General features: G+C 44.9%; 1 pseudogene; it reads left to right on the top strand.

Annotated features, from left to right (window-relative positions):
* Positions 1 to 105,746: 105,746 nt before the first annotated feature.
* Positions 105,747 to 105,865, top strand: LOC148481665 (5S ribosomal RNA; annotated as a pseudogene).
* Positions 105,866 to 144,179: the final 38,314 nt, after the last annotated feature.

Below are 144,179 nucleotides of genomic sequence, written 5' to 3'. Positions count from 1 at the left end.
CGGCTCCTGTCAGTGAGGGAGCCGGCACTGCCCATGCCCACACCTCCTGCACCACCCGCCGGCACCACCCCATTGATACCTAATGTATCATTTTGTTAACCACGGCCACGGGCCGGGTTCGCGCCGCGAGGCCACGCCCCTCCCGAAGGCCCGCCATGTGAGGCCACGCCCCCAACACACCCCTCCCGAAGACCACGCCCCCATTTCGGCAGGTGCCGCGCGCATGGCGTCCCTCCCCGCACCGGGTGTCACCGTGGGGAGGGACGCCACTGGCGCGTGGTGCACCTGGATCGCTGATCTCCTCTTACTGTTAGCAGTGGGTGGGGATGAAGATGACATGTCATGAGAGTGGGGGGGAGGGTGCACTAAGCTTTGTAGAGTAGGGCAGATGTACTAAGCTCTAGAAAGTGATAAACTGGGGAGTGATAAACTACCAGCCAATCAGCTCCTACCTGTCATTTTTCAAACACAGCCTGTAAAGTGACAGTTAGAAGCTGAGTGGCTGGTCGTTTATCACTTTCCAAATGATCACTTTCCAGAGCTTAGTACATCTCCCACCATAAAGTGCAGAGTGATAAAGTACCAACTAATCAGCTCGTAACTGTCACTTTACAGTGTTTGAAAAATGGCCGAGCTGATTGGTTTATACTTTACCACCCTCCACTTTATCTCCAAGGCTTAGTGCATCTCCCCCATGGTGTCTTATCCCAGAGTACTACAAGTCTCAGCATGATAGTGTAGCCCTATTGACATAAGGGCTAATAGTCTATAGGTACATATAGGGTATATGGTATCTCATATATATTGAGAGTGCTGTCTGGCACCTCAATGTATTTATACCTTAGGCGTAAATAGGGTTAGACATTGTGGTGTTTTAATGTAAGGTTATGTATTTATTGTTATATGTAGTGTGTATTTACACGTGTAGCATGTGAGGGGGTAGGTAGAGTTATAGCAGACGCAGTGCTTGAATTTTACATTTAGGTGACAGGAGACAGGAGGCTCGAGCACAAGAAGGTGCTAGAAACGGCACGAGCGGTCAGCTGACCATGGAGCTCGTGCAGAGAGCGGGAAGCAGAGAGGTCGCACGGCGCTAGTTAGAGCATATAAGAGCTGCGCTGGCGCTATTACTCAGTCTGCCATTCCCCCCTCCAGAGCCCACATTAATACTCACCAGCGCTGGGTAGCGAGAGCGCTGAGCAGCATTGTGGTGGCCAGTGTGGGGCTGAGCTGAGGAGAAGCCGGAGATCAGCCCAGCTGACATCTCCGGGGCTGGGTCATCAGCGGTAACTAGATAGCGAAGTGGCGTAGCTAGACGCGCCCATTGGTAGATACAGCGGAAGCTGAAGTTACCTCCTCCGGAGCTCACAGTGTGGGGAAGGACCGCTGTATGCTGTCAGCTTCATCCGGAGCCTCCTGAGTGAGTAGGTAGTGACAGCAGCGCCGCGCTCACAGGCAGTGAGTATAATTGCACAAACACTCACACCAGAGCCACTTTAATATATGCAGCCAACCCAGCTTCCCTATAGTATTTACAGCGGAATGAGCTGGCAGTGGAGAGGGAATCGGTATGAAATACCGCCGGCCGCATCGATTCCCAGCAGCGCCTGGCCGACAGATGAGCAGAGGCCGGCAGCGGAAGCCCGACAGCACTGGAAATCCCAATCGTCCCTAAGGTAAGTATAAACTAACCCCCTAACCCTAACGCTCCTTAGGGGTGCCTAACCCTATCCTCCCCCCCAAGTGCCTAACCCTAATCCCCCCTATAAGTGCAAAACCCTAACCCCCCTTTCCCCGCTGCCTAAATCTAAGTCCCCCTTGGGGGTGCCTAACCCTAACACTCCCTCCCCCTAGCCTAATCCTAACCCTCCCGGGGGGGGTGCCTAACCCTAAGTCCCCCCCGGGTGCCCTAACCCTCCCCACCTGCGGCTGTCCGCTCGCGGCGTTCGGCATCCCTTTGATCGGGATGCCAGACGGCCCTCTCCCGGTGTCGGGGAAATGTCAGGCATCTACATCTGGATGCCCGGCATTTCACCCTCGCCAGGATATGACAGTCGGGAAGCCGGCTGCCGGTACTAAGGCAGCCAGTTTCCCAATTGTATACCGTGGAGAGAAACATAATAGCCCAGGGATATAGCCAACCTCAGGAGACATTGTTATAGGGACCTGCAGTTTACAAAAGGTCACTTAATGATCATTAAATGAGGGATAACGTAGAAGCAAAGTATCCTTCAATCCCTATACCAATCTTAAGGAGGATTCACATGTACACAGGGAGCAGCCTGTTGCTGGATAAGTGCATCCATATAATAAACTAAGAAGAAGTCAACTTATACCCCTTTTACACCAGAGCAAAAACCTGGGTTATTGCTGGTTCTACCCGGGTCGCAGCTCAGTGTAAAAGGGTCCCTGAAAAATAACCTGGGTGACCCTGCAATCCAACCCAGGTAGCTACCAGGGTTGGACCCAGGATGGACCCAGGTAATGGTGCAGTGTAAACGGCGCAACTCGGGTTATATGACCTGGATCATGCCTAAAATGAGCGGATTGGTGGTTGTGGAGCAGTCACCTCCCACTTTTTATGACCTCACAGGTTTAGCAGGGAAGACCTGAGTTCAGTGTGAACAGGGCTGACCTGGGAGTAACCCAGATCAAAGGTGCAGTGTAAATGGGTCTGACCAGGGTTGGAACCATGTCCAAAAACCCAGGTCGGACCTTGGTTTTTGGTGGAAAAGAGGTATTAGTAACCAAGTAAACAGAATTGTTTCCATACATTGCAGCAGCTAATAGTAGAGGCAGTTGAGAACATTCAGCTTTGCAGTAAGGGAATATTATTCAAGGATAAAAATAGAATATCAAACTCTTTATTGATATACCCCAGCAATTTATTATTGGTATTGAAATACTTTAATAACACACAGCCTCTTGCTCTTACTCTGCATAAATCCCACAAGAAAGTGTTTTTAAAGTAATGGTGATTCGTTAAACCTATGTGCTCCTGAGGAAGATATTGCCGGGAAAATTGCTTTAAATTCAGCAGAGACATTTCTTACACCCAGCGGAGCACAAACGAGACTATTAATATTTCAATATTGAACTCATAAAGGACAAAGGGATATTTAAAAGAGACATTACCGACATTTTACTAACGGGACTTAATAAGAGTAAAGGGCTCTTAGTATGTTTTAATAGAGGTACTACTGTAATCCTTTATGTGAAAGCTGTATTGCAAATATATAGTGTCCATGCATGTTATTATCCTATAAAAGGAACTTGTTACCAATTTTATTGTGAAGTACTTACCTGAAGCAGAGGTTTGGGAGAGATCCAGCACCGCAGTCTTCTGTGAAAGAAATGAAAGGTGGTAAATTAAGTGTTAAGGAGCGTACACACGGTCAGATTTGTCAGACTTGTCAGATTTGTCAGATGAACGACTGAACGATTGAACGATTTGAACAATTTGAACGATTTTACCAAAGTTTTGAACGATTTGAACGATTTGAACGATTGAACGATTGAACGATTTTTGACTGCATTAAAATGAATGGAATCGTCCAAGTCTGACTGCAAACCCATCAGATGTCAGATATCGTTATCTGACAAACGGGAACGCGCATCGTTGATCGTCCATCGTTCAGGCATGTCAGATGTGAACGATTTTCCTTCAGATATGAACGACTGAACGATTTTTAAATCGTTATCGTTCATATCTGAAGGAAAAATCTGATCGTGTGTATGCACCATTACTGTTATAAGGTATAGATAATAACTCATAGAAAATTATTATACCCTACACACTCAGTCAATAGGTTTTCCCAGGCAAACCTCAATTAGCTTGGGTGGAGGCCCGATCTTACAATTGATACTTATTACACCTGGTGACATTGAGGGTTACAATAGCACCTCTCATTGGGGGCTATTCAATTCCGCGCAATGCCGAATAGCCCCCAGGGAGGGGGCTCTCGGAGCTATTCAAGTCACCGTGCTGTTTGCCTGGTCGGGAATTGGTTAAGTCAGAAAATAATGGTTCTCGCGACTTAACCTTGATGTTTAGGTTTGAGAACCGGCATTCTCCGACTAAAGTGCTGGCCGCGCTAAGCCGGAAATCAGCCGCGCGGCCGACACTTTAGTCGGATTTCTCCTCGCATCATCAGGGTGTGAAAAGAAAACCTTTTAGTCGCCCTAACAGTGCAGTGAATTGAATAGCTCCAGGAGCTCCCTCCCGGGTCTACTTAGCATCGGATGAATGAATGAATCGCAATTAGGGTGTGCAGTCCAAGCCCCCTCCCCCTTTCCACTATATTTGTGTATATATTGAACACTTGAAGGCTGAGACTCCTTTTGCTTGGTATTTGCACCCCACCCATCTGCCCTTAAGTGTTTTTAATTAGAACAGCATTGCTGTCTACATATTAGAATGGGCACTATTATAGGTATATAGGGCTCTATTTACTACAATCCACATGTTGAATGCAGATTGTAGTGTGATATGAGTGCCTGAATTCGCATTGCGAATTCAGACAATATAACATGGATTTACTAAAAATCCCTTGCAGGGACAGAGCTTGCGATAAAGCTCTGTCCCTGCGAATCCCTTCCACACACTTATCCCGGTATCTTCGCAAAAAATACAGCGACAAGTGCCTGTACATGTGCCAACCGGCCATCACTATGCCTCGCCCCATTGCTAAGCCCCGCCCCCTGTGGTCATGACCCCCCCTGCTACCCTTTCCCTCCCCCCACGACCCCCCTCCCTTAATTACACTTACCTCAGGTGATTGGTGCTCCGGTGATGTCCTCCGTGGCTCCGGTCAGCTGACATCCCATCCTGCACTGGGATCCGGTCAGGTGAAGACCGGGCTCCAGTGCAGGATGGGAGACCAGCTGATTGGAGGGAGGACATCACTGGAGCACCGATTAGTAACTTTGTCCAGATCACATTTACCATTACAATTATGGGAAATGCGATCTGCTTAATAAAAATAAGTGATAATTAGGGCTTGGAGTACAATTTTACGAATTCTACTCCAATTGCCCTTTCGTAACTTTAGGTGATACTAAAATAATGTGAAAAGGGTGTGATAAAACTCTTTTTCACTTTATATTAGTAAAAATAATGTTAATATATAGAGACCATAATGTGTTAGTATTAGGGATGTTAGGGACCCATCTTGTGGGGTTCACCTTGATGGGGTGGATGGGCAAACATTTTTGGCCAAATATGTACAAAGAACCTGAGTTATACTCCATGTTAATTGAAGAGTTTATCAGGATTAATTTGACTATCATTGTTCTTAGTACTTAGAGTGTGCGCCTGCATTCTATGTCCCCTGCACAATTGCAAACTCTCCCAGCAAGCACCGTGCATTAGAGCCCCGCCCATGCTTCCTCAGCTCTCTAAGCAGTAGCTGCCTACCTCCTGTAGTGCCGAAACACCCGTCACAATAGATGAGTATGTGGATGCCTGGATCACTGAGCCCCTCCTCCTCTGACTGTCAGCAGTGGGCCGGGGATGAAGATGGTTTATATTACTCTCCACTTTATCTCCAAGGCTTAGTGGGTCTCCCTGAGAGAGTGAAAAAGAGGAGAGTGTACTGGAGCCACATGAGGAGCACCTTCCGCTAGGCCAGTTTGAGTGAGCCCAATGCAAAATAGCAGACATGGAAATATATACAAGAAGCTATAAGCGGAACAGAATGTGAGCAAGACAAAAGAAGAGTTAAGAGAAGTGAAGGGGGGTGGGGGCAACAACTTTTTTTATTAGCAGATAAAATATTTACTCGATTATAGAAAAAATGGAGGGGACCTGCACTTTAAAAATTACCTCTATATACCTTGTGGGGTCAGTATAGAGATGTTTTGGTTTCGGTTCTAATTCATCCTTGTGTTTTGGTTTTGATAAAACCACCCTCAAGTGTTATAGTTTCGGTTTCGGGTCTGGATTAAAAAAAAATAATTGTTAAGATAGCTAAAATCATGTTATTTTGGGCCTGTTTTTGTTCCTACAGTAGTATTATTATTATTATTAACATTAATAACTCTAATTTTCAGTCATTTCCAGTCCATTTTGACCACGTCACAGCTCACAATATTGTATTCACCCATATTGGCCAAAGGCTGCAGCGAGCTGACTAGTTATAGAAAGCTACAGAGCAGCGGCAACACGCAACAGTTCAACTTCAAGAATATGGCAAATCTAGTGTTTGTGGCTATAAATCGGGATTACTATTAGCACTGTTGCATCCAAAATGAGTGTCCTGAAAATTATAGCTAGTGTAATTTTCTATGATGTAAGCTGCAAATTATAAGCACACATAGGGGCCTATTCATCACTTAATTTCTACAAAAGCTGGTGAAAATTAACATTTTCACCTGCAATTGTAGAAATTAAATTATCGGACCATTCATTAAGATGGTAAAGTAGGAGATATCACAGATATCTTCTGCTTACCTTCCTCTCGTGGATTGGCCCTCTGTCCCCATACACTAGTATCACAGATATCTCCTACTTACCTTTCTCTCCCGGAATGGCCAGCTGTCCCCCTACACTAGTATCACAGATATCTCCTGCTTACCTTTCTCTTGCAGAATGGCCCGCTGTCCCCATACACTAGTATCACAGATGGCTCCTGCTTACCTTTCTCTCCCGGAATGGCCCGCTGTCCCCATACACTAGTATCACAGATATCTCCTGCTTACTTTTCTCTCCCGGAATGGCCCACTGTCCCCATACACTAGTATCACATATATCTCCTGCTTACCTTCCTCTCCCGGAATGGCCCATTGTCCCCATATACTAGTATCACATATATCTCCTGCTTACCTTCCTCTCCCGGAATGGCCCGCTGTCTCCATATACTAGTATCACAGATATCTCCTGCTTACCTTCCTCTCCCGGAATTGCCCGTTGTCCCCATACACTAGTATCACAGATATCTCCTTACCTTTTTCTCGCAGATTGGCCTGCTGTGCCCATACACTAGTATCACATATATCTCCTGCTTACCTTCCTCTCGCGGATTGGCCCGCTGTCCCCATACACTAATATGGGGACAGAATTCATAAAGCTCTGAATTGTGAGAGCATTCACCATCTTCAGATGCCGAGTGCTCTTGCTACCTGCTCCTGTCCTATGGGAAGGAGTCCCGGGTTGCGACGAGAGATCTCCACCAACTGTCCGGCTCCTTCCGCCGGACATCAGGGCTCTTGTGACCAAAAGGAGCAGTGAAGCCACTCAAGGGGACAGCTGATTTTCGGATCAGTTGTCTCCGTGCCGGAGCAATGATGAATTGCTCCGGCGTCCACGGCGATTAATTATTAATTAGACCTATAATTCGTAAGTATATTGTACAGAGTGTAGTGTAACCTTGGGCACCTAAAACACTTAATAAGCAGCAGATCAATTATAAGGTTATATCCAACAATAGCCAATCAAAATGGTAAAAACAGTGAGGTGATAATCAACCTGCGCTATAGTTAAGAAAAGGAACATAATACTTTCCTTGAATCTTTATCTTTATATCATGGATAATCAATGTTCATTCTAGATGCATATTCCATATGAAACATAAAGTCAGAAATAAAACCATAGTGCAATACGGTAGACAAATTTATTAATTCTAAAATATCAAGTTAAAAAACAATGTGCAAATAAAGCTTGAAGGTGCATGAGAATTATTCTGAAAACAGATCAGATAATGTTATGGGGAATTGCCAGATATTCCTCATTTAAAGGGCCCATAGTTGGTATAAGTAGAAGGTCTCCGGAAATCTTATGAGGGTGCCCTCTGTGCCAGGAAATACTGGAATCCTTCCCAAAGGTACTTCCACCAGTCACTCTTTAACCAACATGTTTCGAGAGCTATAGGCTCTATTCCTGAAGGTAGTGTGACTGTATTGCTCAGAAAATGTATTTTTATACCCTGATTCTGGATTACATCCCGATCACAGGGTCATTGGTATCACCATATCGAAAAAAACTTCTCAAAAACAAATTTCCTAAATCTCACATACTTTGTTTCATATTCCCTTTAGTCTCTTATATTCTTTTAAATCATGCATCTGAATGGGGATTTTAAAAGGAGTATCCAAATAATTTCGCCGTACCAGACTCCTTTTTAGAGCCCCATTCAGATGCATGATTTCAAAAATAAAAATACAAATTACAATAAAAACGTGGAGGGTTTGTCTGTGGGAGGGTTTTCAGGGACAGCAGGGAGGGGTGGGGGAGGGCTAAATTGGGCATTTAGGAAACATGGATCTTTCTGTTTGTGATGTTTTTGAAGGAATCCATGCAGTTTAAGACACTTTTAAAATAAAAGCAAAAATACAGTGATTTCTCATCCCTGACACCCTACAGGAATCTCTCTTCAGAAGGACCCTGTAGAGAAAATATTGGAAATGGTCATAATCAATTTTTTCCTGGAAAGAAAAAATGTTCAGTTTTAAGGTTAACTGTTAAAGTCTACAAGTTGCTATGTTAAAATAAAACTAAATGTGTATGCAAAAAACTATAAAACACTATTACTATTCAGAGACCAAAAAATATATGATTTTGCAAGCTACAAAACACTAATGCCCCAGTAAAGTACTGTAATTTATGCTACTGAGCAGTGGTCAACAATAGAATTGTCCTTGGGCCCTCCCACTCACCCTTATATTGTATATTAAAAAGTTCATGCACAGTTTAATAAACCAAGCACTTCAGTGGCAGGGACTGATACTTTTGCGGCAGAAGTGCTTGGTTTCTTTGGGCCCCCCAAAACAAGCTACCAATGGGCGTAAGGTGACTAACAGCATTGCTAATCATCTCTATAGGAGGAATATGTCATTATCACCCTCATCAGTGTTGTTAATATCATCATCACACAATATTAGCTATTTTTTACTAGAATCTACCATTACAGGAGTCTCTGTACTTTGTTGTAATTGGCATCAAAGGTCTTCTTTATGGAATTTGTAGTTCATTTTTATAAACTTCAGTTTTTCCACAATTTAAGGAAGTAGCCTCTAATGCCAATTGCTCACAAGGTTCCCAGCTGTGCTAAACACTCTTACCAAGTACACACTGGAGGGTGGGCAGCTTAAGTGCATTAAAGCCAGTTTGTACAAGGGGCTCCAAATTGCCTTTTTCTTCCTCCCGGTAATCAAAAAGAGTGTGTGACTGTTTGTATATTATCATTAAAATAATCCTCCACCATTCTATTGATGCTTAGTGTATCAGTGTCACGGTAGAGGTAACAATGTTGGCTATTTTACATTTTTCAGCAGTAAATTTCCCCTTTATTATTAGAGGTAATGTTTTATTTAACATTGCAAAATAATTTTTAGATTCCAGGTGCCCTTTCCTAAACATTTTTATCCCTGGACCACCTTTAGAAGATGTTGTACTATCATGAATGCTGGCAGCAGCTGCAGCACTAGTACTGGGTTATATTTTGTTTAACAGTGCCTGAATACACAACACAGTGCACCACAACTCTCCTAGCAATAGTGGCACCCTAATGATGTTATATTGTTTAACACTCAAGTTAATTTTTTTTTAACCATGCCTGAACACACAGCCTCACAGTGCTCCTATTGCCTTTTTTAAATAACACAGTGACCCTTTAAGTGAAACACACTGCTCCTAATGGTGTTTTTTTTAAATGACAACTGTGCTCCTTTAAGTTAAACATGGTGCTCCTAATGATGTTTTTTTTAATGAAAAAGTGCGCCTGTACGCTTTAACACAGTGCTCCTGTCCACTCCTAATGTAAGTGCCTCACAGTGCTGCAGCTCATAGTCCACAGTGCCTCTACATACATTTCCCCTTTTAATCCAGTGCAATTACTATCCAACAGTTGATTCTGTATTATGCAGTAAAAAAGAACTGATAGCACATAGGCCAGCAAGCCAATATAATTTGCAGACTCATTTTAAAATAACGGCTGCTCCACCTACTTTATAAAGATATTTGAGAATCTGGAATTTAAAAGTCATTCCAATATTGAAAATAATAAAATAGTGTTGTGCCTGGGGGTGTCCTGACTACCCATTTATAATTATTATTATCATTTATTTATATGGTGCCACAAGTGTTCTGCAGCACCTTACAGAGTACATAAACAAGTTGTAGACAAGTGACTTACAGAACAATACAATACAGGACCAGAACAAGGATAATATATATTGCTACATTAGCGAACATAACTCCCAGATAAGTAACAGAGCATAAGCAGCCAAGTGTTAGGTGCCCTAGTGGTGAGTAAGAAGTAGATGAAACTAAAGTAGGGAGAAGCACAAGAGGGTAGAGGGCTCTGCTTGTAAGGGCTTACATTCTACATACCTTCCATGTACTGTAGCTTATATAATATAACAAAGCCTGTATCATACATTTATTAATGCATTTGTCAACCTTAGGAAAATCAGATATGAAACTGTACCTTTCCCTGTCTTTCCATTACTTATAGTGTGAGGTGCTTTTGGCATTATTTAAATTAGTGTGAGGTACTGTAAAGATCCATGACAATAACTTTGTATGATCATTCACAGCCAATGTGTTGAAAGCTGAAGACTTTCTACATTGTAATCATGCCATAGAGGGCCTCTCAAAAGCAGGCTGAGCATTCACAGCCTGCAGTTTTGCATCCTGACCACTGGTGTCATTGTCGCATGGACTATGCATGATGGACAAGCCCTTATTCAAAATTGCAAACAGTGCCTCACTTGGAGCCTTCTGTTACTGTCATTCATTTGACCCAATCTGCCTGCTGTCTACCTTCCTTTAACTTCCAATATGTCTTATTATCTGGTTGTCCTAAATGCTCTGGCTCCCACTTGTAGACATTCACAAGTCTTATCTTATATGACATCACTATGGTCATGACTTATCTGCCTAAAAGATGGATGCTACTGGAGCCTCCTCTGCTTTTACAGATTATATGGATCCACAGGTTTCACAGTAAATGCAAAATTATATGGGAAAGATGCAAGCCTACAAGGAAAAATTGCAGATGGCAGGTGCTGAGTCTCCACACTCCATTCAGGCAATTTGTTGCTCGATGTTGGCTGATATTCAAAGTTAAAATCCAATACTATATTAAAGTAGGAATGATCCATACTCTTCTTAAATAGGCAAACAGCTGACAGAAATGGGAAAGTGGATCTAACCACAGACACTATCACTTTTCTTTACATAGGTGTTATGAATCTAGGGGAAGATTCACCTTTGACTTAAGGCAATAGTGTTGGGGATTATATGAAGTGATGGGAACAACTGATAAGGATGTCCTTGTCAGGAGTATAAGGCTGGGTAGCCCAAAGTTGAAGCAATAGTGCTGAGGATTATATGAAGCGATGGGGACAATGGAGAAGATAGTCCTTGTCAGGAGTGAGGCTGGTAGCCCAGTTGCAGCCTTGAGGGCTCATGTGAACTTGGCTGAGGTGCAGCCTTGGGGGCTGTTGTGAACTTGGCTGAGGTGCGGCCTTGGAGCTGTTGTGAACTTGGCTGAGGTGTGGCCTTGGGGCTGAGTTACAGCCTTGGGGGCTGTTGTGACCTTGGCTGAGGTGCGGCCTTGGGGCTGTTGTGAACTTGGCTGAGGTGTGGCCTTGGGGCTGAGTTACAGCATTGGGGGCTGTTGTGAACTTTTCTGAGGTGCAGCCTTGGGGGCTGTTGTAGACTTAGCTGAGGTGTGGCCTTGGGGCTGTTGTGAACTTGGCTGAGGTGTGGTCTTGGGGCTGAGTTACAGCCTTTGGGGCTGTTGTGACCTTGCCTGAGGTGCGGCCTTGTGGTCAAGTTGCAGCCTTGGGCTGTTGTAGACTTGGCTGAGGTGCGGCCTTGGGATCAAGTTGCAGCCTTGGGCTGTTGTGGACTTGGCTGAGGTGCGGCCTTGGGACCGAGTTGCAGCCTGTAATGTTTGATGCAGATAGTTCACTCAGATGCTGAAATGCGAATGAGACTGCTGAGATGTTTGATGCAGATTGTCCACTCAGACGCTGAAATGCAGCTAAGACTGCCGAGATGTTTGATTGTCCACTCAGGAGCTGAAATGCGGCTGAGACTGCTGAGATGTTTGATGCAGATTGTACACTCAGACACTGGAATGCGACTGAGACTGTAATACACGCTGGACACGAGAAGCTGGAACACACAGGAGCAAGATTTCCACACCCAGGAACCGGAAAGCACGAACTGTACTGAACGCTATCACCGGCATCTGTGCAACCAGCAGGCGGGAAAGAAACAGGAGAAGGAACCAATCCGGTCAAGGCAGAGATGACAGAGCATCCAGGTAGGAGGACTTCATGGAGTAGCAGCGCGTCATCCACGTCTCCTAGCAATGGTCCTGAGAAAGCTGCCCGGGGAACTGTTGTCCAACAAGATGCATAGGCGGCTTGTGACAATAGGATAGTTGTCAATAGATCTTTCCCTCTTACCGATCACTACCATCAGGTACACGGTGAGCAGCAGCAGTGGAGTGTTATTGGGCATTGTTACCAATTATTATTGCATATCAGCCTGTTAGATAACAAGGAGTTTATACCTGACAAATTATCCAGATGCATTTTAACTTTAATGTGTGTGATCTTCTGTCACCTGACAAAGAAAAGGTCCAACTAAAAGAGACCTGTTACCCAGGAAGGAGGTAAATTACGCAGTTGTGAGGTCTGTGACGTGAAAACCATTTTGCTTGCTTTTTGTTAAACACAACTCAAAAAAGTCTTATAAATATGTCAGGATATAAAACAACTTTTTATTACATTATAGTTTAGACAGCACTGATTAAATAAGCATCTCGACAGAAAACAATTACTGACGTAATAAGTGCTGAAAAACATGAAAAAGTTGAGTATTACTTAATGGAATAGCAAAGTTATCCAATTGTGGTCCTAAAAACGGTACCATATACAATGTAAATTAAATCAGGATGACAGATGAGACAGTGGATCTAACCACAGACACTATCACTTCTTTACATAGGATAGTTGTCTCCCACTTACCGTTCACTACCATCAGGTACACGGTGAGCAGCAGTGGTTGAGTGTTCTCTCTGGCTTTAATGTTCACGTTCCCTATTTTGGTGCTGAGACTGGCATACACTGATGCAAATGAGCCACCCTGACCCAGTTTCCAAAAAGGTGTCTTGTATACCCATTATACACCCTGTGCCAACAGTTAAAAAACAGTCCAGTGATATCACAAAAGAGAAAAACATGGCTTATTAATGCTGTGTCTTCAACTTGTAAATAACCCCTACATTTGCAAACAGGCTAAGCCCCCAGTCAAGCTAATCATACATTAACCAGACATGTATTTTTAGGACATTCTCTCAATGGGAGATATGTAACAGGAGTTTAATGCCAGAGTATTATGAGTAGTTGAATTAAAAGGTTTAAACTGCACTACCACCTACAATACATCAAAAAACATAGTAACATGCTCCTACCACCAGCTGGAGACCCAGTGGTTCTTTTTAATCATATCAGAAGGCATTTTGCACCCTGAAGAATTAAAACCCTTGGTCCTAGACAAGTTGTAGCGACCCCTGTCAGCAGTAACTTTAAAAGTGGCTTGTCTTCATTTTTATTTATAGTTCAGTCATGATGTCCTATTAGATATCGTAGGAAATTTAGGAGGTGGGGGTCAATGAGTCTCTTCCACTCTCCCTGTCATTTTGTGTTGGCCTTTGCATCATGGGCGAAAAAGACAGACAGTAAAATGGCCACCTTGCTCTAGTAGAACTCAAGGTGCTCTCCCTTCTAATACACTGTTTAGGCTGATGATGCACCCTGCATGGGTCAGGGGCAACATCTGTTTTGGTGGGCCTGTGATGGTGGTCATTGGAAGGCGAGTTGGTTACTTAGGAAATTTTATGTGGAGATGGGCTGGTAGAAGGCCCTTATTTTTTAGCATGATGGGCTGGCAAAAGGCCCCCATCTGATGGGCTGGCAAAAGACCACCAATTAATGTGCTGTTGGGCTAGCAGAAAGTCCCCATCATTGTCTCAACTTTTTTTCAAATATCCACGCAGTTTACTTTAATTTGGCTTTCACAATTTCTGCTCCAGTCGTCCTGTAGAGTTTTTGGATGAGAGTCAGAATCAGGCTGCTATAGGCAGAGCTGAGCACTCCCTGCTGTGACCTGCATGCTTCTCACAAGTGGTCCCTGTCGTGACCAGCATGATGCTCACAAGTGCTCCCTGATGTGACCTGCATTCTCCTCACAAGCACTCTCTGCCGTCACCTACATTCTCCATGCAAGCGCTCCCTGCCGTGACCTGCATGCTTCTCACAAGTGCTCCCTGCCTTGACCTGCATGCTCCTCACAAGCGCTTCCTGATGTGACCTGCATATCCATGCAAGCGCTCCCTGCCGTAACCTGCATGCTCCTCACAAGTGCTCCCTATTGTGACCAGCATGCTGCTCACAAGCGCTCACTGACATGACCTGCATGCTCCTCACAAGTGTTCCCTGATGTGACCTGCATGCTTCTCACAAGTGCTCCCTGTCATGACCAGCATGCTGCTCACAAGCGCTCCCTGCCATAACCTCCATGCTCCTCACAGTGCTCCCTGATGTGACCTGCATTCTCCATGCAAGCGCTCCCTGCCATAACCTGCATGCTCCTCACAAGCACTCCCTGCCGTGACCTGCATGCTTCTCACAAGTGCTCCCTGCCGTGACCTGCATGCTCCTCACAAGCACTCCCTGCCGTGACCTGCATGCTCCTCACAAGTGCTCCCTGCCATGACCTACATGCTCCTCACAAGCAGTCCCCGATGTGACCTGCATGCTCCATGAAAGCGCTCCCTGCCGTAACCTGCATGCTTCTCACAAGTGCTCCCTGCCGTGACCTGCATGCTCCTCACAAGCGCTCACTGACATGACCTGCATGCTCCTCACAAGTGCTCCCTGATATGACCAGCATGCTTCTCACAAGTGCTCCCTGTCATGACCAGCATGCTGCTCACAAGCGCTCCCTGTTGTAACCTGCATTCTCCTCACAAGTGCTCCCTGATGTGACCTGCATTCTACATGCAAGCGCTCCCTGCCATTACCTGCATGCTCCTCACAAGCGCTCCCTGCCGTGACCTGCATGCTTCTCACAAGTGCTCCCTGCCGTGACCTGCATGCTCCTCACAAGCGCTCCCTGCCGTGACCTGCATGCTTCTCACAAGTGCTCCCTGCTGTGACCTGCATTCTCACAAGTGCTCCATGATGTGACCTGCATTCTCCATGCAAGCGCTCCCTGCCATAACCTGCATGCTTCTCACAAGTGCTCCGTGCCGTAACTTGCATGTTCCTCACAAGTGCTCCCTGCGATGACCTACATGCTCCTCACAAGTGCTCCCTGCTGTGACCTGCATTCTCACAAGTGCTCCATGATGTGACCTGCATTCTCCATGCAAGCGCTCCCTGCCATAACCTGCATGCTTCTCACAAGTGCTCCGTGCCGTAACTTGCATGCTTCTCACAAGTGCTCCCTGCCGTGGCCTGCATGCTCCTCATAATCGCTCCCTGCCGTGACCTGCATGCTTCTCACAAGCGCTCCCTGCCGTGGCCTGCATGCTCCTCACAATCGCTCCCTGCCGTGGCCTGCATGCTTCTCACAAGTGCTCCCTGCCATGACCTGCGTGCTTCTCATAAGCGCTCCCTGACGTGACCTGCATGCTCTTCACAAGCGCTCCCTGTCATGACCTGCATGCTCCATACAAGCACTCCCTGGCATGACATGCATGCTCCATACAAGCGCTGCCTGCCGTGACCTGCATGCTCCATACAAGCACTCCCTGTCATGACCTGCATGCTCCATACAAGTGCTCCCTGCCATAAACCTGCATGCTTCTCACAAGCGTTCCCTGTCGTGACCTGCATGCTCCATACAAGCGCTCCCTGCCGTGACCTGCATGCTCCAAACAAGCTTCTCACAAGTGCTTCCTGCCGTGACCTGCATGCTCCTCACAAGCGCTCCCCGACGAGACCTGCATGCGCCATACAAGCGCTGCCCAACGTGACCTGCATGCTCCATACAAGCGCTGCCCAACGTGACCTGCATGCTCCATACAAGCACACTATTGCTGGCGATGCAGACTTCTTAGATAGGATGCAGCTGCACATCTCCTTGGCTCTGACTTGGTGCATGTGCACTGTCACACTTATTACATTGCATGCCTTTTTTTTGCTGTTCGCCGGGACAGATGTTTTTCATTTGGTTTGTCCCGCCATGGCTTTTCATATAAATATAGTGGAATTCAAGGTGCAAAATGTGGCGATAAATGTTGTTAACTTACAACACATTTTCACCCTTTTTACTAAATAGACCCCTTAGGGTTCAGTGGATCTTTTAATACCCACAGTCATACAGATCTAGATAATTGAGACTAATTTAAGTTAATGTAAGTGTTATAACCCATAGCAACCAATCAGGTATCACTGATTGCTTGCTAGGGGTTACAGTCCAGCAATGCTCTTTTCTCTATTGCTATATAATCCCTGAAGCAGATCAGTCTTGAACATTAGACATGATAAATGTGTTGCCTCTAATGCACAACATAGTACAAGGACAAAAGACAGCAATCTTTAAAAAATGAACAAAAAAAGTGAACAATTAGAAAACAAAGAAAACAATTAACGAGCAATTTCCTAGAAAATTACTGAAAATACGGAGAGAAACATGACAATGTTCTGCTAGTACATCAAACGTAGGAGCAGTGCAGCTGTTTTATGATGTCACTTTAGGTCTTGCAAGGTCCATGTCGGTACAGCTGTTTAAAATCAGAATAAGAAGTGCAGTCACAACTTTTCTAACGGTTAGGTCTAGAACGAGGCGCTGTAAAGGACATCTGACGTCACAACCACGTGACCCGAGATAAAAAGGGGCAGGGGCAAACGGGGGCCAAAAGTGTTGCTTCTCACGCCACGCTTCGGGCAGGTTTGTATCCCCCTCTATGCCCAGGTGGATAGTAACACTGGTAGCGGTTCGGCCCTGCTGCAGCAGTCACTTGATTGTGACGTCAGGGGTCCATTCACCAGGATCTAGCAACAACCCTTTTCTAACTGTTGTGGTCACTTCAGACTACAGGCATAGGCAGTCGTAAAATCCTTTTTGGTACTATGTGCATGTGCCAAAGGTGCACACTCACAAAATGGGTGTGGGCACGCATCCCGAAAGGGCCGGCCTGGGCGCCACGATCCACCATGCCTGGTCACTCGCTGTTCTGTCCGTGCATCGGGTTACGTCTCACTGAGGAGTGCTGTGACTCTCTCGGCATCACAGGCGTGCAGCTTATGGTGGTAGAAAGGAGGTTACATTACATTACATACAGCATTACATTTTTTAATGATTCACCGTATTGGCCGTATAGCCTTACTTGCACTGCTGGGCTGCATATGTGTGCTTAATTAGAACGTCACCTGCAAACCACATTTCCCACCTTGATTCTACACTCATACTGACAACCAGACCAGACTAACAATGGTATCGATAGGACTACAACCCTCTATATACAAATAGCACAATCATTATGATAGCATGCTGATGATAAGTCACCCAGCAGGCCACATAGTCGGCCATAAACAAGTATTACGATTTTATGTCTATTTTCCTCACAAAACGATGCAATTATTTCTACTTTTACTTACTTAGGGGTCTATGTACTAAGCAGTGTTAGGAGATAGAGTGAAAAGTGATAAGGTGCCAGCCAATCAGCTCCTAACTGTCATTTTTCACACACAGCCTGTGAGATGGCAGTTGGGAGCTGATTGGCTGGCACCTTATCACTTTTCACTCTGTCTCCTAACACTGCTTAGGAAATAAACCCCATAGACATTTATGTTAGTTTAGCGTTTAAGGGGTCTGTACACTAAGGGGTCTAATGGGGGATAAGGTGGCAGCCAATCAGCTCCCAATTGTCATCTCACAGGCTGTGTTTGAAAAATGACAGTTGGGAGCTGATTGGCTGGCACCTTATCACTTTTCACTCTGTCTCCTAACACAGCTTAGTAAATAGACCCCTTAGGGAGACAATGGGGTGTACACGCCCACATGGCTGTGGCCACACCCAAACATCTTAGGTCACACCTCCTCCACTGCGATCCTCGATCATTGTCAACCATAGGCCCATGTGGCTCTTAATCTGGCCCTGCCCATGACTCAACCCGCTTAACCAAGACCAGCAACTCAATGGAAATAATTGTAAATTTTTTTTATTTAGTCTTATCCATCCACAGTTGCCACTATACATCTCTTTATCCAGCATATTCACGTGTCCTACACACTGCCCCAATGTTAAGTACACTGCTCCATTTACCTCAGTACAGTCCTATATCCAGCAAACATGACAGGTAGTACACATCCCTTGTACTCAGAAGTACCCTGGCCCGGAGCCTGCCTTGGGGGGGGCCAGTGGGATGAACTATAATGGCCCCATCCGAGTCATATTATGCTTGGTAGAAAGTGGGAGCAAGTGCCTGTGAGGACAATTAGCTTTATATTGGTCCATGTGGTCACACCCCATTTGCTGCGCATGCCTCGCTGGCATTTGCTAAGCAGGGGCGGAAGAGTGCATCTCTGGGTCCCATAGCAATATTTCTGCAGGATCCAGCAAAGCTGCTCTACACTCCTACATTACTGAGAGCAGAGCAGGGGCCTCATCTGAGCGAGTGTAGCCATACATCCTCTATGAAAAAAAGAGCAGAGCAGGGCCTTAGGAGGAGCTGGGTGTCAGGGGGTTAGACTCCATCGTCAATTAAGCCCTTAGTGACTGCACCCTCTGCACCACCTGTAAATCTGCCACTGTTGCTAAGGATGAGTGCGCTAAGGACGAGTAGGGGTGGGATTATGGGGCAAGAAGTTGCTGCTGCACCTGGTTCTGATTCTCTTGGTAGCTCTGATTATTACACACACGCCCTTATTGCAACTAAAAAATGCTGTCTTTCTGTTTCAGAGTAGTCATAATAGCTGCTTTCTGCTCAATGCTGGTATAAGCCTGAGGTATGAGGCGCCCCCACCCCTACTGAGAAGAAGGCTCCACTGCCCCAATTATTATTGCAGATAATATGAGTTAAAAAACAAATAAAAAACATTATTTCCTGACCACAACCTCCAACATGAACCTTAGAAACAGAACTTTATGCAGGCACAACGCGTTCCGCTTTCTAGAAGTTGGATCATCAAAATCCATCTATGATAGGGGCTATGCGGCTTTTATGCGACATCCAGCTAAGAATCAACATCAATTCAAGAGAATCAGAAGTAAGTGGATAGATCAATCAATTAGATTGATTTGTAGATAGATTTTCCAAATGGAATTGAAGAAGGGTGTATTACAATCGTGCAATGTCTGCCCTACACGGCGCATGTAATGAAAACGTCCTCCTGTCCTCTCCGCTCAAAACTGCGTAAATGTGTAAAACAGTCGCTAGTTTTTTTTTTTTTTTTTTGAACGAGCGAACTCATTAGAAATGATCAGATTTAAGATGATCCGATCTTATGCGTGTGTCTTCATTGTGTATTTATGTTGCTGTACAGATAGAAGTCATTCATTCGCAAGAAAAACTGAGGAACGTGTGTCCAGTTTTATGTATTATTATTTTTTCTTTACAGGAGATATACATAGAATTGTGCAGCAGTTGTCCAAAGTCACAAGCATGTCTTATCAAGCTACGTATAATATGAGCAGAAGCACACACACAGTATTTCTAAGAAGTGAGAGACATAACGTGTTCCTAAACTTTGCACAGAAAGTGAATCCTCCTATTGTACAATGAAGCATTTACACAATTACTTGAGGAATCCTGTGACTGTGACTAATGACTTCCGCTCTCAGCTGACCTGCCTTAGATGTGATCTGACAGATGCTACATAGAAGGTGACTGTTCACATACAAACACCCCCAGGCGCAACGTATCAAATTCGCCATCTCTTCTTAATTTATTAATAGATCTAATCTAACTATCCTGAGGGACAAAGATAAAGGTTATAGTTAGGACAAGTTACTATACTGAACTTGTATTTTACATCATAGCCAACATCAGGGTTGGTGGGATTTTTAATGCCCCAATTTAATTTTATAAAATGCCCCAACCACAGAATTTGATAACAACATTTTTTTTTGGAGCTATCCTGATTTCCTGGCTCTAAAAGTGGCAGGCCTTACACTGTTTATTGCATGTAATTGTGAAATCAGGACATGGTTTCGTTGGTCTGAGGGCCTGATTCAGAGCCGGACGCTCTTTAAGAGCGCTCGCTCTGAATCAGGGCGTTTTTTTTGTTGTTGTTGCGGCCTCCTGGCCACTCGCTAAGCTGTGGGTGACCACCCACAGCTTTTGCGAGCGGCTAAGTGATGGACCATCGCGGCTTGCGGCGAGACCCTTGTGGTAGGGTCTCATGCGTCGCAAGCCCCAGAGAGCTTCCTGCTCTAACAGAGCAGTAAGCTCTCCACTGACATCACTGGTGATGTCAGTGGTGCCTCCCACAAACGGCAGGCGTTCCTTTGGGAACGCCTCCGTTTGTGCAGCCACCCCCCCTCCCCGTCTACAAAATGGGGCGAGCTGTCGATCAACATAGACAGCCGCCCCTTTTGTAGTGAGTCCCAGAGCGAGAAAATTTCTCGCTCTGGGGCTTGCACATGCACGCGGCACATGCCGCGCTTGCGCTGTACCCCACCATCGACCCGTTTGCTAGCGCTATGGGCTCGCGAGTGGGTCTGAATCAGGCCCTGAAGCCTTCCCAGTTGGTAGCTGTTTTATAGGGGTAATAGTGCGCCGGATGTTGGGGAATAGCCCTTATGTCATTATTTCTATACAAAGTCAAAATACCTCCCTTCCCCAGCACCATAGATCCCTGGTTCCAAATCCTAGGGGGTTATTTACTTAAGTGAGAGTTTTTAGAAGTGGAGATGTTGCCCATAGCAACCAGATTCTACTTAACAAGTAACTTGCACCTTCTAGAAGATAATAGCTAGAAACTGATTGGTTGCTATATGCAACATCTCCACTTCTATAAACCTGCACTTTAGTAAATAATATACCCCTTACTGTATAAAATATATATATTTTTTTATTTGACCTGTATTGTTCTTTATCTTCAGCACACTTTGTATTGGAGAAACAATAATAACCCTCTTGTCTTGTAAAGATTCATATTTTGAGAAGGCAGAAAGGAATGGTGAATTATTGAACAACGTCACCTTCAGAATACCCCAGTATCACCTTAGACACGTATTTCCTGAGGTGATGGCCCTGACTAGCTGGGGGCCCCAGAAAAGCAAACAAACATCTGCACGTAGTGAGGAACCGACAAATTAAAATTGTTAGCCAGTAGTTGCAGAGGGAGTTGGGGTATGGAGGGACTCTAAGAGGGGGGCAAATGGGGTTCATGGTCTACCGGGGAGTCCTAACTATGCCCTTAAGATGCCATGACAATGCCCTTTATTGTGTGAAGTGCATATATTCTGCAGAGTTCCCCAGTATTCACAATGGTGTGTGGCCATGACCCCTCCAGTTCTGGGGCTAGATGGATTACTTGGCAGCCTGGGGTTGTGAGTGGGGGAACCAATCAAAACCATAATCAAGATTACACTTCTGCTTCCGCTCATGCCGCCACTTCACGATTTTTGGCTATGAGCTGTCAAAGGAACTGAGCTCTGGATGGGGGGAGCAGGCTGAGTATGTTTCCTAGGTGGTTGTGCAGCATTAAAAGATATCTCCACCAAAATGTAAGCACATTGTTTTGGACTGAGGAAAGTACAAAGCTCTACTTTCCTGTCATACACTTATCTACAATCTTCCTCGGGATGCAATCGGGAAGCCGGCTGACATTATACTGACAGCCGGCTTCCCGACTGCCATATCCCGGCGAGGATGAAATGCCCAGCGTCTAGATGTAGACACCGCTCATTTCACCGACGCCGGGAGGCCGGCGCCCGGCATCCCGATGCCGGGTGCCGCAAGTGGACAGCCGTAGGGGGGGGTTTAGGTTTAGGGCTCCCAGGGGGGACTTAGGGTTAGGCATGCCCCCGGGAGGTTAGGGTTAGGCTAGGGGGAGGGAGGGTTAGGGTTAGGCATCCCTGGGGGGAGGCTAGGGTTAGGCACCCCCCAGGGGACTTAGGTTTAGGCAGTGGGGAAGGGGGGGTTTAGGTTTAGGCACTTAGAGGGGGGATTAGGGTTAGGCACTTGGGGGGGGGGTTAGGGTTAGGCACCCCTAAGGGAGGGTTAGGGTTAGGGTGGTAGGTTAGGTTAGTTAATACTTACCTAGGGACGATCAGGATTTCCAGCACTGTCGGGCTGCCACTGCCGGGATCTGTTCCAGTGTCGGGCTGCAGGTGGCGGTATTTCATACCGATTCCATCTTCCTCAAAGACTCCAGTTAGGGCATCAGCACTGTTACCTGGGTGAATGAGGCAGGGGGTAGTAGGAGGGTAATAGGATGGAGGAGCACAGCACAAGTATAATGCGACCTCTGGAGGTCCTACCAGATGAGGATATTCCAGCCTCGGGCTGTTAGATCTTTAAATTTTATTAATTGTTAGCCACCTTCCCCCAAAACTAATTTTTAGTTTTCAATAGAATACTCAATAAATCCTGCAGCTGCACGTTGCAAATATGAACCCCAGCAGCCCTGACCGAGGGCCAGATTAGCAATGGGGCAGATGGGACTACAGATCCAGGTCTCCACAAAAATTAGGCCCATCATTTTGACAACCTGATGATGACTAAGCTGGCCACACGGATGGACATAAATCATAAGTATTAATACTGTATTTGTAATTTGCACATACAATTTTGCATGTACTTTCTACATCTATGTATTTAGGGAGACATTGGAGATGATAGTTTAGGGGGTGTACACACCTATGTGGCTCTGGCCACACCCCCACAACACTGGCCACATCTCCTCTGCTTCTGACCCTGAACATTTTCAGCCCCTGGCCCATGTGGTCCCTAATCAGGCCCTGCCCTTACCTGAAGCCAGAGGCTGTCTGGGTATGTCAAAGCAGCCACTGCTGCTCACAGTGTAGGACTCCGTCTGTCCAGTGCTAATGTAAAAGCTGATTAGAACTTAGAAGCTTTCTGTTCATCTCCATTAAGTAGGATTAAAGGATTGTTTACTCCTCCTGCGCTATAAGCCATAGTAGTGACCAATATCTCGGCTGCAGGTTATAAGGCGTAGGTGAAGCAAGGAAAAGGTACCCACGCGTTTCGGAAATTAGCAAGACTTTTTGGCTGGAAAGGTTCTATCCAAAAGTGGACAACTGCTTTAAAAGATCTCTAACTGACATTCCATGTAAAAGAACATTAATTTTCATCCCCTAATATGATCCTGCTATGCTCTACAGGTGCCCGTTTGTGCTCTACAAGTCACGAGTTGGAAGATAGCATATTTCCCTGGTGAATCTATGACTAATGAGTCAAATGCTTATAGTTGCTCAGTGACCTTACATATAAACTGCAGTAATCTTTTTTATATTAGAATTTCAATGTCAATGTGCCACATTGTATAGTACGAAACAAAAAAGCGTATCATTGGATGAGTGTTTGCCATATAAATGCCTCAAAGTTGTGCAATTCAAAGAATTTGGACAGCGAAACCATGAATTTGGATTTCACTGACCTGGAACAGGATTCAGCACAACGAGAGCAGGGATTTTGCAATACACATCTCAACAGATTTCTTTTGTTTCACATCCAGTGATCATTTTGATCATGTAAGACGGCAAAGAGCATAAAAGACCGTTAATGAAAAATTATAGTACATCGTGGTTGAGTTTTTGGACACACTTCAAAAAAACATGTCAGTTGCGGACAATGAAATTAAAGTTGTTTCAACATCACTTTCTCCCACACCAGGAGAATCAGTGTATTTATTTGTGCTGCTTGTGTGTTTTCACACCCAAATACAGTTTAAAGTCATATAATGTGATAGTTTGTAAATCATTTTCCATGCATAGGCAAACACAGGGGGGTTCTGGTTGCCTGGAAACCCGCCTCCCCAATCCACACCATTACCACAATATAATAGAATGTTACTAGTGCTGCATGTTCTTCTCAGGATCACAAATTAAATAATTAGCACCACCTGTGGATCTTTTAACATGTGTCAGCCAGTAATAAATTCTCCTGTGCACCAACTAGGAGAACTGGGAAACATGCACTGTTAGGGGTGCACTGCTATAGACCATCAATAGGGTTAATTATTAATACTGTTTATAAAATATTATTAAATGATAATACACTATCCAGTGCATAAGGAGACCAATATGTACATACAGTCAGGTGCATAAATATTGGGACATTGACAGAATTTTCAGATTTTGGCCTCTATTCACCACCACAATGGCTTTGAAATGAAACAAACAAGATGTTCTTTAACTGCAGACTTTCAGATTTAATTTGAGAGTAATTAAATCCAAATCAGGTGAACGGTGTAGGAAATACAACGGTTTCTATATGTGCCTCCACCTTTTTAAGGGGCCAAAAGTAATGGGACTATCAACTCAAAAGCTATTTCATGGACAGGTGTGAGCTATTCCCTCGTTATTTCATTATCAATTAAGCAGGTAAAAGGTCTGGAGTTGATTCTAGGTGTGACATTTGCATTTGGAATCAGTTGCTGTCGACTCTCAATATGAGATCCAAAGAGCTGTCACTATCAGTGAAGCAAGCCAAATCAATCAATTGAAAAATCAAAACAAACCCATCTGAGAGGTAGCAAAAACACTAGGTGTGGCCAAATCAACTGTTGGAACATTCTTAAAAAGAAAGAACGCACCGGAGACCACGGAAAACAACTGTGGTGGATGGCAGAAGAATTATTTCCCTGGTGAAGAAAAACCCCTTCACAACAGTTGGCCAAATCAAGAACACTCTCTAGGAGGTAGATGTATATGTGTCAAAGTCAACAATCAAGAGAAGACTTCACAAGAGTGAATATAGAGGGTTCATCACAAGATGTAAACCATTGGTGAGCCTCAAAAACAGGAAGACCAGATTAGAGTTTGCCAAACAACATCTAAAAAAGCCATTACAGTTCTGGAACAACATCCTATGGACAGATGAGACAAAGATCAACTTATTCCAGAGTGATGGGAAGAGAAGAGTATGGATAAGGAAAGGAACTGCTCATGATCCAAAACATACCACCTCATCAGTGAAGCATGGTGGTGGTAGTGTCATGGTGTGGGCATGTATGGCTGCCAATGGAACTGGTTCCCTTGTATTTATTGATGATGTGACTGCTGACAAAAGCAGCAGAATGAATGCTGAAGTGTTTCGGGCAATATTATATGCTCATATTCAGTCAAATGCTTCAGAACTCATTGGACGGCGCTTCACAGTGCAGATGTACAATGACCCGAAGCATACTGCAAAAGCAACCAAAGAGTTTTTTAAGGCTAAAAAGTGGAATGTTATGCAATGGCCAAGTTAATCCCCTGACCTGAATCTGATTGAGCATGCAATTCACTTGATGAAGACAAAACTGAAGGGAAAATGCCCCAAGAACAAGCAGGAACTGAAGACATTTGCAGTAGAGGCCTGGCAGAGCATCACCAGGGATGAAATCCAGCGTGTGGTGATGTCTATGCCTTCCAGACTTCAGGCTGAAATTGCCTGCAAAGGATTTGCAACAAAGTATTAAAAAGTGAAAGATTTAGGATTGTTTAGTTTGTCCCATTACTTTTGGCCCCTTAAAAAGTGGGAGGCACATATAGAAACCGTTGTAATTCCTACACCGTTCACCTGATTTGGATGTAATTACCCTCAAATTAAATCTGAAAGTCTGCAGTTAAAGCACATCTTGTTTGTTTCATTTCAAAGCCATTGTGGTGGTGAATAGAGGCCAAAATATGAAATTTCTGTCAATGTCCCAATATTTATGCACCTGACTGTATATGCCCAGGGCAGTACTAGGTTCTTCTGCCGCTGCCCCAGACCCCCTGGACTTGCTCCCATGCTCTGGAATGGTGCTTGCATCTAAACTAAAAACATCCAGCTCAGGCAGGATGGTCCAACTGCCGCATCTAATGGCTTAGTGTGATCATTGGTCCTGTATATGCTGGAATTATGACACACAATACACTTTGCATGAGGCATATTAAAGCTGGATAAGTGCTAATTATGCCCTCTTCATGGACTGGCCACACTCACTCTAAAATCAAGCATTTGGAAACCCCCCCTCTAAAAATCCTGCATTTTCCACTGCCACGGACGCTGCAATGATGCAGAATAGGAACATCTAATGCAGCTCATCTTACCGTATTTAGATGTGCGCATATTCATATGCACTCCGAATAATTGCAAAGTCTCTACGCTTGGCCTATCAGAGACAATATTTTAACCCTTTCTTGCAGTTCATTCACTGATGGCAGTGCCGGCGCTAGGTGTCTTTGCGCCAAGCGCCATTCAGTGTTTCCCCTCTGCCCACTCCTCCATGTGTCCTCCCCCTCACCTTATAATACCTGCAACAGATGGTGGAGGACGGGGATTATCTCCGGCCGGACCCGGCGCCCCTGTGCGGCCGCACTGATAGAACGTGTCAGGAGCCGGCCCTGACTGATGGTATAAAATAAATTAGGGTTCAAACCCCTAAAAAGTTCAATCTGAGCAGGCAGCATGACACAGTGAATGAAAGCTACTGTAATACTGGGTACACATTTGACGATATATATCGCTTGTTCTAACGACAAGGGTTATCGTTAGTGCATCGGTCGGGGTTTACACCTTATATGTCTACGAATGTTGTTCACAGACATATCAGGTCGCCCCATGCAGTACAGCCGATACCGATATATCTGAAAGATATATCTGTGAATCAGCATGTGTGCTCAGGCGACCCGCTGACCGCTCGTACCCTTGCTGCCCGATCCGTCGTCTAAATGTGTGCCCAGCACAAGGAGGGTGCTCAGAATTAAAATGTACAATAGTCATGATTTAAGTGCTTGAATATAAGGTGGTTACTGCTTTGATTGAGCTGCTCTGCTATGTTGGTGTCACACCCTCAGATGGTGTAATCCGGTGTGACACGAAAACCTCGCACCTCCCTAGTGACGCCACTGAGGCAGTCTGTTCAGTGAGAATTTATACACTAAAATAGCAAATAGTATGGATATCTGTAGAAAATTTTTTTTTGCACCTGTCAGTGGATTTTTAAAAAAATTTCTGGATATTTGAACATGTATATCATACCTCCCAACGTCACCGATGTGCAAATTTGGACAAGTGGTGTGGCCATGTAAAAAAGGGGCTAGAGTGACCCTTATGATGCCTATCCTTTGATGTTCTTAACACCTGTATACTGCTGTACGCATTAGAGGCAGGTGTGTGCGAAATGCGTTCACCCATGCTCATAGTTGCCGACTTAATGGCTGCCTCCTCCGGTGGTGTGCAGATACAATTGTGTGATTGTAGCCCCGCCTCTTCCCTATGCAATGGCGAGATTACCAGCATTGAGGAGAGGCGGCGGAGCCACAATGATGTGACTCAATGAGAATCGCATCATCGGCTGTTTGTGTTGCCTACTTCACTGGGGAAGTGGGTGACCGCTGCCAGATGGCCCCATCTCCGGGGAGATTTAGCCACCTTTCTGGGTGGCCGGGAGTGCCACACGATTTTTGGGAGCCTCCCAGCCATTCCGGGAGGGTAGGCAAGTATACCCATGCTCTGATATATAAAGAAGCAGCAAACGGATATACTGTATATCCCAAGTGCCCAGCAATCGGGACAATTTATTCCCAACCATGAAAACAGGACAGAGCCCTCAATTCGGAATTGTACAGCTAAAATTGGGGTAGTTGTGGTGTGTTCTTTGTGCAGGAACATAGCATGGGTGGATCATGTGCCCCGAGAAGTAGAGGCATGCTGAATAGGCGGAGGAGGTTACTATTTCAGCTGCCTCCTAAGGCAGTGAGCACATGTGCAGGAGCACAAAACCAATTAGCTTACTCCTCGTGTACACGCCCACATGCCAATGGCAGAGGATTCCCTGACCTGTCTCACAGGGTTGGGTATGAGACGCAGATGCCGGAAGGCTGAACATTCATAATCCCAACTGAGGAAGTAAGTTCCCAAACCCTACCCTTCCCCCCCTAACCCTCCCTTAGGGGTCCCTAACCCTAAAACTCCCAAGGTCATGCCTGATACTAAGTCCCTCCCTCAGTGGCCTAAACCTAACCCTTCCCCCGCACCCTAAACCTAACCCTCCCAGGGGATGCGGTATGATTTACCGCCAGAAGGATGTCCGGCGGTTGGAATCCCGACACCGGCATCCCGGCAGCAGTGGAAATCCTGATCGTCCTCAGATAAGTATTAGCTAACCTAATTCTACCCCCTAACCCTAACCCTCCCGTAGGGGGTGCCTATCCCTAACCTCCCTCCCAGTACTTAACCCCAATCCTCACTCTAAGTGCCTAAACCTAACCCCCTGTTTCCCGCTGCCTAAACCTAAGTCCCCTGGGGGGGTGCCTAACCCCCCTTCCCCTAGCCTAAACCTAACCTCCCAGGGGGGGGTGCTTAACCCTAAGTCCCCCCCGGGAACCCTAAACCTAACCCTCCCCCCCGCGGCTATCCGCGCTCGGCGCCTGGCTTCCCTTCGATTGGGATGCTGGGCGTCGGCCTCTGGCGTATGTCTAATGACAGGCATTGTCATATCAACGCCTGTCTTTAGACCCTTGCCAGGATATGACAGTTGGGAAGCCGGCTGTCAGCATTAGGTCCGCCGGCTTCCCAACTGCATACCCTCCTGGGGGGGTGCCTAACCCTAACCTCCCCCAAGTGGTGACTAACCCTAACCCCCACCTTCCCCTAGCCTGACCCTCCCCAGGGAGTGCCTAACCCTAAGTCCCCCGGGGGTGCCTAAACCCAGGGTTGGACTGGCCCACAGGGGTACAGGGGAAATCCCCGGTGGGCCCTACTGTTTGTGGGACCACCCCCCTCCTCTAGGTATCCAGTTTCAGACCTCAATTTATAGATTGTTACTCTATTAGACAGTCCATCACCTGGTGGAGCAGGACCACTGATCAACATGGGGGCTTGGTTCCCTTCTATAGAAACTACACCAAGATTTGCCTAATGGTTAGTCAAACATCGGTGGTGGCTTTCCACACCTCCTATGGTGGATGACCACACCCCTTAAGTATGGGTCCCTATAACTGATTCCCCCTGATGGGCCCCTCATGCCCCTGTCCAACACTGCCTAAACCTAACCCTCTCCCCCACACAGCTAACAACTAAGTGTTCCCACTTACCTTAATTTGGGGTGCCGTCCTGTCGGGATTCTGTCGGCAGGCTAAAGATAGGCATCTGGATTTAGATGCCTGTCTTTAGTCCCGTCTGTCGGTATATTGACTGTATCCCATCTCACACTGCATGAGTACAAGACATAGAGAGCTGTTAGAAGGGGGACCACAGAGAAATGGACAGAAGTCAGAGAAAGATAATATAATTCATATTTAGGATGAAAGGCATGAGAGATGACATTAGGGAAGAAGGTGTGAGAATAAATAATATAATAGGAGAGAAGGGACGTTTGTAAGAAGAAGAGAGAGATGGAATTAAAAAAAGTGATAATGATAAATTGATAAAGGAGGCAAGAAAAGTGTGAGAGGCTTACATTACAAGGAGAGTCCCCTGAAGGTGTATATAACATCAGTTCATGTAGAGACCCTCCAGTGCAATTTGTATCCCACACATCACCTACACCTGCTTTAGATGCTAGACACATCCACTGCATACCTGGTTTTCCATTATAAATTACAAAATTTGGATGAATCTGAACAAATTCACAAATCACTGAAATTAAGATGCCCTGTATGTAGTACCCCCCCCACCCTGTTTCTGGCTGTGCCATAGTTTCAATGATATATGTAGATAGCACATGGCAGAACAAAGCAAAGACTGTGGCTCAGTGCCAAAGTCTTTGCTAGCTCTTGTATGATGCCATGGTTCTGAATGTTACTGTAAATATGCCCCACTAGACAAGTACAGGGAATGCGGAAAGTCACATGGGTAAGCATTGTGTGAACCATGAAATGCACTAGTTGCACCTTGAGAGGCATTAGCCAGGTAAGAATGGTGTGCACCTAAAAATACACTAGGCAGATGCATTTTATGTACCATGAAGTATAAGCATGGTGTGGACCATGAAATGCATTAGCAGTATAAGCATGGTGTGCACCATGAAATGCGTTAATCGTATAAGCATGGTGTGCACCATGAAATGCATTAGCAGTATAAGCATGGTGTGCACCATGAAATGCGTTAGTCATATAAGCATGGCGTGCACCATGAAATGTGTTAGCTGGATCTGCATGGTGTGCACCATGAAATGCGTTAGCTGGATAAGCATGGTGTCCACCATGAAATACATTAGCTGGATAAGCATGGTGTGCACATGGAAATATATTAGCTGGATGAGCATTGTGTGCACCATAAAATGTGTTAGCTGGATAAACATGGTGTGCACCATGAAATGCGTTAGCTGGATAAGCTTGGTGTGCACCTTGAAATTCGCTCTGCAGGTAAGCATGGTGTGCATCTTTAAATGCTATGGATAGGTAAGCAGAATGTGCACTTTGTGATGCTCTAGCTTAGTAAGCATTGCTATCTGGATAAGCATTGTGTGACAAATGCGCTTGGGGGTAAGCACTGTGTGCACATTGAAATTCCCTAGCTGTATAAGCATTGAAGACTGTAACTTTTGAGGATCATAAATGACCTTAATTCTCTTTATTTTTAGATATTAATTTTGTGTGATGCTTATCCTGATATATTTAGTTTACTCACGTTTATCTTATAAAAATAAAATAACGTGTTGTGGTAAACAAACAAGCCTTCCATGTTGGCATGCATGAGTCTCCCATAAACAAAAACACTTCTGTTCCAGAAAGAAGCATAGAACGGGAATTGTGTACACAGGGCATTGTGGACTTTGCAATAAACCATAACGGCGTAGAAGGGAGTGCTGTATAATAAGCCCTTTCGCACTACGCCAGCCAATGTTACTGTTTTCTGTTTTTGATTTTAACTTTCTAACAAATTATCAAAACATATCTACAAGCAAGAGCCAAACCTGGCAGAGACAGAAAGAGCATCTCTCATCTTCTTTGGATCATAGCTTTTTTGAAGATTGTTCTTTTGGGGCAAAGGAGGGGCTGGTCTAAGGGTGGGTGGGTGTTGGTGGGAGAGGGGTGATACTGGTATCCAGCTTGTGTTTACTGTCTTTCATTTGCGGTTTTATGAACATCAAAGCGGCACAGATTTACCTCCTTCAATGCCAGCAACCAGTTATATTTCTCTGTGATGATAGACTTCAGCCCTTGAGGTCACATAATGATTAAGGAATGGGTTATGACCCTTTGTGGCCACATGTAATCATTTAACCCTTTTTTTGACTGTTGAATGCAGATCCAAAGCAGATTCGTCTCTTTAAGACGTATTTGTACTCAATAAAACAGAGTAAACCGTCATTCATGGCCAAGGCCCAAATATGGTTGCTCTTGAAGACATATGTTTCCACTCAATGCTTTGAAAAGAAGAAAAAAAAATTAGGATCTCCCAAAAAAGACGACACTGGGAGACATCTGCATTTGGACAATGTATCATTATAGTGAGTACTTTTTGTGCTGTGATGCACATCGATTTGGGCAGCAAGACTGCATGTTTTACAAGTGGATAAATGTCTGCTTTGGATCAGGGCTGTCCAGTTGGTGGCCCACAGCCTATATGCAACTCTTTTGTGATCACCACATTCCCTGATGACCTCACAGAAACCAGCGATCAAAAGTATTTTTATGGGCAATTAGCCCACCACCATGCAAATACTAGGATATCACTGATCTAGATGACAGGTGGAACCCCAGCTCCCACTGCGAATGCCGAGCACATTAGGTGTGAAATGCTGCATACATCATACTTATGAGATAGTAGAAGACTGGGAACTGGGTAGTATTTAGAAGGGTGGGGACGGCATATATATCTGAGTAAGAGAGGTAAAGCCGGGTACACACTAGACAATATGTTGTCCGATCCGGCGGATCAGAGGACATATCGTCCATATCGGGCAGTGTGTACCCGCTATGCCGCTGATGATTCACGCTCCTGTGCATCATCAGCGACATTGCCTGTCGGACCTGCATGTAGGTCTCGCAGCATGGCCCCCGCTGTTGCACCACCACTCCCTGCCGCACAATAAATCGGCTGGGTAGACATTGTTAAGTGTGCACCCAGCATAAGTATATGATGCTATTCCTATTATGTTCACACAATGAAACATATCTATACAAAATATATTCAAATTATATTATACTGTACAAGAAAACTACTCCCCGGATGGTGAGTGGTTGCTTATTCTCAAGTGGTTGGGGTGGTAGTCCCTTAGTTTAAAATATAGTGAAGTAATAGTCCCTTAGTTTAAAATATAGTGAAGAAATGAGGAATAGTGCTTACAATAATGACTTCAGTAGATACTGCATGCGTACCAAAATGAAAAGTAAATACTGGATGCATACCAAAAAGGAAAAAAGGCTCAGCTTATCTGTGTGACTTAGGAGTTTCCTTCACAGGAATGAAATTGGTCTTCAGGAGAATATGACTGGAATTCCAATGTCCGACAGTGGAGATTTCCCGTAAATGCAATGGATTACGGGATCAAAGCCAGGAAACGCCATAATAGTCTACTATATCACATATAAAAATATTGTGTAAAAGTGCAAACTTTCTATCTAATAAAATGCTCCAGTTCAAAAAAGTGCAATAAAAAGGAATAAAGTGCTAAGGTGGACGGTACACAACATTGGCTGATTGCGTGCGTATTACAAACTGCCTACCTTGCTGAATCAGGCCCTAACTCCCAATGGGTGGGAGAGCACATTCTGGTTTAATAGCATTGTCTACAAACTGGTTGCAAGAAAATAAAATGGGGTTAATATGCATCCAGCTTACAAGCCAAAGTCATTTTTGATACCGTTCCACAGTACAAAGGCAGAAATAGAAATGGTTTTAAGTTAACCTTTCGGTTTATTTTATTCAAGAGTTAAGTTGAACTATATGTCGTAGTAAACTTTTTAAAATGTTAAAGCAACTATGTTCCTTCTTTTTTACAAACCTTGTTCTAAAGTTATGAAACAGGAACAATAAACAAAGACAGTTGCAAACTAAACGTCAGAACTCACAACAATACAACTGGCATTCAGTGGGTCGAATACTGAAACAAGAACTTTTTCTTGGACGGAAGCCGGTCTGAACAGATGCATTTAAAAGTGATAGCTGAAATCAGTTTATTCTATCGCGGTTCTCCTTTGTGCATTTTCTAACTGGTTTAATAGTAAAATTCACTGGAAACCCACTTAGGGCTTATTCCGAGATTTACTCTGGTGTAAACGCAACAGAGATCTGTTACGGATCGCTTCTGAGTGAAGTCTGACCTGTCTGAAACACTGCGTTTCTCCTGACACGCTGAGAGTTCTCATGCTGCGAAGGAGATCACAATGGCAAATTTATGCGTACCCATGAAACAGCGTTTAAACGCCCCCGACACACCTGCGTTTACCTAGCCACACCCGTTACCTCCCCAACTGTCACTCACTTTGCAAGTGATTCCTTTGTGCGGGCGTAATCGCAAGCCAAAAGCTGCGCAATACAGATTTCAAACATGTGCAATGGAGTAAATACTGCGTTGCGTAAATCTGGGAATCAGACGCTTAATGTGCACTGCATTGGCTTTGCACAGCAGACCAGTGAGAATGAGAGGGGGAGGGGGTCGGTACAAATTACCCTGATCTGCCATGGGTGCTTATAGTGGCATATTGTAAAAGGGACAGATGGGGTGACAACAGATTTTGCCTAATTCATCCATCAACCCATACCATCCAAACTGATTATGGGCATGGGCAATTCAGGCCTTCAGGGGCAGATTAATGGCATCAAAGCGTACTGTACCTGGTTAATTTGGCGCACCAAGCCAACCCCTGTACTCCCCACTGCTGTCAGTTTCCCCACCAAACTCCTTCCCTTCCTCATTCCCTTTACCCCCAGTCATTCATTATACTCTCTGCTATTTCTTCCTCTTCTTCTGCTCTGTCTTTGTCTGATGGACGTACACAATGACATCTTCAATATCGTGCTGCCCCTTCAACCTTGCACCCTAGGTGGCATCTCCAGTACGGCTTTGCGTTAGAGTCATCTCCATATTTTAGAACAATCACCTTCCCTCCCCTCTATTCCTTGTCTCTGACTCTGCACTTTTTGTTATTACTTCTCAAACATTTCCATTTGCCTAGGTTCCATTATAACAGGGAGACAACAAGTGTGCAATCCCCCTGCCTGCAAGCTCCAGGCTGATCAAAGCAAGGATCGGTGCTCCGTGATGTGTTTACTCTCCCATGTTCCCAGCTCCCTGAGGCTACGAGACCCTTACCCAACTTCTTAGTCTTGTAGGGGCAGGGGCAACTAGCCCCTTCTTTAGGAACATTCAGTGGGACCATGACACCATCACCAAGCTTTCATTATGCAGGAGTTGCAACATTGTGGTTTAATCTCTATACAAGACACTAATAAATATATTGGTGGGATTTTGTTGCTAGATGTCCTATGTGAGACGGGCGCCAAGAGGGGGGGGGGAGCGGGAATGACAGTATCCGATTTTTACCTTAAAACTTTTTTTTCTTTATTCAGAACTATGATAATCCTCCGCGAGCTGCAGGCTGCAGATGAAGAGAATGGGGTGGGGGGCGGTGCAGCGGGGGTTGGGGTCTTGACCACTTACTCACTGGTGCGTACACACTGGGCGATTAAAGTGGACGACTGAACGATAACGAAATCGTTGTCGTTCAGTCGTCCACTTTATCATCCATTTTTAATACCAAAACGATGAACGATAAGTTAACGACGATGCGCGTTCCCGCGGGTTGTTCATCATTATTGTTTATCGGGCAAACATGCAGGCCAACCTGATGATATTGTCAGGTTGCTGCATGTTGGGGAATGGGGGATAGAGCCCAGCGCTGAACGATATCGTTAATGATATCGTTCAGCAGGTGTGCTCAAGGTCATGAACGACATTGAGCACAACCTGCTAGGGACACACTAGACCAGTGTTGGCTAACCATGACACTCCAGCTGTTGTGGAACTATATATCCCAGCATGCCCTGCCACAGTTTTAGCTAATAGCAAAACTATAGCAGTGCATGCTGGGTTATGTAGTTCCATAACAGCTGGAGTGTCAAGGTTAGCCAACACTGTACTAGACGATATCACTCAGGGAGCATATCGTCTAGTGTGTACACTTACTAACACACTTGCAGGAGCTGTGCTGTTGCGGAGCTAATGATGGTCTTGCGAGATTATGACGTAATCATCTCGCGAGGTTATCTCTACACGGCACCACTGCAGCAGGCTCCAGCCTCCGGGCAGCAGGTGGGGACTGGGAGGGACTGTACAGTAGTGGAATAAGGGAGTGTGACACAGCGAGGGAAGAGCCGAGCCTGCTTGTGTGAGTGACATGACTTGGACTTTGTCCTACTACCTGCTGCTGAGCTTGTAAGCTGTACATTTATAAATTCTATACAATTATTGTTAAACATAATGCATCCATCATCATTACTGTATTATATATATATATCCAATAATATGAAAAAGTAGAAAAAATTTATCCACATGTAAGTTAGTGCATCCAAATGACAAGCATATTCAAAAGAAGGCATAAAGAACAGGTCTGTATAATTAGTATCAATCCAGGGGGTACGTATCCATGGTGGCATAGACCCGATTCCATCTGAGACAGCGATGCTCGACGGGAGCCGTTTCGGTGATCTCCAAACACCTGTGTACAACGACAAGTTTGAAATCAAGCATCACTTGAATTGTGACAGCCGCTTTGCTGTATACCTAATTAAATGCCCATGCCAACTGTTGTATGTGGACAAGACCATTAGGTTACTTAAAGAAAGGAATGCTTTACATCGATCATCTATCAAGAAGGCTATGCACATGGTTGATTGCAATACGCCACCGGTAGCAAGACATTTTTCCTCATGTAAACATACATTGAGAGATGTTTGTTTTTTTCCTATTGACCATATACCGCTCCTCAGGAGAGGTGGCGATCGGAATAAACTCTTATTGCAGAGGGAATGTTTCTGGATTAGTCGTTTGAATACGGTAGCACCAAATGGTCTTAATGAGGCACTAACGCTTAGTTGCTTCTTATAATAATTCTTTGACGATGGTCTCCTGAACGTTATGAAGAAATTCAATGTCTGTCTTTTTCTTCTTGATTCATTCTTTTTATGTATATTTTATTGTTGTTTGTTTTGTATTATTTACCTTTATGTACGTCATACTGCAGACTGCCTGATTATAGCTGCATCTCTAATCTATGTCTGGATTAAACTGAATACTTGTTTAAAGTTATCATATTTATGTTTACATGGTTGCTAGGATACTTTGTATTTTTCCGTTTGTACATTGCATTCTGGGTAATGTAGTTCTTTGGACGGAATGTTGTTTCCGTACTTTCCTTTGATTGGATTTGCAGCTGAGCCATGATGTTCTGTGCGGAACGTCACTTCCGCCCTCCCTGCCGCGGTCACTTCCGCCCTTACTTGGCAATGTGTGACTCGCTACAGGTGTTTGAACAGGTGAGTCTGTTAGTTTGATTGATGCATATAGGTATATAATATGGTATGAGGGCACTACACAGCATGCTCATGATTAAGGTGTTTGGAGATCACCGAAACGGCTCCCGTCGAGCATCACTGTCTCAGATGGAATCGGGTCTATGCCACCATGGATAAGTACCCCCTGGCTTGATACTAATTATACAGACCTGTTCTTTATGCCTTCTTTTGAATATGCTTGTCAATTGGATGCACTAACTTACATGTGGATACATTTTTTCTACTTTTTCATATTATTGGATGTGCTGGCTCCTTTCTTTACATGCCTCTACCTTTATGTGCCTTGCACTCTGGACTGTACTGATTAAGGCCCTCATTCAGAGCCGCTCATAAGCAGCAGTATGCTCGTAGCGTTCCAATGTTGTGAAACCACGCATGCGCCGGTGTTACACTGCGCATGTGCGTACGGCTGATTGCGAGCTTTTTTTAAGTCGTTCGTCGAATAGCGAACAGGAAGTGACATGTCAAATGTGATTGACAGAACAGGCCATTTTTGGGCGGTGACGGGGGTGGAGATGGGAAAATGCAGGCGTGGCGAGGCATTTTGTGGGCGTCCCTAAATTATCTCATGCGAACGACAAATGTGATCGGAACAAGTCATACGTCACTGTCTGATCCACTTTCCGTTAAAAATGCTCGCACAGCATGTGGTCTGGTATACTCTACCACAATGTCGATGGTCTCGTCCTCCTTCCCGTGCCTCTTCGATGTTTCTTCGATTTATCATTTCTGCCCAGAAAAGCAATCGACTTAGAATTGAAAACAAGCTTGTAATGTGTTTAGCAACTAGGTTTTTTTAAGTAGCACAAAACTGTACGCAGGTGAAGTACTCAGTTGCTAATTTCTGGCTTAGACAATCAATTAGCGTACCAATTTTTCTATTTTTATTTTTTTATTTTTTTGGTTTTGTGTTATTGCAACAATATTGTCATCATGTTTGTATTTTAGCAACATTTTTAATGGTCCCGGAAATTTCTTATCCATTTTGTTTGGGCAAAGTGTTCCTTTAAACTCCTAAACTGTTTTTAACCCTTTGTAATCTGTTTTTTTTTTTTGGGGGGGGGGGCCGGGATTACCTAAAAACCATTTTGAGAATAATGTCACATTACAATGGAGCAGATTTTGAATTGTTTTTATTTTTTACACACATTTTTATATTTTCATGTGCATTTGCCAATTTGCAGTTCTGGCTTACGTCAAAAATTGTGCCAAAAAAAAAAAAAAAAACAATAGTGGCATTTTGCATAAATAAAATAACCCACATTAAAAACATTTCACAAGAAAGGAGAGGGAAGTTTTGGCCCTTAAGGAATATGGGGCAAGCACAGAAGGATTGTGGGAAAATTAGCCAGTGCTGTCATCGCTTTTTGCCCCGTTTGGCTGGGGTAGGGTGGGAGCCTGACCGGGTCCGGGATGTCCTTTGGCTGGCCTCTCCAGAGGCAGATGTTGGGGCCTCTGGAGTAGGCAGAGGGCTAGGCACATTTGGAGGGATGGCTGTTGTTGTGCCAGAGGTGGAGGATCCTGATGTTCCGGCATGGTGGAGCACGGCTCCACCATGTGCTGGCGAACGAGCTGCTCCAGGGCGTTGGCAATTCGGATGTTGGCCCTGGTATTTTCCGCCAAGGCCTGACCAATGGTCACGTTGGCTGCAGCATTTTGCTCTATGGCCTCCGCCACCTGTAGCAGACTGGCGTCCATCCTCAGCAGAATCTCTGTGTGGTGATCCGATTTAAAATTGAGATCCGTGAGGAGGGCCACTGCCTGCGAGGGGGATTGCCCTGGACTGGCTTCTGCAGGGTCCCCAGCCGGATCTACTGCTTCCTCCCCTGCAGAGCTAGCAGAAATTCTGCGGCCAAGGCTCCCCTCTGGAGCAGACTCATCTGCCTGTGTCTCTGTGAGAAAAATGAGAAAAGTGTAACATTAGAATCTACATATTGTCACAAACACATTTCAGAGTTGGTAACATAACAACATTTACCTGGGACAACATGAGGAGCCGCAAAGTCTGGCATGTCCGTATCCATGTTGGACACGCCAAACACCTCCTCATACTGCACACACCCCTGTGCCAGCTCTTCCAAGTCATTAAGCTCCAATGACACAAGGGTGGGACCCCCACCTGTCCCCCTTGCATTCCTAGCCCTCTCTGCCAGTTTTTGTTTCAGCCGATATTTCTAATCGGTCCATCTGTGGGTGAAAAAGTTGGCATTATTCCTGCAGTATTTGGCCCTGTAACCACTTTTTAAAAAAATTTAGTTTTGACGTACCGGCGTTTGACATCCCGGGGTAGACGTTCAAACTCACCCACTCTATTGACAGCACTGGCTATCTCCTCCCACATTTTCCACTTCTGGCTTGCACCCATATTCCGATCTGCCTGTGGCAGGATGTCAGCACACATTTGTACCAAAACCTCCATCTCCTTTCTTGTGAATTGTGGCTGCCTTTTTTTTTTGGATTCTTTTGTTGGCCTATTCGCCCAGCAGCCTCTTCCATGGCATCCTCAACACCTTTTTTCAAAAACATTGTTTAAATTTAGATGTTCAACTTTCTCTAAATTCGGGTTCTAAATAATCATTTAAGCCAAAAGAGTCAAATACTTACCGGGCGCCTCTTGGCCATTGTTTTGCTGCTCTGTAGCCATTTTGAGCACAACAACTTGAACTACAGCAGACCGTTTTGGATTTTCCGTGACGTATTTATACATGCGTCCGTATTATTCGTCCGCATCATTGATTGTGCGCTCCTATGATCCGTCCTTAATTTGAGCGGGAAAATAAAGACTATTTATGGCTTTTGGCGACTCGAGTCGAGGTGGCGGGTGATGATTGTTGGAGGTTTCGTGTGTAGTAGTGGATTGTTGGCGGGATTAGTGGATTGAGGCGGTTTTTTGGAGTAGGAGTTGGTTCTTGTTTTTTTTTCCTGATTTTCCGTTCGCTTTTTTTTATTTCGGTTATTTTCTTTGTCGGTTATTTTTTGAGTAAGTATTTTTTACAACTCCTTTAAAAAATAAGGGATCTACAAACCAAAAGTTCTTTTTTTTTTTTTTTACAGTTATTTTGGCTGGGCCCCATTGAAGTTTTTGGACTGTGACTTATTAGTCGAATTTCTGTAAGTTTATCTTTTTCCTGATTTTCAAAATTTGATGTGTTGGTCTTCGCATATATTTTGTACATTACTGTTTTATTTCTAAGTTTAACAATCATGTATTAACACTAAATATAGCGTAATGTTTAGCCAAATATATTTCCTTTGTTTATCCCTTAAAAATGCTAACTATTTAGTTCACTAATGTTTCCTTATTCCCCATGTAAAAATGCGAACTATTTAACGCACTAATGTTTCCTTATTCCCCATGTAAAAATGCGAACTATTTAGCACACTAATGTTTCCTTATTCCCCATGTAAAAATGCGAACTATTTAGCGCACTAATGTTTCCTTATTCCCCATGTAAAAATGCGAACTATTTAGCGCACTAATGTTTCCTTATTCCCCATGTAAAAATGCGAACTATTTAGCGCACTAATGTTTCCTTATTCCTCATGTAAAAATGCGAACTATTTAGCGCAAGAATGATTTTTATATTTTAAATTTGGGTATTCTTGTTTGTTCACTCAATGTAGGGTGCATTTTCAAAATAATGTGTGCTCCCCCCTATCTTTGAACGCATTTTGCAAAATTTTAAAAATTCAAATCTGTCCCCCTAAAATTCTAAACCGAATTTCTAATTTTGAAATGTAGGTTGTTGCACTCATGACAATACCCCGGCATGTAAGCATCTTTGGATTTTGTGGCAAAGATAAGTATTTTTTTGAAAGATCATTTTCCACAAACATTAACTACCTGGCTTACCATTTCAGGTTCATGTTGGTCGTCTTATTTTGGCCATGCTTCCGGAACCGACCAACCTCAACCTCGTCCCAGGCGTAGGCATCGTAGGCGTGCAAGGCCCAAGATATATAGAACACGTGTCACCCTTTTTGGAATGCCCGATGATGAGGTTTTAAGACGATACCGTCTTCCTCCACAAATCATCATAGACACTCTCTCATTAATAGAGAGTGATCTGGAGCGGAAAATTGACAGTCCTACAGCAATATCACCACTTACGCAATTAATGGCGGTGTTACATTTCTGTGCCTCAGGATCCTTTCAAACCACGGTGGGAATTGTGGCCGGAATCTCCCAATCCTCCTTTTCAAGGATCCTGAGGGCAGTGATGGAGGCCCTTTTCAAGCACCTCCATCATTTTATTAACATGCCATTGGATATGGGTTCCCTTAGTGTGGCGAAGGCAAATTTTTACCAAATAGCTGGCTTCCCACACATCATAGGGGTTGTGAATGGTACTCACATACCACTTCAGCCTCCAGCATGGCTGGAGGCAATTTTTAGGAACCGCAAGCACTATCACTCACTGAATGTAATGGTGGTATGTGATGCCTCCCTCCAGATCCTGTCCCTCAATGCAAAATTACCCGGGAGTGCACATGACTCATTCGTCATCCGGCAATTAGGGATTTGGCATAAATTAGACAACCTACAAGCTGGTGATGCGTGGCTTCTGGGTAAGTGGAGCCCTTTAGTTGAAACCAATGCAAAGCTTGATACACAGTGATCCTGATTGTCGTATTTGTTTTTTCACAGGAGACAGTGGCTACCCTTGGAAGCCCTGACTGCTCACTCCTTATTTGGCTCCCACACCAGAGCCACAAAGTGAGTATAATTCCGCACTTACAGCCACCAGGCAGGTGGTGGAGCGCTGTATCGGCCTTTTAAAAGGCAGATTCAGATGCCTCCACCGCTCTGGTGGCGAACTCATGTATTTGCCGGCTATGGTTTCTAAAATTGTGTTCCTGTGTGGGATCTTTCACAACATCGCCATAAGGAGTGGTGTCCCAATGCAGCCAAAGGATGCCTTGTCTGAGGATGGCCCCCCGAGGTTGGTCGGAGGACAGTATGTGGGGGGGCCATACGCGATGATGTGGTGGCCCGATTTTTCAGGTAATTATTGTCAAACATTTACTTAATTGACACAATGTCGACATGTACCATTGTAATGTTCCTTTTTGAAATTATTTTTTTAATTTTAACTTTACTTCTCTTCCTTTACACACCTCAACAAAACGATGCCTACTACCTGCTCCACTAAATTGTGTACATGTGGCCACATTGGATCTTACTTTGGAATCAATTATTTCATCGCCTCATTTGTGGCTTTATGTTGTCCTGCTACTTATCTCATCAGTTCTTGATTGTTTCTTTTTTGTTTGCTTTTGGTGTTGGGTTTTCTGGGGATTGTCTTTTCACTGTGTGAATTGCTTGACACAATTCACTTTCTGTATGTGTTTGGTGTGTATTAAATTTTGTTTGACGTTAAAAAGACTGTTTTTTACTAAATTCTAGTCACGTGTAACCTGGCACAAAAAAGGCCAACTTTCGTAATGCCTAATCCTGTAATGTGTGAAATGTTTACGTGTTTGAACATGCTTTTTGGCTTAACAAAAACATCAAAGGTATTATGTTTAATCAGTAGGTTTTAAAAACTAGGCCTAAGCTGTTTTTTAAAAAAAATTACATTACCCACCCAAAGAAAAACAAGAAAATGTTTGATTTGTTAATAACCTATTGGTATGTTGAGGTGTTTAATGTGGCAGCTTACATACTTCCTAGCGCTTTGTACAATATAATTTACCTTACTTTAAAGAACATGATCAAATAGTGAACTTATGGAAGGTTAAACAATGTAATTGTTTCAGACAATGAATGAGACTCGTTAAAATACAACGAAATTTTAATTTCAAAACAATAATTTGCCACAAAAAAAGGGCCGCCGCCATGTGGTCAAGGACCACTAACATGGCAATCATGTGGCCACGTAAGGCGGCCAAACCTTCCTGGATACAATGCATCCGCCTCTGGTCCTCTGTTGGAAAAAACAAAGAGAAAAAAACAAAAACCTTACATTAGAAGTTTAAAAAACCAATTCCTCCCCAAAAAAAAGTGTAAACAATGATCCAGTTGTGATGAAAAAACAAAGTACTGGCAAATGCAAAGATGGCAGAAATACTAAATTACAAATGAACACACAAAAAGGCGACCACAAAAAATAAGAAGTACCCTTGTTAGGGTAAACAATAACTACCCAAGTATGAGTGTTTGGACATGTGTGATATGTATCATTGGTAAAAAAGCAATACATTGTCTATCAAAATAAAAAGGTCAACAAGACAAAATTTCAAATTTATAACAGGGAAACCTACCGGTCATCGGGAATTGGGGGTTTGTAGGCCCTACATCCTCCTCTTCCTCAGAGGTGGGACAGTGATGTAGGCTCCACGGAGGGGAGATCTGGGAGCAGCTTGATGGCGATGAAAAGCGCCGGGGGGGGAGGGGAGGGTGAAGAAAAGAGAAGGGGGGGGAGTGGAGTAATGAATTTGTGGGGGGCTACAAATCACAGAGGGAGGGGCCTCAGGAAGTGGCTGGTCAGGGGTGGAGGGGGAATTGGGGGAAAGTTGGGGAGTGGCTGCTGTGCTTGGCGTTGGACTGAGGGGCCGAGCCCAGCATCTGTGCCTGCGGCGATGGCGGATTCTGCGTTCAGCCCCTAAATGAGTAGAGAAAAACTTTTTAATTTTTTTGGGTGGTGGGGGGGTTGGGCCACAAATTAACAACTACACAAATGTTAGAACATTTTAAAATTTGAAAACATGCACACGCAGGCCTGTCCAAAAAATAACATCAGGGCTAGACTGAAAACATGCACACGCAGATAGGGCCGCAAAAAAAGAAAGGAAAAAAAACAAACAAATACTTACTTTCAGCTATCCGCTGTCTAAAACAGGCCAGCAAGCGTGGCGTGCGGCGGCGCAGATCTGATCACCTGCGCTCGAGCTGCCCTATCTGTCGGCGTGAGCCGAAGGAGCGGACGCGGCGGCGAACCTCCGCATAGGCGGATCACTTCTGGCGGTTGCTGATGGGGGGAGGCTGGCTGGTGATCCGACAGTTCATCACCTCCGTTAGGGCCAAAAGCTCCCGCCTGGTAAAGGCGGAGGCTCTCATGATGGCAATGTTTTTTTTTTAAAAAAAAACAGTTTTAATAAAGGCCAGAGAAAAAATTTGATTGGCTAATGTAGTTGGTAAATTAACAGGAACCATTCTATTGGTTATTGTATGAGTCATGTGTCCTCCAGCCTAAAAAATATAATGTGAGTTATGATAGGCTTGATGCAGTGACATTCGTAAGGTAATTTAAATAAAGAAATGAAAAAACTAAAATATGCCTATCACAAACACAGGAAAACAAGAAGATCATTGGTTCAAACATGTATTTTTTATAAAGTTAAACATTGTTGAAACCGTACGTATTCTGTGGGAAAAATGACACACGGACAAGAATAAAGTTTATTGAAAATGAAAAAAAAAACGGATTGCAAACATGTGAAGAGCAATTAAGCTAATTAATATATTGATTGGCATGAAACGATTAAAGTATGTATGCAGAATGAACGAGCAGGTAATCGAAATCTGACAGGCCCACTTCCGGTTTGGACTTGTGCGAGCGTTCTCTGCAACCAAATTGGGAGATGGACGGTCGCAATTTTGCTCGCTCGTTAGCTAGAGGAGGGGTTGGGAGACTTTGGGGCGGAAGATTAGCTACGAGCGAACTTTCGAGCGAGCGCTGGAATTTACATTTTCTCGCTCGTTCGTCGAATGAGCGTACTGCCGCTTACGAGTGGCTCTGAATCAGGCCCAAGTGTGCTGCCAGTCTCATTGGGACATATATATATATATATATATATATATATATATCTGTATCTCTCTCTCTATATAAATATATATATATATATATATTAGGGATGAGCGGGTTCGGTTCCCTGAGAACCGAACCCACCCGAACTTCGGGGATCCGGGGCGATCCGAGCCCAAGCTCGGATCTCCCTGTCTGCCCCGGATCCCTCTCCCGAGGCAAAACCTCGAGATCTGCTGTCGGATCTCGAGGTTTTGCCTCGAGCGGCCATTTAAAAAAAAATGCCTTTGCCTTTAATGGGCAAAGTGCTGATTGGCTGACAGAGCCGTCTGTCACGGCTCTCAGCCAATCAGCATTATGGTGCTCATTTGCATGTAGCACGGACTCGTGAGATCCGTGCTACATGCATCTGTGTGATTGACAGTGACACAGAGCACAGATGGGTCAGTGAGACCCGTCTGTGCTGCTGTGTATTTCAATGACACAGATGCACGCACGGACCAGGAGATCCGTGCTACTTGCATCTGTGTCATTGACACAGAGCACTAACGGGTCCGTGAGACCCGTCTGTGCTGCTGTGGTAAAAAAAAAAAAAAAAACCTGTGTAAAAAGAGAAAAAAATGGCGTGCCCCCCCCCCAAAAAAGAGCAACCAGCCCCGGGCATTAGTGACCCAGTGCTGGGTGTGCTTAAATACAGGGGACAAATGACATAGGGGTCCCCTGTACTTAAACACAACCGGCACTGGGCTAGTCAGAACCAGAGCTGGTTGCCAAAATACGGGGGACAAACGACGTAGGGGTCCCCCGTATTCTGCGCAACCAGCTCTGGGCTCTGATCCGGTCCTGGTTCTGGAAATACAGGGGAAAAAAATGAGTAGGGTTCCCCTGTATGTTCCAGAACCAGCACTGGACTTTTTCTAGCGGGGGGCTGATGCCACAGCCAGGGGAGCCCTTTCACCGGGCCCCCCAGCCGCAGCATCAGCCCTGACCGCTAGTCAGCCCAGGCCGGGGATCCCTGGAGAGCTGGGGACCCCCCCAATAAAGGGGTCACCCTCTCCAGGGCTCCCCAGGCCCATGCTGATAGCCCGGGGCTATCCCCGCCACCCCTGGTGGCGGAGGGTGGCGGGTTGATTGTGTGGTGTGGTGTAAATAAAGAATATCAAACATTGTCTTTACAAGTAGAACTGCAAGTCCCAGCAAGCCTGCCCCGCATGCTGGTACTTGGAGAACCACAAGTACCAGCATGCAGGGCATTAAGGGCCCACTAGTACCTGTAGTTCACCTGTAAAAAAATGTTTAAAAAAAACACAGGACACACACACCGTGACAGTATAAGTTTATTAAACATACATACACACACACACACACACACATGTACACATACTCACCTATGTAACCCTGTAGCATCGGTCCACTTGTCCGGTAAAGTATCCATAGAGGACCTGTGAAAAAAAACATACTCACCATCTCCTATGCGAGGTTCTGTCCTCTTCGTTCCAAAGTAGGCATCCCCGGACTTGGCAAAAAAAAAAAAAAACGAAAACGCGATCCACGAACTTAGTACATTTTTTTTACAGGTGAACTACAGGTACTAGTGGGCCCTTAATGCCCTGCATGCTGGTACTTGTGGTTCTCCAAGTACCAGCATGCGGGGCAGGCTAGCTGGGACTTGCAGTTCTACTTGTAAAGACAATGTTTGATATTCTTTATTTACACCACACCACACAATCAACCCGCCACCCACCACCACCAGGGGTGGCGGGGATAGCCCCGGGCTATCAGCCTGGGCCTGGGGTGCCCTGGAGAGGGTGACCCCTTTATTGGGGGGGTCCCCAGCTCTCCAGGGATCCCCGGCCTGGGCTGACTAGCGGTCAGGGTTGATGCTGCGGCTGGGGGGCCCGGTGAAAGGGCTCCCCTGGCTGTGGCATCAGCCCCCCGCTAGAAAAAGTCCAGTGCTGGTTCTGGAACATACAGGGGAACCCTACTCATTTTTTGTCCCCTATATTTCCAGAACCAGGACCGGATCAGAGCCCAGAGCTGGTTGCGCAGAATACAGGGGACCCCTACGTCGTTTGTCCCCCGTATTTTGGCAACCAGCGCTGGTTCTGACTAGCCCGGTGCTGGTTGTGCTTAAGTACAGGGGACCCCTACGTCGTTTGTCCCCTGTATTTAAGCACACCCAGCACTGGGTTACTAATGCCCGGGGCTGGTTGCTCTTTTTTGGGGGGGTGCACGCCATTTTTTTCTTTTTTTACACAGGTTTTTTTTTTTTTTTTTACCACAGCAGCACAGACGGGTCTCACGGACCTGTCATTGCTCTGTGCCAATCACACAGATGCATGTAGCACGGATCTCCCGGGTTCGTGCTACATGCAAATGGGCACCATAACGCTGATTGGCTTCCTGTCTGCCACTGCAGTGCCACTCCTAGATGGGCCACGTGTTTGTGCCGCCCCCTTGTGTCGCTTAGCATAGTCATCCAGCTTCCTCGGTACAACCTTTTGGCCTAAAAACAATATTGTGAGGTGTGAGGTGTTCAGAATAGAGTGGAAATGAGTGGAAATTAATGTTATTGGGGTTATTAATAGCGTAGGAACAAAAAAAGGCCCATTTATGTAATTTTAGCGTTTTTTTTTATTTTTTAAGAAAAAATCCAGATCCAAAACACAAAACCCAGAACCCAAAACACGGAAGGGTGGTTTTGGCAAAACCAATCCAGATCCAAAACACGAAGAAAGATCCAGATCCAAAACCAAAACACAAAACACGAAAAGTGTCCGGTGCACACCCCTAATATATATATATATATAAAAAAATAAAAAGACTGGATCAGATCGCCTACCGTGCCGATATACCTTAAAATATGTATGTAAATATAACAAAGTGCTCAGTGATAAATAGAAAGTGCAATCGTGCCCAGGGTCTCATTCAGACCCACTCGTGAGCGCAGGACGCTCGCAAGCGGGTCGATGGTCCCCAAATGTGCAAGCACACGATGGAGGGAGCTCCGTCGTGTGCATGCACGAGACCCGGCTAGCGACAGCCAAGCTGTCGCTCCGGGTCTCGCACCAAAGGGGGCGTGCTGTCGATGGTGAGTGACAGCACGCCCCCTTTGGAGGGCGTGCCGGGGGCGTGGCTGCCAGACGGAGGCGTTCCCATGGGAACGCCTACTGTCTGGGTCCGGCCCCACTGACATCACTAGAGACAAAATCACTCCAGGGCTTGCGGCCACGAGACCCTACCGCAGGGTCTCGTCGCAAGCCCGATGGTCGCGATGGTCTTGACCATCGCGACCATCATCATGGACGCTAGCATAAGCTGTGGGTGGTAACCCACAGCTATGCGAGCATCCAAGAGGTAGGAAGGCCCTGATTCAGAGCGAGCGCTCTGGTCAGAGCGTCCGGCTCTGAATCAGGCCCTCTATCTTAATCTTACTGAATAAGGACAATATTAATATATCAACTTAGATATTAAAAAACAATAAATGACTGATAAATATGTTATAAATATTTAAAACAAAATTGCTATAATCCTACTTGATAATAATATATAAAATGCAAGGTCAGGCACTACCTGCTTTCAATAAAACTTTTGCAGCATGCTGCAGAAATAGATGAATACAGCAGGATGGCGGCACTCTGGATTAAATTAGTAATGCTGTTCCTGACAAAGGCGCAATAGAGCGCTGGAATGTTGATATCTTGTAATGCTGCAACGAGTATTTCTAATCTAGAGTGCCACCATCCTAAATATATATATATATATATATATATATATATATTAGGGGTGAGCGGGTTCGGATTTCTGAAATCCGAACCCCCCCGATCCGAGGCCGATCCGAGTCAGGCTCGACTTTTCCCGCCTGACTCGGATCTGAAATCGAGGCAAAACGTCATCATCCCGCCTTCCGGGTCTCGCGGGTTTTGGATCCTATATAAGGTACCCGCGTCGGTGCCATTTTCTCACTCGGCTGTGGACAGTGAAGAGGGAGGGTGGGAGTTAGGGCTGGCTGGGCTGTGTAGTGTAGTGTAGTGCAGAGTAGTGTTGTGCTATGCTGTGCTGCTGTTGTCCATAGGGGCTGTGTCCACTACTTCAAAGTCCATAGGGGCTGGCTGTGTTGTGCTGTGCTGCTGTTGTTAATAGGGGCTGTGTCCACTACTTCAAAGTCCATAGGGGCTGGCTGGACTGTGTTGTGCAGTCAGTTGTCCATAGGGGCTGTGTCCACTCCAAAGTCCTGTGCAGTGTCCCAGTCCTAAAGGGGTGCTGTAGTGTTGTCCAGGGGGTGCTCTGTCCGTCAGGGGTGCTCCCCCCAAGTGCTAATAAAAAAAATATTTTTTCTGTGTTTGTGAATTGTGTGCGCAGTAGCCGCACGTGCATCAACAAAGTAGTGCCCAGCGTGCGCCTGTGTCATAAGTAAAGGGCCGGCTGGCTTGACCGTTAAAGGGTGCTGTAACCCCCAAAGTACACTCCAAACCAAATAAAAAAATATTTTCTGTGTTTGTGAATTGTGTGCGCAGTAGCCGCACGTGCATCAACAAAGTAGTGCCAAGCGTGCGCCTGTGTCATAAGTAAAGGGCCGGCTGGCTTGACCGTTAAAGGGTGCTGAAACCCCCAAAGTACACTCCAAACCAAATAACAAAATATTTTTTCTGTGTTTGTGAATTGTGTGCGCAGTAGCCGCACGTGCATCAACAAAGTAGTGCCAAGCGTGCGCCTGTGTCATAAGTAAAGGGCCGGCTGGCTTGACCGTTAAAGGGTGCTGTAACCCCCAAAGTACACTCCAAACCAAATAAAAAAATATTTTCTGTGTTTGTGTGCGCCTTAGCCGCACGTATATATCAAAATAACATAAATGGAGGACCAAACTTCCTCCGATAAAAATAAAATAGGGAAAGATCAAGAACCACTTCCTCCTAGTGCTGTTGCTGCTGCTGGGAGTTGTTCATCATCCCAGAGAGGAAGTAGGAACACCACTACTTTTACTAAACAATTGACCCTCCAACAGTCCCTAGCGATGAGGATGAAGTACAACAGCAGTCATCCTGAAGCAAAACGTATAACTGAGGCCTTGACTGCTATGTTGGTGTTAGACGTGCGTCCGGTATCCGCCATTAGTGCAGTGGGATTTAGACAATTGATGGAGGTAGTGTGTCCCCGGTTCCAAATCCCGTCTAGATTCCACCTGCATCTTCAAAGCAGCAGCGACAAGCATGCGTCTGTCTGTTAAAGGGTGGTGTAACCCTCAAAGTGCGCTCCACAAACAATAAAAAATTCATTTTTTTTGTTCTCTTTGTGAAATGTGTGGGCTGTATCCGCACCTGCATCCTTAAAGCAGGAGCGACAAGCGTGCGTCTGTCTGTTAAAGGGTGGTGTAACCCTCAAAGTGCACTCCACAAACAATAAAAAAATTCTTTTTTTTTCTGTCTTTGTGAATTGTGAGGGCTGTAGCCGCACTTGCATCCTCAAAGCAGCAGCGACAAGCGTGTGTCTGTCTGTTAAAGGGTGGTGTAACCCTCAAAGTGCGCTCCACAAACAATAAAAATATTCTTCTTTTTTTTCTGTCTTTGTGAAATGTGTGGGCTGTAGCCGCACCTGCATCCTTAAAGCAGCAGCGACAAGCATGCGTCTGTCTGTTAAAGGGTGGTGACACCCTCAAAGTGTGCTCCACAAACAATAAAAATATTCTTCTTTTTTTTTCTTTCTTTGTGAATTGTGTGGGCTGTAGCCGCACTTGCATCCTCAAAGCAGCAGCGACAAGCGTGCGTCTGTCTGTTAAAGGGTATTGTAACCCTCAAAGTGCTCCAAAAAATAAAAAACTATTTTTTTTATGTGTTTGTGACTTGTGTGCGATGTAGCCGCACGTGCATCAACACAGTAGCAGCGCCAAGCGTGCGCCTGTGTCATAAGTCAAGGGCCGGTTTGGACATCTGGTCCGGACTGAAGGACGTGCCAACAATTTCTGACAAGTCTACTGTCACTGCATATGATACTGTCCTCAAAGCAGCAGCGACAAGCGTGCGTCTGTCTGTTAAAGGGTGGTGTAACCCTCAAAGTGCGCTCCACAAACAATAAAAATATTCTTCTTTTTTTTTCTGTCTTTGTGAAATGTGTGGGCTGTAGCTGCACCTGCATCCTTAAAGCAGCAGCGACAAGCGTGTGTCTGTCTGTTAAAGGGTGGTGACACCCTCAAAGAGTGCTCCACAAACAATAAAAATATTCTTCTTTTTTTTCCTGTCTTTGTGAAATGTGTGGGCTGTAGCCGCACCTGCATCCTTAAAGCAGCAGCGACAAGCATGCGTCTGTCTGTTAAAGGGTGGTGACACCCTCAAAGTGTGCTCCACAAACAATAAAAATATTCTTCTTTTTTTTTCTGTCTTTGTGAATTGTGTGGGCTGTAGCCGCACTTGCATCCTCAAAGCAGCAGCGACAAGTGTGCGTCTGTCTGTTAAAGGGTGGTGTAACCCTCAAGGTGCTCCAAAAAATAAAAACTATTTTTTTATGTGTTTGTGACTTGTGTGCGATGTAGCCGCACGTGCATCAACACAGTAGCAGCGCCAATCGTGTGCCTGTGTCATAAGTCAAGGGCCGGTTTGGACATCTGGTCCGGACTGAAGGACGTGCCAACAATTTCTGACAAGTCTACTGTCACTGCATATGATACTGTACTCAAAGCAGCAGCGACAAGCGTGCATCTGTCTGTTAAAGGGTGGTGTAACCCTCAAAGTGCGCTCCACAAACAATAAAAAAATTCTTTTTTTTTCTGTCTTTGTGAATTGTGTGGGCTGTAGCCGCACTTGCATCCTCAAAGCAGCAGCGACAAGCGTGCGTCTGTCTGTTAAAGGGTGGTGTAACCCTCAAAGTGCGCTCCACATACAATAAAAATATTCTTTTTTTCTCTGTCTTTGTGAAATGTGTGGGCTGTAGCCGCATCTGCATCCTTAAAGCAGCAGCGACAAGCGTGTGTCTGTCTGTTAAAGGATTACATCGGTGACAGCATCCAAGTAGGCATGTCAGACAGTCCGTACCTGTACTGGCAGGAAAAAGAAGCAATTTGGAGGTCCCTGTACAAACTGGCTCTATTTTACCTGAGTTGCCCCCCCTCCAGTGTGTACTCCGAAAGAGTGTTTAGTTCAGCCGGGAACCTTGTCAGCGAAAGGCGTAGGAGGTTGCTTCCACAAAATGTGGAGAAGATGATGTTCATAAAATGAATTATAAACTCTTCCAGGGAGACCAGCCTCCAGAACGTACAGAGGGACCTGTGGTGGTGGATTCCAGCGGGGATGAGTTAATAGTCTGTGAGGATGAGGATGTACACAACACTGAAGAGGGTGAGGAATCGGTGGATGAGGAGGATGAGGACGACATCTTGCCTCCGTAGAGCCAGTTTGTGCAGGGACAGATTAATTGCCAGCTTGTTTTGTGGGGGCCCAAACGAACAAATCATTTCAGCCACAGTCGTGTGGCAGACCCTGGCACTGAAATGTTTGGTTTGTTAAAGTGTGCATGCCCTGTTTATACAACATAAGGGTGGGTGGGAGGGCCCAAGGACAATTCCATCTTGCACCTCTTTTTTTTCTTTGAATTATGTACTGTTTGGGGCCTAGTTTTTCAAACTGCCATCCTGTCTGCCACTGCAGTGTCACTCCTAGATGGACCACGTGTTTGTGCCGCCCACTCGTATCTCTTAGCATAGTCATCCAGCTACCTCGGTGCAACCTTTTGGATATAAAAACACTATTGTGAGGTGTGAGGTGTTCAGAATAGATTGGAAATGAGTGGAAATTAAGGTTATTGAGGTTAATAATAGCATAGGAGCAGAAAAACCCACAAATTCTGTGATTTAAGCTGTTTTTATGCTTTTTAAAAAAAAAATACAGATCCAATACACAAACCCCAGAACCCAAAACACCGAAGGGTGGTTTTGGCAAAACCAATCCAGATCCAAAACACGAAGAAAGATCCAGATCCAAAACCAAAACACGAAAAGTGGCCGGTGCACACCCCTAATATATATATAAATTATGTATATATATATATGTGTTTTTGTACATATATATGTGTGTGTGTGTGTGTGTATGTGTGTATATATATATATATATATATATTTATATTTATATACAGTATATTTAACGTTGAGATGGCTGGCACTCCCTTACTGTCAAGCAAATTCTTCCATCCGGTCCCTTCCTGATTACCTCTCACTTCGCGAGAGCTAAATTTAGCGAGATAAGCAGGTGGCACTTGTGATGGCTTCAATCAAATAAATAGACAGACCCGCTGGGATATGTCAACGTTGCGTCCTGACGAAAGAACATCAACTAAAACGACATAACCCAGCGGATCTGTCTATTTATTTGATTGAAGCCGTCACAAAACTACCAACCTGCTGTGGCAACACTCCCTACAGGGGGGGCCCCGGAAAATAGCAGTCCCGGGCCCAGGATTTCTCTTGGAAGCCCTGACGTGAGAAAGGACTACCAGCAAAAGACCATAATTGATGCCAGTGCTGTTAGACATCAAAACTAACCACTGTGCCACAATGCTGTCCAAGAAAGGGCCTAATTCAGAGATGTAAGCAGACCCAATGGTTTCCGTACATCTTTGATGGTATGAGGCCTACGCATGCACAAATGACACAATTCGTTCTGCGAGATTGGTCGCGGTGCCCTGGACACTGCAGGCTGCGGGAGTTTGGTGGCGGAGCGGCGATGGAAACAGCCAGCTTTGCAGAAAATGGGGGCACGTCGCCCTCATTCGCTGGGCGTGCTAAAGCCTTGGATGCAGCTTCACTGGCTTCAGCAGCGTGAATTCCCAGGTCGTCCTTGGTAACATGAGGGTTACTATTAATGAATGACTGAAAATCTGATACTGCGGCATCGGATGCAGCAGCGGATCAGAGAAACTATCAGGAAGCGTCTATTGATACGCAGCTTAAGCATATTATCACACAGCCGCTGCGCACAAAGACGCTGGGGATACATGATTAGCGAACATCTCTGAATCAGACCCAATTACATCGATTTCCTCTGAACATGCCCTGACATTAAATTAGTAATATTCACATTTAATATTTACTCATGTACTACCCCCCAAACAGTTCCAACATTAAATCATTAGTATGTACAGTATATTTAATAAGTATACATATTTCCTTCATCAAAATGTAATAAATGAATTAAATAAAGATTAATTTAAATGAATAGAACCCGCATGTAATAATAATAATAGACCTATTTCTCCCCCAATGACTTGGACATTCAATAAATAGTCGTCATTCTCCCCAAACTCAGCCCCACATTCAATGATTGGCCCCAAATACACCCTAGCACTAAATAACTATGCACCACTATGACCGTGCTATTAACTTCAATTGGACCACAACTAAATAATTAGCACCCACCCTCACCATTAGATTACTGGCCCAGCCCACACCCCCTTGCCTTAGTTGCCCTCCGTCCACATTTATCTTATTCCATCCAGTGCTCTACATTTCGGAGTGACTACCTCTCTTCCTGCAAATGTAGGAGGGCAAGAAGCTGAAGTCAGAGGGGTGAGCAAATACAGTATTCGGTAGGAAAGAAGTGGATATGCCCAGGCTGTATGCTGTGCCTTGTCCTGGGTGAGGGACCAGCCTGTCAATCAATCCTAGGCCAGAGAAGAGGAACCGGGCAACTGTAACCCCCCCCTCCCGAAGTGTATGCCTGACATATAATATGTCTGGTAAATATGGCAAGACAACACAGCATTGTATGGTATTACTATACTAATCTGTTCCGCAGCACAAACCAAGGTCTCCAGCAAGTCTGGCAGTGTCTTTGTTGTACAACAATCCCGGCAATGCTTTCATTCAGCTGTACATGTGTTCGGTGGTGTAAACATTTATATCCATTGTACAGATGCTGTATATTGAGTACAACAGCCAAATATTAATTATTGCCATGTGTTACTGGTGAAGATTTAAGGACACATGTTGATAGGGGGATGGATGAGAGAAATGTCACTTTTCTTGGCTCAACTTTTGAACTTGCAGTCACAACTATATGTGTATCAGCCGCTTTCCCTTCATATTTTACTTGTAACGAACAAACCTAAATTTTTTTCCTATTTTCCTACATCCTGTGAGCTCTACGCCAAGAAATAGACAGCACCTCTGGTTTATTTGTGTCTGAGCTAACTCCATTTCTACTGTATGGGCAATTCTTGGAAACCTCACTGACTGGGTGACTCACATATATACATCTTTGCTCGGCTGAAGTCAATGTCTCCTTGTTTGGCGGACTACATTACTGACATCTGTTCCCATTCCCTCCTGTTCTTAATTTTCGTCGTGTCCCCCCCTCACTCTTCCGTCATTCGAATTGGGGATGTAAGGAGTTTTGCTACAGACTCACATGCATCAATTAATGTGTAAGTGCATTAGTCAGCTAATCTGACGGTTGCGTATTTATTCTAAGTGTGATTCAACTGTAAGTTGTGATTTCATTATTGGAGCACGTAGCACAAGCAATGTGACAATTTATGTAACTGGCTCCTATAATGTGAGATGAATGGATGCATTATCGTCTTTTAAGTTTGATAAAGTTCTTAAAATACACCCAAAGCCTACACACAGCTGAGGCAGAGGCACAAACCTATATATTCATGAAAATATAACTTAGCAATTAACTACTAGGAACTAGTGATGTGAATGAGGGTATACGTTTATGAAGACGGCGGACGGAATGCCGGCCGCCGCTTCTAGACTACGTAATCCTGGCGAGGGTCAAGTGACAAGCGTCTAAATCTAGGCGCTTATCATTTTACCGACGCCCGGCATCCCAATCGAAGGGATGCCGGGCGCCGGATGCGGACAGCCGTAGGGTGGGGTGGGTAAGGTTTAGGGCTCCCGGGGGGGACTTAGGGTTAGGCACCCCCCCCGAGGTTAGGGGTAGGCTAGGGCCAGGGAGGGTTAGGGTAAGGCACCCCCGGGGCGAACTTAGGGTTAGGCAAACCCCCAGGGGGACAGGTTTAGGCAGCGGGGGAGGGGGGGTTAGGTTTAGGCACTTAGAGGGGGGATTAGAGTTAGGTGCTGGGGGGGAGGTTAGGGTTAGGCACCCCAAAGGGAGGGTTAGGGGAGGGAATTAGATTAGTTAGTACTTACCTTTAGACTATCTGGGTTTCCACTGCTGCCGGCCTGCTGCAGTACCTTCTGCTCCACGGGAGGGTTCTGTGGGGAGTTTGACTGGGGCGGTACACCTGCAGGTGTCCTAAGGTGAGCTCAGGGAGGTTTCTGCTCCACGGGAGGTTTCTGTCCTCCCTGAGCGCGCCTTAGGACACCTGCATTACTGTTTGACAGGTGTACCGCCCCAGTCAAACTCCCCACCTGCCACTGTAAATCATACCGTTTCCCTGTGAACAGCTCATGGGATATGACAACAGGAGTTTATCCGTATAATAACTGCAATGTGCATAAATGATGCCATTTAATTTTGATGATAGTAAGAAACTGGAGGTCAAAAGTTTAACAAACTGTCAGACCCTCTTGTGATCTGCGTAACCGAATGTTTGTGCAAATTAAATTACATGGTGAATTGCGCATGTTGAATTGGAAGAGATGGTGACCTACTTTTGAAGTGATCAAAGTGATAAATATTGAGTCAGATAAGGTGTGGTTGATTTTTACTATAGGAATATTAGGGTTTATAGGATATGTCTAAAAAATGTATGTAATATTGCAATGCAATTTAGACTGTATTTCTAAAAATGTGAACATATAAAAAAATACATAATTGAACAATTAACAAAGTGAATAATTACTGTATGTCTTTTTACCGGTGGACTACATGTCCTAGCAACCCTGTCATGTCCAAATTAAATGGCTGCAAGAGGACACAAGGTGAACCACAAGGGCCAGCATGCAGGGAGGACATGGCTCAAGAGCACTTGCAGTAGGGGTGTGCACCGGCCACTTTTCGTGTTTTGTGTTTTGGTTTTGGATCTGGATCTTTCTTCGTGTTTTGGATCTGGATTGGTTTTGCCAAAACCACCCTTCCGTGTTTTGGGTTCTGGGTTTTGTGTTTTGGATCTGTATTTTTTTGAAAAAAAGCATAAAAACAGCTTAAATCACAGAATTTGTGGGTTTTTCTGCTCCTATGCAATTATTAACCTCAATAACCTTCATTTCCACTCATTTCCAGTCTATTCTGAACACCTCACACCTCACAATATTGTTTTTATGGCCAAAAGATTGCACCAAGGTAGCTGGATGACTATGCTAAGCGACACGAGTGGGCGGCACAAACACGTGGCCCATCTAGGAGTGACACTGCAGTGACAGACAGGATGGCAGTTTGAAAAACTAGGCCCCAAACAGTACATAATGCAAAGAAAAAAAAGAGGTGCAAGATGGAATTGTCCTTGGGCCCTCCCACCCACCCTTATGTTGTATAAATAGGACATGCACACTTTAACAAACCAATCATTTCAGCGCCAGGGTCTGCCACATGACTGTGGCTGAAATGATTGGTTCGTTTGGGCCCCCACAAAATAAGCTGGCAATTAATGTGTCCCTGCACAAACTGGCTCTACGGAGGCAAGATGTCGTCCTCATCCTCCTCATCCACCGATTCCTTGGATAAAACAGGAAAAATGGATTTAGGTGTCCCTGGACTGCTTACGGTCTTAGCCAAAGTATCTGAACTTGACAGTAACTTTTTATGAACGCGCTGCAGGTGCCGTATAAGGGAGGATGTTCCTAGGTGGTTAACGTCCCTACCCCTACTTATTTCACCTCTACATATGGTACATATGGCAAGACAGTTGTTGTCCGGATTTGGATAGAAATATTGCCAGACCAAAGAGGTGGAATGTTTGGTCTTCTGCCCAGGCATGACCGTGATGGGCTTTTTCATCCCACGGACAACAACTGTCTCCCCCAGAGCCTGATTTAAACAAACCACATCACCATCAGAATCCTCCTCGCCAACTTCCTCCTCAGTGCCAGCTACACCAGGATCCTCATCCTGTTGTACTTCAACAGTGACATCTACAATTTGCATATCAGCAAGTGGACTGTGGGTGCTCCTTTCAGCACTTGGAGGGGACGTGCAAATGGTGGAAAGAGCCACCTCTTCCCGTCCAGTGCTGGGAAGGTCAGGCATCGCAACCGCCACCACACTTGGACTCTCCTTGGGGATTTGTGATATCTTCTTAGAACGCACAGTTCTTAGCTGTGCTTTTGCCAGCTTAACTCGTTTCATTTTTTTAGCGGGAGGAGGGCTTCCATCGTCATGTGAAGCTGAACCACTAGTCATGAACATAGGGAAAGACCTTAGCCGTTCCTTGCCACTCCGTTTCGTAACTGGCATATTGGCAAGTTTACGTTTCTCTTCAGATGATTTAAATGTTTTTTTCAAGGTCATTTTCCTGAACTTTGTCATTTGGGATTGTATGTGCCATCTACTATGACATTGGGCATCGGCCTTGGCAGACGACGTTGATGGCATGTTATCGTCTATGTCATGACTAGTGGCAGCAGCTTCAGCACTAGGAGGCAGTGGTTCTTGATCTTTCCCTATTTTATTTTTATCGGAGAAAGTTTGGTCCTCCATTTATGTTATATTGATATATACGTGCGGCTAAGGCGCACACAAACACAGAAAATATTTTTTTATTTTTGCTGGAGAGTAGTGCACTTTGTGGGTTACACCACCCTTTAAGAAATGAGCCAGCCGGCTCTTTACTTATGGGACACAGGCTCACGCTTGGCGCTGCTACTTTGTTGATGCACGTGCAGCCACAGTGCACACAATTCACAAACACAGAAAATATTTTTTTATTTTGTTTGGAGTGTACTTTGGGGGTTACAGCACCCTTTAACGGTCAAGCCAGCCGGCCCTTTACTTATGACACAGGCGCACGCTTGGCACTACTTTGTTGATGCACGTGCGGCTACTGCGCACACAATTCACAAACACAGAAATTTTTTTTTTATTTGGTTTGGACTGGAGTGTACTTTGGGGGTTACAGCACCCTTTAACGGTCAAGCCAGCCGGCCCTTTACTTAAGACACAGGCGCACGCTTGGCACTACTTTGTTGATGCACGTGCAGCCACAGTGCACACAATTCACAAACACAGAAAAAATTTTTTTATTTGGTTTGGAGTGTACTTTGGGGGTTACAGCACCCTTTAACAGTCAAGCCAGCCGGCCCTTTACTTATGACACAGGCGCACGCTTGGCACTACTTTGTTGATGCACGTGCGGCTACTGCGCACACAATTCACAAACACAGAAAAAAATTTTTTATTTGGTTTGGACTGGAGTGTACTTTGGGGGTTACAGCACCCTTTAACGGTCAAGCCAGCCGGCCCTTTACTTAAGACACAGGCGCACGCTTGGCACTACTTTGTTGATGCACGTGCGGCTACTGCGCACACAATTCACAAACACAGAAAATATTTTTTTATTTGGTTTGGAGTGTACTTTGGGGGTTACAGCACCCTTTAACGGTCAAGCCAGCCGGCCCATTACTTATGACACAGGCGCACGCTTGGCACTACTTTGTTGATGCACGTGCGGCTACTGCGCACACAATTCACAAACACAGAAAAAATATTTTGTTATTTGGTTTGGAGTGTACTTTGGGGGTTACAGCACCCTTTAACGGTCAAGCCAGCCGGCCCTTTACTTATGACACAGGCGCACGCTTGGCACTACTTTGTTGATGCACGTGCGGCTACTGCGCACACAATTCACAAACACAGAAAAAATATTTTGTTATTTGGTTTGGAGTGTACTTTGGGGGTTACAGCACCCTTTAACGGTCAAGCCAGCCGGCCCTTTACTTATGACACAGGCGCACGCTTGGCACTACTTTGTTGATGCACGTGCGGCTACTGCGCACACAATTCACAAACACAGAAAATATATATTTTTTTGGTTTGGACTGGAGTGTACTTTGGGGGTTACAGCACCCTTTAACGGTCAAGCCAGCCGGCCCTTTACTTATGACACAGGCGCACACTTGGCACTACTTTGTTGATGCACGTGCGGCTACTGCGCACACAATTCACAAACACAGAAAAAATATAATTTTTTAGCACTTGGGGGGAGCACCCCTGTTGGACAGAGCACCCCCTGGACAACACTACAGCACACCTTTAGGACTGGGACACTGCACAGGACTTTGGAGTGGACACAGCCCCTATGGAGAACTGACTGCACAACACAGTCCAGCCAGCCCCTATGGACTTTGAAGTAGTGGACACAGCCCCTATTAACAACAGCAGCACAGCACAACACAGCCAGCCCCTATGGACTTTGAAGTAGTGGACACAGCCCCTATGGACAACAGCAGCACAGCGCAGCATAGCACAGCACAACACTACTCTGCACTACACTACACTACACTACACAGCCCAGCCAGCCCTAACTCCCACCCTCCCTCTTCACTGTCCACAGCCGAGTGAGAAAATGGCGCCGACGCGGGTACCTTATATAGGATCCAAAACCCGCGAGACCCGGAAGGCGGGATGATGACGTTTGCCTCGATTTCAGATCCGAGTCAGGCGGGAAAAGTCGAGCCTGACTCGGATCGGGGGGGCTCGGATTTCAGAAATCCGAACCCGCTCACCCCTAACTTGCAGTCTAGTGATTTCTAAGGGCTCTATTTATTAACATTATTTTTACTAAAATAAAGTGAAAAAGGGTGTTTTCACACCCTTTTCACATAATTTTAGTATCACCTACAGTTACTACAGGGCAATCGGAGTAGAATTCGTAAAATTCTACTCCAATCCGTAAGTATCACTTATTTTTAGCAATCTGATCGCATTTTCCATCATTGTAATGGGAAAGGTGATCCAACCAAAGTTACTAAAAATAAAATGTGAAAAATATACCGTGACTAGTGTGCAGAGGGGATTCGCAGGGACAGAGCTTTCTCGCACACTCTGTCCCTGCAAGGGATTTGTAGTAAATCCCTGTGATATTGCCTGAATTCGCAATGCGAATTCAGTTGATAATATCACACTACAATCTGCATTCAGTATGCGGATTGTAGTAAATAGAGCCCTCAGTGATGAAATTCAAATAACAATACAATTGCAAAAAAAACCCTGAAATTAAGATTTGCAGACTTAAATTTTGCCAGCAGGCTGTCCATCCAATCATGTGGACATCAAGCTCCCTATCAGAGATATGCCCAACTCTGCCTGGCATCATAAACATCTTTATGGGGCCTATTTATCATCACTTAATTTTTACAAAAGCAGGTGAAAATTAACATTTTCACATGCAATTATAAAAATTAAGTTATCGGGCCATTCATCAAGTAGATAAAGCAGGAGATACTGTATCACAGATATCCCCTGCTTACCTTCCTCTGGCAGAATGGCCCGCTGTCCCCATACACTAGTATCACAGATATCTCCTGCTTACCTTCCTCTGGCAGAATGGCCCGCTGTCCCCATACACTAGTATCACAGATATCTCCTGCTTACCTTTCTCTCCCGGAATGGCCCTCTGTCCCCATACACTAGTATCACAGATATCTCCTACTTACCTTTCTCTCCCGGAATGGCCCACTGTCCCCATACACTAGTATCACAGATATCTCCTGCTTACCTTCCTCTGGTGGAATGGCCCGCTGTCCCCATACACTAATATCACAGATATCTCCTACTTACCTTTCTCTCCCGGAATGGCCCGCTGTCCCCATACACTAGTATCACAGATATCTCCTGCTTACCTTCCTCTGGTGGAATGGCCCGCTGTCCCAATACACTAGTATCACAGATATCTCCTGCTTACCTTCCTCTGGTGGAATGGCCTGCTGTCCCCATACACTAGTATCACAGATATCTCCTACTTACCTTTCTCTCCCGGAATGGCCCGCTGTCCCAATACACTAGTATCACAGATATCTCCTGCTTACCTTCCTCTGGTGGAATGGCCTGCTGTCCCCATACACTAGTATCACAGATATCTCCTACTTACCTTCCTCTCCCGGAATGTCCCACTGTCCCCATACACTAGTATCACAGATATCTCCTACTTACTTTTCTCTCCCGGAATGGCCCGCTGTCCCCATACACTAGTATCACAGATATCTCCTGCTTACCTTCCTCTGGTGGAATGGCCCGCTGTCCCCATACTCTAGTATCACAGATATCTCCTACTTACCTTTCTCTCCCGGAATGGCCCGCTGTCCCCATACACTAGTATCACAGATATCTCCTGCTTACCTTCCTCTGGTGGAATGGCCTGCTGTCCCAATACACTAGTATCACAGATATCTCCTGCTTACCTTCCTCTGGTGGAATGGCCTGCTGTCCCCATACACTAGTATCACAGATATCTCCTGCTTACCTTCATCTCCCGGAATGGCCCGTTGTCACCTTACACTAGTATCACAGATATCTCCTGCTTACCTTGCCGATAAGGACGTTATATTGTTCTTTTGCCATTTAAATACAGTAATGTTGTTTAGAGCTGGTCACATCCTCAGAATGTAGAAAAATTAAACATAACACATAACACATCCTGTATCTCTTACATAGATGACATGAGAGAGGAACAAGGTTCTCTGAGTGTTGGGAGAAGTCTGGTCGGGCTAAATGTATATTACTGGTAGTAACATCATAATGGTCTCTTCCCCTGTGACCTCTTCCTTTCCTCATATCTACTCACAGGCTAATGCTCCTACAGTCCTATTTACTAACACTCAATAATAGTGACTGGTGTCTTGTGGCAACTCCCTCCACTTGTAATCCACGTATAAAGACATAGAACCACTGTGTCACAATACCCTTCCTGATGTCAGATTTTTTTACGTAATGAGTTGTAGAAAGCTCAGAGCAGTGGTGGTAATTAGAGTTAATCTCTGAATGCCTCACATACAAGGAATGGCTGGTAGGAGATAAGAACATGATAATATGCATTAAAGATGTGACAGAAATAGAAGGATATTATTCTTTGAGTGCTGTGAGAAGGCTTGCCTGGCTAAATGTATACAGTCATTCAGTCATTGCTATAACCCCTTCTCCTGTTAACGCTATGTGACGTCTGGTTCCTTCCCTCAAATCTGTCTTTAGATTGCAGATTATTGAGCGCAGTTTTGTTGCTGATGGTGAGTCTAGAATGACGAGTGGTGTCTTGAGGCTGCGAGTGTTCTGATGTCCTGTCGCTGTTGGTACAGATTACTGACTGGCATTTTATAATCAGCTCTTCCTACCTTCCTCCCCTTATGATGTCAGCCATTTGCAATGAAATTTGGCGTGAAGTAGGAATAGCGTATGGTTGTCCGCTGTTGAGATATGGGAGTGAGCAATGAGCATGGTATAGGTAGGACTGGCGGTTGTGGTGTCCACACAGTTCAGTGCTGTCTACATTTAGAGGTACAATGACAGGATAAGTAATTAGGAAAGATAGCAAAATAAAACAAAAAACTTTTTGTAGACTTGACTAGGGGCAGCAGAGTTGGTGCAGTGGTTACCATAAGTGTCTCACAACCCTGAGGTCATGAGCGCAATTCCTGACCAAGTTCTCCCGTGGTTGCGTGGGTTTTCTCCAGTGCTAAGTTTTCCTCCCACACTCCAAATATATACTGGCAGGTTAATTGGCTTCTGACATAAAAAAAATCATGTACCATCTGAGCACAGGAATTTAATCGGGATATATATATATACAGTCAGGTGCATAAATATTGGGACATTGATAGAATTTTCATATTTTGGCCTCTATTCACCACCACAATGGCTTTGAAGTGAAACAAACAAGATGTGCTTTAACTGCAGACTTTCAGATTTAATTTGAGGGTAACTACATCCAAATCAGGTGAACGGTGTAGGAATTACAACGGTTTCTATATGTGCCTCTCACTTTTTAAGAGGCCAAAAGTAATGGGACAAACTAAACAATCCTAAATCTAACTTTCACTTTTTAATACTTTGTTGCAAATCCTTTGCAGGCAATTACAGCCTGAAGTCTGGAATGCAGAGACATCACCAGACGCTGGGTTTCATCCCTGGTGATGCTCTGCCAGGCCTCTACTGCAAATGTCTTCAGTTCCTGCTTGTTCTTGGGGCATTTTCCCTTCAGTTTTGTCTTCATCAAGTGAAATGCATGCTCAATCGGATTCAGGTCAGGGGATTGACTTGGCCATTGCATAACATTCCACTTTTTAGCCTTAAAAAACTCTTTGGTTGCTTTTGCAGTATGCTTCGGGTCATTGTTCATCTGCACTGTGAAGCGCCGTCCAATGGGTGCTGAAGCATTTGACTGAATATGAGCATATAATATTGCCAGAAACACTTCAGAATTCATTCTGCTGCTTTTGTCAGCAGTCACATCATCAATAAATACAAGGGAACCAGTTCCATTGGCAGCCATACATGCCCATGACATGACACTACCACCACCATGCTTCACTGATGAGGTGGTATGTTTTGGATCATGAGCAGTTCCTTTCCTTCTCCATACTCTTCTCTTCCCATCACTCTGGTACAAGTTGATCTTTGTCTCATCTGTCCATAGGATGTTGTTCCAGAACTGTAATGGCTTTTTTAAATGTTGTTTGGCAAACTCAAATCTGGTTTTCCTGTTTTTGTGGCTCACCAATGGTTTACATCTTGTGGTGAACCCTCTATATTCACTCTTGTGAAGTCTTCTCTTGATTGTTGACTTTGACACATATACATCTACCTCCTGGAGAGTGTTCTTGATTTGGCCAACTGTTGTGAAGGGGTTTTTCTTCACCAGGGAAATAATTCTTCTGTCATCCACCACAGTTGTTTTCCGTGGTCTTCCTGGTCTTTTGGTGCTGCTGAGCCCTCCGGTGCATTCTTTCTTTTTAAGAATGTTCCAAACAGTTGATTTGGCCACACCTAATGTTTTTGCTATCTCTCTGATGGGTTTGTTTTGATTTTTCAGCCTAATGATGGCTTGCTTCACTGATAGTGATAGCTCTTTGGATCTCATATTGAGAGTCGACAGCAACTGATTCCAAATGCAAATGCACACCTAGAATCAACTCCAGACCTTTTACCTGCTTAATTGATAATGAAATAACAAGGGAATAGCCCCCACCTGTCCATGAAATAGCTTTTGAGTTGATAGTCCCATTACTTTTGGCCCCTTAAAATGTGGGAGGCACATATATAAACCGTTGTAATTCCTACACCATTCACCTGATTTGGATGTAATTACCCTCAAATCAAATCTGAAAGTCTGCAGTTAAAGCCCATCTTGTTTGTTTCATTTCAAAGCCATTGTGGTGGTGAATAGAGGCCAAAATATGAAAATTATGTCAATTGCTATATATATATAGCAATCCAGGACATTCCTCTGGAAAGTAACTCATCTGGCACAGTTAGATCAGTAATAGTTCCACAGTGACCATCCACAATGGGATTGAAACCAGCTCCACATGTCCTCTCATCAAGAGATGTTAAGCAGTCAAGCAAGTGATGATCAATCTCAACATCATTGTGGTCAGGGTTACAAAATAGGTCGGTTCTACACTTATGAATTTCAAGTGGTAACTCCACAATTATCAATATTCCCAATGGGAACGTTAATGGTATTTACAGTATGACATCCTCCATATGGCCTCTGTAATTCCACTATTCCCGGACGTCACAGTGCCTTTAGTAGCTAAAAATTATGATGATGATGATGACTATGAGGATTCAGTTAATGATATTGAGGAGGATCAGAGACCCCAATGGGATCACCTGTTTTGCAACTGACTAGGTCACTGCAGCTCAGTCCTGCTCCGCCCAATGCTCTGTCCCACAACGCCTCTCTCTGACTACCTACACTAGCGTCAGGACTGCAATCATGCAGATCCCAAGTCCTGATGTAGTAAGGGCAGAGCCTAATTTAATACCCACAAATAATATTCTGTCACTCTTCCCATTATTCCATATAACTCTCTCTTTAATGCCACCACCATATGGAGCAAAAAGCCCCCATACCTTTTATCAACTCCCTCTCCCCCCCTATACCCCATAGTGATGTCATGGCCAAGTACCTGATGACTGGCTGACTTGCTAATTAACCTAGGGAACATACCAAGACTACCCATGTAACTTTTAACCTAAAAACAAATAATGGTACATAATTTCTCCTGTGTAGTAGCCACATGAAATATATTATGTTCACATTAAACTCTATTATTTAAGCTATAAAATGAGTGTAAACAGGATTGCTCTGTGATGTGGGATTAGCTAGGTACCTTGTTTCTCCCAAACCATATGCCTCAGGTGCCCTCAAATCACCCCAAACAAACATACAGACTTCAGATATATTTCTATGATTTTTGGAACTCCTAGCTGTGGTGGAAATATACATTTTTAGTCAGAAACGGTTAAAATATGGTGAGACCTTTGATCTCTGCCTACAGTATTTCCAGTCACACCTTGTGAGCAGACTGCTGTTTGCATCCCCCTGCTGTTCTTGGTGCCAGCTATGCAACCTCAAGTAATATATATGCAGACATAGACAAAGGCCTTGTTTACCAAAGACCTGTACAGGTAATTGCTTTCCACTGCTCACAGGACACAATAAGGGATGTATATTTAGTGAAACTACACCAGCCTCCCTTCTCTGGCTTCCTCAGTGATTTATATCACGTGCTAATAGAAAAACCTTCCATATGCTCTACAGTCTATACATTTTTTCATTTTTGACCCCCCTTGATATCGCTCCACGTTATCTTTCTCCAAAGTTAGATACATCTCCCCCTTAAACTGTGATAGTTCAATCTTCCTCTGCTGCTGCTGATGGCCAACTCTGATGGTTTCAAAACTGTTGCTATATTGTACAATATACTATCATCATAGCATTTGAGTTTAATGTTTGGCTTTCTTTGTAGCCATAATTACAGCTTTGGTAACATGAGTTTATTTAATTACATTGCTGTGATCCATTTACAAACTGTATCATGTGGTTGATGTTTACACATATGGTAAAGGAAAGACCATCTATTGATCTTGTTTACAGTTTATCCTAGCAAATATGTTGCTTTAATTAAGTTCACTGTTACATGTCGCAGCTACACTGACATGAAATCTTTGATGGAAGCAAATTTTTTAAAGTAACATGTTAATGCCAGTACAATGGGCCTGATTCAGAGATGAAGACAAAAACCGATGGTTTGCGTACAGCTCCAAGGGTGTGTTAACTGTGCATGCACCAGAGCCACAGTGTGCATGTGCTGCAATGCAGCTGCGGCTCCAGTCCCAGGGTTGGAGAAGCCGCAGCCTGATTGGTAAAAAAATGGGGACATGTCAACTCCGTGTTCTGGGTGTGCCAAGGCCAGGGGTCCTCGCGTCCTCTGATGCAGATTTCCTGGCATCAGCAGAGGAGTCCCGGCGATCATTCTGAGTATGCTTAGGCTTATCTAGATGGCCAATGGTGATCTTATGCTGCGTACTCACAGAGGCCCTGATTCAGAGCCGGACGCTCTGACATAGCGCTCGCTCTGAATCAGGGCCGTCCTTCTTAATTTTTAGAGCGTCCTCCTGGCCGCTCGTATAGCTGTGGGTGACCACCCACAGCTATAGCGAGCGGCCAGGAAGATGGTCGCGATGGTCAAGACCATCGCGACCATCGGGCTTGCGACGAGACACTTGTGGTAGGGTCTCGTTGCCACAAGCCCTGGAGTGCTTTCGGCTCTATCAGAGCCGAGAGCACTCCCACTGACATCACTTGTGAAGTCAGTGGGGCCGGCCCCAGACGGTAGGCGTTCCCACGCGCACTGGGCCAACATCGACCCGCTTGCGAGCGCTCAGCGCTCGCGAGTGGGTTTGAATCAGGCCCAGAATCCGACAAGAGGTGACTATTTCCACAGGACTCCTCCTGCGGCATTAGCATAATATTGCATCGCCACTGCGCACTGAGTGATTAGCGGCTGAGTGATTAGCGGCTGAGTGATTAGCGTATATCTCTGAATCAGGCCCAATTAGACCGATCTCTTCTCATCATGCCCAGACATTAAATTATTAATATTCACATTTAATATTTACACACATATTACCCCCCCAAATAGTAAAAACATTCAATCATTAGTATGTACGACATACAGTCAATATACCGACGAACAGGAAGCCGTCCGTCAGAATCCTGCCGTCTAAATCCCGACACGGGACTAAATCCAGATACCTACCTTTAGCCCGACGATGGATTCCCGACAGGACGGCTTCTCGAACGAAGGTAAGCGGGGACACTTAGTTGTTAGCTTATCCTGCCACTCCCCCTCTCTGCCTGCAGCTCTGCCCTGCTCTGCCTCCTGCTCTGTCCCACAACGGCCCTCTCTGCCTGCAGCTGTGTCCTGCTCCGCCCCCTGCTCTGTCCCACAAAGCCCCTCTCTGCCTGCAGCTCAGTCCTGCTCCGCCCCCTGCTCGGTCCCACAATGCCCCTCTCTGCCTGCAGCTCAGTCCTGCTCCGCCCCCTGCTCTGTCCCACAACGCCCCTCTCTGCCTGCAGCTCAGTCCTGCTCCGCCCACTGCTCTGTCTCACGATGCCCCTCTCTGACTACAGCTCTGTCCTGCTCCAGCCCATTATGCCCATCCCCTGTACTTACCGTGTTCCTGGAGGCCTTGGTCTTCTTCCTGCTCCTCTCCTGCTAGACTGGGGTCTCGCACATCTCCCTAGCAGTGGTGGGTGCCCTGGCTCCCACTGTTCATGCATGTTGTAGTTGGGACAGACATAAGAGAATTATTATATAAATCCATAAATGTAATATGAACACAACATTGCTAATAAACCAGGGGCAAGATCTTGATCAAGTATCTCTGTAAAGGACCACACTACTATCTAAATAATTATTGTGGTTGAAGTGGTCCAGTATACGCTGGTTTACCATACCGCCACTTCTCCTACGTCTGTCATTGTAAAACTGTCACATCCCAGCCACCTGTATTTTCCATGCTGTAACTTCTAGCACTCAGACTGCTGATTATAATGCCACTTATATTACAGTGTTCAGTGCTGTGCACAGATACACAAGACACAGCGGTAACAGGACATGTAACTTGCAGAGTAGGAGGATTACAGACTTTGCATATGTATTGTATGTACAGTATGCATATGTTTATTTTAGAAATGTGCGGTTTAGTTCTCCAGAAATCCGAATCCACCCGTATTTCGTAAATCCGCTTATATCCGAGTCGCGGTTCTAATCTCCTGAGGAGATCCGGGTAAATCTGGGTCGCGGTTTTGATCTTTTTGCAGTTCGGAATTCGGATTTTAAATCCGAATTTCGGGTTTTGGAATACATAAATTACGTAATTTTAGCTGTTTTTAAAACTTTTTATCTATTTAAAAAAAAAAAAAAATCCATATCCAAAACCAAAACACTTGCGGGTGGTTTGCAAAACCAAATCCGGATCCAAAACCTTGAGATACAGATACAGATCCAAAACAAAACCAAAACACGGGGGTCGGCGCACATCCCTAGTTTATTTTAGAGATGTGATCAGACCCCTGTGTTTTGGTGCTGGATCTCGGTTCATCTTTCTGTTTTGGTTTTGCAAAACCACCCTCACATGTTTTGCTTGTTAGAAATTAAAGTCATGTCATTTGGATCTGTTTACATGCAATCCAAAATCACCAAGTTCGTTTTTTAAGACCGAGTTTCAAGCTGACCGCGAAACCGAACCAAGTCTGACTCAGAACCCCAATCAGTGTGCACATATTAATTATGTCAGGACCACTTAAAATATAAATTTATTCAGCAAACTATGGTGTTAGGTAGCACTAGCCAGATGACTATCATTCTGCCTATTTGCAAGTCCTGTCTTAACTTAGAAGCAAGTTTAAGCAATGACTGAAGTACTAAAAACTTTTATAGATACTGTAGATATACAGTACAGTCAAACTTTTCCTCTGCAGATCGAGGGCATAGAGATTAGAGTTCACCCAATTCCGTATAGGCTTACAGAAGTATGAAATCTCCTAACAACTCCCACAGTGAAATTTACCAAAGTTCAATTTCATCAAATGACATAGTTTTGTGTATTTTAATGTGTAGTTTTAGGGCATTTAGAGTTCTATTTATTAACATTATTTTTACTAAAATAAAGTGAAAAGGGTGTTTTCACACCCTTTTCACATTATTTTAGTTTCACGTAAATTTACTAAAGGGCAATTGGAGTAGAATTCGTAAAACTCCACTCCAAACCCTAATTATCACCCATTTTTAGTAAGCAGATCGCATTTCCCACAATTGTAATGGGAAATGTGATCTGCCTTAGATTTACTAATAAAATGTGAAAAAATAGGGGGCAAAGCCCTGTGATAATAATGCCACCTGGAGATGGCATTATCCAGGGTTTCCCCTGGTTCCCCAACTCCTGCTCTGCTCTCAGGCAGAGCAGAGCTGGGAGCCGAGCCCCCGTGAAAAAAATAAAAAAAAATAAAAAATACTTGATTCCAGGGACTGGAGATCGGTGCTCCGGTGATGTCCTCTGGGGCTCCAGTCAGCTGGTCTCCTGGCTCCGGCACTGTGCAGGAGCCGGGAGACCAGCTGACTGAAGCCCCAGAGGACATCATCGCAGCACCGATCACCCGAGGTAAGAAAAAGTGAGCGGGGGGTGGTCGCGGTATCCAGCAGTGAGCCCATGCACAGACACGGTCAATACAGGGAGAAGTGTGCAGAGGGGATTCACAGGGACATAGCTTTATTGCAAGCTCAGTCCCTGCAAGGGATTTTTGATGAATCCCTGTGATATGGAAATATCACACTACAACCGCATTTTAAATGTGGATTATAGAGAACAGAGCTCTTAGACATTAGTTCAGAGGAGAAAATTAAAAAAGGAGTAGAAAAAACAAAACAAAAGAACAAACCATGTTGCAATGCAGCGGGTGAAAAGACATTTATTAGTTTCCATGCATAAAAAATATTGGCTGATTTTACATACAGTATAGCCCACATATAACTATTAAGCTAGGACATGCCCTTCCCAACTATAAATTTCTCTGCACATCTTAGATCGGGCTGGTACAGGATTCCGGTGCTTGGGATCTCGGCAGTCAAAATCCCGACTCCAGCATCCCGACAGGGTTTTGATGGTGACACCTATTGGTCAATATCCTAACCCTCCCCCTATCCCTACCCCTAACCTTCCCTCCCCGGTACCTACACCTAACCTCCCCACTAGTGCCTAAACCCAACCTCCCACTCCCCTCACCCTAAATCTAACCATCTCCCCTATTGCCTTACCCTAACCCTCCCCCTAGTGCCTAACCCTAGCCTTACCATAACCCTCCCTCTAATGCCTAACCTTAACCTTAACCCTAACCCTGCTACTTACTTCAGGATGCTGGTGGTCGGGATGCCGACACCTGGATTTTGACAGGTGTCCAGATTCCGATGCCGGTATTCTAATCGCAGCATCCCTTGTGCCGGAATATTGTCCGGATTGCCTTACATCTGCCCCACCTGCAGTGCAACAAGGAATTATGCAGGTGGAAATTGCTCCTTTCCTATTTATTTTTTGTAGCGCCCGCTTCTATTGGAAAATGGGTGACCACGGCCAGGTCGCTCCAGCCTCTGGCAGAATTTTCCTGTTTTGAGAGCCTACTGGCCATTCCTGGGTGATATGCAAGTATGGTTTTAAGGTGCTGGAAAAGATCTATCAAGCTGGTAGTCCAACGGATAGATTCGAACTTAAGTAGCTAAGCAAGGAAACATCACACCTCAAACCTGTGTCCAATTTAAAAAATAAGTCAATAGATGTATCTGATTGGTGGACGAGTGAACCATAAACAACGATATGCTTCACATGGATTAGGTCAAAATAACTCTGTCTGTATGAAAAACTAAGTGATGTGATGTTTCCGTGCTTCACTAAATAAGCTCGATATTTATCTGGCAGACTACCAGCTTGATAGATCTTTTCTGCCAACTCATAATTTTTCCCATTCTGTAATATTGGTACCCCTGATGAAGTTGTGTGTGGAGATGAAACGCGTAGGGTAAAGAAGCTAAAATATCTATTATGAGGAGCCACGATTGAATGGCAACACCCTTTTATTAGGGACAAAAAATCTTGACCTCAGGATTGTAACATTTCACAGCTATGTATTACAAATCTGTATCATGTTTATAATTCTATGGTAGTACTGTGTGAATTTCTAAATTGTATATTTTAATATCATCTTGTGGCTACATGCCTGAATGTATCCATATATTGATCAGTGAGTTAGTGCATCGATTAGAAATGAATCCATATTGAAATAAGCAGCTTCAGCTCTTTTAGGAGGAAAATAAAGCAATAATAGGCAATACTCTTATTTTGTGCACCCTCCCAGTGTATTTTTGTGTGTGTGTATATATATACCGTATATATATATATATATTAGGGATGTGCGCCGGACCATTTTTGCCGGATTTGGATTTGGATTTGGTTCTAATTCGTCGTCCGGCTTTGGATTTGGATTTGCCAAACTGCGGTGACTGGCTTTGGATTTGGATTTGGATTTGGATTTTTTTACAAAAATTGACAAAAAAAGCTAAAATCACATAAATTGGTCTTTTTTTTCTTCCTAGAGTATTATTAACCTCAATAACATTAATTTCCAGTCAATTTAGACCATATCACAGCTTATAATATTGTTTTCAACATTATTGGCCAAAGGTTGCAGTGAGCTGACTGGTTACTAAGCGACAAAGCAGCGGCACAACGACACAGACACCACAGTATAAAGCACATCTATGACACATTGCCACACAGCAGTGGCAGAAATGAAAAGTAGTGCACCCACCCAGTGGGGTACGGCCAGCAGAGTCACAGTACTTGTTTACAAAGTGGGCTACGGCCCTAGGAGTCACAGTGCACAATCTTATTAGCATTACACCGCACATAGGGCCTGATTCACATTACACCATAAAGTAGTGTCTCTTATTTATGTTACGACACACAGTAGTGCCCCTTTTACACAATGCCCACAGTAGTGACCCTTTTACACAATGCCCACAGTAGCGGTGTCCCTTACACAATGTCCCCCAGCAGTGGTGCCCCCTATGCAGTCCCCTTAGTAGTACCGTCCACTATGCAGTGCCCCCAGTTGAATGCTCCCCAGTAGTATGCCCCCCATTAGCAGGCCCCCCCAGTAGTATGTCCCCCATTAGCAGGCCCCCCCAGTAGTATGCCCCCCATTAGCATGCCACCCAGTAGTATGCCCCCCCAGTAGTATGGCTCCCCCAGTAGTAGGCTGCCCCAGTAGCAGGCCCCCCCAGCAGTAGGCTGCTCCAGTAGTAGCCCCCCCTGTAGTATGGCCCCCCCCCTGTAGTATGGCCCCCCCTGTAGTAGGCCCCCCCAGTAGTATGGCCCCCCCCAGTAGCAGGCCCCTCAGTAGTATGGCCCCCCCAGTAGCAGACCCCCCCCAGTAGTATAGCCCCCCCCAGTAGCAGGCCCCTCTGTAGTATGGCCCCCCCAGTAGTATAGCCCTGCCCAGTAGCAGACCCCCCCCAGTAGTGCAGACCCCCCCAGTAGTATAGCCCCCCCCAGTAGCAGGCCCCTCTGTAGTATGGCCCCCCAATAGTGCAGATCCCCCCCAGTAGTATGGCCCCCCCAGTAGCAGACCCCCCCCCAGTAGTATAGCCCCCCCCAGTAGCAGGCCCCTTTGTAGTATGGCCCCCCCAGTAGTATTGCCTCCCCCAGTAGCAGACCCCCCCCCAGTAGTGCAGACCCCCCCCCCAGTAGTATAGCCCCCCCAGTAGCAGGCCCCTCTGTAGTATGGCCCCCCCAGTAGTATAGCCCCCCCAGTAGCAGACCCCCCCAGTAGTGCAGACCCCCCCCCCCAGTAGCGCCCCCGGACCTTTGACAAGTAAAAAAATAAAAAAAATAAAACTTACCTGTATCCCCGCTCCCGCGCCGTCCGCTCTGTCACACGCTGAGGAGGGAGCCGGAAGACGGAGCTCATGTGTGAGCTCCAGCCGGCTCCCTCCGTGCAGCAGCCAATGAGAGTCTGTGTGACTCTCATTGGCTGCTGTAACAAACACACAGCTGCCGCTGGCGGCTGTGTGTCTGTGTCTGTGTTGGGCAGAGCGCTATCACTGCGCTCTGCCCTACACGCGAGGAGACCTGATGTCGGATTCTCTAGTGAGAATCCGACATCAGGCGGCCGCCGTTCGGCCCCGAACGGGGATCCGAGTCAGGCGGTGAACACCCGAACAGGGTTCGGGTGGACTCGGATCCCCAATGTTCGGAGCGGTTCGGATTCCACAGAATCCGAACCGCTCATCTCTAATATATATATATATATATATATAATTAAGATACAAGTCTTCTAGATCTCGAATGTTCAGCATTTTCATGTGTCTGATAATCATTAAACCAAAGCATGAATCTGATTTTAGCAGTTGGCACATGTTTAATCTCAGAAGAACAAACTTTTTGGGAAATGTCATTGCTTTGTGAAAGTTATTGGGGATTTTTAAAAATGTTTTTAAACTTCAACATTTGATGTACTCAACATTTTAAGAGTAGCTGAGTAATTTTGCAGCCCGTACATTTAACGTTTATGGTGCATTCCAGCGAGGAATGCTGATGCAGCCGGACAGGAAGCCGTATTACCCCGTGCATTTAGCTAATCCATGTTAATCCGTCTGTTTTCTTAATCAGCCATCACTGTAAAATCTAAAAGCTTTACTCCGAGTGGGTTCAAAAAGCGATTAGGCTTTGAACGCGGAAGAGTGGATTTCAAGATTTGGTTTACGTAAACTTTGGTTTAATTATGCCGGAATCTCCCTTTTGTCACCGGGTCAAACTGATCTGTGTCCAAATGAGATGAATTAATTGCCAAATTTTCATATGAACACCTGAGAATCTCTTCTGCAGTTGCCCAGATTTTATATGGAAACCCAATCCTAAGTAATGAAGGAACAAACTCAATAAATGCAAATTCCCTGGATAAGAGTTAGCATACTGTATTAACACCTGTGTGCTTTATATATTCTGAGATGTTGGCTTAATAGGGGCGATAAATCTGTTGCAGATGTACGAGACAGGAATGAGTAGTGCGGCTGATGGTGACTTTGAAATAAAATGGGTGTAAAGTAAATATACGCACCGACCCCCTGTGTTTTAGTTTTGGATCTGTGGCCCTCATTCAGAGGTGGTTGCAAGAAGCGACCGCTCGTTCTGAATGAGGACGGGCACTTGTTTTTTTTAGTGCAGCCTCCTGGTCGCTAGCTAAGCTGTGGGTTACCACCCACAGCTTTAGCGACCGACCAGGTTGATGGTCGCGATGGTCAAGACCATCGTGACCATCGGGGCTTGCTACGAGACCCTAAGGTTGGGTCTCGGCAACCGCAAGCCCCAGGGAGCTTTCTGCTCTGATCGAGCTGGAAGCTCTCCACTGATATCACTGCTGATGTCAGTGCGGCCGCCCACAAAATGGCAGGCATTCCGTCAGGAACGCCTCAGTTTGTGTAGCCACCCCACCGCCCCGCCTACAAAACAGGGCGAGCTGTCGATCAACATCGACAGCCGCCCCTTTTGGAGTGATCTCTGGAGCGAGAGAATTTCTCTCTCACTCTGAGGCTTGCGCACGCGCAGTGCGGTCACTGCGAGTGCGCAGGGCCTTAACATCGACCCGGTTGCGAGCGCTCAGCGCTTGCGACCGGGTCTGAATGAGACCCTGTATCTCCTTCAAGGTTTTGGATCTGGATTTGGTTTTGCAAAACCACCCTCAAGTGTTTTGTTTTTGGATCTGAATTTTTTTTAGATAAAAAGTTTTAAAAACAGCTAATATCATGTCATTTATGCAATCCAAAACCCGAAATTCTGATTTAAAATCCGAATTCCGAACCGCAAAAAGATCAGAACCTCTACTCTGATTTATCCGTATCTCCTCAGGAGATCAGAACCGTGACTCGGATTTACCCGGATTCACGAAATTCGGGTGGATTCGGATTTCTGGAGAGACGTCTCTAGTGTAAAGTTCTGAAAAAAAGGTGCAAGCAAAAATAGCGCCTTTCTATACATAAGCAGCACCGTACTAAACACATGAGGAGGGAGTTGGATGGTGAACACGTGGTCACATGACATGTGTCGTGGCTGTGCCCAATTCATGCAATGCAGACAACCTCTTCAGCAGTGGAATAAGGGGGTATCAGCTGAAGCTTTGCCTAGGTGGCTAGTACACTGTCTCTGAAGGCATAACCTGATAAGGGGGAGGTGCAGGGGCGTTTTTAGAGAGGAGGGGGCCCGTGTGCTGTCTCCGATATGGGCCCCTTCCTCTCTGTCCGGCAGCTGGCAGCGCACTGAGCTGTGCGTGGCCAGCACCGGAGTTATAGACTATGGGCACTAGAGTGCGCCCAGAATCTATAGAAAATGCGCAGGTCACCGGGAAAATGGCCGCGTCTGCCATTTTCAATTCGTTTTTACAGTGCTGGACCCCCGCATCAACATGGGACTCCAGAGAGGTAAGGAATACTATGGGTGCAGAGTGTGCAGTACGGGGCCCCCCTGGACCCAGGGGCCCGTGTGCCCCGCACACCCTGCACCCATTATATATACGCCCCTGAGGAGATGTATCAAGTATGGGAGACAGATAAAGTGGAGCAGTTGCCTAAAGCAACCAATCAGCGTCTGTAATTATACTATACTGTAATTTTACTGTGTATTTTATTAAATCTATAACTATTATAGTACTATCGACTTGTATTGTGATAATTACATTTGTGTTATATATGGGAACTACAGGAGGTAGCATAGCTAACTAGGGAAGCTAAGCCCCTATTTTTCTATCTCTAAAGGCAGCAACCTGTTTAGACTAGAGATGAGCAGGTTCGGATCTAATAGAACCAAACCCACCCGAACTAAAGGGATCCGAGTCGAATCCAAACGGGCTCGGATATTTCCCGCCTACTCGCATCTCGAAATTGAGGCAAAACTATAGAGTCTGAAATCTCACAGTTCACGAGCTTTCGTGTCTATGATCAATGTAGTATATAAGGGACCACGCGACGGACACCATTTCACTCCGGCTGTGGAGACTGAACAGGGAGGGTGGGTAGTGTAGGGCTGGGAGAAGTGCTGGTGCTCTCTGCTGTGTCCTGGGCTGGTTCTGATCCAATCTGGGCTGCTGCTGTCACTGTGATGTCTGCTGTGTCCTCCTGGGCTGGCTGGTGCTTTGCTGTCTGCTGTGTCCATCTGGACTGGTGCAGATACTTCTGGGCTGGTGCTGTGTCCACCTGGGCTCAAGTTCTGGACTCAAAAAAAAATATATAAAGTAAAAAAATAAATCAAATTGTCTTTTATATTTTTTTGTGTGTGTGTGTGTTCGTGTGCGTGTTAGGCCTAAGCACAGTACCACACAAGATCCAGCCAGCAACGCAAGTTGCAACCTAGTGCTGCCCGACTCCAGTCGTCATCAATCTGTGCTCTGGGCCCAAGTTCTGGAGCTGAAAAAAAATAAAAATCAATTGTCTTTGTTTTTAATAATTGTCTGTGTGTGTTAGGCTTAGCCGCACAAGATCTATCAAGTCAGCAACACAAGCTAGTGCTGCCCGACTCCAGTCCAAAGTTCTGGAGCAGAAAAAATTAAAAAAAACTTGTCTCTTTTTTCTAATAATTGTCTGTGTGTGTTAGGCTTAGCCGCACAAGATCTATCAAGTTGGCAACGCAAGCTAGTGCTGCCCGACCCCAGTCGTCATCAATCTGTGCTCTGGGCCCAAAGTTCTGAAGCAGCAAAAAATAAAAATATATTGTCTTTTTTTTTTGTCAAATTTTTAGCGTGCGCGTGTCAGCCACAGCTGGCTGTCACTGTCATCGGCATAGATGCGCAGGGGTTCTGTGCTCCTGTCTGTCAAGGGGCTGCTGCCCAAAATAATAAATAAACAATTTTTATTGTGTCCGTGTCAGCCAAACCTGCTGTCTGTCAAGGAGCTGCATGAATATTGCAATGAAAACTTTTTTTTTAAAGTTATTGGGTTACAAAAAGTTTTTTTTTTTCACCTTAAACATAGCAGAAATGTTATCCTAACAGCTTATGAAGTTATATGCTCTAAAAAACTAAAGCCTATATTTATTTACAAACCTATATAGAGTAGACAACCTAAATTCTAAAACTGTTCTATTCAAAAACATAAACAAAAGTCAGGAGAGGCCTCAGAGAACATGAAAAAAGATGCTCTAGGTGCTGAACTTCAAGGGATTTCTCCATCATGTTCTGCAGTGTGGAAAGGTTTCATTCACATGTTTTCTATAAAGCAGTTCAAAGTTACAGCCTTCAAAGTGTCTGGCTATAACACCCACCTTTGCCAGGAATTACCTAAGATCATTACAAGCAAAGGATTCATCTGTCTGGAATCTGTCTGTGAATTAATGGATTGTATTTGGCCTGAATGCACTAAGACATCCAGTGATTCTGTCACTGTGTTCTGTAGCCAACTTTATTCCTACCTGAATCGCAAACTGAAATATGGATTAGTAAGCACAGACAACATGGAGGCCTTTGTTATTCCGCTGCCTGCATGCCAACCAATACATTCCAGACTACACCCACTGGGGGGGACCAGGTCTTGATAATGACCATCCCCATCTATTGCTATGCCTTCTTCTTTCAAACCATCCATCCTGGACTTCCTGTCCAAAAAAGGTGAGCAGGGTACAGAAAGAGGAGCTTGTCACAATTGGTGTCTGCGAGTTACCTGTCTCAGGTGGTGATCGGGTTTCAACGGAGGCCGGCATGACTGGAACCACAGATGATGTAGATGAGTAGCTCTTTTATTATAAGAAGTGGGTAGCAGTGAGAACTGCCTTTGGTGATGAGTGACTGGAAACTTGAGACATTGGAATGTGACCAGAAGGAACTTGGAGGGACCGGACTGGGACCGGCAGGTATGTTGACTGAGCTGGTCGGGTTACTAGTAGATGGGCTTGCAGACGGATGGTAGCGTGGAAGCTACTTGTTGTGGCTTGGGAAGTCGTGGGTAGAAGTTGGTAACTGGGTGGCTATGTGGAGCGGCTGGATAGCCGTGGGTAAACGCTGGTATCTGGGTGGCTACGTGGAGAGGCAGGATAGCCGTGGGTTGACGCTGGTATCTGGGTGGCTATGTGGAGCGGCCGGTTAGCCGTGTGCAGGCGCTGGTAGCTGGGTGGCTACGTGGAGCGGCTGGATAGCCGAGGGTAGACGCTGGTAGCTGGGTAGCTACATGGAGCGGCTGGATAGCCATGGGTAGATGCTGGTAGCTGGGTGGCTACGTGGAGCGGCTGGATAGCCGTGAGTAGACGCTGGTAGCTGGGTGGCTACGTGGATAGAACTGATGAGCTTGGAACTTGACTCTGGACTGGAATAACGTGACAATGGCTAAAGGGAAATCAGCTAATGCTGAGACAAGAGTTAAACAGGGTGATCCGGAAATGCTGTGACAAGGTTGGAACTCAGGTTCAGGCTGGATTTGATAATTGGGAATAACAGGTTTCAGGAAGGAATGGGTAGGTTTGGGAATTTTAGGTTCAGGGAGGGAGTAGGTAGGTAAAAGGAGCAGGAGTTGATCCACAGCAGGAAGCAAGGCAGGGTGACACAATGCAGGTTTACAGAGTGCCAGGGACCAACCAGGAGTAGGACTAGCAGCAGAGCACAGGCCAGGTATTGCTGTAACAGGATGACTGGATGCCAGGTATTACTGTAGCAGGTTTTCTGGAAGCACCAGGGGTTGCTGTAGCAGGTTTCAGGGATACACTTGAAATGCAGAAACAGCATGAACCATACACCACGGGAAGACGAGATGTTCAGGCCCAGAATGCAATCAGGGGAGGAAACATATACCTGGCAGCAATTGGTGGATATGGACAGGTGGTCTGGCAGTAGCATTCTGAGTGGTGGAAGGCACAACATGCAGAGGGAGTATTTATCTCTGCAGCTCTAAGAATCAGAACCACACCTGCGACTCCAATCAGGGCTAGCAGTGCTCACAGACAGGAGAGACCAGGTGCAGTAATTCCTGTGACAGGAATGCATAGAGAAGTCAGAGCAGATTCCCCAGGAGAACTACAACCACAGATCCATGGGACAGCTGACAGGGGTAAGTCTCAAGACAAAAGGTGACAACTAGACAGGGTCGTGACAGTACCCCCCTCTTTATGGGTGGACTCCGGACACAAACAAAAAAAAACTTTCTTCAAAGCTCTTCCCAATTCTCAATTTTGTTTGGGTACTTAGAGTGCAAAGTCTACAAGGGAGATAGTTCAAGACCTTCGCCGATTCTTCTTTTTGCTGCGATAACGTTTTGTGCCAACCAACGGACAAGGAATCTCTGGTAACTCCTGTGGAAATATGTGGCTGGGAAGGACAAGATCAGAATTTTGGGAGGAACAGTAGCAGAAAGGGGACAAGGAGGTGTGTGCACAAGTCATGTTCTGGGTTACAGATTCAAAAGTGCTGCTCTCTTGGGATGCCTGGAATTCGGCATGCTGGCCCTTGAAAACTTGACCTTGTTCGGATTTCAGAGGAGTGGAGGACGAATTCTTGGTAGCACAAACAGACTGCTCGGACAATATTTTGGAACTGACAACTTCGCTAGAATTTTGGTTTACAGGGTAAGGACCAAATTCTTTGACAACAGCTTCACTGAAAGTCTTTATATTTTGAAGCATTGGGTCATTGGAGTTGTAAATAGGGGCAACCCAGTCCCAAGCTTTACCCTGAAAAGATGAGATAATAAACTCTACCATATTAGTAGACTTGACTCCACATGACAAAGAAGAATTCATCATACCGAAGAATTGTTTCAATAAAGCATAGTATTCAGTTAAGTCCCCATCAAAATAAATGCATGTTGTAGTATCCGACGAATCCTGTGTGTTCAAGGACTGTGGAGCACATTCAGGTGCAGGGTGGAAGAGACTTGAGGATGCTCCGATTTATGAGGAGTCAAAACAACAGAAGCTGACAGATGTTCGGTATTCGGACCAACTGATGGTACTGGAAGGGGTCCAGAGGAGCTAGAGACAGTAGCATCAACAATCAAAGCTGAGAACAGACTACAGAGATTGTCATCTTCTGGAACAATATATGCAGGAGATGGTGAACAGGAACCATAATCAGATTTTGTAGTACAAGACACTTCTCCCTGATAACAGGAACTTGAAACCCCCTCCTGAGGCACGAGACTTGAGACCCCCTCCTGGGGCGCTAGACTTGAGACCCCCTCCTGGGGCGCGAGACTTGAGACCCCCTCCTGGGGCATGAGACTTGAAACCCCTTCCTGGGGCACGAGACTTGAGACCCCCTCCTGGGGTACCAGACTTCAGATCCCCTTCTGGGGAATGGGAGTTGAAACCCCTTGCTGGGGTGCAAAACTTGAAACCCCCTCCTGGGGTACGAGACTTGAAACCCCCTCCTGGGGTATGAGACTTGAGACCCCCTCCTGGGGTATGAGACTTGAGGCCCCTTGCTGGGGTGCCAGACTTGAGATCCCCTTCTGGGGTACGAGACTTGAAACCCCCTCCTGGGGTACGAGACTTGAAACCCCCTCCTGGGGTACAAGACTTGAGACCCCTCCTGGGGCTGCTGATTGGAGTCCCCTGCTGGGACCAGAACGGGCAGAATCCGGGCTGGGACCGGAACGGGCAGAATCCGGGCTGGGACCGGAACGGGCAGAATCCGGGCTGGGACCGGAACGTGCAGAATCCGGGCTGGAGCCGGAACGGGCAGAATCCTGGCTGGAGCCGGAACTGGCAGAATCCGGACTGGAGCTGGAACGGGCAGAATCCGGGCTGGAGAACGAACGGGCAGAATCCGGGCTGGAGCCGGAACGGGCACTGAGACATTGACACTTGGAACCACTGCTGGAGTTGCAAAGGAAACAGTCTTTAATGAAGTGGTCAGAACTCCCACAATAGAGACAGAGCTGTAAATCTTTGCGCCGCTGGCGTTCGGCCACAGAGAGCTTGGGGCGTGGGTAACTACGATGTCTGACATTACTTGGTTTGGAAGAATCCTTGTTTCTTAGGGATTCCAAGGCAGAGGTTTTAGTCGAGACAGAGGCAGCTCTTAGAAATTCAGGAATGATCTGAAAAATTTTGCTGAGTAGAGCCTGAAGCTGTTCCAGCAGTCGATGGAAGGTAGTTAGGGGTTCAGGTAAGGTTTGGGTAACATCTAGCCGGTTATTCAGGATTTTCAAAAGCTGTAGCACTTGATGCTGTACGGCCTCCTGTTAATCCAAGCGGGTGACCAGGTTACGGAAAGCATGTAGTCCCTTAATAGGTGCTTGATCCGCCACCATCGTTGGTCCTGAACATTCTGTCACAATTGGTGTCTGTTTCGATGGGGGGGATCGGGTTTCAACGGAGGCCGGCATGACTGGAACCACAGATGATGTAGATGAGTAGCTCTTTTATTATAAGAAGTGGGTAGCAGTGAGAACTGCCTTTGGTGATGAGTGACTGGAACTGGAAACTTGAGATGTTGGAATGTGACCAGAAGGAACTTGGAGGGACCAGACTGTGACAGGCAGGTAAGCTGACTGAGCTGGTCGGGTTACTAGTAGATGGGCTTGCAGACGGATGGTAGCATGGAAGCTACTTGTTGTGGCTTGGGAAGCCGTGGGTAGACGTTGGTAGCTGGGTGGCTACGTGGAGCGGCTGGATAGCCGTGGGTAAACACTGGTATCTGGGTGGCTACGTGGAGCGGCAGGATAGCCGTGGGTGGACGCTGGTATCTGGGTGGCTATGTGGAGCGGCCGGTTAGCCGTGTGCAGGCGCTGGTAGCTGGGTGGCTACGTGGAGCGGCTGGATAGCCGAGGGTAGACGCTGGTAGCTGGGTAGCTACATGGAGCGGCTGGATAGCCATGGGTAGATGCTGGTAGCTGGGTGGCTACGTGGAGCGGCTGGATAGCCGTGAGTAGACGCTGGTAGCTGGGTGGCTACGTGGATAGAACTGATGAGCTTGGAACTTGACTCTGGACTGGAATAACGTGACAATGGCTAAAGGGAAATCAGCTAATGCTGAGACAAGGGTTAAACAGGGTGATCCGGAAATGCTGTGACAAGGTTGGAACTCAGGTTCAGGCTGGATTTGATAATTGGGAATAACAGGTTTCAGGAAGGAATGGGTAGGTTTGGGAATTTTAGGTACAGGGAGGGAGTAGGTAGGTAAAAGGAGCAGGAGTTGATCCACAGCAGGAAGCAAGGCAGGGTGACACGATGCAGGTTTACAGAGTGCCAGGGACCAACCAGGAGTAGGACTAGCAGCAGAGCACAGGCCAGGTATTGCTGTAACAGGATGACTGGATGCCAGTTATTACTGTAGCGGGTTTTCTGGAAGCACCGGGGGTTGCTGTAGCAGGTTTCAGGGATACACTTGAAATGCAGAAACAGCATGAACCATACACCATGGGAAGACGAGATGTTCAGGCCCAGAATGCAATCAGGGGAGGAAACATATACCTGGCAGCAATTGGTGGATATGGACAGGTGGTCTGGCAGTAACATTCTGAGTGGTGGAAGGCACAACATGCAGAGGGAGTATTCATCTCTGCAGCTCTGAGAATCAGAACCACACCTGTGACTCCAATCAGGGCTAGCAGTGCTCACAGACAGGAGAGACCAGGTGCAGTAATTACTGTGACAGGAATGCATAGAGAAGTCAGAGCAGATCCCCCAGGAGAACTACAAACACAGATCCATGGGACAGCTGACAGGGGTAAGTCTCAAGGCAAAAGGTGACAACTAGACAGGGTCGTGACAGAGCTAGATGTCCCCGATTAAATTTTTTTTCTTCTATAATAGATGATGTAGAGATATAAGAGCTTCAGATGTTGGAACAGGGGCTCCCACCTATTTGGCTTCCCTCTAGAGAACAGAGCTCTGTTCCTCAGGAAGTGTCACTGCCTGAGCTGATAGGTAGGTAGTCTCTGTCTATTGGTAAATAAACACTCTTCAGGAGATGGCAATCCAAAATAACAACAACTATAATAATGTGTCCACTGATGATAACCAGCCTGATCCCTTAACAGAAACATACCCCATATGGCCAACTCATAACATGACACCCAGTATGCAACCTCCTCTTCCTTATGACACTAATCCAGTTACCATGGTTGATCAATCAGCCGTGTGTGGTCCACCCAATTTTTGGCCTTCTACATTCTAACATTCACATATCTAAGAAGTGGACAGTGGGAACAATGGCAATTTGAAGGCCACTAACTAACTCTGTTTTTTTAAATGTATCTGTACAGGTTGGGAAATTCTGTTACAGAACAGAAGGTTTGCCCAAGGATTATTTAAGTCAATTGTTTATTTATTTTTGGAAAGCACGCTTCCTGGTCCCCTTCTGGAATGAAAAAAATCAACTTCCAGCAAACAGGCATGGCGCTCAAGAAAGAATTTGCAAGAAAGACACAGCGTAATACTTAAACCTTAAGTCTGAAATGTTGCATTTGCTGCTCTGTTCTGCTTGTTCACAATATCTCATATGGTTAAGTGGACAGTGGGAACAACTTGAAGGAAAGTTTGAAGGCCACTAACTAACTATGTTTTTTTAATGTCCCTGTACAGGTTGGGAAATGCCTTTATAGAAGATTTGCAAAGCATTATTTAAGTCAATTGTTTATTTATTTTTGGAAAGCACGCTTCCTGGTCCCCTTCTGGGATGAAAAAAAATCAACTTCCAGCAGCAGCAGCCATGCTCAAGGATTCTTCTGTGGCAAAGACTGATGTAAATGTACTGTATCACATTTTTTTGTAAATGCCTCCTCCCCTGTCCTTCTCCCTCATACATTTTTTTTTAATCAAAAAACTAAATTAAATTTACTACCAATCAACCCTTCCTGTCCCTGCCTTACCTTCAACTACATACATACTCCAACTCCCTCAGGCCTCTCTTGAATAACAAAAGTGTTTCCTGATGTGCCATATTTGAAGTTGAACTGCCATGTGTTTGTGATGCCCACTGCTGCAGCTTAGCTTAGTCAGCCAGCTATCTTGGTGCAAGTTTTGGGCCTAAACTAGATGAACAAATCAATATTGTGAGCTGTGAGGTGGTCAAAATTGACTGGAAATGAGTGGAAATAAATGTTATTGAGGTTATTAATACTGTAGGAACAAAAAATGCCCATTTTATGTGATTTTAGCTGTTTTTTTATTTTTTAAGAAAAAATCCAGATAAAAAAACCAAAACATGAAAAAACAAAACACGGAGGTGAGGTTTTGGCAAAACCAATCCAGATCTAAAACCAGGGGAGATCCAGATCCAAAACCAAAACAAGGGAGTACGTGCACATCTCTAGTTAAGACCCATAGGCACTAGCGCTACCTTCATCCCTACCTCTTATTCTAACCAATCAATGTCTACCTGTTATTTCAGTCTTAAAAAGAAAGAATGCACCGGAGAGCTCAGCAACACCAAAAGACCTGGAAGACCACGGAAAACAACTGTGGTGGATGACAGAAGAATTATTTCCCTGGTGAAGAAAAACCCCTTCACAACAGTTGGCCAAATCAAGAACACTCTCCAGGAGGTAGGTGTATATGTGTCAAAGTCAACAATCAAGAGAAGACTTCACAAGAGTGAATATAGAGGGTTCACCACAAGATGTAAACCATTGGTGAGCCTCAAAAACAGGAAGACCAGATTACAGTTAGCCAAACAACATCTAAAAAAGCCATTACAGTCCTGGAACAACATCCTATGGACAGATGAGACAAAGATCAACTTGTACCAGAGTGATGGGAAGAGAAGAGTATGAAGAAGGAAAGGAACTGCTCATGATCCAAAACATACCACCTCATCAGTGAAGCATGGTGGTGGTAGTGTCATGTCATGGGTATGTATGGCCAATGGAACTGGTTCCCTTGTATTTATTGATGTTGTGACTGCTGACAAAAGCAGCAGAATGAATTCTGGAGTGTTTCTGGCAATATTATATGCTCATATTCAGTCACATGCTTCACAACTCATTGGACGGCGCTTCACGGTGCAGATGGACAATGACCCGAAGCATACTGCAAAAGCAACCAAAGAGATTTTAAGGCTAAAAAGTGGAATGTTATGCAATGGCCAAGTCAATCCCCTGACCTGAATCCGATTGAGCATGCATTTCACTTGATGAAGACAAAACTGAAGGGAAAATGCCCCAAGAACAAGCAGGAACTGAAGACATTTGCAGTAGAGGCCTGGCAGAGCATCACCAGGGATGAAACCCAGCATCTGGTGATGTCTATGCGTTCCAGACTTCAGGCTGTAATTGCTTGCAAAGGATTTGCAACAAAGTATTAAAAAGTGAAAGTTAGATTTAGGATTGTTTAGTTTGTCCCATTACTTTTGGCCCCTTAAAAAGTGGGAGGCACATATAGAAACCATTGTAATTCCTACACCGTTTACCTGATTTGGATGTAATTACCCTCAAATTAAATCTGAAAGTCTGCAGTTAAAGCACATCTTGTTTGTTTCATTTCAAAACCATTGTGGTGGTGAATAGAGGCCAAAATATGAAAATTCTGTCAATGTCCCAATATTTATGCACCTGACTGTACATATATATGTGGAATACAGAGAGATGGCACTCCGCTGCTGAACTGCAAATCTTGTGTCCGGTACCCCCTATTTACCCTCCCAGGCAAGGTGGATAACATAATATAACTGTGGCAGGCGGCACTCAGGACGACTAGTAATAATGACGCAAACACCGCAATGGCTAGAAATCGACGTTTCAATGCACACAGCATTTTCTTCAGGATAAAATGCCGTGAGCATTGAAACGTCAATTTCTAGCTATTGCGGTGTTTGCGTCATTATTACTAGTCGTCCTGAGTGCCGCCTGCCACAGTTATATTTATATATATATATATATATATATAATTCAGCAAAAAGAACCAGCACATCCATTAGTAAATGCAAAAACACTTATTTATATTAACAGCAACATAATAAAGTGCATGCGTTTGGAGTGTGTGCCACAACACTATAAATCAGGTAAAAAGGCATGACGGTGTAAAACAAATACTTAGCACATGTCAGGGTGGTCATATAGATAGCCTGTCCGTCATCCTATCTATATGACCACCCTGGCGTGTGCTAAGTATTTGTTTTACACCGTCATATATATATATATATATATTAGGGATGTGCGCCGGACCATTTTTGCCGGATTTGGATTTGGTTCTAATTCGTCGTCCGGCTTTGGATTTGGATTTGGATTTGCCAAACTGCGGTGACTGGCTTTGGCTTTGGATTTGGATTTGGATTTTTTTACAAAAATTGACAAAAAAAGCTAAAATCACATAAATTGGTCTTTTTTTTCTTCCTAGAGTATTATTAACCTCAATAACATTAATTTCCAGTCAATTTAGACCATATCACAGCTTATAATATTGTTTGCAACATTATTGGCCAAAGGTTGCAGTGAGCTGACTGGTTACTAAGCGACAAAGCAGCGGCACAACGACACAGACACCACAGTATAAAGCACATCTATGACACATTGCCACACAGCAGTGGCAGAAATGAAAAGTAGTGCACCCACCCAGTGGGGTACGGCCAGCAGAGTCACAGTACTTGTTTACAAAGTGAGCTACGGCCCTAGGAGTCACAGTGCACAATCTTATTAGCATTACACCGCACATAGGGCCTGATTCACATTACACCATAAAGTAGTGTCTCTTATTTATGTTACGACACACAGTAGTGCCCCTTTTACACAATACCCACAGTAGTGACCCTTTTACACAATGCCCACAGTAGCGGTGTCCCTTACACAATGTCCCCCAGCAGTGATGCCCCCTATGCAGTCCCCTTAGTAGTAGGGTCCACTATGCAGTGCCCCCAGTAGAATGCCCCCCAGTAGTATGCCCCCCATTAGCAGGCCCCCCCAGTAGTATGCCCCCCATTAGCATGCCACCCAGTAGTATGCCCCCCCAGTAGTATGGCCCCCCCAGTAGTAGGCTGCCCCAGTAGCAGGCCCCCCCAGTAGTAGGCTGCCCCAGTAGTAGCCCCCCCTGTAGTATGGGCCCCCCCAGTAGTATGGCCCCCCCTGTAGTAGGCTGCCCCAGTAGCAGCCCCCCCCCCAGTAGTAGTAAGCCCCCCCAGTAGTATGGCCCCCCCAGTAGCAGGCCCCTCAGTAGTATGGCCCCCCCAGTAGCAGACCCCCCAGTAGTATGGCCCCCCCAGTAGTATAGCCCCCCCAGTAGCAGACCCCCCCCCAGTAGTGCAGACCCCCCCAGTAGTATAGCAGGCCCCTCTGTAGTATGGCCCCCCAGTAGTGCAGATCCCCCCCAGTAGTATGGCCCCCCCAGTAGCAGGCCCCCCCCAGTAGTATAGCCCCCCCCAGTAGCAGGCCCCTCTGTAGTATGGCCCCCCCAGTAGTATAGCCCCCCCCAGTAGCAGACCCCCCCCAGTAGTGCAGACCCCCCCCAGTAGTATAGCCCCCCCCAGTAGCAGGCCCCTCTGTAGTATGGCCCCCCCAGTAGTATAGCCCCCCCCAGTAGCAGACCCCCAGGTAGTGCAGACCCCCCCCCAGTAGCGCCCCCGGACCTTTGACAAGTAAAAAAATAAAAAAAATAAAACTTACCTGATTCCCCGCTCCCGCGCCGTCCGCTCTGTCACACGCTGAGGAGGGAGCCGGAAGACGGAGCTCATCTGTGAGCTCCAGCCGGCTCCCTCCGTGCAGCAGCCAATGAGAGTCTGTGTGACTCTCATTGGCTGCTGTAACAAACACACAGCTGCCGCTGGCGGCTGTGTGTCTGTGTCTGTGTAGGGCAGAGCGCTATCACTGTGCTCTGCCCTACACGCGAGGAGACCTGATGTCGGATTCTCTAGTGAGAATCCGACATCAGGCGGCCGCCGTTCGGCCCCGAACGGGGATCCGAGTCAGGCGGTGAACACCCGAACAGGGTTCGGGTGGACTCGGATCCCCAATGTTCGGAGCGGTTCGGATTCCACAGAATCCGAACCGCTCATCTCTAATATATATATATATGTATATATATTTATATATATATTGAGGGTGATGTTTTAAGGGAAGGACAGAGAATGGCGGATTTCCAACAGTAGCCGCTTTGGTTGAAGGTAGGTGCCAGCAATACCTTCCATGGTACTAAACAGACCCACAGCGCAGGGCACAGTCCTATGTAAACATCACCTACACCACACTGGTCACAACCCAACGTCACCAGTCACACTGCCGCAGCACATGTCACACCACCAACAGCGACGCACAATAGGCCCTTCATGAATTTCAGCTCCAGGCCCATGTGGACATTAATCTGGCACTGCCCCCCACCCCCACTCCTGCACCCAGGCTGGTGCAATGTCCTGAAGACCCTTTTGAGAAGTGGCACAGTGGGACAGACCGGCTGAAGACATAATAAGACATATCCATGAATGATACTCTGGACTTTAAATCCAAGCCTTGAGAAAATGATGTTGTTTTGTCCCACCCAGCGCAGGGGATGACGGTCATTATATATATTATAAACATGATTTATTTATTTTTTCTTTTGTTGACCTTTGGAACTAAGTGTTTACGAAAAGAATAAACATTTGCTCATTGTGCTTCTAATCATAGGCGCGATGATGTTTCGGGAGAGGACGGCTCAGGATGATTTATACGAGTTCCTATGAGCAGGTGCTGGGGTGTTTCAGCTATTGACGCATCATGCAACTGTCAAACGTACCATAAAGTAGTAGCGTTTGGCAGGAGAGAGCTGGGATCCTGCTCGCGGTGCCAAAACCTTCCCAAGCTTCGGTCATGTCGTTCTGAGATTTCCCCTCATTTTCTAAAGGCCATTCACAAACCCACTAGTTATTACACTTTAATATATTGTGTCAGGTTTACAACTCCAATATTTGTGAAACTACCCTGCATTCTGGGAAACCCTATTGAAACAAAGAGTCATTATAAATAAAAAAGGAAAGTTGAATTTATTGTAAAGATGAAAGTGGGAAGGACCCTCTGGGGGAGAAGTGAGTTAGGATTGTTCTAGGGAGAATGCAGAAATATTTCTTACATTTCCCTCACACATTATTCTGACCGTAAATCTTAGTCATAACCGAAGCAATAAGTTATTTATAAATGAATCACATTATGTGACAGGAATACGTCAGAGATAAATCCGGATTAAGGGGGAAATTTATTAACATTTCTAAAAAGGAAAGTGAATGTGTTCTCCGTAGCAACCAATCGGATTCTAGCTATCAGTTGTCAAGCACATTCTAGAAAATGATAACTATAATCTGATTGGTCGCTCCAGGCATCACCTTCAACTCCTCCTTTTAGAAGTTTTACTAAAACTGGCCCTGCCCATGACTGTGATGTCACAATCAGTGTTCAGAGCCGTCAGAACCAGGAAGCAGCCCTGGAAGCCCTGGGTGCCTCTGCAGCGGACATCCTGCAAGTCAAATACAGGTGCTGCTCCCTAGGACTCGTGCTTTACGCCAGTGGCAGCGCTCTGCGCCCCTAATACGGAACTGTCTTCCACCACGTTCCCTCTTCTAAATAAATATATACATGTATCCATCCTACTAGTAATTACTATCATCTTTCCTTTCATGGTGGTAGGCATGGCTGTCGATGGTAAGACAATGAGTAGCCTTTACAATTGTGCTGGCCTAAGCCCAGAACTTTGTGGATACACTGAAACTTGCAGATGCATCCTCACTCGTCTTTGCCGCAGTCGCACAAATTCAGTCTCTGAACCAGCATGCGAAGTGCTACGATGCAGTGGCCGCAGCTTTATCCCAGGCCACGGTCCATTTACAGAATATGGCGTCTAGTTACTGAGCAGTGTTAGGAGACAGAGTGAAAAGTGATAAGGTGCCAGCCAATCAGCTCCTAACTGCAATCTCATAGGCTGTGTTTGAAAAATGACAGGGGCTGATTGGCTGGCACCTTATCACTTTTCACTCTGTCTCCTAACTCTGCTTAGTAACTAGACCCCTCAATCGCACACAGATTTACAAGTGTCACATACTGTATCAAATTAATCAGCACAGTCTCCTGGTGCGTCCTAGTCACATCGCATTGCGACTTAGACGCATTTTCGGCAAAAAAAAACGCCCGGCACCAGCAGAGATGCACAGGACCTGGCGGCTCACTTGCGCCTGGAATATCGCGCTGCGTGTCGTATTGAGGCTAAATGAGCAAGGACACATCTGCAGTTTCCTACAGTAATTGATGAAGTACACCCCCCCTTCCCAAGCTCTTCACTATACCACGACTCACACTGCTCACCATAGTATACCAGTAGCTCAGTAACTCTCTCTTTCCTTTCAAGTGTTGGCTATAATTGTAATATTAAATGAATGTGTAGAATGCGCACTATCCATCTGTATAAATATATCACTTAAACCTACATTTAAAGGCCTGATTCTAAGGGCCGAATTCAATTAGCCACGAAAAGCCGAGGTCGGCAAAGAGCGCAATGTTTTCGCCTTATTCGCCTGTTTGGACGCGATGTTTTCACCATGCGCGTCATCGCTTTTCACCCTATTCAATTCCAAAACAGGCGAAAATGACTATAGGCAAATGTAGTGAATAGCGAAACTAGTGAAAAGCACAGCATATTTTGGGGAAATCAGTCTGTACACCATAAAAAGCCTCACTGACCCTTGGAATCAATATAGAAGAGTATAAATAGCCCTAATAAAAGTATTTAGTGATCTTATGTTGAGTCAAAGGGCTGTTATATGCATATTTGCATAAGTGTGGTATAATTATATAAAGCCATGCTTTTTGTGAAAAATAAGTACCGTAGTTAAATTTGGGGTACATGTAAATGGGTACTAGTATAGTTTGGTGTCTCTAAAGTGAAGATGTAAAAAATCTAAAAAATACACCTGCTGCAGCGTCCTGCAATAGTAAATACACCTGTCTCAACCCTATAGCCCCCAAAATACCAGGCCCCCATCTTTTTACCCAACACTTTTTACTTTTTCGCCCCAAAAATTACGAGTCGGGAATAGTTGGGAACAAAGGAAGAAAGAGCGACTTAAGGCACCCATACTGTACATGTCAGCCTTTTGCCTGTTCTGACCAGAAACGCCAATCGTTGGCCATCGATGATCATCGATCGGTCAGGGAAATTTTTCATGTTAAAAATCCTTCATCCGCTGATCCCGGTCATATTTTGCTCAGGATCGGCAAATCACGGAAATCCAACATGTTGGATTTCATTGATGACCGGACCCCGGTGCCTGGGGCAATCCTTTGCTGATGCATGGGGCCCATAACTCTGTACCCTTGGTAAAACCATGCTGCACTGCAGGGGGTGGGGGGCTCAAATGTGCAGAGAGAGTTAGATTTGGGAGGGGTGTGTCCAAACTGTAATCTAAATTGCAGTGTAAAAATAAAGCTGTCCAGCATTTGTGGGCTGCATGCAAAAGCAGCCAGTATTTACCCCACATGCAAAAAAAAAATGTATGTATTTGCACTGCTTGCATTGGAACATGGCTTGTCCTGGTGCACAGTTACTTGCTCTAGCTCGCTCCATTCCCATAACTGAATCAGGTCCCTATGTCCCTGAGATTGGCGGCAGGTGGAGCATCATACTGCATAGTATGTATATAAGTGATTTAATAATGGGTAACACACATTTTTCCTGTAACAAATATTTTTGGGCTGTAATTCATATTAAGGAAAGCTGAGGGATCCTCTTCACCGCTGACAGTTTTTCTTACGCTGGATATTTATTGCTTTCAGATAAGCGGATCTAATTAATTACACATGATACTGACACCACACTGAAGTTTCTTCTCTCCCCTTTTTAGAGCGTTAGATGGACTGTGGTTCCCATGAAGTGTTATAGAAAGTGACGCCAGTCCCCATTGTACTTAACAATGAGAGAGCAAATGTTTCCATAGGCAGTAGGCATAATGACAATCTATATATGACCACTGACAGAAATGATGGCATCGTGGCTACAGCACGTACGTGCACATCACACCTGACGTACACAGTGGGGGCTTGGGCATGCGCTGTAGGAGACCACCCAGAGAAGAGGACTGCAAACACGGGGTAAGTATAAGGGCAACATGGGAGGTGGCTGGGCAGGGACGGGTCTATTTACTAGTTGTGAATAAAGCCAATTGGGATAAACTCCGGTACAAGAAGAGATTAAATTTAGACAAATGTAAGTTTATGGTTCATTAAGGCAAAAATCATCTACTCAATGATATTCCCTCCCCGCTATGAGCATGTGGCCTCTGCAGTTCAGTACATTCTCTATCCCCAGATCCTGTCCTCAGTAACCACCGAGCATAAAGCTGTGTTTGCAACTGTGGGTACCCGGGCAGTAGATATATTTGGAGTTCTCTAGGATCATACCATATGCATGGAAAAATAGAGGTTGCAACAAGCATCAACGGAGGAGAGCATGTCCCATGCCCCAGCACCTGCAGTTTGTCTTCTTGGGTCATTAGCACAATAGAAAGTTTCCATCTTCTCCTTTCATTGTCTAATTGCGTAATATTAGGCAGAATTACAAAATTAACAGAGGTTTTAAACCAATGTTTCAAAATAGGGAAGGTTTTTATTAAGTCATCGCACTAGACATGTTGGTTTAATAATAGAAAAAAAAAACTTAATAGTTACCATATTGGTGTCATTGTTCCAAATGTCTATACCAGCATTTTTCAACCACTGTGCCGCAGCGGTCAGCTCAGCGCACTTGTACTATAGTGTGTTTTATTCCTGTGGAGGCAAATGTTGTGTGTTTTATTCCTGTGGAGGCCAATGTATTTTGTTTTGTTCCTGTGGAGGCCAATGTAGTTTGTTTTGTTCCTGTGGAGGCCAATGTAGTTTGTTTTGTTCCTGTGGAGGCCAATGTAGTGTGTTTTATTCCTGTGGAGGCCAATGTATTTGTGTTTTATTCCTGTGGAGGCCTATGTATATGTGTTTTATTCCTATGGAGGCCAATGTAGTTTGTTTTATTTCTGTGGAGGCCATTGTATTGTGTTTTATTCCTGTGGAGGCCAATGTATGTGTGTTTTATTCCTGTGGAGGCCAATGTAGTTTGTTTTATTTATGTGGAGGCCATTGTATTGTGTTTTATTCCTGTGGAGGCCAATGTATGTGTGTTTTATTCCTGTGGAGGCCAATGTAGTTTGTTTTGTTCCTGTGGAGGCCAATGTATATGTGTTTTATTCCTGTGGAGGCCAATGTAGTGTGTTTTATTTCTGTGGAGGCCAATGTAGTGTGTTTTATTCCTGTGGAGGCCAATGTATGTGTATTTTATTCCTGTGGAGGCCAATGTAGTGTGTTTTATTCCTGTGGAGGCCAATGTAGTGTGTTTTATTCCTGGGGAGGCCAATGTAGAGTGTTTTATTCCTGTGGAGGCCAATGTAGTGTGTTTTATTCCTGTGGAGGCCATTGTAGTGTGTTTTATTCCTGAGGAGGCCAATATGTGTGTATTTTTTTTTTATGTGGGAGCCAATGTGCATGTTTTTTCATTGGTCAGGCATGCCGCATCGCCGGATATTGTGCCTAGGCAATTTATAAAATCTTGTGTAGCCTGCCTCTAGTTGAAAAAGGTTGGTCTATACTACGCATTCTGCTCAGTGCCATTGACTGCCAGTCCGGGCTGATCCCGTAGTTAGGCAATGAGATTCTAGAATAAAAGGTCTTACTTTCCAACAAACCCTATTGTGCACCCTAAAGGAGCCTGGCTTTGTGATAATGGTGGGCATGGTTTTGGTGGATCTTGGGGGGCTGCACTGTCACTACCCCAAGGCACCTGCATTTGGCTTGGATTGGCTTTCTGCAGTCTGTAGAGCTGCTTGGAAGGTCCTTAGGGCGGGATGTACTAACCTTGAGGAGTACATCCTGCCAGTCACTGCAAAATTACTAATCACATATGTACTAACATATGCGATTAGTATCGCAAAGGACAGCTCTTGCGATAAGAGCTGCTCTTTGTGAAGCTGCCGACGCCGGGTGAGGGGGTCTCCGCGGTTCTCCTCCCCCTCCTAGCCCCGCAGGAAGTCCCTGGCTTCTCCTCCCTGCATCCGGAAGAAGAATAGGAGGAGAAGGAGGCGGAGGATCCATGAGGAGCCCGAAGGGGGCTGAGGTGAGTGGGGGCGGCAGTGGGAGGTGCTGGCAACTCTGAGGCGGTGGCGAAGCGCCGGGAAGTGGGATGAAGAAGCCCATGGGCTTCTACAGGGTAATGCCAGAAAAACATGATATTACCCTCCGCATCGAAAATCGGGTGGCCGGGGCTTAGTACGTTTGAAAATGTGGTAAAAACCCTGAAAATTGGGTTTTTACTGCATTTTTCCTTTAGTACAACCCGGCCTTAGGGCGCACATCTTCATTGTGATCCATTGGCCCGGTCCACTCATCATGAAACAATGATGTCACATGTTTGGGTGCGGGGCCAGCACAGGGCAGATTTTTGCCCTGCTATGCGCCTGACCAGCCCTATCACAATCTTAACTCATACCCGTTTTTCTCGCTCCTTATCTCTTCCCAGTTTACCCCCACTCACATAGACGGTATGCTCTCATCAGCAGGGCCCTCCGCCCACTTGCTTCTCACCCTGCATTATCCTTATCTTCAGTGCGTCTAGGTCACTGTCTGCTATAGTTATTATATGGTACTTGTACTGTCTGTTAGAAACTTACTATTTGTATGCTTAATTGTAATTTCTCTGTAGGTCGCGATGGACACTTTCTGACGTCCTATGAATAAAGGATAAATATAATATTAATGATAATTATAATAATACTAAAGTGAAAAGATAATCACTATGGCTTCCATGAAGCATGGGTGGGATTCAGTAATAGGAAACTATTTTTTGCACATTTATAAATGAATAATTCAGTCCATGGGAACAAATAAATGATTTATGTAATGGAAGTTAACAAAAATCTGTTCTCATTTGAGTCTTGGCACTCTGAGGTCCTCTGGTATCATATTTATTTGCAGCTTGTATGTGTCTGTACACATGGGGGAAAACGTTCTGTGAGTTATGTTTATGTTTTATGGGAAATGCCCCCAATTTAATTGTTTTTGCTAAAGAGGACATTATCACAATAATACATTTACAACTGTCACTAATGAGAGGGCATAGTGTAATCTGTATTGTGGATCTTATACAAGTAACATGTTTTAATGGAATTCATTGTAGGAGTGAATTGAGGGCCTCATTCAGGGATGGATGCAGTGCGGACACTTTATGTACATTTTGCTACTGCGCATGCGCAAAAACTCTTGATAACCCTTATTGATCACACGTCAATGTGAGCAAAGCAATTGCGTACAGAATCGCTAACACTTGAGAATGGGTTTGCCATCCATAAAGCTGTACAGGCGGCCGTCTAGGGCGCAGTGGCAGGAGCGGATTATCCATAAGTGGTACGGGTTACCTTCTAGGTCCCAGTGGCAGGGCCGGATTATCCATGAGGCGGTACAGGCCTATGTCTTTATATATAACCCTGCCTATATATATGTGTAGGTCTGTATATGTAACCCTGCCTATATATATGTGTATGTCTTTATTCTGTATGTAACCCTGCCTGTATATATGTGTGATGGGCAGAGGGACATGTAAGGGAGAAGCTGATGGGCAGAGGACCATGTAAGGGAGAACTTGGTGGGCAGAGGGACATGTAAGGGAGAAAATGGTGGACAGAGGAACATGTAAGGGAGAAGTTGGTGGGCAGAGGGACATGTAAGGGAGAAGTTGGTGGGCAGAGGGTCATGTAAGGGAGAAGCTGGTGGGCAGAGGGACATGTAAAGGAGAAGCTGGTGGGCAGAGGGACATGTAAGGGAGAAGCTGATGGGTAGAGAGACATGTAAGGGAGAAGTTGGTGGGCAGAGGGACGTGTAAGGGAGAAGTTGGTGGGCAGAGGGACTTGTTAGGGAGAAGCTGGTGGGCAGAGGGACATGTAAGGGAGAAGTTGGTGGGCAGAGGGACATGTTAGGGAGAAGCTGGTGGGCAGAGGGACATGTAAAGGAGAAGCTGGTGGGCAGAGGGACATGTAAGGGAGAAGCTGATGGGTAGAGAGACATGTAAGGGAGAAGTTGGTGGGCAGAGGGACGTGTAAGGGAGAAGTTGGTGGGCAGAGGGACTTGTTAGGGAGAAGCTGGTGGGCAGAGGGACATGTAAGGGAGAAGTTGGTGGGCAGAGGGACATGTTAGGGAGAAGCTGGTGGGCAGAGGGACATGTAAAGGAGAAGCTGGTGGGCAGAGGGACATGTAAGGGAAAAGCTGGTGGGCAGAGGGACATGTAAGGGAGAAGCTGATGGGCAGAGGGACATGTAAGGGAGAAGCTGGTGGGCAGAGGGACATGTAAGGAAGAAGTTGGTGGGGAGAGGGACATGTAAGGGAGAAGTTGGTGGGCAGAGGGACATGTAAGGGAGAATTTGGTGGGCAGAGGGACATGTAAGGGAGAAGCTGATGGGTAGAGGGACATGTAAGGGAGAAGTTGGTGGGCAGATGGACGTGTAAGGGAGAAGTTGGTGGGCAGAGGGACTTGTTAGGGAGAAGCTGGTGGGCAGAGGGACATGTAAGGGAGAAGTTGGTGGGCAGAGGGACATGTTAGGGAGAAGCTGGTGGGCAGAGGGACATGTAAAGGAGAAGCTGGTGGGCAGAGGGACATGTAAGGGAGAAGCTGATGGGCAGAGGGACATGTAAGGGAGAAGCCGGTGGGCAGAGGGACATGTAAGGAAGAAGTTGGTGGGGAGAGGTACATGTAAGGGAGAATTTGGTGGGCAGAGGTACATGTATGGGAGGAGTTGGTAGGTAGAGGGACATGTAAGGAAGAAGTTGGTGGGTAGAGGGACATGTAAGGAAGACGTTGGTGGGCAGAGGGACATGTAAGGGAGAAGTTGGTGGGCAGAGGGACATTTAATGGAGAAGTTGGTGGGCAGAGGGACATGTACTGGAGAAGTTGGTGGGCAGAGGGACATGTAAGGAAGAAGTTGGTGGGCAGAGGGACATGTATGGGAGGAGTTGGTAGGCAGAGAGACATGTAAGGAAGAAGTTGGTGGGTAGAGGGACATGTAAGGAAGACATTGGTGGGCAGAGGGACATGTAAGGGAGAAGTTGGTGGGCAGAGGGACATGTAAGGGAGAAGCCGGTGGGCAGAGGGACATGTAAGAGAGAAGCTGGTGGGCAGAGGGACATGTAAGGGAGAAGCTGGTGGGCAGAGGGACTTGTAAGGGAGAAGCTGATGGGCAGAGGGACATGTAATGGAGAAGTTGGTGGGCAGAGGGACATGTACAGGAGAAGTTGGTGGGCAGAGGGACATGTTATGGATAAGTTGGTGGGCAGAGGGACATGTTATGGAGAAGTTGGTGGGCAGAGGGACATGTTATGGAGAAGTTGGTGGGCAGAGGGACATGTAAAATGCAGCTCCTGACACGCAAAGCTGCATAGGTGATTGCAAAGGCTAATTTATGCACACCAAGGAAACTGCGTTTACGGACAGGCACGTCTGCATTTTTCCGACCACACCCCCATCACCACCCCCAAACGCTGACTACCTATCAATCACTATGCAATGTATTCCGATGTGCATCCATAATCGCAATGCACATGCAGCGCATGCGCAGTGCAGCTTTTATGCATGCAGGCGATGGGAAACAATTGCTTGATTGCGTGTATATAGCCTTTTGCGACCGTCTCTGAATCAGTCCCTTATTCCATAGTGTGTAGGCTTCAGTGTTTCACCAATAAAACATTCTTTTGATCATCCGATTGGTCGGCCAAGACAGAAAATCTCTCTGGATATCGAGCAGTGTGTCTACATTCTCCATAATCTGCCCATACTACCTACGTTTTCTCATGACTGAATCATCCTCCTTGTGGCCGGACATTTGCCAAGTTATTAAGGTGTGGCCGAAAATCAGTAACCTCTAATAAAAAGAATTGCATAATGTGTAGCACAGATATTGGGGCTTTTCGATTTTCAAAAATATTTGCCCTGTTTGCCGGCCCAATCCAAAAAATTGGACATTATCTTTAGGCAACAATTCTTATTTACATAGAACAATCAAGGTAATTTTGCAAGCATACATTGTTTTGCCTACTCCTAGGTCACTGGCGGATCGTAGGAGCATAGGAATTTTGGGACCCTAGGAGGCGCCTACTCCTGCACTCCCGGTAGGAAGCTGTTACCCTACGACACTCTTTAGTCTATAAACTACATTGACTTTGGACATTGAAATAGATATGCATGGATTTACGTACAGAACCCAATTTATTACAGTCTATATCTGCCACTTTTTATAGTACCTGTACCATACATGATTCTTTTTTTAAAGCACATTTTCCTCTATGAAGTCTCTTTCTAGGCTATATATCATCTCTGCAAAACTCCTACAGTCTCTAAATTAACTTAATTTTTTTTTCTTTTACAAACTCACAACATATGGGGATAAAGAAACAGAAAGTTCTGTCCTACACTGAAAAGAGAGAATAAATAACCCAAAACACCACAGTCCCCGGCCAGTATTATACATGTACTTTAAGTAAAATGTGTTATGAGTTAGTCACACATATGGCTGATTTGCACATAATTAACCTCACTTTCTGTGAAATGACAATGGGGCATTGGTTGCTATGGGTAACTTCTCCACTGGTTCACATCTCCACACTTGTCACTGCCTGACACAACAACCACTTACTGAGTGTCTATCCACTAGGGGTGGTGAGAGAAACAGCTCAAACAGTACCAAGCTATGGAGGGAAATTGCCAAAAAAAGTTTACCGAAGGTACCCTGGGCCGGATTGAGCACCATATTTGTCTGGGGCTGAAAATGATCAAGGGCCTATTATTGTTAGAAGTGGAGGAGGTGTGGCCAGTTCTGTGTGGGTGTAGCCAGGGTGTGCCCACCCCCTACGCTATCAGCCAATGTCTCTCTAAATACATAAAAGTAAAAAAAAAATATATCATATTTATAATATTTGGCTGTCCGAGTGGCCAGCTGGTCATCTTCATACCGTCATTATGATGGGCCTATACTTATGTCAAAGTCTAGGGCTGTAGTCCTATCCACCTCATTGTTAATCTGGCCCAGATAAAGCAACCTGTGCTCAATCCAGTGGCGTAAATTCATTCCAGATGCCTGGAGGCAAGTTATAAATTGTTGCCCCCTCCCCCTTCCCTGTCACAACCGCTGACACTGTAATGTAGCAATTCGCATGCAGACAGGCTATAGATAGAGGAAGGCAGCAGCTGATGGTCTGACATGGAGCTCTCCACTAGTGTACGGTGGGTTCTCAGGTGCCGGGAAGGGTTGCCATGTATTGGGAGGCCGTGACGGTACACACCGGGTATATACTGTAATTACAGCCCTAAGTGGGATGAATATGTTGTGGACAATTGAGGAGGTGCCCCTTCAGTGCTGGCGCCTGGCAGCAGGCACCTCCATTGTCTCCCATAGTTCTGCCCCTGGCTGAATCACATGTATTGCTAGCCAAACCCAAGCTGAACACAGCATCACCAAACCTAATATCAGGGAAGTCTGGCTGGTATTTAAATGAAGTGAAATGTAAGGTGACTAGCCATAAACTGAGATATTTCTTTAGTAAGTGATCAGCGTCTCTTTATTTACACCTGGCTCATATTTGAGGATCAGATGGAAATTGAATGAAAATCTGTTTGTCCATCAATGGGCCTCATTTAGGGGTCTGCTTATCAAAAGTGCACAAGCCCTAAATCCTCAGAAAAAGGAAGTTTTAGGGGCTTCTGTCTTATTATCGAACCAAGACATGCCTGTTGCTGCCTTCTCTGGAGCACACCTGCGATGTTTCCCCATGCAGAGGATGGGCAGGCATATTAATAATAGACAACGGTAATACATGTACTCCAATTGCTAACTCCAACTCAGGGAGGCATTAGCCGATTGCAGCCCAAGGAAAAAAAATCTTTATTACTAAAATAAAAGAAGGTTTGTAGAGCGTGGGGTAAATTGGAGGTACAAGTTTGGTGACAACCCCCAAATCCCAGTGCCACAGAGAGCAGCCTGATTGGGTGGTCAGGCACTGTGCTGGCGCACCTTCTGTCTGCCCAACTCCTGCCCTCACCTCTGCCAACGTCTGCTCCTATACCAATGTGACCATCTTGCTGTGTAATCATTCGTGCCTCCGCGGAAGCCAAGGAGCATTTGTGCAAATCCCGAGGCACTGTGTAGCAGCTGTTTGTTCATAGATTACCCCTATGGGCTGCCATTCTTTCCCTTCTCCATTACTGATTGTTCTGCACTCAGGGGGTCATTCAGACCCGCTCGCGAGCAAAGGACGCTCGCAAGCGGGTCGATGTTGTGCGAATGCGCATGGGCACGACGGAGGGAACTCCATCGTGCGCATGCGCGAGACCCGGCGAGCGACGAGGAATACGTCGCTCGGGGTCTCGCACCAAAGGGGACTTGCTGTCGATGGTGAGTGACAGCACGCCCCCTTTGGTGGGTGTGCCGGGGGCGTGCTGCCAGACGAGTGGCCAGGAGGCTGCTTCATTTTCAGGTAGGAGGGCACTGATTCAGAGCGAGCGCTCTGGTCAGAGCGTTCGGCTCTGAATCAGGCCCCAGTGTCTACAATGCACTGGCTACACTGGTTCATCCACTTTAAAATCAGCCACGCATTTACCATCCATCACCCACTATCGATTATTTGTTGATGATTTGTTTTTTCTTCCACGTAAGAAAAAAAGGCACCACATTAAATGATCTGTCCCCATTTTGATCCCACATGCTTAAGAGGCAGCTTCACCTTTAGGGGGAGATTTATCAAATATTGCAAATATCACCTACAGTACCCCTTTCATCACCTGCATACTGGCATTTTGATGAAGGCATGCAGGGTTACTTACCGGCTGAGACAGCCCTTCTGATATATAGAGCCGCAAGAGGCAACCCGTGTAAAAAGACACCCACTGTCGGCTATTGTGATCCGCTGGCTGCAAAGATGCAGCGTCAGATCCACTGTGTGAATATCGTTCGGCCATCAGACATCTGAGTAACCCTCAGGATGTCCAAGGATGCAGGCACTGGCTTTGGCCCAGAAAATGGGGCTGACAACCCCCCCCATCCCCGTTTCCTGGAACGCTCCCCGTTCTACGACATTGCAAACCAGATCTGCACAGCGTTGCGGCTTCTGTGCATGCGCAGATCAAGCTTCATCGGAAATCTGAGCGACCATCAAAACAGCGTCCATCTTTATATCAGGCCCTATATACATATTTCAGCAAAATGATCAGAACAGCGAGCCAAATTTACCTGGATCTCCTCAGGAGATTAGAACCGCGACTCGGATTTACCCGGATTCATGAAATTCGGGTGGATTCGGATTTCTGGAGAACCGAACCACACATCTCTAGTTAAAAGATGAGCAGACTTACTGTCACGGCCACTACATCTAGGTGCGACTTCCTACAAACTGACAGTTGTATAGTACATACTGCCAGATGTTAAGTTACTCACTAAAGTTGAAAATACCAAAAAGCACAAGCTGCCAATTCATAGTGATATTGTGGCATTTGTGTAGAGCGACTCGTTACCACTCTGCAGCAGACTTCTTCCCACTTTCCCACTGATCTGATGTTGCGTTGATTAGAAGACAGGCTGCTGTGCCAAGCAATCTCACCAATAAATATTCTGTGTATCATTCCACATTCACTTTTACTGTACATTACTGATGATAATGCTTCTACTTATACATCCTGCCCACTTTCACAGTCGGCTGTGCATTGCACAAACAGCTGCATTCATCCCCAGGGTGGAAACCTAAAGCCAAGCAGATGTCCGGTCATTTTGTCTTGGAGTCTTTATTTTTTTTTTTTGGTTGTTTTTGTTGTAGCGATTTCTACTTTTGTGCATTGTGTATGTCAGGACTGAAGAAATGAAGAGGTTAACTCAGGGAAAACCTATGGTAAGTTTCGGGTCAAGGGAGGATATTTATCAGAAACCATAGATGCATACATTTGCAAACAATAAAATAGAAGTTCTCTTAGGGGCTGAATGCGTGTCATACACAGAGGGCCTGATACAGGGATGGATGCTGTTTCGACGGTCACGCTGATCTCCAATGTTTTTTATCTGCCCGTGCACAGGAGTCACACTGCACATCGGAAGATCTGGTCCTGCGACGACAGTTGCAGTGCCCTGCAAGCCGTAGCGTGATTGACACGCTGATGGCATTTGGAGGCGGCAACAGGGAGCGTTCCAGAAACTGGGGGCACGTGCGATCGCCCGGTTCATTAACTGAAACGCCGAATTTCACGGAGCGGCAGACCCGGCAAAGTGCTGCTTTCCGGGAGCAGCCCTCCTGCAGGCCGGTACGGGGGGCGGGGCTGGACAGGTGACGTAATTAGGTCCTTGATTTATGTAATTTAGCCCCGCCCCTTCCTTGCAGACCTGCAAATTCCCCATTAAGTCTTCCCATCCTGCCCGCTTCACTAGGAAGTGGGCAGGATGCAGGAGATTTGCCTACACTTCCGGGGGTGTGGGGGGCTACCCTAAAAATCGGGAGCCTCCCGTGACATCCGGGAGTGTAGGCAAGTATGATTACTGTCTGACTCAGAATAGGGTGGACATACACAAAAATACATAAATTCGGATCTGTGCATCCATCTCAGAATAAGCCCCTTAAAGTAGAGATGAGTGTTCTGGTTTTACTCGGTTATGTCCGGATCTCAAAAAGGGCATCTTATCGGCTATCGGGCTCACACATATTTTGGATAGCCAATAAGATAAATCTGAACATCCGTTAATTTGGCAAACAGAAACGAGCAAAACCGAACTGCTCATGTCTACATTATGGTGCATACACACGGTCAGATTTTTCCTTCAGATATGAACGATAACGATTTAAAAATCGTTCAGTCGTTCATATCTGAAGGAAAATCTGACATATCTGACATGCCTGAACGATGGACGATCAACGATGCGCGTTCCCGTTTGTCAGATAACGATATCTGACATCTGATGTGTTTGCAGTCAGACTTGGACGATTCCATTCATTTTAATGCAGTCAAAAATCGTTCAATCGCTCAAATCGTTCAAATCGTTCAAAACTTTGGTAAAATCGTTCAAATCGTTCAAATCGTTCAATCGATAATTGTATTGAACAGATAGATTTGTTGATTTTTGTTGTCCCAAGATAATACTGCAGCTTTGTATGTAATGCAGAAATGAACTTACTGTATTTGTTGTCCTTTCCATTGGCAATGAAAAAAGAATAATAAATCTGGCCGGATTTCTTCCTATAGAACTTTCTAAAGGTAGAGTAAACCCTTAAGTAAAGTAGATTCTTCTTATCAGCTTGGCCAATGTTACATTTTGCTAAATTGCCCTAACTGTCTTACATCTTTATTGAAGAAAAATAAGATAACCGCATAATAGATAAATTAGGTTAAATAAGAAATTATACCTTTATTCACAGACTGTGCCGATAAATGACTATCTAGTTTTAGAAAGATGCTATACTGTCATTCAAGAAGGTGCTCCTGGAATATTGAGTCCTAACCCTCACCCACCTTTTGGTATAATGTGATTTTAGTACATACAAAACATATTCACTTTTGATCCAGAGTTTCCTTTTCTGCTTAGGATACTTTGGTCTCACTAAACTTGCTATTCAGATTTTTATGGAATAGAAACAAAAATAAATTATGGGTTAAATATGCAAAATTAAGTATCTGAAGACTATATTAGTCTGAGGATATATAAGATCCTGGGTTTTTAAGGAATATTTGGCACATTTGGTAAGGGTTAATGTTTGTTACTAGCAGAGTGGGGTGATATGTCAGTCAGGGCTTTTAGCCTACCAGTTTAGTCAATGGGATGGGCCTCATTTGGGCATACAAATAGGCAATTCAAAGGGCATTCTCCGTCTTTCCAGTTTTGGATCCCCAAACCAGCCACCTGACTATGCTATGGTTTCTATAATCTTTAATGTGGTTAGAACATTTAATTGCAATTTGGTAATTTCTGACAAAAGGTGGTGCAGCATTGCGGAAAGCAGCGCTCCTCGGCGGCCTATTTGGGCGCAAGAGTGGTTTGGTGGCATTTCCCCTCTGAGAGAGGCGAGTTGGTCACTACCTCAAGGGGGGACCTGGTCTCCATCTTATGGAGGGGCCATTGCTAGGCCAAGTGGTGGGAGGTGGTACTGCCTAACCCAGTTTGCGCAAAGGGCGGGGATCCGCCCACATTATTTAGAATTATCTATTGGGCTGTGGCCAAGGTAGCGCCGCCTTTTTCTGCCACCATAATAATTCATTCTGATCTGATCAATAAATTACTGATCACTGTCTCTGTGTTGTTATTTCTAGTGTTTGCAGGTTTAGTGTCAAGGTGTATTAATGACACCAATAGGTGACTGAAAAAAAATTGCCACAAAAGTAGCATGTTTTATAAATAAAACAAAATGTACAAAACAAAATAAAAAAACTACCAGCACTAGCTCTCACAACCTGGGCTGGGGGACAAACAGCACAGGGCCCCCCTAAAAAGCTTTTAACAGCACAAGGCTATGACAGCCTGGGCTGGAAACACTAATAACAGGAGGGTTTTTGGTACCGCACAGAACCATATATTATTACGGCATTAATTTGCAACCAACCATATTTCATTTTGTATTTAGAGATTGTGACATAACATTTTGATGGTGGTGCTCCCAAAGCCCAAAATATAACATGTCCAGCTTTCTTTCCCCCATTATTCAGGGGAATAGATTTGAATAACCTATTTGGCTCCTTTTTACTACAGTATCATTGTGTGATGATTTTGAGACACACTTGTATCCATTGTAAATATAGCAAAACACACTGTGTACAACTATATTACTTGTATGCTATCTATTAAACGTTCCAGGGGAAAACAGATTAGTACAATCCCTATATGAGGACTTGATTGGCGCCCGGTCTCTGCCCCGGTGACTTAGGGGAACGGACACTAGCAATACATTTCGCTTTTTTTTTTCTTTCTTTCTTATTACCACTCTGTGTGTTGTGACCATGTGATGACTCATTCAATGCACATCATGTTAATAATACAAATTATGCTATGTATTAGTATATATATTGTTTGGTTAAAAATGTATGGTGTCTGCTAAGTGCTCTAGGGGAATATAAATTAGCACCATCCCTACCGAAACATATGGCATTTGCATACCCATGTACAATCATATAAATGCCTTTACATGTGATATGATTATTCCCCAGCACTATTAGACTGACATTACTTATACCTGCATTTAGATCATCTGTTTATATGGCTATATGAATATTATATACATACTTTAGAAGGTAATATAACCAATTTATTCATTAATCAAAGTATGCGGGTGCAATACTTTGTTTGGAATTTATGTCCATTGTTTAATCAAAGTTTAATCAAAGTGGACTTCTCATACTGAGTCCTACATAATGCCCTTAACTATATTACACCAGGACCCCCAATCTCCTGTTTATATATAACCATACCTTACTGAATATGCCCAATCTCGTCTGATCTTGGAAGCTATACAGTATTGGGCCTGATTAGTACTTGGATGGGAGACCACCAGGGAATATTGGGTGTTGTAGGTAATATTTAGGAGCAGAATGGGACTAAGGCCCTCATTCAGAGCCGCTCGTTAGCGGCAGTACGCTCGTTCCGAGCGATGTTTGCACATCTGCGCATGCGTATGGTTTTTAGTACGCATGCGCGAACCAGTCAGTGCGGCCAAAAATCGTTTGTACGCTATATAGCGAGTGCCTGCTATTTTGAGTGACAGAATGAGGCGTATGTGGGTGGTAACAGGGGAAGGTGCTTGAAAATGGGGAGTGGACATCCGAACGCAGGCGTGCTTAAAGGTCAAAACGGGCGTATTATAGGTGTGCATAATTAATACAGCAGCGTCATTGACCACGTCACTGGGTTATTTTATAGCCAGAACTGCTCGCAAATTTGTGGTAGCAAACACCAACCACAAGAATAGCGAGCAGTTCATACGCTGGTCGATGTACTCGATTAATCTAATAAATAGCGGACATGACGTATGGTGCGAGCGGCCAGGGGGCGTTTTTAACAAATAAACGAGCGTATGTTTTGCTCGCTCGTTCAGACTTAGAGGCGTGAACAGACTGCAATTTGCGAACGGATCATTTGAATAGCCACCCCTTGTTTTTGAACGAACGACCGCAAATAGCGAACGGCTCTGAATGAGGGCCTAAGTGTTTAATAGCAGGGACATAAGTGATTACATTTGATTTGGTTTATGTTGATTTCAGTATGATGTGAATAAGTAATCTAAAATTTATAGGAGCACGATTACCCGGAATTATTTTGAATATTTATTTTGCCGTATCCATTTATTTTATTAAAATGAGGAGATCCGCAGCTTTTTAATAATTACTAATAAAGGTTACATTTTATTAAATTTGATTTAAGAGTGCCCCAACAACTAGCCCTTCTTGGCTCTTAGTTTTTTTGTACAGGAAACACTAATGCAGGGAAACACCATTGCAAGGTCTCCCTGCCACAATATCCACCAGCCCTAGGCTGAGTTCCCTAGGGCAGAGGTTCCCAAACTCTGTATTCATGCTTGTGTCCAGGTGGTTAAATAAAATTGATTGAGGTAGTAATTAAGTCATCTGTGCTCAAGTATAGCTATCCTTAAAATGTGGACTGTAATGGTAGAGTTTATGAACCTCTGCCCTAGGGTACTTGTGCTCCAACATCCCCCCCCAGGAAGGTTTTCTTTGCTAGTGAACTGCAAGACCCAGCAAGACCAGTCATGGCTAGACTGTTTGTGTATGATGGTGCTTGTGGAACTATAAGTGCCGACTAACCCATATCTGCCAGAAGAATATAATGTTACTTGCTGAACTACTGTCGCCAGCATGCGCTTTCCTCCAAGGCCCACTGAGACTTGTAGTTCATGTGTAAAAAAACCCACAGACACTAGTTTAAAAAAAATATTTAATTTAAATAAGTATTCCTTTGTTTAACCTCAATATTACTCACCAAGATCCCCCCCCCCCCTTTTTCTTTTTGAAGGATTGCCCACATGGCCACAATTTAAGTACATTGATACATTGTACTTCAATAATAAATTGTATCAACATACTCAGCTCCTGCTAAAGCTACATGGGTTGTAACCAATGAAAACTGCATTTCCCATGCTCTGACCAATCAGAGCAAAGCTGCTCTGTTTGGTTAGAATAACAGGTTTAGGTGCCATTTTATTTCTAGACCTGATTACATGCATTGTGGTAACATTAAAAACACCAGTAAAACAGATGTAATTAACGTCAGAGGGTATGAGTACATGGAGGAAAGATGGACTGTACCTTTTTTATTATATACATTGTGTCTGGATATATTATTTGATGCTTATAAAAAATACTATACTTACAAAACAAATTACATACAGTAAAGCATCGTTATGCAACCAGTGTGCCCCGGCACATTTGTGTGCCGCAAACGGTTGTCAAGTGTGCCGCGGATCAGAACCGGATGTCAGAGCCGCCGGGCAGAGCTGCCAGTCAGATCCGCTTTTACTGTACTGCGGACCATGCAGTACTGAGCTCTTCTGGGAAGCTTAGGCGCACCCGTGCCGTGACCTATGTAGCCCGCCCACCAGCCAGCCCACCTGCACACTGCTAACAGCACTGTGCTGTGTGCACCCCCAGCCGATGAGGGAACCAGTGTGATATGTTTTTTTTGGGGGAGCAATGTTTTGTTTTTTTTTTCCTGTGGGACCAACCAATGTGTTTTTTTTTTGTAGGGAGCAATGTGGTTTTTATTTTTTCTGTAGGGCCAGCCAATGTTTTTTTTTTGTGGGGAGCAATGTCGTTTATATTTTTCTGTGTGGCCAGCAATGTGATGTGTGTTTTGTTCCTGCGGAGGCCAATGTAGTGTGTTTTGTTCCTGTGGAGGCCAATGTAGTGTGTTTTGTTCCTGCGGAGGCCAATGTAGTGTGTTTTGTTCCTGCAGAGGCCAATGTAGTGTGTTTTGTTCCTGCGGAGGCCAATGTAGTGTGTTTTGTTCCTGCGGAAGGGCCAATGTAGTGTGTTTTGTTCCTGTGGATGCCAATGTAGTGTGTTTTGTTCCTTCGGAGGCCAATGTAGTGTGTTTTGTTCCTGTGGAGGCCAATGTAGTGTGTTTTGTTCCTGTGGAGGCCAATGTAGTGTGTTTTGTTCCTGTGGAGGCCAATGTAGTGTGTTTTGTTCCTTCGGAAGCCAATGTAGTGTGTTTTATTCCTGTGGAGGCCAATGTAGTGTGTTTTATTCCTGTGGAGGCCAATGTAGTGTGTTTTGTTCCTTCGGAGGCCAATGTAGTGTGTTTTGTTCCTGTGAAGGCCAATGTGTGTGTTTTTTCATAGGTCGGCACTCTGCATCGCTGGATGATGTGCCTTGGCAATTTTAAAATCTTGCTTACTGTGTCTCGAGTTGAAAAAGTTTGAAAATCTCTGCAGTAATGTGTGAAAATAATATAAATTTTACAATCATTGAAGAGAATTATTAGGGAATGTGAAATTGTCCATACGATCGTATTCCTGGCAGAGACAAACTTCTGTCTGTTATCGTCTGTCACTTAGATCTGGTGCTGCACCACTGTCTCTAGCTGACTAATGTGTCTATCAGACGTGACATATTTAAAGGATATTTCCTCCCAACTAGTGAATTTTTAGTCACCAGTCCTCTCCCTTCAGCTGGCAAAGCTGCGGAGGGAACACGGTACAAGGGACCCCCGCAGCTGGGTCTCCCGACACAACATCTGTGTGAACAGCGCAAGAGACATAGAAAAGCAGACAGAGCTGTGTCCGTCAGTTACTAACAGCAGGACAGCTGTGGCCTCAGTACACAAATAGCACAGAACTGTTTGCAGCTCTTTTTACCCCTGGTGTTGACACAGAGACAAGAACCAAATCAGTGCTGACATGAGGACCCTGCAGCGCTGCAGGTTTGGATTAAAACCCTTCCTACCTATATGGGGGGTAGTGTGCCCTTGCTGATTAGGAAGTTACTGTATGGCTTGTTTTGGAATGTGAACCTTGGATGTATGGTTACTACTCTAATTTCAGTGCCCAAAACCCATTTATCACTTGTATAAAATAAGCTGAACTTCTCCATATGCCGATATAAACCTGCAATGCATCCTTACATTAGTGTATTCTGGATCAGTGATAGTGACGTACAGTACTACAGTATCCAGTTTGTTATCCAGTCTTTCCACCCAGATTCTACTGGTGTCCATGTGTCAGGATCAACATTGCATGGCCCTGATTCAGAGCCGGACGCTCTGACAGAGCGCTCGCTCTGAATAAGGGCCGTCCTTAATTTATAGAGCGGCCTCGTGGCCGCTCATATAGCTGTGGGTGACCACCCACAGCTATAGCGAGCGGCCAGGAAGATGGTCGCGATGATCAAGACCATCGCGACCATCGGGTTTGTGACGAGACCCTTGTGGTAGGGTCTCGTTGCCGCAAGCCCTGGAGTGCTTTCGGCTCTATCAGAGCCGAACTCACTCCCACTGACATCACTTGTGATGTCAGTGGAGCCGGCCCCAGACAGTAGGCGTTCCCATGGGAACGCCTCCGTCTGGGCAGCCACGCCCCAGGCATGCCCACCAAAGGGGGCGTGTTGTCACTCACCGGCTCCGTTGTGCGCATGCGCACTGGGCCAACATCGACCCGCTTGCGAGCGCTCATGAGCGGGTCTGAATCAGGCCCCATATCCCTTGTGCTCGGTCTCATGGTTTTGTAATGGCTTTCTTTGCCAAATGTGCCTGACTGCATAAAGTTTTCCACCCTCAACCCCACAGGTTCATTGTCCACGGCAGTCCTGTGGCAGTCCATATGAGTGCAATTAATAGTCATCTATCCATCTTAGAAAATAGCACCCAGTGGCTATGTTGCTCCTACACTGTGGGCCTGATTCAGAGCCGGACGCAATTAGCGCTCGCTCGTCCAGAAAATAGGGGTGGCTATTCAAATGAACCGTTCGCTCTTTGCGGTCTGTTCACGCCTCTAGGTCTGAAGGAGCGAACAAAACTTGCGGTCGTTTTTTGGGAAACTACGCCCCCTGGCCGCTCGCATCCTACGTCATGTCCGCTATTTATTAGATTAATCGAGTACATCGACCAGCGTATGAACTGCTTGCTATTCTTGTGGTTGGTTTTTGCTACCACAATTTTGCGAGCAGTTCTGGCTATAAAATAACCCAGTGACGTGGTCAATGATGCTGCTGTTTTAATTATGCATACCCATAAAACGCCCGTTTTGACCTTTAAGCACGCCTGCGATCGGATCTCCACTCCCCGTTTTCAAGCACCTTCCCCTGTTACCACCCACATACGCCTCTTTCTGTCACTCAAATTATCAGGCATTCGCTATTTTGCGAGCACATGAATTTCGACCGCACTGACTGGTTCCCGCATGCGTATAACGATCCGTACGCATGCGCAGTTGGGCAAACATCGCTCGGAGCGAACAAGCGGCCGCTTACGAGCGGCTCTGAATCAGGCCCAGTGTGTGTGGAAATTAAATACTCACCAGTATGCAGAGTTGTGCACATCAGTGGCAGGGGTGTGGTACATATTGTCAGCGCTCACAAAATCAACATTCATTCATGAGAACGTTGACACGATTGTAATGTCGGCATTGAACGTGTTGATGACATTTACCATGTTGACATTCATTATGTTGAAATGGCGACGATATTTTTGTCTTTCCCTAACGATAACTTTGACGCTAATGGAAATGTTGACATTATGAGGATGTCGACATTTCCATTGTTTACATTAATGATGCTGATATGATAACCATGGTGACTTTCTGACTGCATACCTGTGGCAGCACAGTTTGTGTAATGGTTAACATCACAGCCTCAAAGCCCTGGGGTCTTCAGTTAAATTCCTTACTAAGGCACTATCGATATGGAGTTTGTATGTTCTCCCTGTGTTTCTGGACATGGGGAGTTTCTCTGGGCTGCTCCGGTCTCCTCTCACAATAAAAAAACATACTGGTAGGTTGAATGGCTTCTGATGAAATATTAACCCTAGTGTGTATATGTGTTCATGTAACAGAAAATATATAGAGTGCAAGCCTAAAGCAGTTTACAGTGGAAGGCATTGCTAAGATTATACAATTCAAATGCAATTTGGGTCATTTAACCTCAGGGCCGCCCAACTCAGTTGGGATGTAGGCGGCATGCGGGGAACAGCTTCTGCTAAATTCAGGACTTTCCCCGACGTTCCGGGAAGATTGGCAAGTATGCGCTCAGCTGTGCATTAGCCCCTTAACTTCAGAGTGCACAGAGGGCCTGATTCAGCATAGAACCACACTTGCCGACTTCTAGCTCCCTCCTTCCGGGAGGGAGCTGTCGGGCGTTCTCAGCAGGAGGCGTGCCACATCAAAAGGGGGCGTGGCCCAGAAAATGACTCGACAATGGGGGCGGGGCATGGGCGTGACAGCGCGATCACGTCATCACGGCCCCGCCCCCTCTTCACAATGCCGAGATAAATGGCATTGTGAAGCAGGGGGCGGGGCCACGCTGACGCGATTCAGAGCGAATCGCGTCACCGGCCCCCCCCGCTGCCGGGGATTATACTGTATTCGCGCGGGGGGAGGGGCAGACAGATCGCCGGGGACCGGGAGGCTTGCCTACCTTTCCGGGAGGCCGGGAGCGGCACCCAATTTTCGGGAGGCTCCCGACCTAATTGGAAGGGTAGGCAGGTATGTATAGAACGCCGTTGCTTATATGCATGCAATCGGCCGATTGTTGCGTTCTGCGCATGTGTATGCATCGCAGTGCGCATGCGCGAACTAGCCACTGCGATCACTACTGCGATTACAGAGTATACTCAGACCCATGGCAGAGTGATTGACAAGAAGTGCCGTTTGTGGGTGGTGACTGGGGGGTGGGACGGCGTTGCAGGGGTGTGCATAAATTAGCCACTGCGATACCAGATGCCGTCTGAGGCCTCATAGCGTGCGCTGAAGTAAGCAATCCCTGAGTGAGGTCTGACCTGCCATAACTGTGCGTATGGGTCCGATGTTACACGATGTCACAGATTGTTTTGCTATGTTGCCTTAGTATACGAATGTGAGTAAGGGGAAGTGGGCGCCTTATGTTAGGCTGCGATCGCAATGCGAATGCAATTATTTAGATATCACCGCTGATATTAGCAACTGCATTGTGTGCGTATAAGCAGAATAGCGATCCGTAGTGAATCACGCCTAGAGTGTGCCTAGAGTGAGCCTAGAGTGTGCCTAGAGTGAGCCTAGAGTGTGCAAAACAATGGCCATGTGACCAGACATGCCCTCAACTCTCAATATTTTACATGTTCTCTCAAAATCTGCTTTGTCTCTATAGCCTATCCCACCCCCAGCAGACCATATTCCGTCTGACTGTTTATGAGCTATTAATAAATGCAAATGTCATTTTTTCCATGTTAAATGAAATTTTAATGGCAAAAGATATTAAATACAAACATCTGTTTTTTTTTTGCCCTTTAAAAATCAATTGGGAATCTTCTTTCCTGCAGTAGTCCAAATGAAATGTCAATTATGTAACACTATTAGACTGATCCAACTTGACATAATACAGCTGCAACTCTAACGATTTAAGCACCATCAGCTGGAGGGATCAATACACGATCAGCCAATCAGCAGTGGGCAGCTGGTGCTACTGACAGTCATCAACATCATTTCGTATCACGTCAGCCTTCCAGCACCCGCAAGAGAGAGTCAAAGCCTAGTTGTGTCTCAACTACGTAAAATGCCCATACGGTGCTCAGCCCTTTGCTTGTCTGTCCTGTCCATCACTGTTCTTTTGCTCCTCGTGCAAGACAGAAGCAAGTCAATGTTGCTCGAACCACAATACTTTGTATATTTGGCACAGGTGGGCAGAACAGAAATGTGTATCTTACATAAAAGCAATTGGCATATGTTCACCTCTAAAGTATCCATGTAGGGTTGAAGGCAAGTCAATTTGTGGAGCTTATCTGGTGTGTTTTTACTTTGGGCATGCTCCAGATGAAATTACATGCAACCATAGGTGTTGTTGTATATGGCCTCCATATATATGCATTACATATACAATCATCAGCCATAACATTAGAACCACTGACAGGTGAAGTGAATAAGATTGATTATCTTGTTACAATGGCACCTTTCAAGGGGTGGTATATACTGTATTAGGCAGCTAGTGAACACTCAGTTCTTGAAGTTGATGTGTTGGAAGCAGGAATAATTAGCAAGCATAAGGTTCTTAGGGCCAAATTGTGGAGTCAGAGCATCTCCAAAATGGCAAGTATTATGGGGTGTTCCCTGTATAGAGAGGTTAGTTGCTACCAAAAGTGGTTTCAAGGAAGGACAACCGGTAAACTGGCAACAGGGTCGTGAGCTCATTGATGTGCTTAGGACTAGCTTGTCTGGTCCTGTCCTACAGAAGAGCTCCAGTAGCACAAATTACCAAAAAAGTTAATGCTGAATATGATAGGTGTTAGAACTAGAGATGTGAGTGGACCCCTGTGTTTTGGTTTTGATTTTAGCAAAACCACCCTCAAATGTTATGTTTTTCTTTTTGGTTTCGTCATATCCACCCTCAAATGTTTTGGTTGGGATTCGGTTTTGGGTTTGGATTTTTTTAAAATTGATAAAAACAGCTAAAATCATGTAAATTGGATCTGTTTACATGCAATCCAGAAACTGAGATTCAGTTTTTAAATCCAAGTTCCGAACTTACAGCAGACCTGACCTGGGACTCGGTTGTGCGTGGAACCCCAAAAGTGATCCAAGCTGGGACTCGATTTGACTCGGAACAACAAAGTTCGGGTGTGTTTGGCTTTCAGTAGAACCAAACCACACATCTCTAGTCAGTACACGTAGTGCATCAGCTGCAGACTGGTCAGAGTGCCCATGTTGACCCTGTCCACTGCAGAAAGTGCCTACCATGGAACATGACAAAGAGTTCAAGGTGGTGATTTGGCCTCCAAATTACCCAGCTCTCAATCTGATCAATCGGATTGAGATCTGGGGAATTTGTAGGCCAAGTCAACATCGTGAAATCCTTGGAGATCAAGTCAACACCTTGAAATGTTTTAATGTTATGGCTTGTGTGTGTGTATGTAATATATATATATATATATATATATATATTTGCCAAAGCCGGAACTCCACATAAACAAGTACTTTAACACCCTGATGTCCAAATGTATACAGAAAACGTAAGGCAGCACTCATGGGTTTTCTCAGAAAACAAGAGTCAAACACACTTATTGTAAAGAGTCCAACGTTTCAGTCCTCTCGGACTTTTATCAAGAACACACAAAACATACATACATCACATACCTTTATAGAACATATCTCCCCATTGTTGCCACCCTCCTCGTGCACCCATGGCATCCCTGCCGACGTCATCGCAATGGGACAGGAAAGCCGCCGCATCAGCAGTCATGGCGTGATGACATCATCCGCTTCCCCGTCTCCACGGTAGCATCCATCAGTGAGGAGGCTCCGATGCGCGGGCAGCAGGGACAATACCAGGGACCCAATACACAAATGGACAATACAAAAAATAGATCAATGCCGCATGTATAATGGTACATATCTGCTGGCACAAAAAAATACACAATACTCAGTAACATATTAAAATCAACACCCAGTGACTATATAAATCCAAATCTTACCTACCACCACATATAATACATGATAGTATAAAATACACCAAAAAGAAAGGAAAACTGGAGTCCAGGATGTCTCAATAGTTGGCTGTCAAAAAACGCATTTTTTTTTTCAAAAATATATATATTTTTCAAAATCTGCATACTAACTCCAACGTGCATGAATGCATAAAATAGATAAATCACGGTCAGATAAAATAACCGTGACAAAGCTACTGTCAAGATAACACAACATAATGCTAACAATGGCAGATAATTGTATAAAGCATCATTGCATAATCACTACGAGAACATTCTATATGCAAAAATAATGTCACTAATGATATGATCAGGAATACCAATCGTTATCTCCATCGATGCAACCATGGCAGTGTATCAACCAGAACAAAAAGCTACAGGAAACACGAAAATTATAAATACTCATTAAGGCCAAGTGGGCCCCTGTGGAGACTGACGACTGAGCACCCTATTGTGCCGATAATATATACTCCCCCTAAAGTACACAAGTCGCTGACTGAGTCTCCGAGGCAGCCTATAATATCCGCCCGGGGGTCAGTATTGCAACCAGTGGCGGAATTAATTGATGTGTATCTGCAAAGATGTGTTTCTAGGGCTATGAGTTATGTTAGAGACACCAGTCACTTTTTGGAGGGTATTAGGTATTTGGGTGTTATCCCAGACCATTGTTTTCTGGCTACGATGGATGTGAGCTCCCTCTACACCGTCATCCCACATGATGGTGGTGTAGAGGTGGTTCATAGAGGTTTGCTTATTGGCAATTATGATGGACCTTCTATTGAGTTTGTTGTAACCTTATTGCGTACTGTGTTGGAACATAATCATTTTATGTATAAAGGTGAATTTTTTATCCAGAGATCCGGGACTGCTATGGGGGCCAATATGGCCCCCACTTATGCAAACATCTACATGGATGATTATGAACAAAATAAGATTTTTTTCTAGATATAGGGGGCAGATCCTATATTATCGAAGATTCATCGATGATGTCTTTCTAATATGGCAGAGTGATTTGGCTTCTTTTCAGCAGATGGTCAGTTGCCTCAATAGTATTGACAGCCCGATCCGGTTTACGTCTTCCATAGATAAAGACAAGATGAACTTCTTGGATGTGCTAATTTTCAAGAAAGATGGAAGATTGGCTTGTACATTGTATCATAAGCCCACAGACAGGAACACTATCTTATTGGCCTCAAGTCATCATCGTGACACATTGAAAAACAACCTACCTGTGTCACAATTTCTACGAGTTATACGTAACAACTCTGAGGTGGATCTTGCTGAGGCACAGTTTCTCAAAGTCGCACAGAGATTCCAGGCACATGGCTATAGCAGGCAAGTGATAAATAAAAGCCTCACCAGGGCACAAGTAATATCTGATAAGTCAGAGAAACACAAACAAGTCCACTTAGCAGAAAGACAGAATGATCTTCACAGTACATGATGACACTGGCCTACGAGCAGTGCAGAAATCTGTTAAAAGATTCTGGCCACTTGTGAGCACCGATACAACTTTGGGCAGAATTGGCCGCTGTCCTCCACTGTTGAGTGTGAAATGAGGTGCCAACTTAAAAGATCTTCTATATAGGACAGATGTCATGACCCAACAGGCAACTTCTACCAATTGGCTCATGACTAAGAAAGGCTGCTTTTGGTGTACCGGCTGTACCACCTGTAGATCACTCATTGACTCGGTCCCCCATCCACATAGTGGGAAACAAATCTATTTGAAGCATCGGTTGTCTTGTCAAATTAATTTTTTTATTTATATTTTACTTTGCCCTTGTGGGCTGGTTTATGTTGGCAAGACAACTAGAACCTTTAGGGAGTGTATGACCCAACATAGGTCAGACATCAGGTTAGCATTTGTGCATAAAGCAACTGACAAACCTGTCGCGGCACATTTTTTGAAACATGGACATCAAGTCTAGTGTCTGAAATACATGATGATCGATTGAGTTGCTCCGCTGAAGAGAGGTGGTGACAGAGGTCGTTTGTTGCTCCAGAAAGTCCCACTGGATCCATACCCTGGGAACTGTAGCCCCCTGTGACTAATATGAATATAACCATCTGATTAATTTTTTATGATTTATCTGCCATTTGTCTTTTTTTTCAGTAGAAAGTTTTGCTGGAATTTTGTATATTTCATCTGACATCGTAGCACCGTTTTTTGATTAGAATATTATTTTTTGAATATTTGGAAATTTTTAAAATGTTTTAATTATATATATATATATATATATATATATTTATATTAGGGGTGAGCGGGTTTGGATTTCTGAAATCCGAACCCCCCCGAGCCCCCCCGATCCGAGGCCGATCCGAGTCAGGCTCGACTTTTCCCGCCTGACTCGGATCTGAATTCGAGGCAAAACGTCATCATCCCGCCTTCCGGGTCTCGCGGGTTTTGGATCCTATATAAGGTACCTGCGTCGGCGCCATTTTCTCACTCGGCTGTGGACAGTGAAGAGGGATGGTGGGAGTTAGGGCTGGCTGGGCTGTGTAGTGTAGTGTAGTGTTGTAGTGTAGTGTAGTGCAGTGTAGTGTTGTGCTGTGCTGTGCTGCGCTGTGCTGCTGTTGTTAATAGGGGCTGTGTCCACTACTTCAAAGTCCATAGGGGCTGGCTGGACTGTGTTGTGCAGTCAGTTGTCCATAGGGGCTGTGTCCACTCCAAAGTCCTGTGCAGTGTCCCAGTCCTAAAGGGGTGTTGTAGTGTTGTCCAGGGGGTGCTCTGTCCGTCAGGGGTGCTCCCCCCAAGTGCTAAAAAAAAATATATTTTTTCTGTGTTTGTGAATTGTGTGCACTGTGGCTGCACGTGCATCAACAAAGGAGCAGCGCCAAACGTGCGCCTGTGTCCCATAAGTAAAAGGCCGGCTGGCTTGTCCGTTAAAGGGTGCTGTAACTCCAAACAAAATAAAAAAATATATTTTTTGGGGTTTGTGAATTGTGTGCGCAGTAGCCGCACGTGCATCAACAAAGTAGTGCCAAGCGTGCACCTGTGTCATAAGTAAAGGGCCGGCTGGCTTGACCATTAAAGGGTGCTGTAACCCCCAAAGTACACTCCAAACAAAATAAAAAAATATTTTCTGTGTTTGTGAATTGTGTGCGCAGTAGTCGCACGTGCATCAACAAAGTAGTGCCAAGCGTGCGCCTGTGTCATAAGTAAAAAGCCAGCTGGCTTGTCCGTTAAAGGGTGCTGTAACCCCCAAAGTACACTCCAAACAAAAAAAAAAAACATTTTCTGTGTTTGTGAATTGTGTGCGCAGTAGCCGCACGTGCATCAACAAAGTAGTGCCAAGCATGCGCCTGTGTCCCATAAATAAAGGGCCGGCTTGATTGACCGCTAAAGGGTGCTGTAACTCGAAAAGGGCACTCCAAACAAAATAAAAAAAAAATTTCTGTGTTTGTGAATTGTGTGCACTGTGGCTGCACGTGCATCAACAAAGGAGCAGCGCCAAGCGTGCGCCTGTGTCCCATAAGTAAAGGGCCGGCTGGCTCAATTCTTAAAGGGTGGTGTAACCCACAAAGTGCACTAGTCTCCAACAAAATAAAAAAATATTTTCTGTGTTTGTGTGCGCCTTAGCCGCACGTATATATCAATATAACATAAATGAAGGACCAAACTTTCTCCGATAAAAATAAAATAGGGAAAGATCAAGAACCACTTCCTCCTAGTGCTGAAGCTGCTGCCACTAGTCATGACATAGACGATAACATGCCATCAACGTTGTCTGCCAAGGCCGATGCCCAATGTCATAGTAGAGAACACATACAATCCCAAATGACAAAGTTCAGGACAATGACCTTGAAAAAAACATTTAAATCATCTGAAGAGAAACGTAAACTTGCCAATATGCCATTTACGACACGGAGTGGCAAGGAACGGCTAAGGTCTTTCCCTATGTTCATGACTAGTGGGTCAGCTTCACATGACGATGGAAGCCCTCCTCCCGCTAAAAAATCAAACGAGTTAAGCTGGCAAAAGCACAGCAAAGAACTGTGCGTTCTAAGAAGATATCACAAATCCCCAAGGAGATTCCAAGTGTGGTGGCGGTTGCGATGCCTGACCTTCCCAGCACTAGACGGGAAGAGGTGGCTCTTTCCACCATTTGCACGCCCCCTGCAAGTGCTGAAAGGAGCACCCACAGTCCACTTGCTGATATGCAAATTGAAGATGTCACTGTTGAAGTACAACAGGATGAGGATACTGGTGTAGCTGGCGCTGAGGAGGAAGTTGGCGAGGAGGATTCTGATGGTGATGTGGTTTGTTTAAATCAGGCTCCGGGGGAGACAGTTGTTTTTCGTGGGATGAAAAAGCCCATCACGGTCATGCCTGGGCAGAAGACCAAACATTCCACCTCTTTGGTCTGGCAATATTTCTATCCAAATCCGGACAACAACTGTCTTGCCATATGTACCATATGTAAAGGTGAAATAAGTAGGGGTAGGGATGTCAACCACCTAGGAACATCCCCCCTTATACGGCACCTGCAGCGCGTTCATAAAAAGTTACTGTCAAGTACAGCTAAGACCATAAGCAGTCAAGGGACACCTAAATCCCTTTTTCCTGTTTTATCCAAGGAATCGGTGGATGAGGAGGATGAGGACGACATCTTGCCTCCGTAGAGCCAGTTTGTGCAGGGACACATTAATTGCCAGCTTGTTTTGTGGGGGCCCAAATGAACCAATCATTTCAGCCACAGTCATGTGGCAGACCCTGGCGCTGGAATGATTGGTTTGTTAAAGTGTGCATGTCCTATTTATACAACATAAGGGTGGGTGGGAGGGCCCAAGGACAATTCCATCTTGCACCTCTTTTTTTTCTTTGCAGTATGTACTGTTTGGGGCCTAGTTTTTCAAACTGCCTTCCTGTCTGCCACTGCAGTATCACTCCTAGATGGGTCACGTGTTTGTGCCGCCCACTCGTGTCGCTTAGCATAGTCATCCAGCTACCTCGGTACAATCTTTTGGCCATAAAAACAATATTGTGAGGTGTGAGGTGTTCAGAATAGACTGGAAATGAGTGGAAATGAAGGTTATTGAGGTTAATAATAGCATAGGAGCAGAAAAACCCACAAATTCTGTGATTTTAGCTGTTTTTATGCTTTTTTTCAAAAAAATACAGATCGAAAACACAAAACCCAGAACCCAAAACATGGAAGGGTGGCTTTGGCAAAACCAATCCAGATCCAAAACACGAAGAAAGATCCAGATCCAAAACCAAAACACAAAACACGAAAAGTGGCCGGTGCACACCCTTACTTCAAACTGTATTTCATTTAAATTCAGAAAATGTTTGTTCCAAAATATTGCAATAATTTGTAAAAGTGGTCAACTCCATCAAAGTCTTCCCTTCTGGACAGTTCCTACACTGACTCACAAAAACAAGAGAATTGCTCTGCATCCTTTGCCACCAGGTATCACACAGATTTTATACACAAACTAGAGATGAATGGTTCTGTTGTACAGAAAACTGTACACACCCGAACTTACTGGTTCTGAGTTAAACGAGCTAGTGTCAAATTCGGATCTCAAAATGAGACAAAGCGTATCTCTTGTGTTGTGGATTGCATATGCATCCCTCCCTCTTGGTCAGGTGCTATTTCACACAGGAGAGTGTTTGGAGAGGGTGAAGGCTGTAGTTGTGCTTCACTAGAGGCCATTTGAGATGCCATTATAGAGTTGTAGGTAGATAGAGTAGGTGGGGAGGGTGTAAAAAGACAGCAGTCATCTTTGTGTATGTGTTTGTTAGCTATCAACTGCAAACAGGCTACGGTCACTGTGTGCTTGTTTGTCAGACACATTAGTAACACTTGCAATCCAGTGCAAACAGGCTCATTTGTTTGTTAGAAGTGAACTTGAAGTGAGCTGCACTTAGAATTGTTTTTCACAAGGATATATATCTATACTGCAATATAATGTCACTTGTGTATGAGGTCAGAGAGTGTGTTTTCAAGCTCGGCTATACAAAAAAATACTGTGCTGTGTCTGTGTGAGTAAACATATTTTCCTGTTCTAAAAAAAATCTTTCATATTTCAATTCAAATCATATTTCAAGAGTGTGTGTTTTGTAGAGGCAGCGTATCTAATACTTTACTTACTGGTTGTGGTCATGTCCCTGTGACTGCACCCCAAAAATATTAAGTGCAAAAATGAAATGTTATTTTATTTCCCCTCTGGTGTCAAAAAACATCTAAATTCTTTAAAAAAAGGTAATTATAAATCATGTTTCAAGAGTGTGTGTTTTTGAAAGGCAGCATATATTACTGTACAGGACGTGGCCGTGTCCCTGTCATATGCACCTTAAAAATAATAAGTGCAAAAAATATTTTTTTTCTTTTGTCAAAAAAAAATCTCAAGTCTTCAATTTAAATCATATTTTGCAAGTCTGTGTTTTGGAGAAGCAATATATATTATTAAGTGGTCTCATTAGTTGCGTCCCAACATAATAAAAGTTAACAAACAAATGTTTTTTTGTGGTTTTAAATTAGTTTTTCTGTTTTAATTCAATTTTTTATATTTATAGGGAACTCTGTGTTTTTGAGAGGCAGCGTACAATACTTTACTAACTAGGTGTGGTGGTCCCATTAACTGCACTTCAAAATAATAAAATTGTAAAATATATTTTGTGGTTTAAAAAAATTCTTAAATGTTTTAATTCAATTTAGATATTTAAAGGGATGACTGTATTTTTGAAAGGCAGCGTATGTTACTGTACTTAATAGGTGTTGTGGCCCCGTCAGCTGCACTCCAGAATAATAAAAGGTTTTTTTTAATTAATAAATAAATCTCTTGGTTTAAAAAAAAATCTTAAGTATTTTAATAAAACTGCATGGAAAAGATAACAGTCCCTCATAAGACTATCTCGTTATATGATCACTTGGTGTGGTGGCAGTTACAAATTCAAGTACAGTAGCTGGTGTAAATCAATTTGGAATCATTCTATAGTACAGAGGTTCCCAAACGCGATCCTCAAGGCTCCCCAACAGTTCAGGTTTTAGAGATTACGATGGTGGAGCACAGGTGACTTAATTAGTATCTCAGTAATTTTGATTTAACCACCTATGCTCAACCATGGATATCTCTAAAACCTGAACTGTTGGAGAGCCTTGAGGACCACTTCTTCAACATCGCCTTTTAAAGATGGTCAAGGGGAAAGAAGTTGGATAAAAGGGCACTCCAATCTAAGCAGCCCCGATATGCCGCCCACGCCTCCCCCCTCCCGCATAGACTAACATGAGTTCGTCCGTCAATTCTTCAGATCTCTTGTGCAGACAGAAAGATCTGGTTGAGCGACAGACATCCTCATGGGAGCACACAGAGGCCGATATGCCCGATACCATTCCCACACATGGAACGATATAGCTGCAATATATCGTTCTAATCAGTCGGATCAGCCGATATATCGCTCCGTGTGTGGGGGCCTAAAGGCTGAAGAACAATATGTGTATCCACAACCTTCATAGATGTTCACAAACTTCATGGAATCCTGAGGAAAGTCTAAGGGTGTCCACAAGTGCTATGTGTGAGTCTGGAATGTATAGTATATGTAGTTTTGTGGAGAGAGATAAAGTACCAACCAATCAGCTCCTGTCACATTACAGGTTGTGTTTGAAAACAGTTAGGAGCTGATTGGTTGGTACTTTGGGGTCTATTTACTAAGCAGTGTTAGGAGACAGAGTGAAAAGTGATAAATCTGTAATAAGGTGCCAGCCAATCAACTCCCAACTGTCATCTCACCGGCTGTGTTTGAAAAATGACAGCTGGGAGCTGATTGGCTGGCACCTTATCACTTTCTTATCACTTTTCACTCTGTCTCCTAACTCTGCTTAGTAAATAGACCCCTTTATCTCTCTCCAACTTTATCTCTCTCCAAGGCTTAGTACATCTACCCCTCTTGGTACGGCCAGGGATAGAGGGTTTTCTGGTTAATCAAAACCCCCACTGATTGTACCCCCTTGTTCTCAAAGTTACCATGCTTGAAGCACTAACACTGTAATTTGTTAATGCTTCCTGTGGATGCATTATTGCAGATTAGTGCACCTTAGCACAGACTGTTTTTCCAGCTGGAAGCAGTTTGCATTCTGTGCATGGCCTCTTCCACACTAAGAGACAATGACAACACCGCATAATGAGATAACTAGACAGCTGCTAATGTTATATAAACTTCAGATCCCATTACACATAGGGCCTTGACTTCTCAGAGACTCTCTATTCACCTCCACACTCCTCCATGTGCTGAGACCTCCGCTGGCTTGTCAGCATAGTAATCTGATTTGTCTTCTTTTCTATGCAATGGGTATGCGAGTTTGGCATGACATCTTGCTCGCACTTGCCTAATTAGGTCACAGTAGATAGGCTGATATACTGTACACCTGCAAGAAGTGTGTAATGTGTGCAGCTCTCACAGGTAAGAACAGCGATACAACAGTGTCTTGTATGTGATACACTGATATTTCCTACACTTGTACTGTAATTATAAAGCAAGCCACTAACCAGCAGTGGAACTACTGGTGGTCAGAAGGTCCATTCCATTGGGACCTCTGGGGACTCGGATGCCCCTCGCCAGACAGAACCATGTTGCATTACTAGTTTACTACTAGTTTATCTGCCCATGTTGAGAGGTCAGTGTCGCAATGCGGTACTGTAACTGCCAGTGTACTCAGGGCCTGATTCAGACCCGGTCGCAAGCGCTGAGCGCTCGCAAGCGGGTCGATGGTGGCCCAGAGCGCATGCGCACGACGGAGCCGGCTCCGTCGTGCGCATGCACGAGACCCGGATATTGACGGGCGATCCGTCACTCCGGGTCTCGCACCAAAGGGGGCGTGCTGTCGATATTGAGTGACAGCACGCCCCCTTTGGTGGGCGGGTCGGGGGGGTTGCTGCCCAGACAGAGGCGTTCCCATGGGAACGCCTACCATTTGGGGGCGGCCCCACTGACATCACAAGTGATGTCAGTGGGAGAGCTTTCGGCTCTGTTTGAGACGAAAGCTCTCTGGGGCTTGCGGCCACGAGACCCTACCACAAGGGTCTCATCGCAAGCCCAATGGTTGCGATGGTCTTGACCATTGTGACCATCATCCTGGCCGCTCGCATTAGCTGTGGGTGGCAACCCACAGCAATGCGAGCTGCCAGGAGGCCGCTCCATAAAAAAAAAAAAAGACACCCTGATTCAGAGCGAGCGCTCTGTCAGAGCGTCCGGCTCTGAATCAGGGCCTCTGTGTGATGTCCAGCAGCCAAGCTCAATAGATGACGCCCGGATCCCTTCCTCCTCTGGCTGTTTGCCAGGCTGTTGCTGAGGAATGAGACCTAGTGACATCACAATACTTTTGCTCCTGGACCCGCCACTCGCTAGTTCCGCCACTGCCACTACAGGCAGAACAAATCATTATTCGCAGTTTCAGACAAAATGAATCGAACCAATGCTGATATTAGCATGCACGGATTTGTAGCAATTATGTAAAAATGACATATACAAAAACATAATTGAAAATGTACGTAGAAATTCCTTTGCCCCAACAATCAGAAGGTATAACGGAATGGGATTGAAATGACGGCGACATATTTCAAATCCTGACAGCGGATGCCTGACATGAGGAGATGCCGCCTGGGGTAGGCAAGCATACTTATCTTCCACTGTCCCCCCCGTAACCCTAACCCTCCCTTAGTGGTGAATAACCATAACCTCCCCTCTTAGTGCCTAACCCTAACCTCCCCCCACCGGTGTCTAACCCTAACCCACCCTCCTAGGGGTGCCTAACCCTAATCTCCTACCCCAAACCTAATCCTAACCCGCTAGACTCCCTAACACTAACCCTCCCTTCCCCGTGGCTAACGCTAAGGGCACCCCAGACTTACCTTAATTCGGGCTGGCGTCCTCTACGTTCCGGCGTCGGGATTAACATAGGCGTCGGTATTTCGCCGCCTATGTTACATCCCTTGCCGGGATTCCGCTGTTGGCATTGAGACCAGCGGCTATGCGGCCGCCGGTCTCATCACTACACTTATATTACTCTATTATAATGCAAAAACCTTAAATATCTTATAAAGGCTAACATTCATTTTAAACATTTCAAATAGATACTTTAAGTTTGCACAAATTTAAATTTGATGCGTAAAAGAGTGAAAATTAAAGAGCGATAAACAAATGAAAAAAATACACAATATCTTTCAAAACATTGATATAAAAAGGCCAAAAGCCAGTCATCAATAACTTCAAAATCAAAACAATTAAGAAATGATAGGTAACTTACCCCTGTCCGAGAGAGTGATTAGTGGATAAAGAAAGCTACCGGCCCTTGGGACAGCTTTATCCTAGTCCAGGGGTTTCAAACTCGGGCCATCCAGCTGCAGTAGAACTAAACATCCCAGCATTCCTTGCCACAGTTTTAGCATGCCCTAACTAAAAAACTGTAGCAGTGCAGTTCTATTCTGCAGTTCTGTAGTTCTACTGCAGCTGGATGGCCCGACTTTGACACCACTGTGACCTAGTCAGACAGTTTTCTGTGTCCATCTCCTAGATGGTGATTGTACTAATTCATGGATGAGGATCAAATTAAACAAATGTAGACTATAAACAACTTTGAATCCCCTAAAAAGTTTGTCTAAACTTTATTTATTTAGAACATTAATAAAAAAAGCTTAGTAAATTTGTTTGACAAAAAGATCAAACTATTGGCCCTCACAAACTAAACTGCGAAGGGAGTCCTACTTATTTCTATGACTAATCTTAGCAAACAGTCACAGATAGCAACGGGGATCACCAGGAAGAGTCAGATATGATAAACTCGATTATTTAAAAATATCTCCAGTAGCAACTGTCTCAGGACCGTACTAGAGCAATGGCCCCCGTGCATTTTCAGTACCATACTTTCGTGCTTTGATTGGAGGGACAAACTTCTGGCAAGTATTATGGTTGAGGGAAGGGTCTGGGGTCTTCCATCGCCTGTGCCTGTTCCATATTGTATAAAGTAAATAGCATTTAATACTACTCAACCTCCTGGAAAATCTCCGCTTTGCAAACTGGTGAAATGTATCCAAAATCCAAAACTGCCTGAAGTGATTTCTACTGTCCATCTCTACTGTCTGTGTAAGTCATTCGTTTATGGATATGATGGGATGCAATTGCGCAATATTGTTACATGTATGGCACCCTAATGATTAAAGCTACCCCAAAAAAATCTAAATCTGATAAGGCATGGGGGTAAATGTAATTTCCTGCAAGATGCAAGTATCGACGACTTCCCAGCGAGTCAGGCCGATGTTTTAAAGTAGCAATCATTTAAAAGGCAAAACCAACCTGGTTTTGCCTTTTAAATGCCTATTAAATAATTGCTACTTTAAAACATCGGCCAGACTCGCCGGGAAGTCGCCGGTGAATGTATCTCGCAGGCTATTACACTTACCCCATTATCTCTAGAATAGCTCACAATCCTATGAAACACACAGAGTGAAAGCCCCTCTCCTCCTCTTAAATAACTAATTGGGCCTAATTCAGAAATGCATGCAGTGGCGATTTCGCACTGTACATGTGTCCTGATGGTTACCACTGAAAGACGCAGGTCGGAATTACACACAGAGATTCATTTTTAGTGTGCGTCCCTGGGAGGTAGCAGGGGGTGTCTATCCGGACAAAGGCGTGCCGCTCAGTAGCGCACGCAGGGGGGGTTTCTGAGTACCCAGAAACCCACCCCTGACAGACTGGAGTGCAGGCAACGTGTTCTTAAGCCTCGCCACCTAACGGCAATTTTTCCGCGATTCGCTGGTCAATATGGGGGAGGCGGAGCCAATAGGATGTAATTTAATTAAATTTGAGTCATTTGGCCCAGCCCCCTCTCGACTGACCCGCGAATCGCGGGAAATTGCCACCAGGGGGCGGGGCTTAAGAACATGGTGGAAATCCGCCATGATGATGTTGATGATGAATATCAAGGGAAAAAGAGGCACACAGTTCAACTCTGCATACAGTCACATATAAGCAGTTATTTCCATGCACAAAATGCAGGAGCCTGTACGACTGACTGGCCTTCAACTCAGCATCAGGAGATGTATCCAGTCTTCGATGAGACGCAAGCTGAATAAGCATAAGGCTATATAAGAGTCCTTAGTTTTTTTGTAATTGGCATGAATTTTGGTCAACTGTTGCTAGGTAGATTAGTTTGGGGGGTTTGTTTGTTTGGTTGGTTTCTGACCATGTGTGAAATATTGGGAGTGGCTATATGTGGGCTTTATAAGGCTGCTATATGCCCAGCAACTTCCATTCTGGACGGTGTTTGTCCCTCCCTCCCTCCCTCCCCTATCTCTTGCTGATGCTCTTTATATGTTGTGTTCTTACTAACACTATGTTATATTATCATGTTGGGTGGGAAGGTGCTACAAACCAGCGGCCACGTAAGGTGTAAGAAAACGCTGTGGAGCACATATCCTTTGATGGGTCATAGTATGGCCTACCTCAGCGGGAGGACTTTGGGCGTCCGTCTCTGCCGACACGCTCATACTGTGCAGTATTATAGGGGGTTGTGAGTCTTCACAGCTCAGCTTACAATGGCCACAGGGGGGGTGTTTCAGTCACTTCCTAATATTGGTTAAGTAACGCTCAGCTTACAATGACCACAGAGGGGGCGTTTCAGTCACTCCCTAATATTGGTTAAGTAACGCTCAGCTTACAATGACCACAGAGGAGGCGTTTCAGTCACTCCCTAATATTGGTTAAGCAACGCTCAGCTTAAAATGGCCACGGGGGGGCGTTTCAGTCGCTCCCTTATATTGGTTAAGTAACATGGCTGGAGCTGAGTGTTTGTAGCATCCTTCTTTGCCTCCCAAAAGTAAAGTAAAAGCTCAGGGTCATACCTTCAATAAAAGCAAGTTATGACCATTTAACCAAAGCAGTCTGTGTCCGTGTCTTTATTTTAGTATAAGTTAGTTGCAAGTTGTTGTATTGTTTTTAATTGCAATAAAGTTATGGATGCCTTATAAAGAGTAGAAAAGTGGGCAAGTTGCCCATAGCAACTAATCAGCATTGAGGTAGCATTTATCAAGTAAATGTAAAAAAATGTTAGGTAGAAGCTGATTGGTTGCTATGGGCTACACCTTCACTTGTCCACTTGTCCACTCTTTAGAAGGTGTCATACATCTCCTGAGTTTATTTACAGATGTGTCCACATACACCTACACTCAAATGGCGCTATAGAGACCTATTTGACGCACCATGGACTTTGCAACGACTGCCACATACTTTTCACTAAATATGCATCATATTGGCAGTGGCGTGTGGTGAGGTCAATAGATGGGAAGGCACTGGCTAGTATCAGAGCCAGATATACACCATAGTTTAGTGTTCCCTCTAGCTCCGGCGGCAGGCAGGGCGCCGGAGCTAGAGAGGGCAATGTTGTGCGCGTGCCTTTGGCGCGCGCGTTCGAAAAGGGGGAGTGGTTACGAAAAGGGGGCGTGTCTATAAGACGCGTCCCCTTTTCGTCATACTTGGGGGCGTGCCCGGCGCTTACGGACATGCCGGGCAGCCCCCAAGCGCTGCAGAAAGGGAGAATAGACGCCGGGCGCATGCGCCCGGCGTCTATTCTCCGGTGGTGAACGGGTCACCGCAATCTGTTAGGGCAGGGCGCTTTTTGCCCTCCTCCTGGAGAGCAGGGTGCTTTTTGCCCTCCAGAAGGAGGGCAGGGCGCCGCGCCCCACTAAAACAGCCTAGCGGGAACGCTAATAGTTGTGATGGGGCGGGACCTGACGGTTCATGTCATTAAGCCCCTCCCCCTTTGCTGTAAATAGCCACGATTGGCGCACATTTATATAGGGGGTGGGGCGAAATTATGAAATTATTCATGAAGAATTGCATCATTAAGACTTTGAATGTGGTTCCAAAGCACAAAAAGTTATTATTCAGTATAAAAACAGATGGTTACATGCTGTGATCTAAAGAAATTTAGCGCAAATAAAGCATACAGATTACAGACCCAAGGTACAGTTGTTACATACACACGCGCTCTGGGCCCAGATACCGGCATCAGCAATAGAAACCTCCGTCAACAGCACAGCAAGAAGACTCCCGTTTGGGGTCAGAGAGCGCACATATATACTCTTTCAGGGATTGGTAATACAATAGGCAAGTTTGGCATGATTCCATTGGTTCTTCCTAAAGGTGTTTCTGTTACAGGATAGTTTATAGGACAGTTTCAAATGGACACAAACAGCCTCCAACAACCCTTTGTATCCTTTTTCCCGCTGCATGCAAATCTAAGCTGCTAACATTACAGAGTACATTTTAATGTTTTAACTCTCTATAGTCCATAGTTTGCAGACGCAGGTTCCGATCTTCTCACCGATGATACCGGAAATGTGGAGACACAGTGGATCAGTACAACACCAGACACGGTCTGCTTACCATGTACTAAACCAGATATCAAATAACCTTTATTACACAACATTAATAATCACTGAATAAACCTTGAATATTACACTTTAATACTAGGGAACCTTTCATGTAAGTGTGCAGTGTGTAAGTATTGGGGAATTGGGAAAAGACGCTAGTTAGCGTTGTGCGATTACGTGTTTTGTGGAGTACACTATGGTGCGTGTCTTGCAGGGATAATTAGTTTATATGTTTTAGCGACAGTCTGTATTTATGTGGTGAGGACTTTTAACTTCTTTCTATTGCGTGGGAATTCGCACGTATGTACTTATAATGGCGAGTTTCACCAAAATGGCTCTGGCGGCCAGTCGCAAAATGGCGTCTCATTGCCATTCGCAAAATGGCGTAGAGCAGATCTAATTTGAAACTGATCCTGTCTCAGCCAATTATCCGGCTTCGACAGGGGTTACCCGAAAAATCGGGAGCCTCCCGCGAAAACCGTGAGTGTAGCATGTATGATTTACACACACATATAGTATATGGACCCAAAAGAGGTACCTTAAATCCACCATTCAATTGGCAGGTTGTATAATAACAGTCATTCCCCTCAGATTAATTTACAGCACAGGAATACTCAAAGTCAACAGCACAATACCTAGAAATACATTCACCTGTATCTGAACAACTCGGGATTTAATGATTTTTGCAATAGGTGGTTATACTCGTAAAGAATCTCCTTTAAAACATATGTAAATATGTTGTCCAGGGCTTCAGTTTACCTCATAACGGGAGTGGCACTACAATGCACGAAGAGAGTGACGTAAAGACTGCGTGCAGCTGCCGTGTGACTCAGACGCCAACCTGGGTAAAAAGGCAAAAGACTGAGGTCAGAGATGAGTGTTCTGTGCCATTGCGTCCCGCCACCCATCGTTCTGCTTAATCTCTAGCTTTATACCAATTCCTCTGTAACAAAAATACTAAGGGCTCTATTTATTAACATTATTTTTACTAAAATAAAGTGAAAAAGGGTGTTTTAACACCCTTTTCACATTATTTTAGTTTCACCTGTATTTATTACAGGGCAATTGGAGTAGAATTAGTAAAATTCTACTCCAACCCCCAGTATCACTTATTTTTAGTAAAGCAGATCGCATTTCCCATAATTGTAATGGGAAATGTGATCTGTGTGCAAGTTACTAAAAATAAATTGTAAAAAAATACCGGGGGAAGCCCTGTGATAATAACGCCACCTGGAGGTGGCGTTATCCAGGGTTTCCCCCGGTTACCGGGCTCCCACTCTGCTCTAACGGGGAGAGCAGAGGCGGGAGCCGGTACCAGTAATCAGCTATGTGGTCTAAAGAGACCGCAAGCTGATTGCTGTAAAAAAAAGAAAAAAAAAATTAAACATTCTTTTTTTCACTTACCTGAATCCAGGGACCGGTGATTGGGCCTCCGGTGATGGCTCATCTCCGGTCAGCTGGTCTCCCACAGTGCACTGGGGCCCGGTCATCAGGTGATCGGGCCCCAGTGCAGTATGGGAGATCACCTGATCGGGAAGCCCGGAGAAGATCACCGGAGGCCAGGAGGATGCAGGTAAGTGTAATGAAGGGAGGGGGGTCGCGGGGGTCCGCGATCGCGGGGGCGGGGCTTAGCACCGGGGGGCGGGGCTTAGCGTCGGTGGAGGGTAGTAGCGGTGGTCGGTCGGCGCATGCGCGTGCTCTTAGTCGCGGTATTTTTTCCGAAAATACAGCGACTAGAGTGCGGATGGGATCCGCAGGGACAGAGCTTTATCGCAAGCTCTGTCCCTGCAAGGGATTTATAGTAAATCCCTGTGATATTACCTGAATTCGCAATGCGAATTCACTCGGTAATATCACAGTACAATCCGCATTCAATATGCGGATTGTAGTAAATAGAGCCCTAAGTGCCTAGGACGCTACAAGGCAGAATCAAGGAAAAAGTCTGAAAGTCTAGGAATGGCTGCCCACGGCGGAGCACCTAACTCACTCCAGGCCTCTTGTGCCATATGGTGCAAAAAGGATAGGAGTACGAGAGCGCATCTGTATTTAATAATGCCGTTAATTGTATTTAATCCACTAAGTGTTCTGGGTGAAGATTCAACACACTTGTGATATCTCTGTTTCCGTAGCTCATCATCATGGCTGCAAGGCTGTCCATCTTCCCAGGGGCGCAAAGATGTGTGGGGGGAGCAGATACTAATTATCTGGGCCCTGGCTTCCTGGAGGGGTCCGGTGGGGGCCCAGGACAGCTGCTGAGGGGGAGGAATGTCACACTTTGCAGCGTACTGTGCAGCATGCATAATATTTGACATTGATTTTATTCAGAGAGGGTGTGGCAATGCCTCCAGGATTTGGCCACACGCCCTCAGTACCCAGGCTACGTGGATGACTCAATGGCCCTGCGCCCTCCAGCGGGCCCTACTTTGCTGTACCCAGTAGGTGCATGCGCAGTGAAGTCAGTTAGTATCGTGTTGCATGGCGTGCGGCTTTCGTGCTGCGGCATTCGTACTACCTCCGTAATAATGTCACCCCATCATTGCATGTCAATTGATTTGGAGGGGGAAGGGGTATTAGCACTGTGTGTGCCGAGATCGACTTTATGAGCTGAGAGTGGTCTTTAACCATCTTGACAAATTTGTCTCCAACCAGTGCACATTCCCTTACAACAGGACTTCCTAATTAACACCCAATAAATCTTCTTTTCTTCCTGTGCTGCACAGGTCTATGGTTCTGATTCAGACCCACTCACAAATTGCGGCTGCTCGCTGGCAAAATGGGGCTGGATATTTAAATTAAGCGCTCGCACTGCGTCTCGTAAGGCTGCCCTCTATGTCTTAGCGAGCCCCGGCAATAAGCGCTCGCTAGTGTATGAAGTCGCCCCCTTGCCACTCGCAACACATGTCATCTCCGGTATTCGAAGGATTACTCGGTAACATCGAGGGCCATCGGAGCTGCTCGCATTGCTTGATGTAGACCTTACCCTCCCGCAAGCACTTCGAGCAGTTCAGGGTAAAAAACGACCAAGTGACGTGTTCAATGATGCTACTTTGCTAATTATGCACACCCATTAACCCCATTCTGACGGTCAGACACGCCTGCGTTCACAGCACCACTCCCCCATTCACAAGCACCTTCCCCTGTTACTACCCACAAATGGCGCAATCCGTCACTCATTCCACCGGGCAGTCTTTTCAGGGCGAGCGAGCAAAATCCGATCGCTTGTACTAGTTTGCGCACGCGCACTGCGATTTATACGCATGCGCAGACGGGCGACCATCGCTCAGAGCGAGCGAGCGCAACTTAGCGTCCGGGTCTGAATCAGGCCCTATATTCCTTAGATGTCAGAATACTAACGAATCATCCACCCTCATCTACCCAATGGAAGTCTAAAATTGTATCTAATACCTGCATTTACTTAACTTTGTGATGAGTCTTTCTTTACATCTAACATCGGCGCTGAGACCTCACCGTATAATAACTCTATGCAAATAGCACTTATGCAGGTGTGCAGGATTCATTGTCTGCACTGTGAATGCAGGGCAACAGATGTTCTGTCCAGACAAGCTGTATTTTCTGCCGGAATGAAAAGCTAGGCCAGGTGTCATACAGTAAATCTAACACGTTTCCCGTTTGTTAACGGCAAGTCATCATCAATTATATTTTACTAGGGTTTTAAACAAACGTAAAAAAGAAATGATTTTAGCAATCATTCAAAAAGCAAAAATACACAAAAAAAAACTGTTAAATATAAAATTGTAGTAACTGCCACTTAAAAAAGTAATTGGTTTCGTATAGAAATATAGAAGGCTGACAGCAAACCATCTTCTTTGTTTATTTAAATTAAAATCGTCGGTAGTAACTGCGCACTGAGGGCCAGATTCAAGATTCATACCCATTCGCAATGCTATGTTCGCAACGCAGCTGACCGCAGTCAAATTATGCAAATCCTGTGAATGTCCACTATGTTTTGCCGTGTGATCGCGGTATTAAATTAGAAGCCCACCAGCCTAACACAAGACGCCCACTTTCCCCTAGTAACATACATCATCTCCAGGAAGTGTATTAAACAATCGGTAACATTGGCTGACATTGGACCCATACGCAGCACTTGTGGCTGACCATACCCTACCGCAAGCGCTGCGAGTGCTGCTGTGTGTATTTCAGCCGTGTGACGTGTATGCTGACGCTGCGTCTTAATTATGTACGTCCCTCAAATGGCGTTTAAATGCACAGACACGCCTGCGTTCGCACCACCACTCCCCCGTTATCATCGACCTCCCCCTGTCACCACCCACAAACGGCACGTCCTGTCATTCATGCTTGCGGAGCATCTGGGTACTAGCTGCTATTGCTTCCCGATTGCAGTGAATGGTTCACGCATGCGCACTGCGTGCGCAGATTGCAAACATCGGCCGGCTGTGTGCGAACGCAGCCTTGCGTACGGGTCTGAATCAGGCCTTGAGTGTGAAAACGAGTTGCATGCACGGTGAGCTGCTCTATTACATAAGTATACACAAAGGGCCTGATTCAGAGCCGCTCGTAACCGGCCGCTCGTTCGCTCCGAGCGATGTTTGCCCAACTGCGCATGCATACGGATCGTTATACGCATGCGCGAACCAGTCAGTGCAGTCGAAATTCATGTGCTCACAAAATAGCGAATGCCTGATAATTTGAGTGACAGGAGTAACGGGGGAAGGTGCTTGAAAACGGGGAGTGGAGATCCGAACGCAGGCGTGCTTAAAGGTCAAAACGGGCGTTTTATGGGTGTGCATAATTAATACAGCAGCGTCATTGACCACGTCACTGGGTTATTTTATAGCCAGAACTGCTCGCAAAATTGTGGTAGCAAAAACCAACCCCAAGAATAGCGAGCAGTTCATACCCTGGTCGATGTACTCGATTAATCTAATAAATAGCGGACATGACGTAGGATGCGAGCGGCCAGGGGGCGTATTTTTTCAAAAAACGACCGCAAGTTTTGTTCGCTCGTTCAGACCTAGAGGCATGAACAGACCGCAAAGAGCGAATGGTTGATTTGAATAGCCACCCCTATTTTCTGGACGAGCGAGCACTAATTGCGTCCGGCTCTGAATCAGGCCCAATACTCATACATGAAAATATATACATACAATGCAGCACTCAACCTTAGTATGTAAAAGTAGAGACTAGAATCAATGAATATCTCAGTAGGACAATTGGTAAGTGCTGGCAATGCTGATATTCGCGTAGTTCAGCAATTATTTGATGCTGGGCAAAGTATCTAGTAAACCTCTACAACGCATGCGTGACCCTGAACGTACGCAAAATTGCGCTGTTGCGTACGGGATCGCTGGTATCGGAACTAGTGATGCAAAATCTTGGGCATTCCTGCGTGGTGACTAAGAGGTGGCCTGAATTGCACGGCAAAAAATCCATCGAGCGGACGTGTTATGGGAGTGTCGCCAGCATGACCGTGATAGCGGCTGCTTTCTCAGACGCAGAGCTTCAGCCGCGTAGGCCATGTTCAGACAGAGACACTGCACCTGCCCTGGGGCTGGCACAAGTATCGATGTGCGCCAATGGTGGGGTGTCCACAACCACCCAGGATGTTTTGGCGTGCACAGGCACTGATAATGGGCGTCTCAGGGTTTGCACATTCCCGCGCACGCTAGTACACAAGCAGAAGTTGGAAATAGCATTTGCATAATATTGCACCTTTAAATCAATAGTCTTATTGTATGGATCTCTCTGAAGATGAGGTCCTCCAGACGGGATGGGTACAGGATGCCGACACTTGGGATCCTGGAGGCCAAAATCCCGACAGGGTTGGTCAATATCCTAAGCCTCCCCCTCTCCCTACCCCTAACCCTCCCTCCCCAGTGCCAAAACCTAACCTCCCCCCTAGGGGTATATTTGCTAAGATGGGAGTTCTATTTAAAAAGTGATGTTGCCCATAGCAACCAATCAGATTCTACTTCTCATTTATCTAGCACCTTGTAGAAGATACTACCTGGAATCTGATTGGTTGCTATGGGCAACATTACTTTTTAAATAGAACTCCCATATTAGTAAATTTACCTCCTAGGGGTAAATTTACTAAAGTGAGAGTTTTTAGAAGTGAGTTTTAAAAGTGATATTGCCCATAGCAGCCAATCAGATTCCAGGTATTATCTTCTAGAAGGTGCTAGATAAATGTTAAGTAGAATCTGATTGGTTGCTATGCGCAACATCACTTTTAAAACTCACTTCTAAAAACTCTCACTTTAGTAAATTTACCCTCTAGTGTCTAAACCTAACCTCCCCGTACCTGATACCAAAACCAAACCCTCCCTCCTTAGTGCCTAACCCTAAACTGTAACCCACCCCCTAACCTCGCTAATTACCTACAGGATGTCGGTGGCCGAGATGCCGGCACCGGGATTCTGACAGGTGTTGGGATTCTGGCGCTGGAATTCTAAGCACCGGCATCCTGACTGTAGGAATGCTGAACGTATCCCCTCCAGACATACTGTATCTGACACTATAGTGACTATATATGTAGCCAGATATTCTACAGACTTGTCAGCAGGTCTGCACACTGAGATTTACCTAGCTTAGTTAATTACAAAGTGGCCAATCAGACGAGTCTAGTTTGATGCGTTGTGTAATAGCCACGATCCCTAACTAATAACCTTATTTATATCACATCTTACAACATGACAATCAGCTCCTGTTACAGTCATGTTACAGGCTGTGTTTGAAAAATGACAGGAGATGATTGGTTGGTTCTTTATCTCTCTCCAAGTACATAGACCCCATAGCAACCAATCAGCTGTCTGCTCTGACAGATCTAGTGCATATTTGAAAGGCGCGTTACTGCACATTTGAACTCTTAACACCTAATAACCCTCAATATGAGCTACGAGCTGCACAAGATATATGGGCCATACAATGTATATTATGCAGGTATATAATATATTGCACAGTAACGTGACTCAATGGAATATGACATTTGCTGAAGGTAGCTGAGTGTCATCGCCAAACCTTTACTTTATATTATTGCTTCCATCTGTGTTGAGTGTAAATTTTGCAGGATGAAACTGAGGTCAATTTGCCTCTGAGGGAATAAACTTCCTATATTCCTTCCTTCTAAACAGACAAGGAAAACATACTGTACATTGAATTGATGCAGAGGTCTACGCAGTATAACCACATTTTTGTGAAACGCTCGACCACATGCCATCCCTCACTGTAAAACATGCTATGCCTGTGCTTCCAGTTATAACACACCTCTTCCCAAACACTTAGGGGCAGATTCAATTTGGCGCACGGTTTAGCGAGGAAAAAACCACTTACCTGCCCGGGGGTCTCCGACGGTCTCCGCAGCTCCCGGCGGCCTCCCCTCTATCTTCTCACTGGAGAGGGGGCTGCTGGGAGGCTGCAGGGGCTGGTGGGAGGGGCAAGGGCTACTGGGAGATGTAGTTCTCCCAGCGCCCATTTCGGAGGGGCACATTGAACTTGCAGGGGGGTAAACATACACCGGGGGTCTTACACACACACACACACTCACTCACTCACTCATACACACTCACACTCACACACACTGACATACTCACCGCTGCTGCAGGAGACCAGGTCCTGACACTGGATGCAGAAGACAGGTGAGTATTACTGACTAATTAAGCTAATTGGAAACTTCCAATTGCTTAATTAGTCATTAGGAGAGGTGCCGCCAGGGTCCCAGAGCATTTCCCAACCTTTTGTCCTAAAATTGGGGATTTTAGGAAAAATTGGTCATGCTCTGGTGGTGCGCAAAAGAAAACCCTCCGGCACGCAAAAAGTAAAAAACCCTGCTCCGGATTGAACTGCAAAAATCCCGCACATGCAGGCAAAACCCCATAGGTGCGGGATTTTTGTTATTCTCGCACCCAATTGAATATGCCCCTTACAGTGTCATCTGTGGGGCCTATTTATAAAGAAATCACAGTTCTTACTTTTGATTATTTTTGACACTCAGGGGCTTCATGTAGTGTTAGACAGAAATGCAATTTAAGAAAGAAAATATATAATATATGTATATATAAAACTCTGCGCTAATAAAAATAAACCACAATATGGCAGAAATATCACCACAACCAATACTTATATAAAATTGTTCAGGACACTATCAAAATTGCATAATACATATTTTAATCATATACATACATATATTAATAATTATTAAAATAACACGTAATACATATAATTAATTCTATCTAAAATGACCTAAATAAATCAATTGAGAATTGCCTAAAATGTTGAAGATCACAGCACCTAGTATAGTGATTGAATTGAATGTCTCTCAATATATTTTAGTGACCATATCACTTTAATTAGAGTATCCCGGTACAATCCATAGTTGTCAACGGTAATAATCCAGCATACAATATATTTGGCAATATTGAATTTATCCTGCTAATTTTATTCTGTCCCGTGAGGGTCCCTCACTTCTAATTTGTCACAGTTTATTGATTTCTTTTTACAGAAATATGTTTCTGCCCTGAAATCTCATATTAGAGATACAATGCATATTCTCAATGTCATCAAAGACATTGAATGGAAACCTAGCTATAGATTCCTGACATTAGATGTACAGACTCTTTACACCCATTTTCCTCATGAGTTGGGGATACAAGCTATGGACAGTTTTCTGGCCAAGGATCAAGAGATGTCACAGGGCATGAGACAATTTCTATTGGATGCGATTAAGTTTATTTTGACACATAATTATTTCACGTTTGAGATTTTTTATTTACACGTGGTTGGAACTGCCATGGGCACCAGGTTTGCGCAAAGCTTTGCTAATTTATATATGGGACTATTTGAACAACTATTCATATGGCAGGGTCCCTTTGGAGCAAACCTGGTGTACTATGGCCATTATATAGATGATCTTTGTTTGATTTGGGATGGGGATGAATTATCAGAACTCAATTTTGTTGCACATTTAAATTCCAATGATTGGAATCTTAAGTTTTCGCACTGTATAGATCTCCATTCTGTTAATTTTTTAGACCTTACCATTTCGGCTGAAGCTCAAAGAATTGTGACTATCAATTATTAAAAGAAGGTTGATACCAACAACTTTCAGCATTATTCTAGCGGACATTATAGACCCTGGCTTGACAATATCCCCTAGAGTCAATTCAACAGAATTAGAGACAACTGTTTGACGTGGGAGAGCTATGAGAATCAAGCACATACTATGTTACAGGAATTTACTAATAGAGGTTATCCAGCGCCACTCTTAGATACAGTGTATAATAAGACCTTAAATATGGATAGATCTCAAATGCCTATCCCTAAAAAATAACAGGAGGGAGCTAAAAAGCGAAATGCACGATCTATGGAGACTGGGATTTGTTTTGTGTCCAAATATAATAATAGGTCTAATCAAATTAAGAAAATATTGAATGCCAATTTCGATATTCTCAAACAAGATCAGGTTCTCAATGAGATATTAGTCACCAAACCCAGGATAGTTTTCAGAAAGAATAAAAATCTTAAAACACACTTGGCCCCAAGTAGTTGGAAGAAAATCCAAAGAAACTAATGGGTAAATCAGAGGGTTGGTTGCAAAGTCCAGTACAAAGGTGCTTCAAATGTGGCCGAAATAGATGTCTTACATGTAGTCACATACACAATAAAACCAAAACAATTGTAAGTGATATAAGTCAGGAAAAGTTCCCCATAACTGAATTTATTAATTGTGAGTCCACATATTATATATATGTCATCCAATGTCCATGTGGACTGCAGTATGTGGGCCGCACAATTAGGACCCTAAAAATGAGGTGCAGAGAACACCGTTTAAACATTATTAAAAAATACCAACTACATAGTGTTTCTAGGCACTTCAGTACCCATCATGATGGGAATCCAGATGGCATGTCTTTTTTGGGGGTCCAACACATTAAGAAAACCTGCAGAGGAGGAGACAGATTCAAAAGGCTATGTTCTCAAGAGGCCTTTTGGATCTTTAGGTTACGTACTCTATTCCCCAACGGACAATGAAACTATTGATTTTGAGTCTTTTGTGTAGATGTCTTTCTATTCTCATTCTATTGTCATCTTATCCAATACACAGAGGAATGATATGAGATTAATGGTTAAACTCAGTACTAGGATTCTATGTGAGAGAACAACTTAGGAAGAACTATTATAGCCATATATATATTGGTATTATATTGTGTACTAAACGGCATAGCTATTTTATGCTTGTCCAACTGCTCTGGGTGATAGTGTTCAGCCCCTTGTATTGAAGAGGGGAAAGATTCTTTAATTCTCTTGAGTGGGGGGTATATTGGGGATGGTTTTTTTTTGCATTACTTATGTAGGATTAATTTAGATACCATATTAAACATATAATTTTGACTGGTGTATCCATAGGCCAAGTATCCTTGTCAGCTATAACAAATGTGAAGTTTATTTTAGATTAATTTATATTCTTTTATATAAATCAACAAAATCCAGTTTCAAGTCAAATGTCTTCATTTTAATGTTTTTGATTCTCTCTTTATACACATTTTTTCAAATGGTTGAGATATATTAGTTCAAGCATGTTTAGATACATTTTTAATGAATCTTGTTATTACTAAGGTCACCTAAGGTGAATCGCTATAGAGTAGTGGTTAGAGCAATTGCCTAGGGAACAGAGGGTCAGGAGTTTGACACCAGGAACATCCAGTAAAGTTATTTATTGCTGTATATTTGTATAATTATTTATATATATACTTTTTAGTTTATGAACAATGTTATGATTAGGTTTATATTTCTGAGGACTCAATCAAATATATAATTTTTTAATTCACAATGTTGATGTATATTATATAATTATGAGTATGAGCATTTGTGGATATAAGTGTTATCTATTTGAAATAAGTATAGAGATAGCATCTAAGCTAGATCCAAGTGTTTAAACAAGTCAAACTAATTGTTAAGTATAATAAGGTGTAGAAGAAACACAGCCGATAATACACACCTGGAAAATCAAAACACTGAAACAAATGACCAATCAAATGCTAGTTTAATCCTTTAAAAAGATGGCTGGTGGAGGGGATCAACACTCTTTGAGAAAGCCCCCATTGCTTCTAGGGGCGAAACGCGTCAGGGGGATCCCCAGCCACTTTATCTCGGTCCAAATACGTCCAGCCACCCTTAATCGACTACCAAGGATGCTGGTATGCTGATTATGTGACTATCGCTATTGCCACACTGTTGCTATTCCAGCGCGGCCGCGTCTACATTGTGGGACACTATCTCAGTAGAGGGCAGACTGGTGCCGTGATTACATCCAAGGCTCTCGTAGCCGGATCAATACAGGAAGCCCTGTGGACTTTGAGCATATCAGTGGGGTGAGCATATCCTGAGCCGCCAGCCTAGCGGGACATACTGTGTGTACAAACATCTTTATATGAGGAGGGAAATTACCTGGCTGATTAGCAGGATAAATTCAATATTACCAGATATATTGTATGCTGGATTATTACCTTTGACAACTATGGATTGTACCGGGATACTCTAATTAAAGTGATATGGTCACTAAAATATATTGAGAGACATTCAATTCAATCACTATACTAGGTGCTGTGATCTTTAACATTTTAGGCAATTCTCAATTGATTTATTTAGGTCATTTTAGATAGAATTAATTATATGTATTATGTGTTATTTTAATAATTATTCATATATGTATTTATATGACTAAAATATGTATTATTCAATTTTGATCAAGTCCTGAACAATTTTATAGAAGTATTGGTTGTTTTGATATTTCTGCCATCTCACATATTGTGGTTTATTTTTATTAGCGCAGAGTTTTATATATATTATATATTTTCTTTCTTGTGTTTCAATTCAGGGTGAGTTTTTTCGCAGACTCATTCAAATTCTCTGCTGCTGAGATTTATATTAATCTAACTGGATACTTTTATACATTTATATATTTATTCTTAAGTAATAGGCCCGGAGTATTTTTTCTGTTTGTTGTGAGATGCAATTTGACCATTTTTCACTTGAAGACAAGAGGCCTATACTAAGTCACAATGCAGGTTCAAATTTGACCAAAGCGCGTATGTGCCATAGCAAACACGCACATCTGAGTCAGACTTATCTGGAACTTCTCTCTACGTCTGTGAAATGGGCATACGCACACTAGAGATCTGTCTTGTGTGCAAGTAACCAGTGTTGTGTCCTATTCTGACTGAGCCATTCATATGGTGACTGGACGCCATTTTCAGTGATGGCGGCTGCTCCAGCGCACGGAGGGCTGTGAACGGTGCAGACACAGAGATATGCGCAACTTAGAATACATGCGGATACTCACACTGTGCTTCCAATAATGACTGGCGTACGGAATTGCGGCTCAGAATCGGGTTCCTCCTTCTCATGCGAATGACCTTGCCAGCTGCAGCACTGCTGGTTTCGGTCACATGACGTGCGACATTGCCAGGTGCGGGGTTAATGGGTGTGGCCATCTACCACAGAGGCTTAACTAATCATTAGAGAGCCTGCAGGCACCGTGGATAATTCAGTACATGGTCTGGTCCCATCTATCTATATATATATATATACTGTATATATATATATATATATATATATATATAAATATATATATATATATATATAGTTCATTCTCATACTGCATGCAGTATATTCTACTAGATTATGCACTCTAGTGAAGGCACCATAGTCCAGGGAATGCAGTATACAATGTATCATTTGTATAATAAGAGAGCACACAATGCTGAACCTGTCTACATAAACCTTTTTAATGCGCTCTATATATGATACCGGATGACTGTACACGCCAACCAGCATCTAAAGCTCAATGAGTACTGCAATAAGGTTTAGTAGAGGCTAAATACACGCCATTGTAAAAGAAAGGTCCAATCATCTAAGCTATTACCACTGTGACGACTAAAGGTTGATAACTTTCTATAGTTTTTACTACTACATTATAGTTTTCACTATGCCAGGCCTGGCCAACGTGTGGCTCTCCAGCTGCTGTGAAACTACACATCCCAGCATGCCCTGCCAGAATGTTAGCATTCCCTAATAGCAAACCTGTGGCAAGGCATGCTGGGATGTGTAGTTTCACAACAGCTGGAGAGCCACAGGTTGGCCAGGCCTGTACTATGCTATATTTTAAATGTTATTTTCACACATTTCAAACATTAGGGGGGTGTACTAAGCCTTGGAGAGGGATAAAGTGGAGACAGATGAAGGGCCCTTCTGCTCAGGGAGGACAGAAACCTCCCGTGGAGCAGAAGTGCAAACCAAGGGCAAATAACAACCAATCAGCTCTTACCTGTCATTTTTCAAACACAGCCTATAAAGTGACCGTTAGGAGGTGATTGGTTGTTACTTTAGATTACTCTCCACTTTATCGCTCTCCAAGGCTTAGATCTCACCCTAGAGCCCCGTATTTAATTAGTTTCGCACCCGCGATACTTTTTCTCATGCCGTACTTTCCGCCTACATCGTGTATTTGTTTAGTTTTCCTGCGTGCCCCCGCTATTCGCCGTATTCAATTCCAAAACACGCGAAAACGCAACCCGGCGATTACAAAGCAGGCGAAAAGTACTGTCAGAGTTGGGGAAATCAGCCTGACACCCCCTAAAAGATGCACTAACATTGGGGATCAATGTACATGACCAGGAACAGCCCTAATAAAGCTATTTGGGTTACTTAAGCTGCGTCAATTTCTTCTAATTAGCATCTTTACACAAGTGGTGAAGAATAGCATTAAGCAGTTTTTTTGGGGGGTGAAAATAAGTAGTCCTGTCAAATTTGGGGTACTTGAAAATGGGTGCAAGCATGGTTTAAAGTCGCTAAAGTGAAGTTTAAAAAAAAAAAAAAAAAAACGCACCTCAAACAATCAGCTGCAATCAAAAAAACACCTCCCCTCATACTTGCAGACACCCCTAAGGTCTATTTCGCTAGTTTAAATTTTTGTACCCCCACTTTGCACTTTTTTGCCCCCATTTTCAAAGTGCTTTTTTGGGGTGTTCCTCACTTTTTTTTTTAGGAGTTTTTGCCACAGTTATCCTTTGGGGGCTGTCCCAAGGGTGCTGGTTTCTGCAGCTTTGCACCCCAAATTAGCAATTTTGCACTTTTTTTCTCCACCTATTCAGAGGCGACTCTTTTTTGCATATAACGTTGCATTGACTTCCGTGTACGCTAAAAGTGTTTTCAATTGATTACGGTAAAACTTTCCCAACTGGCGAAAAGTTGCAATCCGCGATACTTTTTTGCGGATCTTGACTTTTCTCACCTTATTAATACGGAACTAGATCTGTAACCCGTCTGCTAATTCTGATTGGCAGGGGGCCAAGCCCCCATGTTCATCTATGTTCTTGCTCAACCAGGTAACTGACCCTCTAACAGAGTAAAACAGGGGTTCCCAACCAAGGTCCTCAAGGCACACTAACAGTCCAGGTTTTAAGGATAGCCATACTTGAGCACAGGTGACAATTAGTACCTCAGTTATTTTGATTTAACCATCTGTGCTCAAGCAACGATATCACTAAAACCAGGACTGTTAGTGTGCCTTGAGGACCGAGGTTGGGAATCACTGGAGTAAAACAATATATAATTAGCATGCACAGTTTTGAAGCTGACATCAGAAATGGGGATGGGACCATCAGGAAGTGGGGTCCAGACCAGGGATTACCCCTATATCCCTTTGGGCCCGTCTGACCCAGGCTTCTGCAATCTATTGTCATTATTACAGTGATATTGGCTATCCATCTGCAGCTATAAAGCAGATTCTTATAAAGCAGCAGATGTATTGATTGGAATTTAAAAAATACGGTCATTTTGTCACCGGTCTTG

The sequence above is a fragment of the Taudactylus pleione genome, unplaced genomic scaffold (assembly GCF_031769625.1).
Source record: "Taudactylus pleione unplaced genomic scaffold, aTauple2 ptg000571l, whole genome shotgun sequence".
NCBI classification, from domain to species: domain Eukaryota; kingdom Metazoa; phylum Chordata; class Amphibia; order Anura; family Myobatrachidae; genus Taudactylus; species Taudactylus pleione.
This window is presented reverse-complemented; position numbering and strand designations above follow the sequence as displayed.